This window comes from Bubalus kerabau, chromosome X (genome assembly GCF_029407905.1).
Source record: "Bubalus kerabau isolate K-KA32 ecotype Philippines breed swamp buffalo chromosome X, PCC_UOA_SB_1v2, whole genome shotgun sequence".
NCBI lineage: Eukaryota > Metazoa > Chordata > Mammalia > Artiodactyla > Bovidae > Bubalus > Bubalus kerabau.
The window spans coordinates 77419245-77563423 of NC_073647.1; the positions used below are offsets into that span (position 1 = coordinate 77419245).

General features: G+C 36.5%; 1 protein-coding gene and 1 non-coding gene across 3 annotated transcripts; both read right to left on the reverse strand.

Moving 5' to 3' along the window:
* Positions 1–4035: 4035 nt before the first annotated feature.
* LRCH2 (leucine rich repeats and calponin homology domain containing 2) lies at positions 4036–116663 on the reverse strand. Of its 2 annotated transcripts, XM_055564304.1 has the most exons (21): positions 116306–116663; positions 73328–73472; positions 69532–69658; positions 65142–65247; positions 64923–65059; positions 54489–54622; positions 47999–48086; positions 47559–47670; positions 47017–47114; positions 46862–46920; positions 44835–44942; positions 39071–39136; positions 26311–26359; positions 26117–26233; positions 16538–16582; positions 14469–14519; positions 12151–12208; positions 11294–11406; positions 10984–11121; positions 10754–10831; positions 4036–4155 (listed from the first exon to the last, which is right to left on the reverse strand). In XM_055564304.1, exons 1-21 carry the CDS (start codon positions 116661–116663, stop codon positions 4036–4038), a joined length of 2307 nt encoding a protein of 768 aa, XP_055420279.1. The 2 variants fall into 2 exon arrangements, with proteins under 2 accessions (XP_055420279.1, XP_055420280.1); XM_055564305.1 differs by lacking the exon at positions 14469–14519.
* Positions 14010–14138, reverse strand: LOC129640498 (small nucleolar RNA SNORA35). The gene has a single exon (XR_008708865.1). It is a non-coding gene; the product is annotated as a small nucleolar RNA SNORA35 (small nucleolar RNA).
* Positions 116664–144179: the final 27516 nt, after the last annotated feature.

A 144179-nucleotide genomic window follows, 5' to 3' on the forward strand; every position in this document is an offset into this window, starting at 1 on the left:
TCAAAATAAAATGGCAATCTCCTGACTGGGGAAGATATTTGTGAATCACATATCTGATAAAGGGTTAATATTTAAAATAAATAAAGAACTCATACAGCTCAACAATAACAACAAAGAAACTGATTAAAAATGTGCAGAGGATCTAAATAGACCTTTTTCCAAAGATATACAGATAACCAATAAGTACATGAAAAGATGTTCAACATCACTAATTATTAGGGAACTGCATATCAAAACCAAAATGAGATATCACCTGCCTGTAAGAATGGCTATTATTTAAAAGACAAGAAATAAGAAGTAGTGTTGGCAAGGATGTGGAGAAAAGAGAACACTTGTACACTGTCGGTGGGGTAGTAAATTGATAGAGCTGCTATGGAAAACAGCAGAAAAATTCCTCAAAAAATTAAGACTAGAACTACCATATGACCCAGCTATTCCACTTCTGGGTATTTATCTAAAGAACACAAAACACTAATTTAAAAAAATATATGCACCCCTATGTTAACTGCAGCATTATTTACAATAATCAAGATACAGAAATAAACTAAATATCCATTGATGGATGAATAAAAATATGGTTTATATACACAACAAAATCTACTCAGCCATAAAAAAGAATGAAATTCTGCCATTTACACAACAAGGATGGCCCTTGAAGGTATTAGGCCAGTGAAATCCAAAAGTAAATAAAACAAAAACAAACTGATAGATTTCAAGATCAGATTAGTGGTTTATCAGAGGGTAAGGGGGTGGGGGAAAGGCAATATAGCTGGAGTGGGTAAACTGTATAGTGATGGATGGTAACTAGCTTTGTGGTGGTGACCACTTTGTAGTATATGTATACATGTTGAATTATAATGCTGTATACCTAAAACTTATATAATGAAAAAGAATAATAGCCCTAGGGTATAATTTCAATTACTACTTTATAAATTATACAACATTACTTTGTATTTCTCTGCATTAGAAGTGACTGAGATATCTAAACAAACTTCTAGAAAATTCAACTTGCTAACTGAAAAATCTATTTTTTTCCATGTATTTACACATGTACATAATACATTTCTTATTTATTTAGGTAGCTACTTGATGCATACTAATGGAGCACAGTAAAAATAAATTTATTTCTAACTTTGAATGACAGGAAGCACAAAGAGTCCCATACAGGATTAAGATGACATCATTTTCTAAAGATATCCAAAGAAACCATTTTTTTAAAAGAAAACATTGCCTATTAAAAATATCATGATGTACAGAAAATCTAGACTAAACTTAATTTGAATATCCTCTCAAAGTCTATTTTTCCATACTAGGGAACATAGACACAAGTTATCAAATACCTACAGAAAATGGATGCGGTGATGTTAAGAGAAGAGGTAGAAATGGAAAAAAGAAATCTCAGCCTTTAATTTTTTTGTTCAACTTTATACACAGTTTGCATCGGTAATATACATTTAGTGTTCCATTTATTTTTAAATGCATCAGAAAAATCAATCATGATAGATCTGTGACCAATACAAACATTTCTGAATTCAAAAAATTCAGTTAGTAAAGTCAATAAACTAGCACTTCTGTAAAGATAATTATTAAACAAATGGTAATGTATTTTTACTCCTTATTTCAGTTCTAACATATCCAACATCACTTCTTTCTTATGCCATATAGGAATAAAATTTAGCAGGAAGAAAGCTATCTACTGTATGTTTTAGGGCCTAATAAAATATTTTAGTTTGATTACTTAACGTTCTTCAAATCACAAATCCAATTCAAATAATGATAATCATTCCTTATTCAATAACTGGTGAAGTAAATATATAATAATCATAAAAACTATTTTGAATAAATTTTATACTTACTCAAAAACTACTAAAAGAAATACATCAGAGACTTGGTATAATGTTTGCTTAGGGACTATGCTGTGAAACTGCCAGAGAAGTGTTCCTTTTTGTCACTCAGTAAATAAAACTGCCATGGTATGGACCTCAGATAGACCCATCTTAAACGGAACTTTGCAATAAAGAATGTTACAGAGGTTCTGGTCTATTTTCTCTTTAAAGTAATAATTAATTGACAAGTAAGTGAAATGCAATAAGGAAATGGCCTATAATTTCACTAATATTTCAATGATACAAAACATGAACATACTTGTAAAATAATTAACATCTAGATTAATTAACAAGAGGAATTCTACAGCATGATAACTATGAAAGCAGTATGAATGATCGCTGTAGCTTTTTAATGATCACTTCATTTGTAACACTGTCAAATTTTTACATTAAAAACTAATAACTAAGGTACATATTTGTAATTTCTTACTTTATTACCCAATTTTTCACTAGAGAGAGATTTTTGTCAATGACTTTTTTTAGATCCAACTGAAAAATAACTAATTAGCTCAAATATTTAAAGTAATAAATTATCAATAATTTAATTTTTAAAACTTTTAGTCATAAAAAGCTTTAATTATGTAAAAGCTCCGATTTGACCCTTGGGGAATGTAAAAACACATCTGTATCCTAAAGCCAAAACTTAATTATATGGCTTCATGCCAACTGATCAAAAAAAGTAGAGTTGCTCTTAAACCAATCCTTATTATATCATTTGGCACAATGGTTTTTACCTTTTATAGATATCATTGAAACACCCAGGCCAACATTTCTAATAAGTTGCATCCATATTAAGAGGTAACAAGTGCAAATAATCACAGACTTAAGATATGATACTTGCTTGACTACTACAAAAGTAATTATACTTAAGTTTTTCTATAGGAAACTGAGTTATTCATTACAGTAATGTTTTTGAAAAATTCCTGCACTACTACAAATGTCAATTTATCCATCCTTAAATTAAACAAGGACTTTATATAATAGTATGCTTATGAAAAGATTTATAGAGTGGTCTGTATTTATTTCATCATGTTAATTGAGGATAAGTTAAGATTTACGGGATCCACAAATGGACATATTTTCTAATAAAAACCTATTCCTCAGCTGCTGCTCTCTGAATCTGAATATAACCAAAGGCAGCATACTGATGTAGTAATGTTCCTGAAAGTCAAGACATAAACCCAAACTTTGGCAGTTTTATCAAAATGTTCTTGATAATTAAATACTCTGCTAGTTCTTAAAAACCTTACTGCTTTGTGTAACATTTTCAATACAGAAATAAAATACTCTTCAAATAATATATTTCAAAAGATGATTAAGTTTTGCAAAATTAAATAGTATAAATTAAGCATATTAACATCGTTTTTCTGACAACATGAAATAACCAGTTTAAGAAAACTGCAATGGACTAAATAAAAAACACAAATGTCACAATGTGAGGCACATTTATCCTCACATATTACTGAACTTACAAAATCTACTAAAATATTTTAAAATTCCATTAATACATTTTAAAAAACTGCAAAAATGTTTAAGACTATATGAGAGTCATCAATTACACAGGCACTTCACATGTAAACAATCTACAGTACAACTGAAAATATTTTGGCACCAACCTATAATACTAAAAGAATTCAATATAAAGCCAGAGTTCTGTAACTTCTACTCACTTTTTTCTATAAAACTAAGACCAAAGACTGAAGAAATTATGTATAAACTAAAATCACAAGTATATTAAATAACTCAAATATAGAATTAGTTTTAAATTGGTAAAAAAATGATTACCTTGTCCAGATGTTTACCAGTATGCTATGATAAAAAAAATTAAACCTAATGTGATTATTAAATTGAAATCACATTTTAAACTTAGTATTAATCTTGATTATTGAAAAATAATCAAGATTATTAGCTAACTTAGTAAAAAGAGAATTTGAATTTATCAAAAACTCTTATCAAATTGATCTAGTTTTCCCTCAAAAGAAGTTTGGGCAATTCAAAATTGAATTTGATGTTTTAATATGATTTTTCTTAAATCTAAGGCTTGAATAATAAAATTATTTTTAACTAGACACCCTTATTCATAAATTTGAGATATTTGAAATCACTTCAAATAAATGAAACTAGACATTTAGGATTTTTAAATGTTATGTCAAGCCGTAGAAAGCTGAGATGCCTTGGTTGTAGGTAATTCAAGAAGAGCCTGAACTGTGACACCAACTTTCACAAGACCTCTTTCTTCCAAAATATGATGAGGCAAACAGAGTCTTTCCTGAAAAAACAAAACAAATAATATCTAAACATGTGCTTGTTAATAGTACAGCAAAACCTCAGTAAGTCAGAACTGGGTTTTTAAATCATGCTTTTTTATAAAACTCCAGGTAAAAATTATACAATTCTAATGAAATAAACTTTAAGATGTCTGCTTCAATAGATTCTTATGGGCTGTATTTTTATCTGAGGTTGACCTGATCTACACAATAAGAAAATATTTTTAACTGAGACAGTGGTGCTAGATGTTCCCTAAGCCCTTGTGCTAGAGCAGAAAGAGCACTATGCTTCCAGCCAAGAGATCTAAGGGTCATATGGAGTACTAAAGGTACTAAAATTCCCTGAGATACTGTTTTTTTCATCCTGAAAATGGAACTGTGTGAGAAACAAATAGAAGAATCTATATATGGAAGCATTTTAAGCACTTTGTAACCTGCTTAGTCCTATACAAAACTAGCCACTCTCCTTCCTTCTACCAGTTCTTAGGTTCCATGGTCTGTGATGTATATAGCACTTCAGTACTTTTTTTGTCATTAAGATGACTTCCCTCCAGCTTCTAGTGATGTTGTGTTGCTTCTTAGTTAAAATAGTCTAGAATTTGGTAAATAACAACGGTCTTCTAAGTCATTATATATGTCATTTCTTCACAATTCTATGAGAAAGAGGGCTTAGAGACAACTTTGCATTAGGTTTTATTAGCCTTCAGTGATCCTCTTTTAACATTCTTAATGTTTCCAAGGGTTGTCTTCACCTTCTTCTCTTTCTGTACTGTATTCTCTCTTTGGTATTCTCAAAGCCTCATCAAAATCACAAGGATTTGAATTGAAGATTTGCATGAATGTGCACAGCATCAAATAAATTTGGTAGCATTTTTTGAAGAAATGATACAGTCTACTGCTTTAGTTGGAACACTCACTCATCTCAGGAAAATAAGCTAGTAGTGGATAGAGTAGGCGGCAAACAGACCATTTATAGGTCCCATATGGTCCATGATTTGTTTTAGTTGACTAGCATAGTGTTTTACAACATTACTTTTTTTAATCCAGTGTTTCTTGAAACACTGGAAACTTTGGCAAGATAAGGCCCCTAACCCCAATGAGTAACAACTATATCTTCCATTCTGTTAATTTTCAAATCTTTATTTCCTGCCAAGATCTCTCTACTGAGCTCCAGATACAAACGTCAACTTGATACAGCCAAATGGATGTCCAACAGACATATCAAAATCAATATGTCCACAACAGAACTACTTCCTTACTAAATTAAATTTTCTGTCTGTATTCTATACCTCAGTCAGTAATACACTATTCAGTCTCTCTCAACATAAACCTGGGAATCATAATCATCTTTCTTCCTTATTCCCCTAACTCAGTCATCAAATACTACTGATACTATCCCATTTATTAAAACAGTTTTGAAAAACGATCTTCTCACTCCATTTTCACTGCAACATTTATTGCCCTCCTAATATTTTGCTTGTTTATTCAAAAAATCACCAACATATATCAGAAACTAAAAAAGGTTTCAAATCAATGGCATCAGCTCCCACCTTAGACTAGAAAAAGAAGAGCAAATTAAACCAATGGTAAGCAGAAAGAAGTAAATAATGAAGATAAGAGAGGAAACCAGTAAAATTAAAAAACAAAATATTAGTGAAAAAAATCAATAAAACCAAACGTTAGTTCACTGAGAATTTTTTTTTTTAATTCACAAAATCCCTAGCTAGATTAATCAGGAAAAAGAGAGAAAAATACACGAATTAACAATATCAGGAATAAAAGAAGTGATGCCACAAAAGAGTCTATAAATACTAAAATGATAAAAAGGGGGACATTATAAACAACATTATAGCAACAAGTTTGACAAACTAGATGAAAAGCACAAATTCTTTGAAAGACACCATATATCAAAGCTCATACAAAAAGAAATAGAAAATTAGAATAGCCCTATATTTATTAAAGAAATTGAAACTGTAGTTAAAAATTTTCCTACAAAGAAAACCCCCTGCCTAGATGGATTCAAAGTTCAATAATGACTGTGACTAAATATTTAATGAGTAAGTAATATTAAGTCTATCCATAATATTCAATAAAAGTGAAGAGTGGGGAATACTTCCTAACATGTTCCATGAGGTCTGCATTACCTTGACACCAAAATCAGACAAAAACTTTAAAAGAAAGAAAACTAACAAACAATAACCCTATTGATATAGATGCAAAAAGGCTAAACAAAATTTTAACAAATTGAATCCAACAACATAAAAATAGCAACAACAACAAAATCCATCATGACCAAGTGGGGTTTATCCCAGGAGTCAAGGTGTGAGTTAATATCTGAAAATTGACCAACGTAATTAACAATGCTGTGAAAGAAAAAAATGTTAACTCAGTAGATGTAGAAAAAGCACTTGACAAAATTCATTCCTGGTAAGAACTCTCAGGAAACTAGAATCATGTATCTCACAAGAAACCTGTATCTGGAATATATAAAGAAATAATAAAAGGTGACTAATTCAATTAACAAATGAGCACACAATTTGAAAAGACATTTCTCCAAAGAATATATACAAATAGTTAACAGGCACACAAAAAGATGACCAACATCATTAACCATTAAGGAAAAGCTAAGCAAAATCACAATGAGACCACTTCAGACCTCCTACTAGGATGACTAGAATCAAAAAGGTAGATGATAATAATTGGTGAGGATGCAGAGAAATTAGAACCCACATACACTGCTTCTGTGAATGTAAACTGAAAAATAATTTAGCAGTTCCTCAAAAAGATAAACAGAGAGTTACCATATAACCCACCATAGAGCAACCGTTTAACCTACCATATAACCTTGTTAACTAAGAGAATTAAAACAAGCATTCACACAAAAACATGTTCATGAATGTCCACAGTAGCATTATTCATAATAAACAATGACTGGAAACAGCCCAAATATCCATCAACTGATGAATGGTGAACAAAATGTGGTACATACATACAATGGACTATTACTCAACCCCAAAAACGAAGTACAGTCATGCCTCAGAGATAGTGAGACTCCAGTTCTACACCATCCAAATACAGCAAATATTGCAATAAAGTAAGTCACATGAATTTTTGTTTCCCAATGTATATAAAAGTTATATTTACACTATACTGTAGTCTCTTAGTGGCAATAACATTACATCTTTTTAAAAACACTTAATTAAAAAATATCTTATTACTAAAAATACTATTCATCATCTGACAGTGCAGGTTGTCACAAACCTTGAATTCATAAAAAATGCTGTATTTGTGATGCACAATAAAGTGAAGTGCAATACACCTGAGTATGTCTGTACTGCTTTATGCTACAACATGGATAAACCTTGAGAGCATATAATAAATGAAAGAAGCCACACACAAAAGACCCCATATCATAAGACATTATTAATATGTAATGTCAAGAATAGGCAAATTCATACAGATAAAAAAGGGGAGGGACTGCTAACAGTTAAGAGGTTTCTTTTGGGGTGATAAAAATATTCTACCCTTATTAATAGTTTGCTGTCCAACTAGTGACTATACTAAAAACCATTGAATTGTACACTTTAAATGGGTGAATTTTATGATATATTAAATATTTTTTAAAATAAAAAACAATGTGTGTGCCCAGGGCTAAAAAAAAAGATAACTTCAATCCATACCTTTCAACATATATAAAAATTAACTAAAATTTGATTATAGACCTAAATGTAAAAATTAAGACCATAAAAATTCTAGAAATAAATATAGGAGAAAATCTTTGTGACCTTAAGTTATGCAAAGATTTCTTTGGTTTGACACCAAAAGTACAATCAATTTTTTTAAATGACAAATTACAAAAAATTTAAAATTTCCAATCTTTGAAAGATACTATAATGAGAACGAAAAGACAAGGCAAAGACTGGGATACAGTATTTGTAAATCATATATTGCATCTGATAAAGACTTGATCCACACATCCAATAAAGGACTTTGTCTACAATTAATAAAGAATCTCAAACTCAATAAGAAATAACTCAAAAGATAGACAAAAGATTGGAACAGACACTTCATAAAAGTCATACAAATGGAAAATAAGACCTTGAAAAAATGATCAACATCATTAGTCTTCAGGCAAATGGAAACTAAAACCACACTGACAAATAGTACATACCTATTAAAATGAATAAATTTAAAAAAACACTGACCATAATGAATATTACTGAGGATGTGGAGGAACTGGAACTCCCCTACGCTGCTGACGGGAATGTAAAATGATATAACCACTTTGGAAAAGTTTTATACTCAATGTTAAGCATACATCTCCTATATGTTCTAGTCATTCCACTTTCATCTGCCTACCCAAAATTAGAGAATGTATATATCCAAAGACTGGTACATAAATGTTCATAGCAGCCTTATTTATAGTAGTCCCTAAAACTGTAAACAATCCAAATGGCCATCAACAAACAGGTCAATGAACTGACAAATTGTGATATATTCATATAATAAAACACTACACAATAATAAAAAGAAATGACCTATTTATACATGCAACATTGATGAGTCTTAGAATAGCTACACTGAGCAAAAGAAGCCAGAAAAAAAATCGTACATATTTTATCATTCCAGTTATATATAACTCCAGATGGAAAATGCAAACTAAATTATAATAACAGAAAACAGCTTTTAGTGGTTGACTAGAGGATTGCAAAGGGATAAAAGGAAACTTTTGAGGGTAATGGACATGTTCATTATCCTGACTATGGTAATGATTTCATGCTATATGCATATGTCAAAATTAATCAAATTGTATACTTTACTTATATGAACTTTATTGTATGTCAATTATACTTCAATAAAACTGTTAAAAATACAAAAATATCCTAAAAAGTTAAATTTAAAAAGTGACTATATATTATCATTTTCAAGTCAGGGAAAAACAAATTGAAGCTAAAAATAAAATCTCTCTGTACCTGTGGCGGATTCATTTCGAGGTTTGGCGGAGCTAATACAATATTGTAATGTTTAAAAATAAATAAAATTTAAAAAAATAGTAAGAAAAAAAAAATAAAATCTCTCCTTTCGTTACCAATACCTAGAGAGTTTTGAAAATGAAAGCTGGTAAATCACCCTTATGGTGAGGATGGGTGAGTCACTAACTCTGTCATTAGAACAAACAAGCACGAGAAAGATGAGAGCATGCTAAGTAGAATAGTTTTCATAAGACCTTTCCTGTCATTCTCCTTGGCTACTGTATAAAGAAAGTGTCAGGAGTAAGTCAGACTATCTTTCATTTCATGTAAAAGAACAGAAATAGAGGATATCCAAGTTAGAGGGTGGGTTCTGGAATTAGATCACTGGGGTTCATAGTTTGCCTCCACTGTTTACTAAAGTTTTAGTAAAAGTAAAGTTTAGCAAACTTGGATAAGTTTTCTAAGCTCTCTGTGCCTCAGTTTCCTCATCTGTAAAATGTCATTCATTTAATAAATGTTGACTGAGAACCCCTCATCAAAAAACTCTTAAAACAAAAACTGACAAAACAGGAAAATATATACAATGCAATAACACACTTGAAAAAAACCTTCCTAATTTTTCTACTTTCTCACTAAGAGATTAAGAGTACAAAAAGAAAGAACTAACATAAAAATGCTTAGGAATTAAAATTTCTAAACATCATGTCAAGCATAGATAAGAAGTAACTAGAGGAGAACTGAATATAGCTTCCAAATTAAACAGTAATTCAACTGATTCTCTCTGTATAAATTATATTTATTCACTTGCAGGAAGCGGTTACAGTAGAATTTGTAAACCAGATTATTATGACACTATTGAAAAGAGAACTTAATAATCACAATATTTAAGTGTATCAAAACAACACATGGTACACCTTAAACTTACAAAATGTTATGTCAATGATATCTCAATAAAATACACTTTAAAAAATAACAGGAAAAAAAGTACAACTACATTGTGACCTGCTAACAATTCCAAGTCCTCTCAACAGTCCATCATGTTGTTAAGTGTATAATGTTATCAAAAAAGCAATATTTTTATTTTTCATTTTCATTATTTATAATATTGCTTTGTTAATTTAATACCATTACAATTATTACATGAAATATAAGCTAATTTCTACAAATGTCAGAAAAAGTTTATCCAGTGAGGTATTATCATAATGTTACTAAGATTTCCAAATTGACATTTTAAATAAAGTTTTAAATGTTGTTCACACTGAATGCAAATCTTCCAATCAGAGTCTATTCTTAGATTAAAGGAATCCAAATATCTTCTATCAGGAAAAATAGAGTAGCAACAGCATCATAATCAACTTGTCATATGACCAGTAAATTATGTTTATTCAATGATGTCCATGATTCGTAAATTTTTCTATATATGTAGCTATTTTATAATTATTTTAAAAGCAGCTTAAAAATCATTCAGTAGACAGCTTTTACATTTAAATATGGAATTCAGTAGAAGGTGAAAAGGAAGGTATTCATTTTCATGTTCAGAAAGCATTATTCATGCCTACTGTGAAGAAGCCAGTTTGCAAGTAATACATTCATATTTAAATGATCATTTTGTTAGAAAAATAATTACCTGTGAGACACCCAACTTTTTACAAGCATCAAGAAAATTTTCTACATTTCTTCGACATTTCGCCATGCTAAGCTTAGGCTGTAAAGTAAGAAAAATAGTATATTTTCAGGTATATTTGTACAAAACTTATAAAAACTGAAAATTATATTTATTGAAGAATATTATTTAAAGATTGCTTCAAGCATCTTTATCTTTCTTTAGAGAACTAACAAACTGTAGCCAAAACTTACCACTGCTGGTGATGGCACATGAATACTAGCTACAGAGCGTGGCCTTATATGATTGGCTAAATGGCAAAGAACAACCCCATCCATCAGTGCAGCTCCTATGTCATCAGGCAAAATTACTTTTAACCTGGATTCAAGATTCTATAAAAGAAATGGGTATAAATCACAGACATTCTATTTAAATATATGTGTATATAACTAATCATTACATAATCTAAAATTTTAAAGAGTACTGAAAATAATATATTCTTTTTGAATTTTCCAAGTTAAACCCATTTCTATAAAGCAGACCTGAAAGGTCAATGTGACTTACATTGCGAAGCTGTCGTATTTGTTCTCGCTCTTCCCGTAGATGTTCCATCTTTCTTCTCATTGTAAAACCTGGATCTGCTGCCCCATATTCCTGGCGAGATGAGCGGCTGAAAGCTATAAAAACAGAAATTTCCTAGCTTATTACAAAGCTAATCGGAAGGATCAACCATCGGCGGGGAAAAGGCATGATACAAAGAACTAGAACAAAATGACATAAAACACTTTCATTATTAATGAATTATAAATATTTTTTACAGAATATAATTGAAATTTACTTATCTGCATAATTGAAAACAATAGGGAAGACAAGTGTAACAACTGCCACCACCTATAGATGTTCTTACTTAAACATATGTTATTAGAAACATGATCCAGGTTAAGAAATCAGCCTTTATTATCTTTAAAGAAAAAGGAAATTATTCTTGACGGTCAATACAGTTATTCAGGAATAAAAACTATAATTCAATACCTTGCCAAGTAACATGGATCCATTTTCTTTTGGGCTTGCCAAATGCGAAAAGATCCCTTTTTAAAACCACAATATAATGGAGTGCTATAATTTCAAACAGTGTTTGGTCTGCTGGCAGAGTGGTCATTCTAATAGCAGTCACAGTAGAGTAGAAATAAGACTGCAGTATATCTAAGGCAAAAAGCTGAGGTTTCAGGAGCTTGAAGGTAAAGAGGAAGAAAGAAATGGGGAATGGGAATTGGAAAGACAAATAAGGTTAAGAGAAAATTACTTTTAGGAGAGGGGAAAGAATCTACGTGTACTTAAAACTAAGGAATCAATCCCATTTAAGCTGAGAAACTCTAGTTTTGTATATAACCGATAGATTGTATTTGCGAATATATATTTACCTGATCTAGGCTTCAAGCCAAAGGGACCATGTGAAAAAACATCAGTTCTATCATACTCCTAAAAACAAAAAACAAATAAAATCTTTTTTCTTTCAAAATAAAGTAGTTATATCCATTCCAATTTTGAGAAGTATTTATTTTTTTCCATAATTAGTGGAGTAGAGAAAGGTAAACTGCAGTTTAATTCAAATATATAATGTTTCATTTTTAAAAGGTCTACAAATATTTGCTAATTAACCTCTCTCTTAGCATAAGGGAAATGAAAGTTATTGAAGTGAATCAAATAAACATATACTCTTTTTTTGAATGAAGAACCATATTAAAGTCTCCTGAAAAATGGAAAAAAGTTTCAATGAAAAGATAAGTGAAATTAGTGACACTTACTCACTGTCTACTATGGACTTGACTCTTAGTGGATAATCTGAGGCAAATATACACATTCAAACTAACAGTGGCTACAGAGTGATAGATAATAAAGCATTATTTCTTCTATCTGAATTCACATTATTTCAAAGTGCTTTCAAACAGTAGTGTACTGTGAAAAGAAACATGGTGTATTTTAAAAATCTGAACTTAAGAGTCAGAAAGTTTAGACTAAGTTTTAAGCAAAACATTTAATTTTTCTGTAACTATCCTTTCACCTTTAAAATAGGCTGCTGTAAAAATTAACTGAGATAACTAAAAGAAAGCACTTTGTAAATTATAAGATGGAAATATAATGCAATTTTAATAGCATCTTATTTAATCTGTACAACAACTGTGAAGTTGTTAAGAGTTTGGGCTTCAGTCACTCCTCTACCATTTACTGACTGAAGTCTTTAGGAAAATTTATCACTCTTGAGCTGTAAAAGGATGAGGATAATACCCAGCTCATGGGACTGCTCTTAGGTTTAAATGTATAGGCAAGCACTTTGTTAATAGTAAAGCATGATACTAATTGTTTTTACCATTTTCCTTTCACTGATGAAACTGAAACAATCAGCATTCTGGTGACTCTTCTTAATTTTCTGATTAACATGGGATAAGCAATTCAACTTGAACATCAGTTGAGCTACCAAAATACATGCTCACCACCTATCCATCCACAAGCCTGTTTGTCTTGATTATTTCAGTTAAAGTATTATGAATTTCCAGACACAAATTTAGCTTATCCAAATGTAAGGAAAATGTGTTACAAAAGCAATATAGTTTAATTGGGAAAATTGGCACTGATCCTCTTCTCATTGAGCATAGATCATAAAATCATAAAAAAATCTAAGTAAATAAGTCATCACCTACATTTGTTATAACTGAATGTAAAAGAAAGGATTTACAAAAGCATGTGACAAAGACAAATTTTAGAATATCCTAATTTAAACTGTTTTGAAAAAAGAATGTAAACCAGTTTACCTGCCATATAAGTAATTTAGAAACATGTTTATAAAACTAATGTCCAAGTCCATCTTAAAGTTTTATAATGCAACTCACCCAAAACAATACACAAACAATTCTGGCTTTAAAAAAAAATAATACTACCTATATAAAATGAAATACTGTCTAATTAACCAAAATTATATTGTGATTTAATTTACACAATATAAATTTATTGTATTTAAAGTCCTGAATTCACCAAATAAATAAAAAATCATCAATTTACTAATGCCAGTATAGTTTTAGAATACTAAATAATCTGAAATAGAAGAGCTATTGTTTAGAATTTTTTAAATTTATCTCATAACATATTAAAAGCAACACGTTTAACTAAATTAGAAGAGTCAATCATTCAAACCAAAAGAATATCTGGTTGAGATCTCAAAAACTCTTAACTTTCATCTACCCCTTTTCCCCATGCCCCCTCCTTAGGTCTAAGATGCTAGGAAAAGTGTACCCTCTTGTCGATAGGAACAACCCACTACAGGGATGTTTCTCGTGGAAAAAGGAAGTTTTTCTTGCATTGCTTTCAGACCTAATTGGTTATGAGAAAAACCAAAGGTCATTGCACAATGCTGAAGTATTTTTTTCAAATTTAAAATCTGAAAACTACTCTTGTCATTTATTTCAAAATATGGATGAATTATAAAACATAAAAATTTATAAAGTGAATTATTCCATGTGATCTATAGGCATTTTTCAATAAGTAATTTAAGTGATATTCATTATGAATATTTGTACCAAAACATGGTGTTCTTAGAAGTTTTTGTAGGCTAATTTTGTACAAATTAACCTACTATGTATTTTTAAATATGGGTGAATAAACTACATTTAAAAAAGAAAGATGAGGCTAGAGAGAAGTGACAAAGAAAACCTATGTAAACACATTTAAAAAACAGAACTTGTACCTCAGATGATACTGGCGATTGTGGTGACATATTAGCATTATCACTGTCTTGCTAAAATATAAAAATAAAAACATGAAACATGAAATTAAAATATGAATGATGATTCAGACATGTAAAAAGAAAACTGAAACTACTAAAGGAAAGATCTGGAAAATACCATCCACCACCTTGCCAAAGTGTGGCCTATAGACCAGTAGCATCAGCATCCTCTGGGAGCTTGTTACAAATGCAAAATCTCAGGCCCCACCCAAGACCTACTGAATCAGAATCTGTATTTCAGTAAAATCCCCAGGTGATTCATAAGCAATTTAAAGTTTTATAAGTAGTATCTACTTACATCAAATATTTTCTTACAAGTTTATTTCCTTTAAATATCACAAATGAAAAACCTTTCTATATTTCTTAGAAAATAGCCAGATTTTAAGATTAATTCCTGATAGGAAATGGCAGCAATATGTTCTAATGTGTGACAGACACATGGACGCATGCAAAAATTCCACCACCCCAAATAATAACATTTACCTGGAAAATTACGTTTATCTAATATAAGCTTAGAAATAATGACAAAGAATTGAACTGCATAAACTACTACTAAATGGTTCATGTTTTTTCTCAATGACTACTACTAAACAAATACAAAAATCTTAACATTTAACCTTGAATATACATACAAGATAGAGTATACATTCATCATCAACAAATGATTACTGACTGTCTACTATATGTCAGATACTGGTGCTAGACCCTGGGAATATTGAAACTTAGTAAAATATCATCCACTCAAGGATCTCTCAGTCTAGGGGGAAAATAGATTCATTTACAGAAGCAATACAAACTTCTCAGAACAATAATAGAGCTATGCATAACATATTTTAGGCACAGATAAGGGACACTTGGGGAAATGGTGGGGCTGATAAGTAAAGGCAAGTTTCCTGAGAAACTAAAAACTGAGATGTTTAACAATATTCCAAGATAAGAGGACAAGGACAAAGGCACAGAAACAATAAATATAAGGATGAGTGCAGAAAATCTTGTGCTGTGCTGTGCTTAGTAGAAAACCTTGTAGTTTTGTATTTTTGAAGAGTATGGTGAAAGGAAGGTAAATCGTGAATTGAGATTGATGTGGGAAGCCGAAGCTTGATCAAGAAGAACCCTGAATTTACCATCTAAGTGATGAGGAGACAGAGAAGGTTTCTAAGCAAAGGAATGGCCTGATCATATTTGCGTTCTTTGAAACAATCATTGGCAGCAGAGAGTAAAACGGATTGGAGAAAGGGAGAAGATCAAGTATGCTATTGCAGTAGTACAGGCCAGAAATGATAAGGGCTTGTGCCAGAGCAGAAATGCAGATGGAGAATGTATTCAAAATATTTCTGTATCCAGAAAAAAAGAGAGTAGGTTTTGGTAACTGATTAGATATTGAAGCATGCAGGACCAAAGTGGATTAAACATAAAAAGGAACAAAGAAAGCATCCAAGCTGAACCTCTAACCTACAGTACAACACACACTTTTTGGGTGATTCCATATCTTAAAATTAAAAGAGCTTTCAGAAGTCCTCCCAAGTATTCAACATCAAATTAATTACCAATCTGTCCAAACAAAAGTACATAGAGTTACTTAAGTATTTATAGTGATGAGACTGTATCATTTCAAAAATGCCAGGCTGTTGTACAAGTTAAAATGATAAGGCAGAAAAATTTACAGTAATGCTCAAACTGTAGAAATCTAATTTTAAATGTTAAAATAGTACACAGAGTTGTGAAAAGAGATTAATAAGTTTCAAAGGAAAAATCTCAATTTACCACCATGCTGATTTAAGAAGATAAAATATGCAAAAATTTTAATCACAGTTTCAATATGAATGTTAATAAAATTCTAAGACCAAACTACTAAGAACATATGGAAATTATATAATCAAACTAATAAGTCTAATCATGCTAATTTTTTTATTGGATAAAACCCATGCATTAAATCAATAACACGATGGATTATATTTTACTCTGATTGAACCAATTACATATGAAAATAAATGTTTTAAATAATTACTAATATTACACTCTTTTCTCACCTCATTGTTTTCATTGCCACTTGAACTCTTCCTTGATGATTTATACTGAAAAATATTTAAAACACATACTTTATTTTTCCTTGGACATTAATTCTCTAACTAGTAAATTATATATGAGGTTTATTCACATTTTGATACTTTTAAATTATCTAAATTATATGTAAAATGTAAATTGTATGTAAATATCTTTAAACTGTTTAATTTCATAACCATTTTAAACAGTCCTACTACTTACTAATAGCAAATACAAACAGTACTTTCTACATGCAAGGCATTGTTCTAAGTACATACATCAAGTAACATTTATTTCCTAAACCAATCTATTTCCCATTCATTCAGGTTTGCTGAGTCTTGTCTTAAATCCTCCTTTTTCTTAATCCACTATATACAAAACATCAGGTCAGTTCTTTCTGAAAAGCCTCTCAGACTTCTGAATTCTCTCAACTATTAAACTATTAGTCTATTCTAGGCCTTATTACCTCATGATTAGTCTGCAATCTCACCATTCAAAAATGTCCTTCATTTTTAAGAAACCTACTGATTTTAGGTTAAGAAATACTACATGACATGTATGTATTGACTATACAATAATAGTAACAGTGATAATAGCTAACACTTATACTAGTGCTTACTATTAATATACACTTGGCACTGACTCAAGTGTCTTATATGTATGCACCCATTTAATCTTAACAACTCTGAAGTAAATACTATTATCTCCATTTTATACGAGGAAAAGAGGTAATATGCTTAATATCACAAGTGCTGGAATGTAAAAAGTGCTTTTACTAGGATCAATAATCAAGGAAATACAGTTTTGACACATGGCATCTGGTCCCATCACTTCATGGGAAATAGATGGGGAAAGAGTGGAAACAGTGTCAGACTTTATTTTTTTGGGCTCCAAAATCATTGCAGATGGTGACTGCAGCCATGAAATTAAAAGATGCTTACTCCTTGGAAGAAAAGTTATGACCCACCTAGATAGCATATTCAAAAACAGAGACATTACTTTGCCAACAAAGGTCCATCTAGTCAAGGCTATGGTTCTTCCAGTGGTCATGTACGGATGTGAGAGCTGGACTGTGAAGAAGGCTGAATGCCAAAGAATTGATGCTTTTGAACTGTGGTGTTGGAGAAGATTCTTGAGAGTCCCTTGGACTGCAAGGAGATCCAACCAGTCCATTCTAAAGGAGATCAGTCCTGGGTGTTCTTTGGAAGGAATGATGCTAAAGCTGAAACTCCAGTACTTTGGCCACCTCATGCGAAGAGTTGACTCATTGGAAAAGACTCTGATGGTGGGAGGGACTGGGGGCAGGAGAAGAAGGGGATAACAGAGGATGAGATGGCTGGATGGCATCACTGACTCGATGGACGTGAGTTTGAGTGAACTCCAGGAGTTGGTGATGGGACAGGGAGGCCTGGCGTGCTGCAGTTCATGGGGTCGCAAAGAGTCAGACACAACTGAGCAATTGAACAGAACTGAACTGAACTGAAAGTTCTTCTGATTCCTCCATCACAGAAATTTTCCTGCAAATCAGTGGTAGACTGACCTTTTTCAAAACACTAACTCTTCTATTGAAAAAAAAAACTAACTTTCCAATTACATTCAAATTTCTCTGCTGGCATTCAAGGTTCTATTTAATGCCCCCCCCCCCTTTACTTATGCAGAATTATCTTCCATAACTCTTGGAAAAACAGATAACCTACCTGGTAACTCAACCACAAACTGGAGGATGAACAGCATCAGGGATTATAAATATAAGACCTAAATTCCTCTACTGTCTCTCCTGTGGTTTACAAAAACTATCAGTAATCTACCAAGGTGTTCTTTGCAGCCAATCCCAGACAAAGCCTCAATACACTTTCAACCCAGTGTTCCAGATAGCCATTGAACAGAGCTGGCATGTGTGAATAAACCTATTTTCCACTCTTAAGCATGATGTCACTGATGGCACTTGTTCTATTTCAATAAAAGAGTGACACCTGGAGAGTGAACACCAGGACCCCAAGATAGCATCAGTCACACTATTGAAGGAGAAGAAACTCATGGACGTCAAAACAGGGGAACTGCCCAAGCTTGTTACTGCTGCAGGATTTCACCTCTAAAGGCACTGTTGAAGAGTTTCAAAAAGGTTTTCAAAAAGGTATTACAAGCATGTCACTGGAGTTTCTATGCTTACGTGCTTTTCAACTACTGCCTTTCTTAAAAGGAACTCAAACATGAGCAGTTATACAAGTACCCACTGAAGAGGACACAGTCTGCATTCCTGACCATGACTACCTTTGCCCAACAGCCCTGATCTTTACTGAATCCTTTCATAGTTTAATTGAGAATTAACACCTGATAAAAGATGACTAGTAGAAAAACAAACCAAAAACAAAAGAATGACATTTTAGTAAATAATAAGCTAATTAAGTATGGAGAAATACATACAGAAATTTGTATGCAGGTCAAGAAGCAACAGTTATAACTGGACATGGAACAACAGACTGGTTCCAAATCAGAAAAGGAGTATGTCAAGGCTGTATATTTTCACCCTGCTTATTTAACTTATATGCAGAATAGATCATGTGAAATGCCAGGCTGCATGAAGCACAAGCTAGAATCAAGATTGCCAGGAGAAATATCAATAACCTCAAATATGCAGATGACACCACCCTTATGGCAGAAAGTGAAGAAGAACTACAGAGCCTCTTGATGAAAGTGTAAGAGGAGAGTGAAAAAGTTGGCTTAAAACTCACCATTCAGAAAACTAAGATCATGGCATCTGGTGCCATCACTTCATGGCAAATAGATTGATAAACAATGGAAACAGTGACAGACTTTATTTTCTTGGGCTCCAAAATCACTGCAGATGGTGACTGCTGCCATGAAATTAAAAGATGCTTACTCCTTGGAAGAAAAGCTATGACCAACCTAGATAGCATATTAAAAAGCAGAGACATTACTTTGCCAACAAAGGTCTGTCTAGTCAAAGCTATGGTTTTTCCAGTAGTCATGTATGGATGTGAGAAATGTATCAATGAAGAAAGCTGAGCACCAAAGAATTGATGCTTTTGAACTGCGGTGTTGGAGAAGACTCTTGAGAGTCCCTTGGGCTGCAAGGAGATCCAACCAGTCAATCCTAAAGGAAATCAGTCCTGAATATTCATTGGAAGGACTTACGCTGAAGCTGAAACTCCGATACTTGGGTCACCTCATGTGAAGAAGTGACTCATTGGAAAAGACCCTGATGCTGAAAAAAATTGAAGGCAGAAGGAGAAGGGGACAACAGAGGATGAGACGGTTAGATGGCATCACTGACTTGATGGACATGAGTTTGAGTAAACTCTGGGAGTTGGTGATGGACAAGGAAACCTGGGGAGCTGTGATCCATGGGGTCGCAAAGAGTTGAACACGACTGAGTGACTGCACTGAACTGAACTGAAGTCTGGAGAAGGGTATGGCAATCCACTCTAGTTCTTGCCTGGAGAATCCCATGGACAGAGGAGTCTGGCGGGCTATAGTCCATGGGGTCGCAAAGAGTTGGACACGACTGAGTGAATAACACACACACACACATACACACACACATGCTAATTAAGTATACACTCTTTGCATTGGAGAAGGAAATGGCAATCCACTCCAGTGTTCTTGCCTGGAGAATCCCAGGGACGGGGGAGCCTGGTGGGCTGCTGTCTATGGGGTCGCACAGAGTCAGACATGACTGAAGTGACTTAGCAGCAGTAGCTGTGGCAAGTACTGTTTTAAGCACTTTACATTATTCATTAAATAATTCATTATTCATTAAATAATTCAGTAGCTACAATAATCCTGTGAAGGAAGATACCAAAAGAGTCATTTGAAGATAAAATAAAAAGAATAAGCTCAGCAAGATTAGGTAATTTACCAAATTTACCAAAGTCACTCAATTAGATATCTAAGTGAGAACTGGAACCAAAGTGGTTTGATTTCTGAGGACAAGGCTCTTAACCACTATGCTATACTCTCATCCCTAAATCCTAAATGATTAGTAGGGATTTTTCAGGAATAAAGAAATGAGCATGCTCAGAAAGACGAGAGCACAAAGGAAAAAAGTTCAGCCTAGGAAAAAGTCAAAGAGTTGCTAATGAGACTGTCAGGTAATAGAACTTAGGTAAAGATGGACATGATGCTTTTAGTCCATATTTTGTTATTGCTAATGGGGAGCCAATAAAGAATTTTAAGCCAGGGATTTCTCTACAAACTGTGAAACTAGAGAAAGCGGAATCATTAAGAAGTTATTATTAACACAACTGCCCATAAAAGAAAGAATATGTGTTCCAACACAAGCAAGGGCAGTAGATATGGAGAAGAGGTAATGAAATGGAGAAAGATGTATAGTTAGCATTCTGGTGAACAAGTAGGTGAGGAGAAAGAAAGAGAGCAACATCAAGGAAGACTGAGGTACAGAGCTTAGAAAACTGGGTGGGTAATACTGCTATTAACTAAAATAAAGAATAGAGAGGAGGAGCACGTTTCATGGTGGTGGGATGGGACAGGGAGACACGATGAAAATGAAACACATGGTATCCAGACAATTAGAAACACAGGTATAGAGACAAGTGAAAAAAAGTTACGAGATGTAAATTTAGACCCAGGAGAATATGAGACATCTGAAATCATAAAAGCTTCAGAGAGAATAAGGAAAGAGGATGAGACCCTAAGAGCAAGTAGGAGAAAAATCAGAAGAAAAGTTAGCCAGGAGTATCAAAAAGAAAAAAGAAGAATCAGGGAAGGAAAATGAGGAAGAAACCAAGCAAGGGGTTTTGAGAAGAAAGATGTCTCATCACTGTCAAACGCTGAACTGAATTTTGCCGTTAATAGGTATGTTACGCTCCAGTGAGGCTATTTCGGAGAAGGCCATGGCACCCCACTCCAGTACTCTTGCCTGGAAAATCCCATGGTCTTTCCCATTCTATTGTTTTCCTCTGTATGGATGGAGGAGCCTGGTAGGCTGCAGTCCATGGGGTCGCGAAGAGTCGGACACGACTGAGCGACTTCACTTTCACTTTTCACTTTCATGCATTGGAGAAGGAAATGGCAACCCACTCCAGTGTTCTTGCCTGGAGAATCCCAGGGATGGTGGAGCCTGGTGGGCTGCCATCTATGGGGTTGCACAGAGTCAGACACGACTGAAGTGACTTAGCAGCAGCACAGTGAGACTATTTTAATGGAGAAATGGAAGTAAAAGCTGCACTGCAGTGAGTTAAGTGAAATGAAAGTTGCTCAGTTGTGTCTGACTCTTTGAGACCCCATGGACTATAGCCTGCCAGGGTCCTCTGTCCATGGAATTTTACAGGCAAGAATACTGAAATGGGTTGCCATTCCCTTCTCTAGGGGATCTTCCCAACCTAGGGATTGAACCCAGGTCTCCTGCATTGCACACAGATTCTTTATCATCTGAGCCACCAGGGAAGTCCAAGAATAATGGAGTGGGTAGCCTATCCCTTCTCCAGGGGATCTTCCCGACCCAGAGATCAAACCGGGGTCTTCTGCATTGCAGGTGGATTCTTTACCAGCTGAGCTACCAGGAAAGCCCACAGTGAGTTAAGGAGTGATCAAAAACTGCAGATCTAGAAAAGGCAAGTTTGGTCCCAGAAGAAAGCAAAGAAACAAGGCAACAGCTGAAAAGGGAGTCAGGGATAACAGTAGAGGTCTGAGCACATTTATAAGATGGAAGGTAAAGAGACAGGACATAGAAGAGTGAGCAGATAATTGATAAAGGAAAGAAACAGAGGATGATGCAGTCAAAAACTCGATGAGACTTGTATTATTGTTACTCAAGTACTATTCTAATTTAAAATATCCATTATACACAAAAACTTAGAAAGATACTTGTTTTGCATTACTGCACATATTTAAATATCTAAAACCCAAATCTGAAAATATACATAGATTTAAAATATTCTGTAAGTCCAAATTCTTACTAATTCACCTCAGCTGTCCTCAATTAATATTAGTTTGAAAAACTGAAGTTTCATTAATTCTAAATTCAAATACTATACAATAAAGGCCTATTTAAAAAACAAAGATAAGTTTGTTCATCTCTGAAGCTCATATTAACTTCACAGGAAAGAGAGTACTTGTGCACAAACTGACTCAGAACAAATCAATTCACTTCACAAGCCCAGCTGGCTTCCCTATTCTGGTACAGTTAAACACGGTCAGAGAAAATATTTTCCTTCAGTTTAAGCCTAATTAAACTATCATACTATATTTACAAAATTAAATAAGTATTCTAAGAGTCATAATGCTTTATCACAAAAGTAACGAGATACATTTGAAGACAAATATATATGGCATTTAAATAAATCAAATAATCCTTCATGTTGATGTATGGCAAAACCAATACAATATTGTAAAGTAATTAGCCTCTAATTAAAATAAATAAATTTATATTAAAATAAATAAATAAACTATGTTAAAAAACTAATTTAGCACAGTTATCTAGTGTATTTAACTTTATTCAAAAAAGAATCATCAAATGCATTTAGAAATTTGTATTGTCATTCCTACAAGAAATGAAAGCTTCTAATTTACATTGAACATTACCAACAAAAGGTTAGATTTTCATACTTTGTTTATATACTAACACATTTCTCTAAGATTTTTTTTAAAGTAATGTATTTTCTGGAATACCTTTACTTTGAGAAATGCAGTGATTTTATTTCAGCAACAATGACATTAAATTTTATTTACTAGAATAGTAATCTAAACAAGGGTGGCCAAGAGTCTAAAAGTTAACATAACTCTCCTACAACGATCTACTTACTCATATAGTTTGACCTAAATTATCTTCTTACTCACATCATCTGGCCAATTATGTTGAAACATTTTTTAATTTCGTTTCAGGGGCTTACCTGAAAAACATACCTCCCCAAACCAGTCCCAGCAACTAAGAAACTGGAGAGCTCGAGTTTACACACACACATTTTCAATAAATCTCCTAAATAACAGCATCATGAATAATTTACCATGGGACACAAACAAAGAAATCCTGTGGTTCAGTCATTTATATGTGCTGGGGTAAAGTTGCACAAAAGCTCTATGTTTCATAACAAAGCAAAGTTAAAGGAGCCATCACTGAGTGAGTTTAGTGATAATTTGATATGTATCTCTAGAGTAGTATACATTAACTATGTATCTAAATTAAGTTCAATATTATATCTTATGAGTAAGCCTTTTGATTTCTGAGGAATAAGTGATTAAAAGAAATTTTCTTTTTGAAAGAAAGATACTTCACAGAAATCGATGATATTTTAATCATGAAAACACTGGCAAATCTGAATAACACTTTTGACTTCACTTAGTAGTATCTCAGGAGAAGGCGATGGCACCCCACTCCAGTACTCTTGCCTGGAAAATCCCATGGACGGAGGAGCCTGGTAGGCTGCAGTCCATGGAGTCGCTGAGAGTCGGACACGACTGAGCGACTTCACTTTCACTTTTCACTTTCATGCATTGGAGAAGGAAATGGGAACCCATTCCAGTGTTCTTGCCTGGAGAATCCCAGGGATGGGGGAGCCTGGTGGGCTGCCGTCCATGGGGTTGCACAGAGTCGGACAGGACTGAAGCGACTTAAGCAGTAGTATCTCAATTTTACAGTTTTTTTAACATCTTAGGAAAAAAATTGTTGACATTCAATTTTTTACAGTGTCCTAACACTGACATCTTCTGACTATTGAGGAGAACTACATATCTGCTTAAAACATTTCCCAGTACTTGAAGCTTATCTTTGCACCTACTTTATTAACTATAGTAGAAATTCACATTTGTCGAATGATGATTATGGACTCTTCAAATATTATCTTATTTGATCCCTTAGCAACTTAAAAAATGGTAATATTATGGAAGGTATAGTTAAGCCATAGAAAACAAAATATTAAACAACAAATTATTCTAATTAAATCAAACAACTATTTTTTAAGGTTCACTGAGGCTTATATTAAGATTTTTATTGAGAGTTTTACTTGAGTTACAATAAATTAAAAACACAAAAGTGTTCATTTGGTATTAGGCTATCCCAGTAGATCAACAGACAGCACAGCATAGGCTCTGGGTTCAATGAACTCAGACGTTTGTTACCCTAAGTGACCTGGAGCATATTACTTAGCCTCTCTGTGCCTTAATTTGCTGATCTATAAAGTAAACATGGTAATAAACGTACTTACTCATAGGGTTGTTATAAAGATTAAATGAGTTGATATTTGTAAAGTAAGTACTTAGAACAGTGCCTGGCACTTCCTAACTGCCATATATAAGTATTTTGACAAACAGAATCTGTATGCTTTTACTATAATAATGATCAAATAAATATCAAATCTCTTTTATTAGTTAAAATATTAAAATTTATACCACATCATCAGTTATTCATCAGGTTTTATCTGTTAACAAATTTCCTTTAGTGCCTTTGTTCAAGTTCCATAAACAAAAAAAGGGGACTTTAAATTAATAAATACCAGGATGTAAATATAACTGCAGATTTGTAAAGGGTATTGACCAGGGTTCTACCTAGAATGTCTTTCCCTTTTTCCCTTTGTCTTTTATCTCTTCATTATCTCTCATATTGACCAGGTAACATGAGGCTCATTAAAAGGACCCAGTAATTATTTGTTGACGGGGTAAACTTACACAGACTAAGACATATAACATTTTTGTTTTGGGCGTATGATACTACTTCCAAATATATGTTACACATCCATAAAAAGAAAACTGATCAATGTGCATAGAGATCCACTTTTATCAAACTGATAACAGCATGAAATAAGAACTATGTACTTATATATGTATTTATTATTAGACAAAATTAGGTTTGGGGAAACAGAAAAAGTCCACAAAGACAACAACATTTGCTGAATAGAGCAGGAACTTCTTTTCACTGTTCATTTGAATCAAAAATTCCAATAACAAATTCAAGAGTACTCCAATTCTAATGACTGGTCACTACAAATACAGCAGACCTGAATCACAAATAGACAAAAAATATTTCAATGTTTATGAAGGTGTATGCAATGAAATTTCATTAAAATTCTGCTAACTAGAAATTTGAGATAATTCAGATGGCCCGAGCCTTTAAATGAGACAAGACAAAACATCATCCTAAGAAATATAGTAAGGTAATAAGAAAATGGGGGAGAGGCTTTTTAGAATTATATAAATAGCATTTATTTACATTGAAACAGTTAAATGCTAATTGTGAAAATGTGTCAACTCTTTATTGAAACAAACTCAATGAAAGACCTTTTTTAGGCAATTCTTTTAAAACATTATTACATATAGCTACAACAATCAGTGTAGTAAACATTCATATTTCTTGTAAAGTATCTGGCAAATCACAATTCACTCTGATCTACTCTTAATTATTTTGAATGGCTGAAATTTTATGGAAATAACTGGATCATATAATTATACCACATGCATGTAGGAAATCAAGATAAAATAACACATTTACTATATTTAACTAGAGAGTTATATTCTGTCATATTAATGTAAAACAAAATGGGTAAAATCAAAACTAATAATTACAAAGTACATTTTATAATTGAATAAAGTACCTTTAAATATTCTTTTCTAATCTGTTTGCTCCGCCTCCTTTCTTCACTCTGCCAGATTATAGGGTGAGATTCTGGCCATTGCTGCTCATCTGTTTGATCCTTTTGATTTTCTAAGGGCTGTAACAAGATAATTTCTTTTAATGAAATAAATAAGAAAAAATATTAGATATAACAGCAATTTAATTTCTTCTTACCTGCCATATGAGGGGTGATAATGGTGAATTAACTTCATCTGCTGAGACACTAAAAAATTAAAAATGCCTTAATATTTAAAATATTTAGAATTACTCTTATGTATACATTTTTAACATTATAAAGTTATCAGTTTTTTCTTTTTACCAGAAATCTAAAGAATTTACCCATGCCTATGCTTTGAACTAATAACATAAAACTTTTACAAACCATATTCAATTCTGAATAACTTATGCTCGTTTAAAAAACATCAAAATGCATTTATTATTTAATAACACCCTATGCATAGAGCTACTCTAAAGACTTTTGAGCGCATGAGAAATGTAGTATCTGGAGATATATAGTCAAAAAATATTATAGGATATTTATTATATTAATTCATTACCAAAAACTAAGAAAAAAATACAATTTCTTTAGATGATCTGCATGAAACTTCAAGTGACCTAATATAATTGGAGTTCCAAAATAATATATGCTATGTGATAGGAATGATGAAGATAAATAAAGACTTCAAAATTTCAAATTTCATGAAAACAATAAACACACAAATTTGAGCACAATGAACTCCAAGCAAAAAAAAAAAAAAAAAATGAAGAATACTACAATAAGATACATCACAATTAAATTAAAAGCAAATGATAAAGATAAAATATAAAAAGCAGCCAGAGAAAAAATTACACATTAGGCTCAGTAAACTGACAAGAGAGTTCTCACAGGAAACACTGCAATCCAGAAGACAGGAGAAAAACCTCTTTAAGGTACCAAAAGAAAACAAAATTCTCAAATATATTCTCATATATATATGCTAGTATAAAATTCTCATTTGATAACTTTGTTTTGTGTACTAGCAAAGATATCTTTCAAAAATGAAAGTGAAATACTTTTTTTTGGCCACACCAATGTGGCTTATGCGATCTTAGTTCCCTGACCAGGGGTTGAACTAACCACTGGACAACCAGGAAATTGCCAAGACTTTTTAAAACATTACAGAAACTGAAGGATTCAACATCAGCAGACCAGCAGTAAAAGTAATGTGAAAATAGTTCTTTCAGATAGAAGGAAAATGATATACATGGAAATACACAACTACACAAAGGAACTAAGGCTACCGGATGGTAACTAAAGGGGTAAAGATAGAAGACATTATTCTGATTAAATCTCTTTAAAGAAACAATTGACTACAGTAAGAATAATAACCATGTAAAATACACAGAAGAACTGTACAAAAAAGATCTTCAAGACCCAGATACTCACGATGGTGTGATTACTCATCTAGAGCCAGACATCCTGGAATGTGAAGTGAAGTGGGCCTTAGAAAGCATCACTAAGAACAAAGCTAGTGGAGGTGATGGAATTCCAGTGGAGCTACTTCAAATCCTGAAAGATGATGCTGTGAAATTGCTGCACCCAATATGCCAGCAAATTGGGAAAACTCAGCAGTGACCACAGGACTGGAAAAGGTCCGTTTTAATTCCAATCCCAAAGAAAGGCAATGCCAAAGAATGCTCAAACTACCATACAATTGCACTCATCTCACATGCTAGTAAAGTAACACTCAAAATTCTCCAGCCAGGCTTCAGCAATACATGAACCATGAACTTCCTGATGTTCAAGCTGGTTTTAGAAAAGGCAGAGAAACCAGAGATCAAATTGCCAACATCTGCTGGATCATGGAAAAAGCAAGAGAGTTTCAGCAAAACATCTATTTCTGCTTTATTGACTATGCCAAAGCCTTTGACTGTGTGGATCACAATAACTGTGGAAAATTCTGAAAGAGATGGGAATACCAGACTACCTGATCTGCCTCTTGAGAAATCTGTATGCAGGTCAGGAAGCAACAGTTAGAACTGGACATGGAACAACAGACTGGTCCCAAATAGGAAATGGAGTACGTCAAGGCTGTATATTGTTACCCTGCTTATTTAACTTATATGCAGAGTACATCATGAGAAACGCTGGACTGGAAGAAACACAAGCTGGAATAAAGATTGCCAGGAGAAATATCAATAACCTCAGATATGCAGATGACACCACCCTTATGGCAGAAAGTGAAGAGGAACTAAAAAGCCTCTTGATGAAGGTGAAAGTGGAGAGTGAAAAAGTTGGCTTAAAGCTCAACATTCAGAAAACGAAGATCATGGCATCCAGTCCCATCACTTCACGGCAAACAGATGGGGAAACAGTAGAAATAGTGTCAGACTTTATTTTTTGGGGGCTCCAAAATCACTGCAGATAGTGATTGCAGCCATGAAATTAAAAGATGCTTACTCCTTGGAGGAAAGTTATGACCAACCTAGACAGCATATTGAAAAGCAGAGACATTACTTTGCCAACAAAGGTCCGTCTAGTCAAGGCTATGGTTTTTCCTGTGGTCATGTATGGATGTGAGAGTTGGACTGTGAAGAAGGCTGAGCACCGAAGAAATTGATGCTTTAGAATTGTGGTGTTGGAGAAGACTCTTGAGAGTCCCTTGAACTGCAAGGAGATCCAACCAGTCCATTCTGAAGGAGATCAGCCCTGGGATTTCTTTGGAAGGAATGATGCTAAAGCTGAAACTCCAGTACTTTGGCCACCTCATGCCTCATGCGAAGAGTTGACTCATTGGAAAAGACTCTGATGCTGGGAAGGATTGCGGGCAGGAGGAGAAGGGGATGACAGAGGATGAGATGGCTGGATGGCATCACTGACTCGATGGACGTGAGTCTGAGTGAACTCCGGGAGTTGGTGATGGACAGGGAGGCCTGGAGTGCTGCGATTTATGGGGTCACAAAGAGTTGGACACGACTGAGTGACTGAACTGAACTGAATATCCCAAGTCCGGGGTCAGGGTGGCAGCCGAGAGGAACTACCCCGGGTCTGAGGTCAGGGGCTGCATTCGTGAGTGCCAGGCTGCGATGGTGGAGGAGCAGCTGAGAGGAGGTATCCCAAGTCCAAGATCAGGGGCGTCGGCCGGGAGGAGCTACCCCACATCCAAGGAGCGGTGGCTGCGCAGGCACAGGAGGGCCCAGAGGAGCTACTCCATGTTCAAAGTCAGGAGGGGCAGCAGTGAGGAGATACCCCTCATCCAAGGTAAGGAGCAGTGGCTACGCTTTTCTGGAGCAGCCGTGAAAAGATACCCAAGTAAAATGGTAGGTGTTGCAAGAGGCCATCAGAGGGCAGACACACTGAAACCATGATCACAGAAAACTAGTCAATCTAATCACACCAGGACCACAGCCTTGTCTAACTCAATGAAACTAAGCCATGCCCAGTGGGGCCACCCAAGACGGGCATGTCATGGTGGAGAGGTCTGACAGAATGTGGTCCACTGGAGAAGGAAATGGAAAACCTCTTCAATATTCTTGCCTTGAGAACCCCATGAACAGCATGAAAAGGAAAAATGCTAGGATACTAAAAGAGGAACTCCCCAGGTCTGTAGGTGCCCAATATGCTACTGGAGATCAGTGGAGAAATAACTCCAGAAAGAATGAAGGGATGGAGCCAAAGCAAAAACAATACCCAGCTGTGGGTGTGACTGGTGAGAGGAGCAAGGTCCAATGCTGTAAAGAGCAATATTGCATAGGAACCTGGATGTTAGGTCCATGAATCAAGGCAAATTGGAAGTGGTCAAACAGGAGATGGCAAGAGTGAACGTCGACATTCTTGGAATCAGCGAACTAAAATGGACTGGAAGGAGTGAATTTAACTCAGATGACCATTATATCTACTGCTGTGGGCAGGAATCCCTTAGATGAAATGGAGTAGCCATCATGGTCAACAAAAGAGTCCAAAATGCAGTACTTGGATGCAATCTCAAAAAGACAGAATGATCTCTGTTCGTTTCAAAGGCAAACCATTCAATATCACAGTAATCCAAGTCTATGCCCCAACCAGTAATGCTGAAGAAGCTGAAGTTGAACGGTTCTATGAAGACCTACAAGACCTTTTAGAACTAACACCCAAAAAAGATGTCCTTTTCATTATAGGGGACTGGAATGCAAAAGTAGGAAGTCAAGAAACACCTGGAGTAACAGGCAAATTTGGCCTTGGAATATTGAATGAAGCAGGGCAAAGGCTAATAGAGTTTTGCCAAGAGAACACACTGGTCATAGCAAACACCCTCTTCGAACAACACAAGAGAAGACTCTATACATGGACATCACCAGATGGTCAACACCTAAATCAGATTGATTATATTCTTTGCAGCCAAAGATGGAGAAGCTCTATAAAGTCAACAAAAACAACACCGGGAGACGACTGCAGCTCGTATCATGAGCTCCTTATTGTCAACTTCAGACTTAAATTGAAGAAAGTAGGGAAAACCACTAGACCATTCAGGTATGACCTAAATCAAATCCCTTATGATTATACAGTGGAAATGAGAAATAGATTTAAGGGACTAGATCTGATAGAGAGTGCCTGATAAACTATGGATTGAGCTTCATGACACTGTACAGGAGACAGGGATCAAGACCATCCCCATGGAAAAGAAATGCAAAAAATCAAAATGGCTGTCTGGGGAGGCCTTACAAATAGCTGTGAAAAGAAGAGAAGCAAAAAGCAAAGGAGAAAAGAAAAGATTTAAGCATCTGAATGCAGAATTCCAAAGAATAGCAAGAAGAGATAAGAAAGCCTTCTTCAGAAATCAATGCAAAGAAATAGAGGAAAACAACATAATGGGAAAGACTAGAGATCTCTTCAAGAAAATCAGAAATACCAAGGGAACATTTAAGGCAAAGATGGGCTTGATAAAGGCCAGAAATGGTATGCACCTAACAGAAGCAGAAGATATTAAGAAGAAGTGGCAAGAATACACAGAAGAACTGTACAAAAAAGTTCTTCATGACCAAGATAATCACAATGGTGTGATCACTCACCTAGAGCCAGACATCCTGGAATGTGAAGTCAAGTGGGCCTTAGAAAGCATTGCTATGAACAAAGCTAGTGGAGGTGATGGAATTCCAGTTGAGCTACTTCAAATCCTGAAAGATGATGCTGTGAAATTGCTGCACTCAATATGCCAGCAAATTTGGAAAACTCAGCAGTGGCCACAGGACTGGAATTCCAATCCCAAAGAAAGGCAATGCCAAAGAATGCTCAAACTACCACACAATTGCACTCATCTCACATGCTAGTAAAGTAACACTCAAAATTCTCCAAGCCAGGCTTCAGCAACACGTGAACCATGAACTTTCAGATGTTCAAGCTGGTTTTAGAAAAGGCAGAGAAACAAGAGATCAAATTGCCAACACCCACACGATCATCGAAAAAATAAGGGAGTTCCAGAAAAACATCTACTTCGGCTTTATTCAATATGCCAAAGCCTTTGACTATGTGGATCACAATAAACTGTGGAAAATTCTGAAAGAGATGGGAAAACCAGACCACCTGACCCGCATCTTGAGAAACCTATATGCAGGTCAGGAAGCAACGGTTAGAACTGGACATGGAACAACAGACTGGTTCCAATAGGAAAAGGAGTACGTCAAGGCTGTATATTGTCACCCTGCTTATTTAACTTCTATGCAGAGTACATCATGAGAAACGCTGGGCTGGAAAAAGCACAAGCTGGAATCAAGATTGCCAGGAGAAATATCAATAACCTCAGATATGCAGATGACACCACCCTTATGGCAGAAAGTGAAGAGGAAGTAAAAAGCCTCTTGATGAAAGTGAAAGAGGAGTGTGAAAAAGTTGGCTTAAAGCTCAACATTCAGAAAACGAAGATCATGGCATCTGGTCCCATCACTTCATGGGAAATAGATGGGAAAACAGTGGAAACAGTGTCAGACTTTATTTTTTGGGGCTCCAGGGTCACTGTGGATGGTGATTGCAGCCATGAGATTAAAAGACACTTACTCCTTGGAAGGAAAGTTATGACCAACATAGATAGCATATTCAAAAGCAGAGACATTACTTTGCCAACAAAGGTCTGTCTAGTCAAGGCTGTGGTTTTTCCAGTAGTCATTTATGGATGTGAGAGTTGGAGGGTGAAGAAAGTTGAGTGCCAAAGAATTGATGCTTTTGAACTGTGGTATTGGAGAAGACTCTTGAGAGTCCCTTGGACTGCAAGGAGATCCAACCAGTCCATTCTAAAGGAGATCAGTCCTGGGTGTTTTTTGGAAGGAATGATGCTGAAGCTGAAATTCCAGTACTTTGGCCACCTCCTGTGAAGAGTTGACTCATTGGAAAAGACTCTGATGCTGGGAGGGATTGGGGACAGGAAGAGAAGGGGATGACAGAGGATGAGATGGCTGGCTGGCATCACCGACTCGATGGACATGAGTTTGAGTGAACTCCGGGAGTTAGTGATGGACAGGGAGGCCTGGCATGCTGCAGTTTATGGGGTCACAAAGAGCAGACACGACTGAGTGACTGAACTGAAATGAACTGATGTTAACACAAATGTAAAACCTATGGCAACAATACTGCAAAGGCCAGGAGGGAAGATATATAAGTATACTCTTGTTCTTATCCAATATATATATGGCATAATAACACTTAAAGATAGACTGTGATAAATTAAATATACTTTAAACCCTAAAACAATCACTAACATAACAACTAGTTATGTCTAATAAGCCCACAACAGAGATAAATAGGAATTTCAAAATGTAATTCAAAAGACAGGAGAAAAAGAAGGAAGATATCTAAAAATAATGCATAAAACAAAATTTAAACACTTAATGATAGAGTAGACTTAAATCCATTAATACCAGTAGTTTCAATTAAATATTAAAATTCCTAACATTGCAATTAATAGTTAGATTGTCAGATTTGCTAGAAAAGGAAGATGCTACCATATGCTAACAACAAGAAACTGCCTTTCTCCATAAAGACACAAATAGGTTAAATATAAAAGGAAGAAGAAAGATATATCATGTAAACGCTCAGAAAGAAACTAAACTAGAAGAAAGCTGAGGTGACTCTATAATATCAGGGAAGTATACTTCAGAGCAAAGAATATAACCAGGGGACTTCCCTGGTGGTCCAATGGTTAAGAGTCTGTGCATCCCTTGAAGGGGGCATGGGTTTGATCCCTGATTGAAGAACTAAGACCCTATACACCACACACAAAAAAGCCACCCTAACCAGGAATATTTAAAAAGTCATTTTATAATGACAAAGATGTAAATTCACCAAAAGGACATTAAAATCCTAAACATTTATGTACTTAATAACAGCTTTAGAATATATGAAGGAAAAATGAAAGAACTTTAAAGAGAAAGACAAATCCACAGTGTTGGAAATTTCAAATAGTCTCCTATCACTGCAGATGGTGACTGCAGCCATGAAATTAAAAGTCGCTTACTCCTTGGAAGGAAAGTTATGACCAACCTAGATAGCATATTCAAAAGCAGAGACATTACTTTGCCAACAAAGGTTCATCTATTCAAGGCTATGGTTTTTCCTGTGGTCATGTATGGATGTGAGAGTTGGACTGTGAAGAAAGCTGAGTGCCAAAGAATTGATGCTTTTGAACTGTGGTGTTGGGGAAGAGTCTTGAGAGTCCCTTGGACTGCAAGGAGATTCAACCAGTCCATTCTGAAGGCAATCAGCCCTGGGATTTCTTTGGAAGGAATGATGCTAAAGCTGAAACGCCAGTACTTTGGCCACCCCATGCGAAGAGTTGACTCATTGGAAAAGACTCTGATGCTTGGAGGGGTTAGGGGCAGGAGGAGAAGGGGATGACAGGGGATGAGATGGCTGGATGGCATCACTGACTCAATGGACATGAGTTTGAGTGAACTCCGGGAGTTGGTGATGGACAGGGAGGCCTGGCGTGCTGGGATTCATGGGGTCACAAAGAATCGGACACGACTGAGTGACTGATCTGATCTGACCTGATTAATTGATAAAAGAAACACTGTAATGCACCCAGGTGGTGGTAGGGTGGTGAAGACAAACAATGAACAAATAAAGAAGTCTGAGATATGAATAATAAAGTACTGAGAATGTCAGATGGTAAAAAAGTATATATTTACAATGTCAGACAGTACTAAGTTCTGTGGAGAAAAGTAAAGCAGGGTATGCGAAAAGGGAAGAAGGAATGAGGAAGAGATGCTCTTTTATCTAAGTTGTCCAAGGAATCTCGTGCTGAAGCAATGAAAGTTGAGCAGAAACGTAAAGACAAGGGAATAAGACATATGGTTTTCTGAGAGGAAATCATTTCAATAGAGGCAAAAGCTTGAGGGGGTGGGAAACTTGGGAGTATTGGGAGTCAATAAGGAGGCCAATACAACTAGAGAAGAACTAACAAGCAGGAAGAACAAGGCAAAAGGAACGCAGTAGGGAGCCAAATAATGCAGAGGTTCACAAGTCCTTAAAGGACCCTAGTTTTTATTCTGAATGAAACAAGAGATCATTAGAAAATTCTGAAGAACGACATGATGCAACTTACATTTTAAAATTACCAATCTGATTCTTCTTCTTTTTTTTAATTGAAAACAGACTAGAGAGAAGCAAGGATGGAAAGGAGACTTGGTAGAAAGCTGTTATAACTGAAGTAAGAGATTTCTAGGGCTGGGGTGATAGGTGTGAAGGTGGTAAGACATGATCAGATTCTGGGCATATTTAGAGTCAATAGAATTTGCTTAAGGATTAGTTGTGGAATGTGAAAGAAAGTGACAAGTTACAGATGACTCTGAGGTCTTTGAGCTGAGCAACTATTAATAGAAGGATGGAGCTGACATTTTCTGAAATGGGGAAAAATGCAAGAAGAGTTAAGTTTTGAGGGACAAAGAGAATGATTAAAAGTGCTATTTGGGAAGGTTAAGTCTCAAATGCATCATACATCCTAGCGGAGCTGTTGAGTAGGTAACAGGCAATACAACTCTGCTGTGTCTGTGTGTATGTATATACATACATATGTACACAGAAATACACATGCACATGCAAATGTTCATGCATATATACAGAAAACTGGTTTAAGGGGAAAATACCAAAATATTAAGACTTGTCATCTCTGGGGAGTAGGATAACAGATGATTCTTTTTTTCCTTTATGACAAAAGTTTCCTCTTTTTAAACAATAAAGCTACATTATTCTGATAAACAGGAAAAAAACTAAAATTATGTTTTGTTTTTAAAGAAGAAATTAGGTGACTGTTCTGAAAATGAGAAAAGTGAAAGTAAGAGTTCTGTAAAGAAAAGGCCAAGAATATCACCATTTTGAAGTTTGGGTAATTGGGGCTTTCTCAAGAGAATGTTAGGAACCTGGTGAGGAAGCTTAAGATAGAAATGAAAGAAACTGACAATGTATGGCAAAAACTACTACAATATTGTAAAATAATTATCCTCCAATTAAAATAAATTAAAAAAAAGAAAGAAACTGAGAAGGAAGGTAATAACAGAAACTTCAAGGACAAAAAACATGTAAGATAAAGAATCAGTATTCAAAAAGGGAGAGAGTGGGTTAAATCCAGTTTAATGCAGGAGATATAGAAGATGAGGGCTCAAACCCTGGGTCAGGAAGAGCTGCTGGAGGAGGAAATAGCAATCCACTCCAGTATTCTTGCCAGAAGAATCCCATGGTCAGAGGAGCCTGGTGGGCTACAATCCATGGGGTCACAAAGAGTTGGACATGACTGAATGACTGAGCACACAAATACACACAAGTGAAATTTGAGACAGATGAATGTTTCCAGATTTGGGTATAAAAAGTTATCTTATACCTGAACTGAATTCTAAAAGCCAAAGTGAAAAATTGTTCAAGCTGGTTTTAGAAAAGGCAGAGGAACCAGAGATCAAATTGCCAATATCCACTGGATCATGGAAAAAGCAAGAGAGTTTCAGAAAAAACATCTATTTCTGTTTTATTGACTATGCCAAAGCCTTCGACTGTGTGCATCACAATAAACTGTGGAAAATTCTGAAAGAGATGGGAATACCAGACCACCTGACCTGCCTCTTGAGAAACCTGTATGCAGGTCAGGAAGCAACAGTTAGAACTGGACATGGAACAACAGAGGGGTTCCAAATAGGAAAAGGAGTTCGTCAAGGCTGTATATTGTCACCCTGCTTATTGAACTTATATGCACAGTACATCATGAGAAACGCTGGACTGGAAGAAACACAAGCTGGAATCAAGATCGCCGGGAGAAATATCAATAACCTCAGATATGCAGATAACACCACCCTTATGGCAGAAAGTGAAGAGGAACTCAAAAGCCTCTTGATGAAAGTGAAAGAGGAGAGTGAAAAAATTGGCTTAAAGCTCAACATTCAGAAAACGAAGATCATGGCATCCGGTCCCATCACTTCATGGGAAATAGATGGGGAAAGAGTGGAAACAGTTTTTATTTTTTTAAATAAAAAAACAGACTTTTATTTTTTTAAAAAACAGACTTTATTTTTTGGGGCTCCAAAATCACTGCAGATGGTGACTGCAGCCATGAAATTAAAAGACACTTACTCCTTGGAAGGAAAGTTATGACCAACCTAGATAGTATATTCAAAAGCAGAGACATTACTTTGCCAACAAAGGTCCGTCTAGTCAAGGCTATGGTTTTTCCTGTGGTCATGTATGGATGTGAGAGTTGGACTGTGAAGAAGGCTGAGTGCCGAAAAATTGATGCTTTTGAACTGTGGTGTTGGGGAAGACTCTTGAGAGTCCCTTGGACTGCAAAGAGATCCAACCAGTCCATTCTGAAGGAGATCAGCCCTGGGATTTCTTTGGAAGGAATGATGCTAAAGCTGAAACTCCAGTACTTTGGCCACCTCATGCAAAGAGTTGACTCATTGTTAAAGACTCTGATGCTGGGAGGAATTGACCACCTCATGCGAAGAGTTGACTCATTGGAAAAGACTCTGATGCTGGGAGGGATTGGGGGCAGGAGGAGAAGGGGACGACAGAGGATGAGATGGCTGGATGGCATCACCGACTCAATGGACGTCAGTCTGAGTGAACTCAGGAGTTGTTGATGGACAGGGAGGCCTGGCGTGCTGCGATTCATGGTGTCGCAAAGAGTCGGACATGACTGAGCGACTGAACTGAACTGAACTGAACTGAAGTGAAAAATGGAAGAAGAAGGGGCAATTCCAGCAGAAACACCAGGACACAGAACACAGAGATATGAAATCATGTTGGAATAAAGGAAGGAGTACTATGGTTCCTAGCTGTAAAAGGTGCCAGTGCAAGAGTACACAGGCTGAGGCTTACAAGCTAGGCAGAAACTCACTTCAATCTTGTGGATTAAGCCAAACATTTTAAGCTTTATCCTAAAAGTTAGGAAAAGAAGATTAATAACTTGGAAACACACAGTCAGGCCTGTGCTTTAGGTCCATCACTCTAAAAAAAAAAAAAAAAAAAAAGAACCATCACTCTTACACCATTGGCACAGATAACAGATTTAAAGGTAGGCCAAACTTGAGAAATGAGGTATGGCTGCGAACTGTTGCAGTAGTCCAGGTAGAAACGTAGAAAAGACAGGGCCTGAGCCAAGATCACTGCAACAGGAATGGAGAGGTTGAGACAGATGTAAATAACGTTAAGAAGCTAAGATACAAATAATGTTAAGAAGCTAAAGTTTTCTGTGACTGACTGGATTGGGAAGAATGTGTAAGAGAAAGCAATTTCCAATGATTCCAAAGTTGACTATATAAACAGTGGCACATTTACTCAAGGTGCACTATACAGGATAAGAAATAGATTTGGGAAAAGTAAGTCCAGTTTGGATTGTAAGGTAGTTTGGAAAAGACATCAATGAAATGTATCCATCTGGAGAAAGCAAGCTGTTCTTGTTTCTATACATTAAAAGTTGGGGTTCTGAAGCCAGACTTCCTGGGTTTAAATTCTCACTATACCATTTACTAGCTGTGTGACCCTGAAAAGCTATGGCAATTTCTGAGCCTCAGTTCTTGGCAAAACTAATACAGTTATGTAAAGTCTAAAAATAAAATAAAATTAAAAAAAAAAAAGAAAAAGAAATGGGGATGACAATAGCAACAACTTCATAAGTTATTATGAGGATTAAATGAGATCATACAGCTCAAACACTAAGAATAGTATACATACAACAACCATTTAACAAATGTTAATTCTCTCTGTGTGTTATTCTGTACCCAAACCCTAGCCTTCGACTTTTATATTCCCATAGGAATAACTCAGAAGTTGAGTTTGGTGCAAATTTTCCAACCACCAAAAAGAATAAATAGAAACTTTCAGGGTCCTCTAGTTCTCTGGAATTCATATACCTGGATTTAGACTATGTATTCATATAGAAGAAGTGAATAAAACCTAATTAAAAAGAAATTAAAAAGTGAATTATAGAGAACAAATACAATCAATGATAACACATTATTCCTGACCATAATACTAACACAATAAATGTCTGCTAAATGGATAAATATTGAGAGCAAGAGAATAAGATGGTTGGATAATATCATCAACACAATGGACACAAGTTTGAGCAAACTCAGGAAGATAGTGAAGGATAGGAAAGCCTGGTGTAGTGCAGTTCATAGCATTGCAAAGAGTAGGGCATAACTTAGTGACTGAACAACAACAACAAATGGATAAACGATTCTGTCATCAAAACAAAACAGGAATGAGCACAAAAAGTTTAAGTCAGCATTCTTGCATTTGTTTACATCAAAAGTCAATTTAACTTGTATTGTATAATACATTAAAAAAACATTTAAAAAGCCATTTCTTCTTTAAATTATCTCATTATATTAAATTGATATCAATTATTCTATTAAAACCTACATATAGGAACATTACTGTCAAAGGATCAACTCTCATAATACAATATTAACCATAAGAACTAAGATATTTTTATACCTCTTTTCGCATTCCATAGTTTGTTTTGGCTTGTTTCTTATGACATAAGTTGAATGATTAAGAATCCTAGAAGTAAATCAGCACATTAATTTCAGAATATATTAAAGAGAATAGTGTATATACATGATATAAAAATGTCGATAATAAACTGCATCTGGTCCATGAAGATCTTTTCTAGAAAATAATATTTAAATATTATTTAGATCAGATGCCCATAAGTTCACTGGCTATTATGAAGGAATGAAGCTCACCAATTCTTCCATGCATTTTCTTTTATAAACCCTTTATCGAGGCTTGGATATTTTCCAGCCATGTTATTTTCCTGTGCATATTAAACTTTTAGCTGAGATAGAAGATAAAGAGATGCAGATTGTTTAAGTAACATCATAACTGACTTCATTCTTCCCAGCATAGCAAATGATAGGGCCATGTAGATGTAATAAACAATCATTTTGCCAAATAATAAACTTTAATTCCAAATGCAAAGGCAGTGCTAAGGTTCAATTCTTTAAAAAAAATCCACAAGTCTATAAAACTTTTAATAACAGAATGAAACAATATATTTGAAGAAAATCAAAAAAAGAAAGAAAAATAAAGACTGATAAACCATTACATGAGAGAACCATTTGTTCATAATTTTATAGAATTTAAGTATTGATCTCAAAGTCAAAAGCAATGAATAAAAATCTATCTTTAATATAAGTAACTAATATATTTAAATTAATATTTATCTATTTACTATGGATATAAATGTTAATTTTCCATTTTACAGTTTAGTTTTATAAGGAGTAGAATATCTGCCTTTTATTCAAAATAATATAACCAGATGTCAACTATCAAAAGAGTACACAGAAGAAGAGAATTTCAAATTAAAGATACATATTGACTATTAAAATATATAATGAAATAAATATAAGTTCATAATTCCAGAAAGATGGTTTCATAAAGAAACCAATTTCCACTACCCCGGTTTTTCTCACTAGCTAAGATCTAGTAGAGCCTCAACAGGAGGAAGCTACAGCGAGAGGCAAATGACAAGTATCACATACAAAGCAGTGTAGCTTTGCACCAAGTAATTTCTAGATTACTGACACCTTTATTCTTCTTTGTGTGGACAGGCACTAAAATTGTATTGAATCCCCAAATGCAGAGGAATTTAGATAATAAAATATCTAAGAACATCAGGAAAAAATATATCATTAAAGACTAATTTTTTTAAAAGGAAGTGAATCCTAAGAATTCTCTTCACATCGAAAAATATTTTTTCTGTTTCTTTAGTTCTGTGTATGAAATGATGGATGTTCACTAAACTGCTTATGATAATGATTTCATGATTTATGGAAGTCAAATCATTATACCAAACACCTTATACAAGGCTGTATGTTAATTATATCTCTATAAAACTGAAAGAGCAAAAAATTGATTTAAAAAGGAGATGTATCCTTTTTAGCACTGCAAAGTTCCTGGGAGAGGGGGAGGGTAAGAATTATTCCCTTGGAAGGGGGCATCAAACTACAACGCTCCCCATTGCAGTAAATTCGGAATTCTCCCCACACCACACACACTAGTGTTGTGACTACTAATGGGCATGAGTCACATTAGAGGAGAAAGAAAAATGTTGAGCTCTACTTACTGATAAAATATATTTTATATTGAAAATTCTCTGAAAAATTTTACTCTGTACATTGATATTTAATGTTTTACTGTGTGATACTCAGAGTCAAAATAAATGTCTGTTTTATCTAAATATCTATTCTAGATTATTAAAACACTTCCCTAATTCAGGTACCAGTACTGAATTTTAGGTAAAAGAGTATATATATAATTCAGTTGCATTAACCTGGCCACTTAATACTTAAGGCGTCCACAAACTCTAGATACCTTGATGCACGTCCTGCTGCTCTGGTCCTCTGGAAGAATTTTTCACTGAATGATGCTCTATAACATAAAGGCCTCCGTCTGTATTCATATTTCACGTGCATCAACCAAACCAAAAGATGGAAGAAGTAAGATGTTTTGGGAGAGGATAGGGAAGTCATTAGTAAAGCAAGCAGAAAAGAAAGAATGGATAGATTTTAAGGGTTGAGAGAACTACCTAATTAGTTATAACAAGCTAGAAGTTAACATAATGCTCCTCAAATTAAGAGTTCATATGATCAGAAAAAGAAAAAAAAATCACATGAAAAAGTAATGTACATAATTTCTATAATTCAAAACTAAAATACTAAACTGCTCAAAATCTGATTTTGCTTTACATGATCCTTAAATAATTATACTTCAATATAACTTTTCATAATTACTTTTTAAAATTTAACTGTATTACATAGTACTCAGAAGTACATCTTTCCACAGTAAGTAAAAACTCTCAGAACACATATAAAAGCAAATCAAATAATTATTAAAATAAATATGTATTAGAAAATACTACAGAATAAGCTAACAGGAATGAACATGCTATGGGAACCAATCAACAGAAGCTATTCATTGCAAAAGTCTTCATATAATCATTTCTTTAGCATGAAAATCAAATTTTAAGAAGCCAGCTAAACATTTACTTAATAAGCCACATAGTAAGAAAATCAGTATAAGAGCAGTAGCCACTTCTCTAATACTAAGATACATAAGTAGAGTTGGTGGAAATTTGAAGAATTGGTTAAATAATTTACTGAGCAATATTATTTTAAGATAATAGTTTTTTATTTAACTTCCAAAATTATAATAAAAATAAAATTATGACTTGTGGAACAGCTATTTTAATATAGACAAGGTCACTGACTCAAGGGGACTTTAATACACTCAAATACAAGTAAAAATAATCCAATCTGTTAAGAAAGAGGATAAAGATTAGCTTTTAAAAATTTAACAATAAACTGTCAATATTAAGTAGTTTAATATATGCATCTCAATTAGACAAAGAAGGGCAGTATTCTAAATAACTAGGTTTCAGACTTTGAACACTTAGGATTTATCTACTTGATGGTTTACTTGGTGATCTCTTTTCCCACCCTTTTTGATTACTAATTCTGTGCAATATTCTCTTGTTATTTTCCTAGGATAGTTTCATCTACCAAGTACTAGTATAAACCTTATTAAAGAATTACACATATCTTTTAAAAAAACAGTGTGAACTAAAGTGGCAAAGCTGCTCTAAGAAAATCATCACTGAACTCAACATAAGCTGTTTTTAAATTCCCTCTAATTTTGAAGAACGATGGCTGGCTTCTTTTAGATTTAGCTGAGAGTTAACACTGCATTTACTTTCCACTAATAGCTAGCTAAAGAACAGCTAAATAATAAGCATACAGTCAAAGTAGAAATCCTAAGTGGTACTTCTTGCTATACAAGAATAATCTTACCCCAGATAAATTATTTTAAATCAAGACTAACAATAAATAGACAAAAACATTGCAACAATTATATTAAAACTTAAAAAGAAATATCAAAACTTCTGGTTGATTTGCAATTTTAAATAGCATTTCAGATTCATTTAATAAAGCTAGAATCTAAAACAATACTTTGTGAAAGGGGAAATCTACAGCCAGAGAAGGTATAGAAACTCAAATCCTCTAAGGAATATATTCTTTTAAAAGATTACTTTTGACTTTTAGACTCACTCAAATTTATGTGTTGTAACAGTAAACAATAATTTTAATTATCTAAATCTAAGAGATATAAGCATTAGCAGGATATTTTAGAAGGAAGGATGATATGATTTAATGGAGAAAATAATAGATTCAGCATAAGAAAATTCTGAGCCCAGTTTAAGTTTAGCCATGAACAGAATTGGCTACGGATCTAAATTGTCTATAGATTACATATTTTAAAAGTAAAATGTACTCCTTACTTTATGTCCAGATATCATAAAATTTTAATGCCTTCAAAAATTAGACATAGTTATTATAATATTAATGTCACTGATTATTAATCCAAAAAGCTCTTATATTTATATGCACTAACATCTGAAAAGGAGAATGGAAACAGTTCAGAGAAAGAAATTAATTTTGCATAAATTTCAAAAATAACAAAAATTATGTAGAGAGAACATATTAACTAAATTAATGGTTCCTACTAGCTTTAAATTTGATCTCATTTTCAAGTAATTAACCAGTAACAGTACTAACAAATACCTACTATGTACAAGGCAGAGCTAGGTACTGCTTTGTATTTATTACAAACTATCAAACAGCAAGACCTATGAAACATCATTTGATGTATTTAGGTTGAAAGAGTAATTTAAGTCAGAGGGATAGATGTAAAACTAATACAACAATAGGAGAAAACTGAAAATATAGAAATGATATATATGGCTATATTAAAATATAAAATTATACACTCAAATGCAATTCTGGACATGAGGGAAATACATATTGTTGTGGGGTCTTATAAAATCAATATTCTCTGTTCATAATGATAAATCCAATTTTTTCACCTGCCAAGTAGGGGAGGTAGAAACTTAACTACTTTATAAACTACATAGAGCAGGTGGTGGCTTGCTTCATCAAACCTCTTAAACCAATGGGGCCATCAATACTTTAATTATAGTGAAGGGGGGAAAACACATACAACCTTATAAGTAGTCAGTTTTTAGAAATGAATCACAGGAAAGATTAGAAGATAAGCTTCAAAAAGGATGACAGAAAAGCATGACAGAAAGTTATGACAGAAGAAAAATGTCAATTGGGAATGAGGATACATTAGATATAGAAGGGATAAAGATATTTTCTAGTATGGTTTTTAATTCTATAAATGTAGTAGCAGTGCAAAAAGAGATACTTAGTGGGGAACACATGTATACCTGTGGCGGATTCATTTTGATATTTGGCAAAACTAATACAATTATGTAAAGTTTAAAAACAAAATAAAATTAAAATTAAAAAAAAAAAAACTATTATAGTGGCCCCTAATACCACACATCAGTCATTGAATAAATTTTAATAGTAATTATTTTTCAAAACATCTTTAAGCAAATGCCAACATACTTTTTTAAACATCCTAAAACATGGTCCTGTGATCCATAAACATTTATTGCTTTGAATATGTAAAAAACATACCAGTTATCCAAGTTAAATGCACCAAAATTATTCTTTTAATTTTCTCAAAACAAACAAAATCTCAGTTCTGCTTTGTTATTTCGAAATTATTAATATAAATGTAGCACTCTCAGTACATGAAGATGGCAATAACAGCCAACCCTCAGCAGCACGCAGAACCTTCTCTGTATAAAAAATGGACTTGCACTGATTTTATACTCATTAACACAAGGTCCTGCTCATTGCCAATAACATGCATTTGGCGAAAGCCTAGCCAGAGGGAGAAATGCTCATTGACCAAGACACAGACTAAAGTGAACCTGTGATTCTCAAACTGTCACACTGATTTAATCAGTGATTATGTAATTCAATTTTAAGGAGTTTACACATATCCCGAGTAACTCAAAATCAGATAAAAAGCACACTATATACTTGTGACATGTACTTGGAAAGAATGCTTATAACATATCATGCTATTGTGAGCTAAGATGAATATCAAATATTATTATTTAGCACAAAGGAATAAAAAAGATACTGAAGCAATAAATAGAATGACTATATGAGGATAAAGTATTCTGTTAATTATATATGTAATTTTATATTTCTTTCCTAAGTATTTCCTATTATCTTTTAGTAGATGGTCTTCTTGTTTACTGTTTATTTGACAATCTTTAAATATCAAATTTAATGGTTATAAAATTTGCCCATTTAAATCTCATTACTGAAAAAAATACCTGTTCTTCTGCTCTTGCTGCAATAACTGAACAGCTATTTTCCTCAAATCAGTTACTTTCTTCAAACCATCATCCTCTTCCTCAGCAAGGAGTTGTTCTTTCCCAAGTCTGAAAGATAACATAAACGTGATTATCCAAAAAGTAAGGCAGATGATATTTTATGCCAGCTTTCAGATGTAGAAACCATTTTTTGTTTTTAATAGCACGTGAAATGTTCTTGTATTTAAAATGTTAAAATAAGAAATAAAGAATATTGAAGGAATAGACAAACATATTAATATCTATCCTCTCTACTCAATAGGAAATGTCACATTCTGGTTATATTAATATAATTAATGGCTAACAAAGTAAACTGCATTACCATTTTGTAATTTCTGAAATGTGAAATGGCCATAGTAATTTAACAATGCATATTCTCCATCTTGAGTATAATAAGGACCACAGAGCTCTATTTGGCCTATCTTTAGAAATAAATAGAAAATGTTATTAAAATTTTTCATTTTATCAAACCACTCTGCTTTTATCAGTTCATTTATTTTGATTTTTAAAATCTCTGTGTAAAATGTTTAAGTAGTAGAAATGCAAAATAGATTCAGATAAGATTGGAAAATTTGCAAAAAAAATTCATTAAAATATATGAATCTTTTTTGTCATTTAAAAAAAACAAAGAAATTTTAAAATTTTTCTCTAAACTCTAGTAATCTTATCCCAAATACATTTCATTTAAAAAATGGTGTCAGTGACTTCCCTGGCAGTCCAGTGGTTAAAACTCTGCATTTTCACTGAAGAGGACACAGATTTAATCCTTGGTGGGGAAACTAAGATCATGCATGCTGCATGGTAAGGTAAGTAGGCAAGTAAGTAAGTAAATAAATAAACAATGGTATCAAACCTAAGACTCTGTATCTTTACCATATCTTACATGCTACTGGAGTCTCTCAAGGTAAGACAACTGTCCTCATGCAATAACATGAGAAAGTAAGAGAAAAATGAAACACAGAGAGTAAAACAAAGCACTGTATCTCCTTATGGAGCACCAGAGATGATTAATTAATGACTATTAAAAAGTAAACAATGAGGTCATTTGAGGGAAGCACAATACAGAGAAAAGAGAAAAACTTGGGGATCAGAGAGCTAGACTCAAACCCAAGGTTCTAGTGGACACTAGCTAAGTGGTTTTAGATAAGAAACTTTATAGTCTCCCAGCTTCACCTTCCTTATCTGTAAACATGTGGACAATATCCACCCTGTAGGATTTAGTGACAGAGAAGGCAATGGCAACCCACATCAGTACTCTTGCCTGGAAAATCCCATGGACGGAGGAGCCTGGTGGGCTGCCGTCTATGGGGTCACACAGAGTTGGACACGACTGACGCAACTTAGCAGCAGCAGCAGGATTTAGTGAAGATTAAGTAAGAAACATAGGAAAGCATGTAGCACAGATCCTGGTAGATGGTAGGTATTCAACAAATACTCTTTCTTTTCTGAAAAAATGTGGTAGGTCAATTTCTATCATTTCATAAGATAAAGGATACAGAGAAGATCCAAAGTAAATTATTTTAATAAAATAAAGAAGTAAATACCCTTAAAATTACCATAACCAGTCTCATGTAATGTAAAGTTTATTAAACCAAGAGTCAGAACACCTCAGTTTGAGACACTTGAAACTCCAGGTCTCAGTTTCCCAATTGGTCAAATTATACAAATACCATCTGTTTTAAAGAACAGCTAAATAGCTTAAATGAGGCAATGTATGGGAAAGTATAATTTTCTTCAATAATAGTAATAGGGGACATTATAATTACACTTATGGAGAAAAACAGTGTATATACTACATTTAACTTATATGTTTACTATAATTTTCAGCTTCATTGAGGAAAGCAGGCAGATGAAATATTCACAAATTAAATATCTGAACTTAACAGGTAAATGAACAAAGAATTTATTCATTCAAGCTTCAGAAATATCTAATGATATTTCAAGTATTAATAAGCAATACTTCAATTTGCAAATTCAGGTGTGCTTACCTTTTTGCATCTCCCAATTCTTCATTTTTCTGAGATTTTTCAGGACCTTTCTCTTTTCCCTTATATAAAAGAAAGTTATCATTTTAAATTGTATGGTTCACTTCTGTGAGATTAAGGAGAACATGTTATTGATATTTGTTCAAAGTTTTCTTTACCTTAAGGAAAGCAACAAATGATCCAATATGTGCATCTCCTTGTTCAGGAACTACTACATCATTTGTGTTGGCGTCAGTAAAATCATACACCTCCTGGTCTAAGTATAGATTAATACTTATTAGAAAACATGAATAGTAAACAGTGTGCTCTGCCACTGCAGTGCTTAGAAAAAAGTATCTTTTTCTCAATAAAAGAGTTGATCAAAGATACTATAATTTGGGGGCTTCCCAGGTGGTGCTAGTGGTAAAGAACCCACCTGCCAATGCAGGAGATGCAAGAGATGTTGGTTCAATCCCTGGGTCAGGAAGGTCCCCTGGAGGAGAGCATGGCAACCCACTCCAGTACTCTTGTTTGGAGAATCCCACAGAGAGAGGAGCTTTACAGACTATGGTCCATAGGTTGCACAGAGTCGGACATGATTGAAGCAACTTAGCAAGCATGCACACACTATTATTTTTAAAGCCCACTTTAAAAAATATATTCATTTTAAAAAAGGGATATATATACATGACATAAAAACAGCAGACACTTTATGAATTACCTTTCTGAGAATCAGGTTTACTTCCTGTTGAATGACTGTCATTTCTTGATGTCTGCTCTCTATTTGATTCTGAGACTTGAGAATGAAGGCTGATTGTGTCGTCATCTGATGGCTGAATGCAAGAAGTAAAAAGTAAAAATGAGGCATTTTAAATATATGATAAGGATTGTTTTAATTACATATATGAAGTACAGAACACCTGATTTAAATCTCCAGTTTTAAAACCAAAAATTAATATGAGGTTTACTGTTTTGCTTTTAAAACTGCACATTTTTTTTTTTAACTTGAGGTCATAAAATGCAATGCTGATCACATTTTTAAGCAAAATAAATGAAATGTGTGCAAGTGCCTATCTACTTCAAAGCTCCAGTAAATTTTTTTTTGTTTGTTTTTCTAATAAAATTTTAAAATAAAATAGTTCAGTAATAGAAAAGACTCACTTCTGTTGTAGACAATCGTTTCTCTCCATTATCACTTCCAATTCCAGAGTCAGGACCATGATTTTTATTTGGATAAAAATCTTCCATACTATGGAAATACAAATTCTAAGGGCAGTTAAGGTTTTCTTCTTAAATAGATAATACATAATTGACCTAAAATTTTGCTAGATAATATAGAATATATATTTTTGATATGTAAGATCCTTAAAAACATGAGGAGAAAAATACTGGATCATATAAAACACTTTATTAATGTCCCTCATGTAATATTTTCACGTGCTGTATTGTAAAATAGGTTACAATAGCCTTAACAATAGCCTATTATTTATTCTGAGAGATTAAGAAAAGCAGATAGTCCTGCTAGAAAATCATCTTGATAAAGACCTATTTTTCTTATGAGTTTGTCAAATTTCACCATATAATGCTGAAATTTTTTTAACCTTAATACAACCATTTCTTCTTCATTATCTCTAAAAATATATTTAGCTTCATAAATAAGGACCATTAAGTAATTAAGAGAAAAAAGGCCAAAAAATGCCTGTAAAGCATTGAATAAGCAATTGTTTTGGTGTGAGGAAAGAGCTGTCCTTGTAAATTTCTGAATTACAGTATACCACCCAAGTTGCAAAATAGTTTTCACTTTAATTTGCAAATTTACCATATACTGTACATTGACCACTGGTTATATGCCAAGAACTGGGCTAAGTTTTTTTTTAAGTATTTTAAAGATAATACTTCACATTCCTTGTGAAAATTCTAGCAGGTTATTGGTGCTTTCTCATTTTACAGAAAAGGAAACTGAGGCCAGAAAGGGTTGAAAAAATGACTCAATGACATACAACTTGCAAATGGCAGTCTAAGTTTTATCCCAAGATTATCTAACACTGAAGTCCCTGATCTGCTATATTTCTTCCCCAAATACTGATTTTATACTTTTCAGGAGTATATCAACAAACTTAGGGAAGCAATTACCAAGGGTTAAGGCACTATGCTGAACACCTGAGATGAGATGAATTTTAATATGTTTGCTTTCAATGCATTCTCAGCCCAGCGGGGGAGTATGCTTATCTGTTCTGAAGGATATGACAAAGGTAAACGGGGCTTCCCAGATGGTTCAGGGGTAAAGAATCCACCTGCCAAGCAGGAGACGAGGGTTTGATCCCTGGGTTGGGAAGATCCCCAGAGAAGGAAATGGTAACCCACTCCAGTATTCTTGCCTGAGAAATCACAGTCAGAGGAGCCTGGCAGGCTATAGTCCATGGGGTCACAAAAGAGTCAGACACAACTTACCAAATAAACAACAAGAACAAAGGTAAATATAAATTTCTCCTTGGGAAGGTGAGGAAAGGCTTCACCCAAGAAAGAAGCATTTGAGATTAATCTCGAAGGATGAAAGACAACAATTGCTAGCATTTGCTGAGTGTCTACATTGTGTTAGATACTATGCCAGGTGCACCTCATATTTTATTTATAATGAAATTGTACGATTTATGCATTATTATTTCTTCTTACAAATGAAGAAATAAAGCTAATAAAAGTTAACTTTCCAAGGGGAAATATTATGACATTTACTGAGTATCATTTACTGAACTAGTTGCTAGGCACACATTTAATTCTCACAACAAGCTTTTGAAATATGTATTGTTAACATTTTAAATAAAGAAACAGGCTCAGAGAGATTAAATAACTTACATAGGCCAAGGAGGAATTAAGAGGTTTAATGAATTAATCATTAAACCATGATTAGAACTGAAATCCATCTGACTCCACCACCCAATAATACATCCATATACTATACTAACATACATTGGTGTGTTTGAAACAGATGACAATGATAATAATAAGCTATCTGTTGAGGAATTAATAAGACACCATGATAAATACTCTATATGCATTATTTCATTCAATCCTGACAAAATCTGTATGATTATTTTCCTTTTCACATATAAGAAAGCTAAAAACCAGAGATGATATGATACAAGGACATACAGTTATTAAGAGGTGAAGAAGAGCTTCACGAGGATATTATGTCTGACTGCAAAAGCTGAAGATAAGTATAACTACTGCAATGGCTATATAGAATAAAGAGTTTACAAAATATCAAGGAAAGGTATTCTAAGTAGTAAGAACCATATAGCCAAGAACATGAGAGAGAAACTAGAAAGTACATACAAGAACTAAGTAATTCAATACCAGCTCTGTGTGAGAGATAAGTACACCCAAGAGCCACAAATAAACTCTATTGGTCTGTCCTGTCCAATACAGTAGCCACTAGTCATGCTTGGCAACAGAGCATTTGAATGTAACTAGTCCAAATTGAGACATGCTACAAATGTAAAATACATGCTAGATTTCAAAGATTTAAAAGAAAGTGAAATAACTCACTAGTGTTTTATATGTAATTATAAATATAATTTTATATGTAATTATAAATATAAATTTATATGTAATTATAAATATAAATATATATGTAATTGAAATTTCAATTATGTAGAAGCTTTATACAGTCAGCAAAAACAAGACCGGGAGCTGACTGTGGCTCAGATCATGAACTGCTTATTGCCAAATTCAGATTTAAATTGAAGAAAGTAAGGAAAACCACTAGACCATCAGGTATGACCTAAATCAAATCCCTTACAATTATACAGTGGAAGTGACAAATAGATCCAAGGGATTAGATCTGATAGAGTGCCAGAAGAACTATGGATGGAGGTTCAAGACACTGTACAGGAGGCAGTATTCAAGGCCATCCCCAAGGAAAAGAAATGCAAAAAGGCAAAATGGTTGGGTGAGGAAGCTTACAAATAGCCGAGAAAAGAAAAAAAGCTAAAGGCAAAGGAGAAAAGGAAAGATATATACATCTGAATGCAAAGTTCCAAGGAATAGCAAGGAGAGGTAAGAAAGCTTTCCTCAGTGATTGATGCAAAGAAATAGAGGAAAACAACAGAATGGGAAACTAGAGATCTCTTCAAGAAAATGAGAGATACCAAGAGAATATTTCATGCAAAGATGGGCACAATAAAGGACAGAAATGTTAAGGACCTAACAGAAGCAGAAGATACTAAGAAAAGGTGGCAAGAATGCATAAAAGAACTATACAAAAAAGATGTTAGTGACCCAGATAACCACGATGGTGTGATCACTCACCTACAGCCAGACATCCTGCAGGTGCAAAGTCAAGTGGGCCTTAGGAAGCATCACTACAAACAAAGCTAGTGAAGGTGATGGGATTCCAGCTAAGCCATTTCAAATCCTAAAAGATGATGCTGTGAAAGTGCTGCACTCAATATGCCAGCAAATTTGGAAAACTCAGCAGTGGCCACAGGACCGTAAAAGGTCAGTTTTCATTTCAATCCCAAAGAAAGGCAACGACAAAGAATGTTCAAACTATGGCACAACTGCAAGCATCTCACATGCTAGCAAAGTAATGCTCAAAACTCTCCAAGCCAGGCTTCAACAGTACATGAACCAAGAACTTCCAGATGTTCAGAGCTGGATTTAGAAAAGGCGGAGGAACCAAAGATCAAATTGCCAATATCCATTGTATAATAGAAAAAGCAAGAGAGTTCCATAAAAACATCTACTTCTGTTTTACTGACTATGCCAAAGCCTTTAACTATGTAGATCACAACAAACTGTAGAGAATTCTGAAAGAAATGGGAATACCAGACCACCTGACATGCCTCCTGACAAACTTCTATGCAGGTCAAGAAGCAACATTTAGAACTGGACATGGAACAACGGACTGGTTCCAAATCAAGAAAGGAGTACATCAAGGCTGTATATTGTCACCCAGCATATTTCACTTATATATAGAGTACATCATGCAAAATGCCAGGCTGGATGAAGCACAAGCTGGAATCAAGATTGCCAGGAGAAATATCAATAGCCTCAGATATGCAGATGACACCATCGTTATGGAAGAAAGCAAAAAGAAACTGAAGAGCCTCTTAATGAAAGAGGAGAGTGAAAAAGTTGGCTTAAAACTTAACATTCAAAAAACTAAAATCATGACATCCAGTCCCATCACTTCATGGCAAATAGATGGGGAAACAATGGAAACAGTGTCAGACTTTATTTTCTCGGGCTCCAAAATCCTTGCAGATGGTGACTGCAGCCATGAAATTAAAAGACGCTTGCTCCTTGGAAGAAAAGCTATGAGAAACCTAGACAGCATATTGAAAAGACATATAAAAAATAGACATTACTTTGCTGACAAAGGTCCATCTAGTCAAAGCTATGGTTTTTCCAGTAGTCATGTATGGATGTGAGTTAGACCATAAAGAAAGCTGAGTGCCGAAAAATTGATGCTTCTGCAACTGTGGTGTTGAAGACTCTTGGAGTCCCTTGGACTGCAAGGAGATCAAACCAGTCAATCCTAAAGAAAATCAGTTCTGAATATTCATTGGAAGGACTGATGCTGAAGCTCCAATACTTTGGCCACCTGATGAGAAGAAGTGACTCATTTGATAAGACCCTGATGCTGGGAAAGATTGAAGGCAGGAGGAGAAGGGGACGACAGAGGATGAGATGGTTGGATGGCATCACCAACTCAAAGATGATGAGTTTGAGCAAGCTCCATGTGTTGGTGATGGACAGGGAAACCTGGCATGCTGCAGGCCATGGGGTCACAAAAAGTTGGACACAACTGAACAACTGAACTGAACTGACATACTGAAATGACATTTTTAATATATTGGGTAATGTAACATGCATTATTAAAATTAATTTATTATTTTTTAAATGGGTTACAAGAAAATTTAAAAATTACCAATGTGGCTCATATTGCCTTTCTATTGGATGGCACTGCTAGACACCATCTTCAAAATCTATCTCAATTCTGTCCACTCCTTTTCATCTCTACTGCAATAACCCTATTCTAGACCCCTTGATCTTTTGGTAGTACCACAACACCCTAACTAGTCCCTGTGTTTTCACTTGTTTGCTTCCAATGTATTCTCTCTATAAGAGCCAAAATAGTTTCTTTAAAAATAATTTAATCATGTTATCCTCCTGTTTATAATTGTCCAATGACTACCCACTGTACTTTAAATAAAATTCAAACTTCTTACCACAACCTCCAAAGCCCCCGTATAACTTCAGCCCTGACTAACTTTCCAAAGTCAACTTGTACCACAATGCTGGCCTCCTCTCAGGTTTTTTTCTTAACATACCAAGTTTCTTTCTAACTTAAGACCTTTGCACATGCCATTATTTCTGCCTGAAATGCTCTTTCCCTCACTCTTTCCACAGCTAACTTTTCTCCTTTCAGGTCTTGACTTAAAACCTCACCTTCCCAAAGAGACACTCCTCAACCACACTCCTGAAACATGTTCCTTCCTTTCAAAGCACTCACCAAAATTTGAAATTATGTGTGTGTGTCTGTGTTCTTGTTTTATTTAACAACCAACTCCTCCACTAGAATGTGAGCTCCATGAGGGCCGAGGCCAATATGTAATTCAACAAACCCTGAATCTACTTGTAGGCACTCAACTTAAATACATAAATGACTAATATAATGTATGTCATTACTAAAGTAATTTTGAAATAAATATAAAAGCATACTAATAGAGATTAGTATATGAATTAATTCTAATTTTTGTAGAATTTTTTGGTCTACTATCATTTATAATATTAAGCAAACTAATCTTTGGCAACTAAATTTAATGCTCAGATTCTTAATCATTCTAAGGCAACAAAAATATTTGAGAAAAATCCTATTTCGGATTAAAAAACCTGCACTGTTAACAATAATACTATGTTGGCATTCCATGTAGTCTAAACTATGCCATAAATACAATAACAAATCTTTAAATATTTAAGTCAGGGATAGTCTCCCTTTGTATAGTCTCATCCCACTCCAAATTATTTTCCATAGTATTGGATGGAATTATGTTTTCATAAAATCTTTCAGTCTAATCTATGTCTCAAAAGGATGAATTAAAAACAAAATATCAAATCTAACATTTCAAAATCTTTTGAGGAAAAAATACCAATATCAAACAGAATATCAATGATAAATCATCCCTTATCCATATAGAATTGAATAAAAAAAATCCATATAGAAATGCGTCAAGAAAATGGAGGTGAAACGTAACCAACCACAAATGTCTTACTCTTCCACTAACCTCAGTTCAAAGTCAAATTCTACTTATTCCAAATTTACAGCATAGTGATTACAGTAGACCATTAACAGTTGTTAAGCGCTGAGAAATTAGTGCTTCTGTACTAGAATGTCAGAAGTACATTTTACTTTACATTTTACTACTAAAAGCTTTAATAATAAATTTTTTGAGAAAACTCCAAATTTATTCTACTATCAGAAGTTCACTCTATGATGGTGATATTTCACTTCAGCTAATTACTGATTTTAACACTGGACCAATCATCCTAACTATATTCAGTTCACTCAAAATAAACAAATATCATCTATATATAGAGAGAAGACACCATCATCATGAAATTAGAATCTTACAGAATATTACATTACCTGTCTGTGAGAGGTTGGGAGGGCATTCTTTTACTCAATGATGGAAGATCCAGAGAATCTGGTTTCTTATCCATTCTGCAACACGCTTGGATATTTAAGTATTTAAATATGTGTACTTTACCTTTTAAACATATCTGTCAATAAATAATAGAGTAAGATTATAGTTCCAAATATATAAAGTCATTTACTAATTTATTAATAAATTTTAATAACTTCAAATTACTCTGAGATATAACAATCATGATACTTTACATATTTAAATACTTTGTACTTCTGACACTAGGTGAAAAAAATCTGACAGAACTGACAATAACTAAAACTAATGTGGTCTCTGTTCTTATTAGAAAAAACTAAGTTAATTTTTCTGTATTTCCCTGAACTATTTTGTTAAAAGCACAATGTACAAACCACTAAGCAATATAAAATGTATAATTCATAAAAGTTGCCTTCACTAGAAAAAATCTGCTGCTGCTAAGTCACGTCAGTCGTGTCCGACTCTGTGCAACCCCATAGACAGCAACCCACCAGGCTCTTCCATCCCTGGGATTCTCCAGGCAAGAATACTGGAGTAGGTTGCCATTTCCTTCTCCAATACATGGAAGTGACAAGTGAAAATGAAATCACTCAGTCATGTCCGACTCCTCCCAACCCCATGGACTGTAGCCCACCAGGCTCCTCCGTCCATGGAATTTCCCAGGCAAGAGTACTGGAGTGGGTTGCCACTGCCTTCTCCAGAAAAAATGAAAAGAAATATATTCTTTATAGTGGTAAGAACAGAAAGAAAAAAAATAACCCATGTAATTCTTTAAAGTAACCTCATCAGAACCACTAAGTCTAAAGACTGGAAGAAAGTTAATCAAAAGAATGCAAATACAGGATAAATTTGTTGAAAGGTGTGATGGTAAGCCACTTAAAATAAAACAAAACAAATTTTTAAATGGTCAATTCAACTAATATAATATCCAGGAAAATTATTTTCATTGCCAATAAATAAAAAAATAATAATAAGGGGGAAAATACTGTGTGAAAGAAAGTACTTTATATAAAAAAGATAGACAATGAGCTGTAGGGAAACAATAAGTTGGCTTTACAAAGGATAACTGCAATCACCGTAAATGTTATCAAATAAGTATTTCTCAAAATTTAGAATAGAAAATGTTGTTTTATGGATGCACATAACCTAGCAACACACAAAAACAATCAATAAAGAAAACAATAGAGATAGCACATTAAAACGTAATTATCATTCCAGGTAGAAAGAAAAAATGGTTCTTAGGTAAATCTAATAGATACCAGATCTGACCTGACCACTGAAAAATTTCATTTAAAAGGAAAATGTAAACCATTTGTGCTTTAGAACATAAATATATTACCGATTAAAATGTATCCTATTATCTATCCAAATTTATAAAAATTATCTATTTCCAAATTAAATGCTGAAAAATTACTTTTGTAAATTTAATTTATATCATAATTCACATACAGTTTTAAAATCAAAGAGAATTATAAAACAGTTAACAAAAAATTAATCCCCTGTTCCACCCCTTTGGGCTTCCCTGTGCTGTGTCTCTAATAATAAACTATGCACCTGTTTTTCAGAGGTTAAAGCATCTGCCTGGAATGCAGGAGACCCGGATTTGATCCCTGGGTCGGAAAGATCCCCTGGAGAAGGAAATGGCAACCCACTTCAGTACTCTTGCCTGGAGAATCCCATGGAGAGAGGAGCCTGGTAGGCTACAGTCCATGGGGTCGCAAAGAGTCGTACATGACTGAGACCCAGTCCCCACATTTAACTCTTTCAGTTGGTTTCTGCTTTCTACCTTCAAATTTATAAATAACATGGTTCTAGTGGTATTTTTTATTTTTCAATTATAGATTTTATTTATCAAGATCTTACTAAGGAGGATGAGGACTTAGATTTCTTGTGTTATCAACACCACTGACGTACCAGATAGATGGGCCCCAGGCTGAGCAGATGAAATCCTCTGTGGACAGATACTTCAAGATAAAGATAATGGCAGGAACAAGGAAGAACTGAGTCCTGCTTGAACTTGGATAGAAGATAAAGAGACCACATATTTCTCATTCTTAAGGTCAAAGAGGCCTCTCTGACTACACATGTGCAGAAAGGTTCCTCAGTAGGTCAGAGAAGGGAGGGAGCACCAGACCATAATATGCTCTTCTTCCCAGAAGCCCTTGCCTTGGAATCCATCTTGGCTAAGAGACGCACACACACACAGGGGAAGACCCCGAGTTAAACCAAATAGGGATTCAGAGCCAGGCAAAAGCCAGATGATTGGCCAAAGGAGACTTGGAAAAAGTGCCCTATATGAGTGATTTAGGAATGGTGTGCTCCACCTCACTGGCTGGGGAGGGGGAGCAGGGGGGTGGTACTCAGGGTCGACCACACACACTTTCTCTCCAGGTATGTATCTCTGCCTTGCTTCTCTCTTAAACAAACTGTTTCTCTGTGTGCTCTCCGACTTGTGTGTGTTAGTCGCTGAGTTGTGTCCAACTCTGCGACCCCATGGACTGTACCCTACTAGGGTCATCTGTCCATGGACTTGTCCAGGCAAGAATACTGGAGTGGGTTGCCATACCCTTCTCCAGGGGATCTTCCCGACCCAGGAATCGATCCTGAGTCTCCTGCATTTTAGGCAGATTGTTTATCCTTTGAGCCACCAGGGAAGTGCTGTGTCTCTAATAACAAACTATGTACCTGTTTTTCCAGTTTTTGCCTCCTTGAAACATTCTTACTTTCAAACAGGGGCAAGAGCCAGCTAAATTTTGCTTCTAGCCTCTAGGCAGAGGTTCAATTCCTAGACAGGGAACTAAGATCTTGCTGCAAGCCACTGCTCACTGCCATCTGCATGAGATCACCACCACTATCACATATCATCAAACCACCATTCTCCCATCACCAACACCTATCAACTCATATAAACATACTTCCTCTCTCTTCAGAAGCATAACATAGTGGTTGGAACATGAACTCTGGAGTTAAGATTGCCTTGGTTTGAAACCAGGCTCCACTACATGCTAGTCATGTGACCTTGGAAAAGACAGGAAACAGCTACAGCTCTGTTTTCTCTTTTATAAAATGAAGTATAATGACAGTACCTATTTTATAGGGTTGCTATAAGAAATGAGTGAATGCATGTAAAGCATGTTCAATACAGTGCTTGGAGCATGGTAAGTGCCATATAAATCCTTGCTATCATTACATCTATGTCACAATTTTTCATTAAATCAAAATCTAGTATTTACAACAATATGACCAAGAAAGTAGTCACAGATGAACCACAGAGGTTAGTTAGACTCATTTCCTTTCTCTTGTAAGTTTTTGTTTTTCCTAAAGTGACTACTTGCCCCATTTTTCTACTTTGTTTAATTTTCTGATGCAAAGAACTGACCCATTGGAAAAGACCTTGATGCTGGGAAAGATTGAAGGCAGGAGGAGAAGGGGACGACAAAGGATGAAATGATTGAATGGCATCCCCGACTCAATGGACATGACTTTGAGTAAGCTCTGGGAGTTGGTGATGGACAGGGAAGCCTGGTGTGCTGCAGCCCATGGGGTCACAAATAGTCGGACATGATTGAGCAACTGAACTGAACTGATAATTTTCTGTGTGCCTACTACTAATTCATTCCTGACTCTGACAGAACTGTAAAACGTCTCTCCATACTGACATGTACATCAACTCAACTATTAACTTCTTTATTCTTTTTCTATTTTCTTCTGGGAGACAACCCTCCCCCGACCAAACTGATTGGTTGCTAGACTCTAGGTCCATGCATACCAGTCTATCTTAGACATGAAGAATTCTTCTTAATTTGTTCCTTCATTTTGATATAGTACACCCTCTACTGGCTTTCTAGTAAAGTGTTCAGTTCAGTTCAGTTCAGTTCAGTCACTCAGTTGTGTCAAATTTCTGAGATCTTGCATGTTTGAAACTGTCTTTTTTTTCTATCTTAAAATTGACTGACAGTTTGAGATTACAAATTTGGGAATATTCCTTCAGTCACTGAAAGCATCATTCCAACATCTTTTAGTTCCTCATGCTGCTGCTGAGAAGTCATTCTGATTACCACCACTATGAATGTGACCCATTTTGTCTTCATGGAAGCCTTTCAGTCTCTGTCTTTCATGTTAGAAATTATTTCTACAATGTCTAGTGATCCATGGCTGCCTGTTCATTTTCAAAAGAAAAATGATAAGAAGTCAAATGGAAGCTCTTTGTAAGAGGGAGAAGTTTATCAATGGTCAGCCCATGTCTAGAGAACAGATTGTGACTTGTGCTTCAGGGACTGTCAATGATCAGTATAACTATAGGTCTTTTCTCCTAGTTCAATCAGTCTACCAAGAGAGAAATCACCATCCTAAGCCACATAAGAGAGGCTGCCAGCATTCTGGGAGCCAAGCAAGAGAAGTCTACTGACACTCCCAATATTCAGTATGTATGCATTCACTGTTGTCAGTATGGGATCTCATTCGTGTCCATAGCTGTACCTGCAGCCCCTAACTCTGGTTGAGTCTCTCTACAGCTGTGCTATCCAATACAGCAGTCACTAGCCACATGTGGCTATTTAATCTAAATAAAACTAAAAATGCAATTCTTCAATCACACTATATACTTTCAAGTGCTCAATAGCCACTTGTGGCTACCATATGCTATGCTATGCTATGCTATGCTAAGTCGCTTCAGTCGTGTCCGACTCTGTGCAACCCCATAGACAGCAGCCCACCAGGCTCCACTGTCCCTGGGATTCTCCAGGCAAGAACACTGGAGTGGGTTGTCATTTCCTTCTCCAATGCATGAAAGTGAAAAGTGAAAGTGAACTCGCTCAGTCATGTTCGACTCTTCACGACCCCATGGACTGCAGCCTACCAGGCTCCTCCATCCATGGGATTTTCCAGGCAAGAATACTGGAGTGGGGTGCCATTGCCTTCTCCGGTGGCTACCATATAGGACACTACAAATATAGAACATTTCCATCATTACAGAAAGTTCTAATAGACAGTGCTGCTCTAAAGAGTAAATTCCAGGCTTATGCTGAGGGAAGGAATGATACTCATTTCACTGATGAGCTGAGGAAGAGAATCTGAGAGAATCCACCTACTCTTCAGAGAAAACCCTAGGTTTCTGCTAAGGCAAGGGGCAAAATCAGTACAAATTTAGATCTGTATCGTTGAATATATTAACAACTAGTCATGTAAAACTATTGAAATTTCAATTAATCAAAATGAAATTAAATGGAAAATGTTGTTCCTTAGTCACACTAGTCATATATCAAGTGCTCCATAGCAATGCTACTGCTGCTGCTAAGTCACTTCAGTCGTGTCCGACTGTGTGTGACCCCATAGACGGCAGCCACCAGGCTCCCCCATCCTTGGGATTCTCCAGGCAAGAACACTGGAGTGGGTTACCATTTCCTTCTCCAATGCAGGAAAGTGAAAAGTGAAAGTGAAGTCGCTCAGTCGTGTCCGACTCTTCACGACCCCATGGACTGCAGCCTACCAGGCTCCTCCATCCATACAGAGGAAAACAATAGAATGGGAAAGACCAGAGAGCTCTTTACGAAAATGAGAGACACCAAGGGAACATCTCATGCAATGATGGGCACAAAAAGGACAGAAATGTTAAGGCCCTAACAGAAGCAGAAGATATTAAGAAAAGATGGCAAGAATACACAAAAGAACTATACAAAAAAGATGTTAGTGACCCAGATAACCACGATGGTGTGATCACTCACCTACAGCCAGACATCCTGCAGGTGCAAAGTCAAGTGGGCCTTAGGAAGCATCACTACAAACAAAGCTAGTGAAGGTGATGGGATTCCAGCTAAGCCATTTCAAATCCTAATAGATGACACTGTGAAAGTGCTGCACTCATTATGCCAGCAAATTTGGAAAACTCAGCAGTGGCCACAGGACTGGAAAAGGTTGGTTTTCATTCCAATCCCAAAGAAAGGCAATGCCAAAGAATGTTCAAACTATGGCACAACTGCAAGCATCTCACACGCTAGCAAAGTAATTCTCAAAACTCTCCAAGCCAGGCTGCAACAGTACATGAACTGTGAACTTCCAGATGTTCAAAGCTGGATTTAGAAAAGGCAGAGGAACCAGAGATCAAATTGCCAACATCCGCTGGATCATAGAAAAAGCAAGAGAATTCCAGAAAAACATCTACTTCTGCTTCATTGACTATGCTAAAGCCTTTGACTGTGTGCATCACAACAAACTGTGGAACATTAAAGAGATGGGAATACCAGACCACCTGACCTGCCTCCTGACAAACTTCTATGCAGGTCAAGAAGCAACAGTTAGAAACAGAAATGAAACAGTGAACTGGATCCAAATCGAGAAAGGAATACATAAAGGCTGTATATTGTCACCCTCCATATTTCACTTATATATAGAGTACATCACACAAAATACTGGGCTGGATGAAGCACAGGCTGAAATCAAGATTGCCAGAAGAAATATTAATAGCCTCAGACATGCAGAAGACACCACCATTATGGCAGAAAGTGAAAAGGAACTGAAGAGCCTCTTGATGAAAGTGAAAGAGGAGAGTGAAATAGCTGGCTTCAAACTCAACATTCAAAAAACTAAAATCATGGCATCCAGTCCCATCACTTCATGGCAAATAGATGGGGAAACAATGGAAACAGTGTCAGACTTTATTTTCTTGGGCTCCAAAATCCCTGCAAATGGTGACTGCAGCCATGAAATTAAGACACTTGCTCCTTGGAAGAAAAGCTATGACAAACCTAGACATATTGTGGAGAAGGCAATGGCACCCCACTCTAGTAGTCTTGCCTGGAAAATCCCATGGATGGAGGAGCCTGGTGAGCTGCAGTCCATGGGGTCGCTATGAGTCAGACACGACTGAGTGACTTCACTTTCATTTTCACTTTCATGCATTGGAGAAGGACATGGCAACCTACTCCAGTGTCCTTGCCTGGAGAATCCCAGGGATGAGGGAGCCTGGTGGGCTGCCGTCTATGGGGTTGCACAGAGTCGAACACGACTGAAGCAACTTAGCAGCAGCAGCACCAGACAGCATATTGAAAAGGAGAGACGTTACTTTTGTGACAAAGGTTCATCTACTCAAAGCTATGGTTTTTCCAGTAATCATGTGTAAATGTGAGAACTGGACCATAAAGAAGTTCAGTTCTGTTCAGTTTAGTCAGTCGTGTCCAACTCTTTGCCACCCCATGGACTGCAGCATGCCAGGCTTCCCTGTCCATCACCGACTCCCAGAGCTTGCTCAAACTCATGTCCATTGAGTTAGAGATGCCATCCAACCATCTCATCCTCTGTCATCCCTTTCTCCTTCTGCCTTCCATCTTCCCCAGCATCACTGTCTTTTCAAATGAGTCAGCTCTTCGCATCAGGTGGATAAAGTATTGGAGTTTCAGCTTCAATATCAGTCCTTCCAATGTATATTCAGCAATGACTTCCTTTAGGATTGACTGGTTGGATCTCCTTGCAGGGACTCTCAATAGTCTTCTCCAACACCACAGTGCAAAAGCATCAATTCTTCAGCACTCACCTTTCTTTACAGTCCAACTCTCACATTCATACATGACTACTGGAAAAACCATAGCCTTGACTAGACAGACCTTTGTGGACAAAGTAATGTCTCTGCTTTTTATTATGCTGTCTAGGTTGGTCATAACTTTACTTCCAAAGAGCAAGCATCTTTTAATTTCATGGCTGCAATCACCAACTGCAGGGATTTTAGAGCCCCCCAAAATAAAGTCAGCCACTCTTTCCACTCTTTCCCCATCTATTTGCCATGAAGTGATGGGACCAAATGCCATGATCTTTGTTATCTGAATGTTGAGCTTTATGCCAACTTTTTCACTCTCCTCTTTCATCAAGAGGCTCTTTAGTTCTTCTTCACTTTCTGCCATAAGGGTGGTATCATCTGCATATCTGAGGTTATTGATATTTCTCCCAGAAATCTTGATTCTAGCTTGTGCTTCCCAGCCCAGCGTTTCTCATTATGTACTCTGCATATAAGTTAAATAAACAGAGTCACAATATATAGCCTTGATGTACTCCTTTCCCGATTTGGAACCAGTCTGTTATTCCATGTCCAGTTCTAACTGTTGCTTCCTGACCTGCATACAGATTTCTCAAGAGACAGGTCAGGTGGTCTGGTAGTCCCATCTCTTTCAGAATTTTCCACAATTTGTTGTGATCCACACAGTCAAAGGCTTTGGCATAGTCAATAAAGCAGAAGTAGATGTTTTTCTGGAACTCTGTTGCTTGTTCGATGATCCAACAGATGCTGGCAATTTGATCTCCGGTTTCTCTACCTTTTCTAAATCCAGCTTGAACATCTGGAAGTTCATGGCATAAAGAAGGCTGAGCATCAAAGAATTGATGCTTTTGAACTGTGGTGTTGGAGAAGACTCTTGAGAGTCCCTTGGACAGCAAGAAGATCAAACCAGTCAATCCTAAATTAAGTCAATCCTGAATATTCATTGGAAGGACTAATGCTGAAGCTGAAGCTCCTATACATGGCTACCTGATATGAAGAGTGAACTCACTGGAAAAGACCCTGATGTTTAGAAAGACTAAAGGCAAGAGGAGAAGTGGACAACAGAGGATGAGATGTTTGGATGGCATCACCAACTCAATGGACATGAGTTTGAGCAAGCTCTGGGAGATGGTGAAAGACAGTGAAGTCTGGCATGCTGCAGTCCATGGGGTCACAAAAAGTCTGACATGACTGAGCGAATGAACAATAGTATTAGACATCACAGATTATACAACATTTCCATTATTTAGAAAGTCCTATTAAATAGCAGAGCCTTAGATATTCTATAGACCTTCATGTTTTAAGTCTTTCATCCCTCTATTTAGTTACATGTTTCATTCAATAATCACCAAAGAAACACCCAAGCCATTCCCAAATTTAACACAGTAAAATCACCTCACTTCTTGTTGCCTTCTCCCATAGCAGACACAGGTTTTGGGTTTCCCCATCCTGCTATGGCAGCTACTACCAAGACTCCAGCCAGCTTTTAGTATTTGAATTTAGAAAAAAGGCACTCGTTTGCAATGAATAGAATGCACCTTAGTAGGAAAAGAGGAAAAAAAGGCAACTCTTCTGGATGTATACAAACCCAGTGCCAGGGCACATAGCTTGGAAATAGAGTACAGGCTGGCATTTCACTACCATGTGCCTCCTCAATCAGATACTCTTGTGCAGTGTAAGTGGAGATCCTAGTTACCACTATTTCACCTATTTTCCATTTTCCAAAATTCTGTTGCCATCTCTCCCCTGCTGTCCTCTTCTCTCTCAATCTTTGTCTTCATGGGTTTAGAGTTTAGTGTACTCCTTTACTATCATTTTAGTGGATTCCACATGAATTTAATTCTCAAACTTAAAGTCAAACCAGTCAGTCTCAAAGGAAATCAACCCTGAATATTCACTGGAAGAACTGATACTGAAGCTGAAGCTCCAAAACTCTGGTAACCTGATGTGAAGAGCCAACTCATTGGAAAAGACCCTGATGCTGGGAAAGATTGAAGGCAGGAGGAGAAGGGGGCAACAGAGGATGAGATGCTTGGATAGCATCATGATTCAACGGACATGAGTGAGCAAACTCTGGGAGACAATAAGGGACAGGGAAGCCTGGCATGCTTCAGACCATGGGGTTGCAAGAGACAGACATGACTGAGTGACTGAACAAAAAAGTAGGAATTAATACTTTTCAACTTGAATCTTTCTTTCTGTTATGATTCCACCTATTGGTGCTAAAAATGTATTCCAATCAATCACACAACAAATCTCAAGTAAATATATACCTGAGTAGGACAGAGGTAGACAGAATCCTTAGTCAATCTTTTTTTTTTTTTTTTATCGGCTGTTTTTTTTTTTTTTAATTTTATTTTTATACTTTACAAAATTGTATTAGTTTTGCCAAATATCAAAATGAATCTGCCACAGGTATACATGTGTTCCCCATCCTGAACCCTCCTCCCTCCTCCCTCCCCATACCATCCCTCTGGGTCGTCCCAGTGCACTAGCCCCAAGCATCCAGTATCGTGCATCGAACCTGGACTAGCAACTCGTTTCATACATGATATTTTACATGTTTCAATGCCATTCTCCCAAATCTTCCCACCCTCTCCCTCTCCCACAGAGTCCATAAGACTAAACAACACAAACAACCAGAATTATCAGTTCACAGCAGAAAGTTGGTATCTGGGTTATCCAAATCCTATTCTCTAGAAACAAAGCTAAACCTCCTACACAAGTGAAAAAGCCACTTCCCATAAAAAACACTTTTGAGAGTAATACCTCAAAAACAAACTGACTCCTAATTCTGATGCTTTTGTATTTACCAGAAACATATAATTCTGAATAAAAATAAAAGAAGCAAGTATCATTGTTTTAAATTACAAACCTGTGCTGGTGGTACTTGCAAAGGATTGTTATCCAAAATTATTACTTGTAAATGATGCAGCTTCCTGTAACAAACTGGAATTTCGGTCACTTTATTACAAGAGAAATCCAGCTTGACTAAGGGAAGATCTCCTAATTCTGTTCAGAAACAAGAATAATTTAATTAAATTCTATATAGTTATTATCTTATTCATGTGAGTAAGAACAGTGAGCATCTTACCATCTGGTAATGCCTGAAGATTATTTCTTCTTATGTTTAGCTCTCTAAGTGATTGTAATTTTCCCATTTGTTGGGGAAGAACCTGAATCTCATTGCAGCTAATATCCTAAGGAAAAAAGAAAATAAAATTATAACAAACTAATGGAGAAAGAGAGATATATTTCTACTTTTTAATTAGAGCACATGGCTAATAGCTAGCAAGTCACCTCCAATGTCATTCCTCTAAATATGGATTATCAGGCAGATTTATATTTATATTACATCATGAAATCAATCCAGCACAATTAACGTAAATTTTTTTATGTAAAAGTGTGAGATTATAACTTAGTAATACACAAGTCAGCATTTTGAAAATCTCAACTAAAGACCACTCTTATCAACTAAAACCAGAAGGTGCTCTTCATTCATAGGTAAAATGAAAGAGAACTATCAATCACTGGGATAATTTGTCAATTATAGTAGTTGTTTGGACTTCCCTGGTGACTCAGACGATAAAGAATCTGCCTGCAATGCGGGAGATTTGGGTTTGATCCCTGGGTTGGGAAGACACCCTGGAGGAGCACATGGCAACCCACTCCAGTATTCTTGCCTAGAAAATCCCCATGGACAGAGGAGCCTGGTGGGCTACAGTCCATGAGGTCTCAAAGAGTCAGACATGACTGAGTGACTAAGTACAAAAAGTAGTTGTTTTGAGATACCTGGTTGGGCAGGAGGTAAGTCAAGGATTTACAGATGTGAGCTGGAGAATCAAAGCCCATGGTCAGAATTGATTTAACAAAACCTGTTTCTATGAGGGATTACAGGCTCAAAATTTGGTGGCTCACATCATAACCCAAAGACATTCTAAGAGATCTGGTCAGAACTGCCTCATGGTTATGTTAAAATGCAAACCTCAATTTAAAGGTAAACAATACCACATTTCCACAATAATAGAAGAAAGGAACAGCTTAAGTTATTAAACTGTGCAGTCCTCTCCCCCTTTCATATCACATCAACAGAAAGGGAAGAAGAATCTGCAAGATCTCAGGCAGAAGTCATTCTAGACACACTGCAAATGTAATTCATATTCTACTGCAACTGCCCCCAATTTCCAACTTTGACTGGAAATGACATTTAGCTTGGAAGGAAAGGTGTGGCACATACATGTACTGTTTTATCAAAAGTAAAAAAGGCAGGAGGGTAAATTCAAAAGAATATTGTTGTTGTTTAGTCACTGAGTGGTGTCCAACTTTTTTGCGACCCCATGGACTGTAGCCTGCCAGGTTCTCCTGTCCATGGGATTTCCTAGGCAAGAATACTGGAATGGGTAGCCATCCCCTTCTTCAGGGGATCTTTCCAACCCAGAGATCAAACCCTCATCTCCTGCATTGGCAAGTGGATTTACCACTGAGTCATCAGGGAAGCCCCTAAAGAATATTAAATAATATCTAATCATCTATAGATTTTAAAATATATCTACATGCTATCTTCATTCAACAACTATTTATCAAATACAAACTATTTGCTGGGCACTGTTCTAGGTGCTAGGGACGTATCAATGAATAAAACAAACAAAAAGTCCTGCCCTCATAGCTCCTTATGGTACTGCGTAATAGCAAAAGGAGTAGATTACACAATATGCTAGAAGTGCTATGGAGGCAAAAAACAGAGCAGGGTAAAGGAAAATTAGTGTTAGTAATATTGGAGAAGAATAGGAATTTAGATTTTTTCATAAAGTAGTTAATATTTGAGCATTATTATCAGAATTGAGAGTATGAGCCATGCCAATACATAAGAAAGGAATATTCCAGACAGAAGGAACAATAAATGTAAAGGCTCTTAAGCAAAGCATATGTAACATGTACTAAGAACAGCAATGAATCCAGTGTAGCTACAGAAAAGTGGGCAAGGGGAAGACTTTGATGGAGGGAAAAGTTTTGGCTTTTACTCAGAAATGTGGCCAGGTACCAGAAACTTTTAAACAGAGGTATGACACAATCTAACTTATGTTTTGACAAACATCATCTTAGCTATTGTGTTGAGGATAGTCCAAATGATGGATAAGAAAACTTCGGAAAAACATCCATTAAAGTAGATACTATGGCTCCCTCCCAAAGGAGCCTAATACTGAAGATGTCCCTACAAAAAAAATAATAAAAATTTGAAAGGCAGCTGCCACTTCATAGAAGAAACAAACCCGGCACAGGATACTGAACTACTCACCAATGGGTACTCTACAAAATACTCAGCTGGGATTTGAAGGCCTGAGAGTATTTCCTAGATCTAATGACAGACTTCACTATAGCTGGCTATGACATCCCTAGGATATACTGTCCTGGGAAAACATTCCAATGACAGGTAATATCCACAAATTAATTCTGTGATGTAAATTGTCAATTCAAAAAATAAAATTATCAATTAGCCACCCTAATGCAATCTATCCACTGTTACTGATTTTGAAAGTTGAAAGTGCAATAAATTTACAGTGCTAGTAAAACAATGGTTAATGTTTTAATATTCTGTTTAAATAAAAATACTACACTAAATCTCAAAATCCTAAATATTTTTGAAATTTCACTTATCCAAAAACTATCTCATGTAATATAATTTAAAACATAGGGTTAAAAACTGAATGAAAAAGAAAGAAAAAAGAAATTACAGAGACATAGAAACTTTTTTTAAAAAATATTTATTTGGCTGCTTCCAGTATTATTTGCAGACACAAGATCTTTGTTGCATCATGCAGGATCTTCCCTTGCAGCACTCTGGCTCTCTAGTGGCAAGTGGGCTTAGTTGCTTGATGGCATGTGGGATCTTAGTTCCCTGATCAAGGATGGAACCTGCATCCCTTGCATTGCAAGGTGAATTCTTAACCACTGGACCATCAGGGAAGTCCCAGAATCATAGAATCTTAAAGGAGAATGTACATAAAATCTTTAAAAACATTAACAGTGTGCATGTCAAAGACAGTAATGAACCCCTTATATTATGAATTTGTTAGATCACATCTGGCATCTTCTGTTCATTTCTGAGTGTTACATTAAAAGAGACTAGAATAAAAGGGAGCATTTTAAGGATAGAAATAGCTAAAAATAAAAGGCAATAAAGAATAGAAATATAGAAACTAAAAAAAGGAATAAAGGTAATAAAAATATTTAAGCCAAGAAAAACAGGTCTTAAGAGTTTGGTAAAATGGCGAGTACACACACAATAAATTATAAATACCTGAAGGGAAGAAAAGTTATCATTATCTATACTTCTTCACATGATAGTCTCAAGACCAATGGATAAAAGTGATGGGGCATGTATCTTAGTTCAAAATAAGAAAGTTAACAAAATTTTGCAAAAGAGAATTAGGGCTGCCTCAGATACACAAACACAAAGATTTGTCCACCACTGAAAATATACAACTAGATGTGTCAGGGATTCCTGCATTAGGAAGTGGTTTTATCTGATTACTTACAAGATTTCTTACAATATTAAAATTCTGTGGTTCTACAACATAATAAGACTAAACTCAAGGAAGTTTCCTTGCATTACAACTGCATATGCTTATGAATTTTAAAAAAGGCATTCCTGAAATTTCTGTTCATTACATTCTATTTGTACATTAATTTCCCACTATAAACTAGTACATAAGTTCCTCAAGAAAACTTTTCTCCCTGCACACAAAAAAAATCATATTTATGAACACTTGAAAAAATCTATGTATTGGAAAAGCATTACTCAAGATAAAATAGAAAATAAAAAATAAACAGCATGGTATATTGTGTAAGGTAGAAGTAACAGAAAGATATGAAAATAGCTCACTGTTTTGAAGATTTGATTATGTTTCTCTGAGTTCATTGTCCTATAATACCTAAAATGATATGTTCAAAGTAATTACTTTAAATTATTCCTATATTTCTACAATCAATTATATATAAAAGCCTCTTTCCATTTATCTTCATTTCAAAAGTGTTATAAAATTACATGGGGATATAGACAAAGGTCATTTTATTAATTCTACTGCATGTAGGCATTGTACTCTCTTTCTTATCTCCTCTCTCTGAAGCCTTCATTGAAGTCCTGTAAAACCTTAAAAAAAATAACCTTACCTTTTTCTGATCTAAGAACTTTACTGTCTACAAAAAGGATAGACAATTGCTTATTTGTCTGAAAGTATTTTTTAAGATTTGTAAGCAAGTCTTCTGATCTCACTAGGACTAAAGAACAACCAAGGTTTTTATTGTAGTTGTGAGCTAAAATCAGACATAAGCAAGGGTATCTCGAAATATCATTAAACAGAACTTAGGCATATACCAAGATTTTTTTTTAATTAGAGTGAAATTACATAAAGGAATTAATCTCTTGAAATATAAAGATATGTGTTATGCACATTACATACAATTGATACAACTATTTTACTCACCAATTCCATTAAATCTTTTAATTTTCCGATTTCTTCTGGAATGGATACCAGTTTATTATTACTGAGGACCAAAACTTTAAGGGGAAGATCGAATAGGTATTTTGGCAATGTTGATAAAAGATTTCGACTGAAAAGAATAAGAAAGTCTCATTATGAGAAATAAGTCTGAAATGAAGTATGTTGAAAAAGAACAAATCACTTCAAAATTAAGAATTTTTCACTAAATAACAACTATTATTTAATTAATGCTTACTTTGTAACAGGCTAATATCTTTACATGCACTGTCTCATTAAATCCTCATATTAACCTAACAAGACAGGTGGTATTACCTGCATTATACAAATAAAATTAAAGGTTAAATTTGGTTAAGTCACTTGCCCAGGCACAAGCCTGAAATGTGATCTGTAATATTGTCCTACACATCACCAGCTCTCAAAACTCAGAATTTTTCTGAGCTAGAGAAAATTCTAACAGAATTCCCAAAATTCTTGCGAGCTAAAGAATTGCCAGAACCTTGCTCTCTGGTATAATTTCACTATATTCAATACCTCTACACCTCTCACTGGGGGAAGGCTCCAAGGATAAATTTGCATGCCCTGTGTTCAAATTTATGAAAGAATGAATAGAAGTATACCTTTAAAAATATGTAGTAACCTTAACCCATTCTCTTTTGTTGCAGGTTTATGGTAGAACAGTCTACTAGCACCTTCATTTCAGCTCATAGTTGATACAACATTCCAGTCTCTGCAGATATATTTAAATATAAGGACAACTAACATTTGTTACTATGTAGCAGGCCATGTTCCGGAGAAGGCAATGGCACCCCACTCCAGCACTGCTGTCTGGAAAATTCCATGGACGGAGGAGCCTGGTGGGCCACAGTCCATGGGGTCACTAAAAGTCAGACACGACTGAGCGACTTCACTTTCACTTTTCACTTTCATGCATTGGAGAAGGAAATGGCAACCCACTCCAGTGTTCTTGCCTGGAGAATCCCAGGGACGGGGGAGCCTGGTGGGCTGCACAGAGTGGGACTGCACCTCTATGGGATTGCACAGAGTCAGGCACGACTGAAGTGACTTAGCAGCAGCAGCAGCAGCAACAGGCCACGTTCACAGCACCTCGCATGAATTAACTTGACTAATCCTCACAACAACCTACTTTAGGAAGATAGATACTATCATAATGCCCATTTTACAGATGAAGAAAAAGTCTAAAAGAGATTAAGTAAACTGCTCAAAGTCACAGAGCTGGTAAGTGAGAGAACCAGGATTCAAATCCAGGCGATTTGGCTTTGGGTCCCTTACCCTCAAACTAATTTTGGCCAAATTTGCATGCCAATGTAGATTGACCTGAACTATCCCTGCTATAGACTAAATGTTTGTGTTCTCTCCACTCAAAACTATAATATTGAAGCCTAATCCCCAATGTGATGGTACATGGAGGTGGGGCTTTTGGGAGGTGATTAGTGGCCTTAAAAAGAGAGACCCCAGAGAGCTCCCTTGCTCTTTACTCCATGTAAGGACTCAGCTAGAAGAGAGTCATCTATCTATATAAATCAGGAAACTGGTCTTCACCAGACACTGAATCAGCTGGCACTTTGATCTTGAAATTTCCAGCCCTCAAAACTATGAAAAATAAATTCTGTTGTTTATAACCACCCAGTCTATGGTATTCTGTTATAGTGCCATGAATGGACTAAGACAACTCTACTACCAAAATATATATAAAGTGTACCACTACATTTACATACTATCAAGCATTCATTAGCAATTTGCTATTATTTTCCCTGCTTTTCAAAGTGATATTTATAGGCTTGTACATAGCATTTTATATAACATACACAGCAATAAAACGCCAGTGTTACCCCAAGAGAGGGACTTCAAGCCCTTTTGCCCCATTTTATGCCTGCAAAGGATGTCTAGAAACACTAGACTGGTTTAATCACATGGCACAGACTTCAATAAAAAAGGCTAATGCCCCAAGACCAGAAATCCTAGCCAGACTGTTGGAATGTCAAATATGCTAGGTGTTTGTCACAACTCTTGCACTTTAAGGATCAAGTACAATCCTTGGGAAAGTGGTCTGTCTGGAGCACAAAGGGTCTTCCTGAGGATTCTACTGAAAAGAAGCATAGTATACAGGAAGAAAGAATAAGCTAAAAATTATCTTACAAGTTTCTTAAAATCTTTTCACCAAAATAAAAAATAAATAAATAGGAAAAAGAATGGCACATACAAACTCAATCTAATCTCCCTCATACCAGGAAAGTTTAAAAATTGGTTTCTTTTCTTCCCTTAAGAAGCAGGTTTATTGAATTAGAAGTCAGCTCTCTATTTCTTTATACATAGATAATAATCATAAATCTTCACTTTTTCCACATGCTTTAGAGATAGCCAGAGGAAGCCAGTCATTAGAACAAGTGTTATGTTAATATTGTGTCTGTAAATAAAAATTACAAGTCAACTTTTAGAGATCAAAATGGGAAAGAATCACAAAAAGTTTTAGTAAAACTATTCTAAGATGTACCATAAATGTTAATATACAAATGCAATTCAATTTTTGACAAACTGTTTTTTCCATAAAAGAACATAATAAAATGATAATAAAGACAAAAAACTTAAAAATACCTCACTTTCCTCAAACCTTTCCCAAGCCAGGCCAAGGAGATTATGTACCCAGTTAGAGAAAGGAGCAACCCCAATGACCAATATCTATGGAAGGAAATTACTCTCACACATTTTAAGGTTAAAATTGTTTCGGTTAAAGTAATATGTACTGCCAGGTGACCCCACTGAGGGAGATATACATGATCAATATCACAGAGAAAGGAACATTATCATTTACGTATATTATTTATATTTACTACTTCCCTATTTGAGAATTTAGACAAGTAACTTCATTAAGGAAGAAGTTTTCCCTTATAATTCAAAACATAAAACAAAAATAAGATTCTAAAATTAAGTCACAATATACCACTTCCCATTTACTGTCACTCATTTGGTAGGGCATTTTTTTTCTTATACTTATTCAATGTTCAGTCTATTATAAAAACAGCATAAAGCTAAGAATGAGAGTTCTACAGCCATACTGCTGCTTTGATTAGAATCTTGGCTCTACCAGTTGCAGTATGTGTAATTTTGAGCAAATAGTTAACCTCTGTGCTTCAGTTTCCTCATCTGAAGTGCAGGGATAATAACCACATATCTGAAAATGTTGTGAAGATGAAATGAGGTAATATGGGTAAAGTATTTTTAACACTGCTTGGCACACAGTAAGAAATTATTATTAACATCAACTATTATCCACTTCCTAACCTTCCAATAATCCCATCCCAATCTATCCATCCTTGAGGTAGCAACAAGAAGTCACAAGAGTGAAAAACATAACTCAAGGACTGTTTCTTTATAATGTTCCACTTTAATTGGGGGTGCTAATAAATAAACCTGTGTTGTAGTACTATGATTTCAGCAAAATATTTCTGCTCTAAAGCCTTGGTACTCAAAGTGACCTAAGGACCAGCAGGCATGGGCATTACCAGAGAGTTGTTAGAAATGCTGGCCTATGAAATCAGAATCTGCATCTGGTTCCTTTGGGCATTGAAGTTTGAGAAGCACTGCTCTCAAGAACAAGACCAAAAACCTATAAAGTAATATGGACATATAGAAAATACAAATAAGATGCTGTTGAGACATAGGTTACATAGCCAAACCAATTACATTCCTTTGCAACTAAAAATCATTAGAACTGTATTAAAAAAAACAAAATTTATTCCCCCCAAAATTGCTTCCTTACCTAATGTTAAGGTATGTTAACATCTGCAGGTTTTTAATGGCTTCAGGAATGATTTTGATGCAATTATGATATAAATTTAATGTTTCAAGAGGTGCAAATAACCAGACCTCAGAAGGAATTTCTGTAAAACGATTTCTTGAAAGATCTGAAAAATAAAAGCAATGTCTGCATGTCAAACATACACCTACATTTGTGGTAATTAACAGAACTATTTACATACTTGCTGAATCACTGAGAATCCAACCAACTATTCAAAATACTGACCTTGACCTTTTGCCTTCACCTTGAAGGCAAAAAATATATAGAAATATACTCAATGGAAAGTCTGTTCATTAACAAACTGCACTTGATATACTTCAATATCTTTAAATATTGTTTTTTTTTAAATACCAATGAAGAATTCTCTCTGATATTTAAAATTATGAATAAAACCTTCCCTGATCCCACATCCCCCTCCATCCACCTCTTCCTCCTTTACAACAACTTAAATAAATCTACAACATAACTATATTTCATACTTACCATGGACTTTTCAACCCATTATAATTTGCTTTCTATTCATTTTTTATGTCCACCAAGGTCACTAAGCCTCCATATCAACCACCACTCATCCATTTGGAAACGTTTCTCTCCCCTTGGCCTGGAAAACTACACTTCTGGATCATTTCCTATTATCTCCCTGGCTTCTACTAAGTCTCTTGCTAGATTCTCCTCTACCCATACTGTGAATGTTTTTGTTCCTAAGGACTCTAATATAAGGTACTCTTTCCTTAAAGTGAAGTGAAGTCACTCAGTCATGTCCAACTCTTAGAGACCCCATGGACTGCAGCCTACCAAGCTCCTCCATCCATGGGATTTTCCAGGCAAGAGTACTGGAGTGGGGTGCCATTGCCTTCTCCGCTTTTAAAGGCCTAGAAGCTGTAATTTCCTACACCCAAAAAGCTAGATCACTAGATCCAAATCCTCTGGGGCCCATAGCTTGAGAAGTCAAGGTTTTTCCTTAAGACATACTCTATTAGATGATTTAATCCAAAACTAGGGTTACTATTCATATGCTGACAATTTCAAATTAAATATATGTTTGAACACTTATGTGCTAATCTTTAGGACTTCCTCTTTGTATCTCTCAGGTACCTCAAATTCTGCAAGTGCAAAATCTTAATTGAAGATCTTCTTCCACATATCTGTTTCTTTCACTTTATATAATGTCATAATCATCAGCATTCTCCTCATGAGCTGCTCAAGCTAGAAACTTGGCATTTACACTTGATTCCTTCCTCTCCTAAACTATTCCAAGTACAAACAAATAATTCTATTCACTTAAGTTTTCACACATACACGCACATACACACACAAATAGAATTATTATAACTATTATACATCTATTGATACTTTGTTAAATGAAATTTTGAAAAATACTTATGATGTGGCAGGAAAAAAATACCCTAAAAGAGTTTCTCAACCAAAGTATTATTGACTTTTTGCATTGTATAGCTATTTGTTGTATGGGGCTATCATGGGCACTATAGGATATTTAGCAGCATCCCTAACATCTACTAGATGCCAGTTAACACCCTCTGGTCATGGTAGTCAAAAAACATCCCATGGACTATAAGCCCTCCTACCCCTGAGAACTTCTGCCTGAACAATTATCAAATTAGCTATCTTACCATAGGAATATACTTTGCTAAGGGCTTCCCAGGTGGTACTAGTGGTAAAGAACCCACCTGGCAATGCAGGAGACTTAAGAGATGCAAGTTTGATCCCCGGGTGGGAATGATTCCCCGGAGAAGGAAATGGCAACCCACTGCAGTGCTCTTGCCTGGAGAATCCCATGGACAGAGGAGCCTGGAGGGCTACATTCCACAGGGTCACAAAGAGTCAGACCTGACTGAAGCAACTCAGCACGCACGCACACACACACATACTTTGCTAACACTACTTCATTATACTTATTCGGTTAAAAACATAAGACTATTGCCGGGAGCCGGCGAGAGACATTCCACTCGTGACAAAGGTCATGAGGAAGGGGGCTCGGCATACGCAAAGGCGGGATCGAGCCTCGGGAGTGCCCCCAGATATTCTCGAGCATCTACCCCCCAAAACCAGAGTCTGCCTACTTTATTGCTTTGTGCTCTCACCTCTGACTTTACTGGGGGCTGTCCCCCACCACCATCTCACTCTCTGTCAAAGAGTTAACTTACAGCTCCAATTAATAAAGTTCCTGGGCAATTAGGAGTGTTTAAATCCAAACCCCTCAGATGGCTCTCTAACTCGCCTGACAAGTTTACCCGGACACCTACAGCTATGCATACGATTGTTTACAGTCTCCCAGCCTTGAGAGGCACGGGAAGCTTAAGATATTCAAATAGCTTAGAGCCTCTCAGAGAGTTAGAAACTGTCAGAATAAAACTAGTAAAAGATTTCATTGATGAGCCAATGTTTGTTGCCCAGTTTTCACATCCCCTGAATTGTATCCTTGAATGTGTATTAATTAATATAGTTGGTATGTAGAAAAAATAAGTAGTGGCCTTGGTGTTAGTAACTTTAGACCCTTAAGGTAATAAATTCTTTCCTTTGTAAACCCATTACACATCCGCCCTATAGGAATGTAATTTTATCTTCGAAAGATGGCGCCAAACCTTAAAATAATTACTCTTAGAGAAAATAAGTCTTTGTTGATAAGTCCTTGTCAAGAGTCATAAAATGTTAATAGGCCTTCTGGCCAGAAGATGATGTAAATCACCTAAACCATTTGTATACGATAAATTTGCAGGAAAGAAACCCTGGTTTTTGATAAGCATCAAAGACTGCTGACTTTGCATCTCCTATTATCCTCTATGTGTAACTTAGGGTATAAAAGCCCCTGTTGAAAATAAAGCTATGGGCCTTGCTCACCAACGCTTGGTCTCCCCATGTCATTCTTCCCTTTAACTTCCAGCTGAGTGTCCATCTGGAGCGCGGATATCCTCTGCGACCATTTATTTGCCTGGGCTTCTAAGACCCACTCGAGAAGGTGTCTAAGGTGGGGCACCTTCCACTATTCGAGAGGGCGCCTGTGGCCTCCGTGGTCAGAGCTAACCTGGTGTCACGGGTTATATTGATTTTCCGCGTAAACCAAGCCACTCAGCTTCTTTTCTCCACTGAATTTTCCTACTGAGCTATCCTCATTCTATTACTCTTTATTATCTCTAATTAACATATAAATAGTTGCCTAGGCCGTCTCTCCTTCGAATACCCTGGATCAGCCAGGGCTGGACCTCGGCAGACTATCATTTACCTTTATCAAGAAAAACATCTATGCAGTTAGGGAGTTTGGAACCAACATGTACACACTGATGCTGCTGCTGCTAAGTCGCTTCAGTTGTGTCTGACCCTGTGAGACCCCACAGACAGCAGCCCACCAGGCTCCTCTGTCCCTGGAATTCTCCAGGCAAGAATACTGGAGTGGGTTGCCATTTCCTTCTCCACTGCTATATTTAAAATGGTTAACCAACAAGAATCTACTGTATAGCACAGAGAACTTTGCTCAATGTTATGTAGCAGCCTGGATAGGAGGGGAGTTTGGGGAAGAATGGATACATGTATATGTACAGCTGAGTCCCTTTACTGTCCACCTGAAACTATCATAACTTTGTTAACTGGCTATACTCCAATATAACATAAAAAGTTAAAAGAAAAACATCTATGGTGTATCTTAGGCCGCTGTACCTCATCTGGTCTGCCCACATAAGAACAGCTTCCTACCAACATTAAAATTTCTCACTTTGAAGGATGACACCTATTTATTTAGCAGCATAATAATTTGCTATTCAGAATATTAATATCTATGTATGTTTTTACATATGTGTGTATACATGCACACATTCATTCACCTAATGCAAAATTTTGTAACTGGCTAAAGAAAATATTAGTTATGATTATATAATATAAAAGTTAATTTGGATTCTTTTTCTTCTTACCAAAAGACTCTGAATAACTAAATAAAAGGATAGATGGGATTATTAGAAATCAAAATCTGAACCTGAAATAGAAGTTTTCAATTTACTGGCTCACCTCCTCTAGATACCCAGGCATCATGCAGTTCTATTGAGGGGGAAAAATTAAGACTTCTTTTTTTTAGTTTAGAATATTTCTTTTACATTTGACTTTTACCTCTTATCCTTATAACTTCAGAACTCTAGGGGTTGAAAATTACTGTTTACAGTTAATTTGAAATCCTAAAAACAAATTCTGCCCAGTTTGTTATTCTGTATAATATTTAGTAAGTACTCATAAATAATACATAAATTTTAGTGGCCCTAGAATTAGATGATGGTAGCTTGCATGGAGATGGCAAGAATAAAGATAAAAAATAGAATTTGAAATATATTTTGATATTAGTACTTACAGGAATTGGGCAAGTAATTGTCTATGTGGGATAAATAAGAGACAGTAATCAAGAATGGAATCCAGAGAAGACTGGAAGGAGAACAAGATGGCAGAGAAGTAGGATAGAAGTGCTTGCAGAACACCAGCTGAGAGCTGACAGGAGTACCTGACCACCAGAAAAGAATATATAGAACCAAGCAAAACTCAGTAGGATGAAGGAACTAGGAGGGAAAACAGGAGTGTTAGTAGGACTGGACCTGCCCTCGGTGGGTGGGGGAACTGAAACAGGGGTCCAATTCCCACATCAAGGTAATTACCTGGGTCACAAGAGAAACATTTAAGGCTGAGAGTGAAGCAGCTGATCTGTGGTAGCCTAAATGGAATGAGAATCAGACAGTCCTTGCCGCAGCCATATGTACCCCAGAAAGGGAGACAGGTCCCCTAGAAGGCGCAGCAGCTGGGAGCTGGAGCATAGGGATTGTAGAGCAATCCCAGGGTGAGAGCTGCTGTTGACTGCAGAGAGATGGACCAAGGGGACCTGAAGGAGGAGACTGTGGTGGGAAATGCCTGTGGAGGAAAGCCATGGAAGCAAGGCGATACTGCTGAGTCATGCATAGTGGGGTGGAGCCATCACCACAGTCTCTCTCTCCCCACAGGCCATCCGCCGGCAACTGAATAATAGAGAGGCTGGCCCATCAAGCACCTGATGCACCCAACAACAGAGAAGGACCCCAGACTATGGAGCCTTTTAAGTGCCTGAACAGGTGGAGCTATGGAGAAACACTAGCCAAAGAGGCCTTCTGATCACCAGGGGCTAGAAAAAAAGACTGATAGGGCCATAAATCCTGTGGCTGAGGCAGTCTGTGTCCCTGCACACTTGGCACAGCCAGGGTCCCTGCAACCCAAGCAGCTGTGCCACCTTCATGCTTAACCCTCACTGGGGCAAACAAAAGTCTTCCAGGGCAAGCTCAGGAGCAAACCCCAGTAGACGACCCACATACACAGGTAGAAATAAAACCACAATTGAAACCTAAAGGCAGTGTGGCTAAGGAAGAAGACCCAAAACCTTCCCACCAGCTGTACAAGCTGCAGATTAAATCCACATGATCAACTAGGCAGCCTATGTCTATGGAATATATAAAAGGACATTGAGAGTTCCCACAAGAGAAAATGCACTAGTTCTGAGAGCTGTGGACATTGGAGGCAAGAACACAAAGGAGCAGGACCAGATTAGAGTCTGAGCTGCCCTCGCTGCAGATCTGGAGACCAGAACAGTGCTGGAGGGCATCCTAGGTAGGCGAGGTGGACTGTGACTCTCAGCAAGAGAAAGAACCCTGACAGCAGTGACTCAAGAAAAACATTTATTCTTCTTATATTTTGACTTGTTCTGTAGTTTCTTTGGGTTTTTTTTTTTTCTTTCCTTTTTTTTTCCTCTGTTGTAGTTGTTGATTTTATTAGCACTATGAAATATAATTAAGCTTTTGAGGTTTTTTTTCAATCACACTTTTTATTCCTGTTATAAACCTCTACCTCTACATTGGCCTTTTGCAGTTCTGTGGAGTTTTCTCTTTTTTCCCCTTTTTTTAATTTTAATTTTTAAATTTCTTAAACCTATTATTTTTTCTACATTTATTCCTTTGTTTGCTTTTTCTACTGTTCCTTTCCCCTTGCAGTTAATTTTTAATATATATAAATGTTCTTTATCTACCTCTATTTAACTTTGCATATCTACTCTTTCTTTCTTTTCTTTCTTTTTTCTCATATTTGTTAGTTTTGTTTTCATTGCTTTATTCCCCAGTTGGCACCTTGCTTTAGTTTTGTTTTTTAGTTTGTGTTTCAGTTAGTTTTGTTCTTAACTGGTGGATATCATTTTTGGTTTCCAGTGTTTGCAGGGTCAATCTATTGTACTTTATTTTTGTTGGACTATCTTGATTTTGCTTATGTGTGTATGTGTATATGTGCATATTCCACTATTTTAATTATTATTTGCATGATTTTGTAACTGCCATTTGTCTGGGGATCATCTTGGGTTTCTCATTTTTGGGTATCTGTTTTAATCTCACTTAATGCCATAACAAACTACCTGTGGAATCTCTGTTCCTGGCCAGAGATCAAGCCCTGAGCCTTCAGAGTGGAAGAACTGATTCCAAGACCCTAGACTACCAGAGAACTCCTAACCCAAGGGAATATCAAATGGTGAGAACTCCCACAAAGGAAACCACTTGAATACAAGACCCAATATCACCCAACTACCAGTAGCACCCTGTGCTACTACTAATCCAAATAACAAGACAAAAATACAAACCCAATCATCAGCATACAGGATTATCACCTCACTCAGCCCTGCCCATCAAAAAAAATAATAAACTCAGCACAAATCTCAGGCTACACAAAGCTTACACAAACCACTGGACAAACCTTAGACAGGCAGAAACAAAAAAGAAGAAAGAATTCAACCTTGAAGGCTGGGAAAAGGAGACCTCAAACACAGTAAGTTTTTAAAATAATGAAAAGGCAGAGAAATAATGCACAAATGAAGGAACAAACTAGAAACACAGAAATCCAAATAAATGAAGAGGAAATAGGCAAACTATCTGAAAAAGAATTCAGAATAATGATAGTAAAGATGATCAAAAACCTAGAAAATAGAATGAAGAAAATGCAAGAATCAATTAACAAAGACCTAGAAGAATTAAAGAGTAAATGTACTGAAACAAAGAACACAATAATTGAAATTAAAAATACTCTAGCAGGAATCAATAGCAGAATATCTGAAGCAGAAGAAAAGATCAGTGAGCTGGAAGATAAAATGGTGGAAATAACTGCTAAAGAGCAGAATAAAGTAAAAAGAAAGAAAAGAACTAAAGATAGACTCAGAGACCGCTGGGACAATATTAAACACATCAACATTTGAATTACAGGGGTCCCATTAAAAAAAAGAGAAAAAGAAAGGGTATGACAAAATTTTTGAACAGGTTATACTGATCTTTCTACAGAAACTCTGCAGCCCAAAAGAGAATGGCAGGATATAGTTAAAGTACTGAAAGGGAAAAATCTAGAACCAAGATTACTCTACCCAGCAAGGATCTCATGCAAAATTGATGGAGAAATTAAAAGCTTTTCAGATAAGCAAAAGTTAAGAGAATTCAGTACCACCAAATCAACTTTACAAAAAATGATAAAGGGACTTATATAGTCAGGAAATACAAGATAAGATCTACAAAAACAAACCCCAATTAAAAAGAATACATTTGAATCAGTTCTAATGAGGTGGATGAAACTGGAGCCTATTATACAGAGTGAAGTAAGCCAGAAAGAAAAACACCAATACAGTATACTAATGCATATATATGGAATTTAGAAAGATGGTAACAATAACCCTGTGTACGAGACAGCAAAAGAGACACTGATGTATAGAACAGTCTTATGGACTCTGTGAGAGAGGGAGAGGGTGGGAAGATTTGGGAGAATGGCATTGAAACATGTAAAATATCATGTATGGAACGAGTCGCCAGTCCAGGTTCGATGCACGATACTGGATGCTTGGGGCTGGTGCACTGGGACGACCCAGAGGGATGGAATGGGGAAGGAGGAGGGAGGAGGGTTCAGGATGGGGAACACATGTATACCTGTGGCGGATTCATTTTGATATTTGGCAAAACTAATACAGTTATGTAAAGTTTAAAAATAAAATAAAATTTAAAATTAAAAAAAAAAAGAAAGAAACCGGAAATAGGAACAAATATATCAATAATTAAAAGTAAATGGATTAAATGCTCCAACCAAAAGGCACAGATTGGTTGAATGGATACAAAAACAAGACTCCTATACATGCTGTCTACAAGAAACCCACTTCAGACCTAAAGACACATATAGACTGAAAGTGAGAGGATGGAAAAATAGATTCCATGCAAATGGAAAGCAAATGAAAGCGGGAGTAGTAAGCCTCATATCAGAAAAAGTAGACCTCAAAATAAAGAATACTACAAGAGATAAGGAAGGACGCTACATAATGATCAAGGGATCAATCCAAGAGGAAGACATAACAATTGTGAATATCTATGCACCCAACACAGGAGGACCTCAATATACGAGACAAACACCAACAGACATAAAAGGAGAAATGGACAGTAACACAGTAATAGTAGGAGACTTTAACACCCCACTTAACAATGGACAGTTCACCAAAACAGAAAATTAATAGGGAAATATGTCTTAAATGATACATTAGATGAGACAGATTTCACTGATATCTTCAGGACATTCCATCCAAATGCAGAAGAATACACCTTCTCAAGTGCACATGGAACATTCTCCAAAATAGACTACATCTTGGGTCACAAATCAAACCTCAGTAAATTTAAGAAAACTGAAATCGTATCAAGCATCTTTTCCAACCACAATGCTATGAGACTAGATATCAATTACAAGAAAAAAAAAAAACTGTAAAACACAAATGCATGGAGATTAAATAATACATTTCTAAATAACAGGTTACTGAGGAAATAAAAAAGGGAAATCAAAACTATCCTGGAAACAAATGACAATGAAAACATGACAGTTCAAAATCTATGGTATACAGCAAAAGCAGTTCTAAGAGGGGAGTTTGTAGACATACAACCCTACCTCAAGAAACAAGAAAAGCATCGAATAGACAACCTAACTTTATACCTAAAACAAATGGAAAAAGAAAAAAAAAACCCAAGATTAGCAGAAGAAAAGATATCATAAATATCTGAGCAGAAATAAATGAAAAAGAAATAAAGGAAAAATAAATAAAGATTATTAATTAGTAAAGGTTTACTAATTATTAATTAGTGAAGATTAATAAAACTAAAAGATGGTTCTTCAAGAAGATAAACAAAATTGACAAACCTTTAGCCAGACTCATCAAGAAAAAAAAGAGAGAAGAATCAAATCAGCAAAATTAGAAATGAAAAAGGAAAGGTTACAACAGACAATGCAGAAATACAAAGGATTATAAGAGACTATCATGAACAACTATATGGCAACAAAATGGATAACCTGGAAGAAACAGATTCTTCAGTTCAGTTCAGTCACTCAGTGGTCTCCGACTGTTTGCGACCCCATGAAACACAGCACACCAGGCCTCCCTGTCCATCACCAACTCCCGGATCCATCCAAACCCATGTCCCTCGAGTTGGTGATGCCATCCAACCATCTCATCCTCTGTCATCCCCTCCTCCTCCCGCCCTCAATCTTTCCCAGCATCAGGGTCTTTTCAAATGAGTCAGCTCTTCACATCAGGTGGCCAAAGTATTGGAGTTTCAGCTTCAACATCAGTCCTTCCAATGAACACCCAGGACTGATCTCCTTTAGGATGGACCGGCTGGATCTCCTTGCAGTCCATGGGACTCGCAAGAGTCTTTTCCAACACCACAGTTCAAAAGCATCAATTCTTCGGTGCTCAGCTTTGTTTTTAGTCCAACTCTCACATCCATACATGACCTCTTCCTAGACTGAACCAGCAAGAAATAGAAATTATGAACAACCCAATTACAAGCAATGAAATAAAAACTATGATCAAAAATCTCCCAAAAGAACAAAAGCCCAGGACCAAATGGCTTCAAAGGTGAATTCTATCAACATTTAGAGAAGAGCTAATGCCTATCCTTCTAAAATTCTTTCAAAAAATTGCAGAGGAAGGAACACTTCTAAATTGATTCAACAAAGCCACCATCACCCTGATTCCAAAACCAGACAAAAACAACACAAAAAAAGAAATCTATAGGCCAATATCACTGATGAACATAGATGCAAAAATCCTAAACAAAATTCTAGCAAACAGAATTCAACAACACATTAAAAAGCTCACCATTAAAAAGCTACATCATGATCAAGTTGGGTTTATCCCAGGGTTGCAAGGATTCTTCAATATATGCAAATCAATCAATGTGATACACCAAATTAACAAACTGAAAGATAAAAACCATATGATAATCTCAATAGATGCAGAAAAAGCTTTTGACAAAATTCAGCACCCACTTATGATTAAACCTCTTAAAAAAATGGGCACAGAAGGAACCTACCTCAACATAGTAAAGGCCATATATGATAAGCCGAAAGCAAACATTATTCTCAATGGTGCAAAACAGAAAGCATTCCCCTTAAGATCAGGAAGAAGACAAGGGTGTCCACTCTCACCACTATCATTCAACATAATTTTGGATGTCCTAGCTACAGCAATCAGAGAAGAAAAAGAAATAAAAGGAATCCAGATTAGAAAAGAAGAAGTAAAGTTCTCACTGTTCGCAGATGACATGATACTACACACAGAAAACCCTAAAGAAACTATCAGAAAATTCCTAGAGCTAATCGGTGAATTTAGCGAAGGCACAGGATACAAAATCAATACACAGAAATGACTTGCATTTCTATATACTAACAATGAAAAAATCAGAAAGAGAAATTAAGGAATCAATCCCATTCACCACTGCAACAAAACTAATAAAATATCTAGCAATAAACCTACCTAAGGAGACAAAAGAACTGCATACAAAAGATTATAAAACATTAATGAAAGAAATCAAAGATGACATAAACAGATGGAGAGCTATTCCAAGTTCCTGGGTAGGAAGAATTAACCTTCTGAAAATGACTATAACTACCAAATGCAATCTACAGATTCAATGTGATCCCTATCAAATTACCAAGAACTAGAACAAAAAATTTCACAATTCATATGGAAATACAAAAGACCTTAAATAGCCAAAGCAGTTTTGAAAAAGAAGAATGGAGTTGGAGGTATCAACCTTCTTGACTTCAGACTATACTACAAAGCTACAGTCATCAAGACAATACGGTACTAGCACAAAAACAGAAATATAGACCAATGGAATAAGATAGAAAGCCCAGAAATAAGCCCATATACCTATGGGTACCTTATTTTTGACAGAGGAGGCAAGAATACACAATGGGGCAAAGATAGCCTCTTCATTAAGTGGTTCTGGGAAACCTGGACAGCTACATGCAAAAGAAAGAAATTAGAACAGTAACTAACATCATACACAAAGATAAACTCAAAATGGATTAAAGACCTAAATGTAAGATCAGAAACTGAAAAATTCTTAGAGGAAAACATAGGCAGAACACTTGATGACATAAATCAAAGCAAGACCCTCTATGACCCACCTCCTAAAGAATGTAAATAAAAACAAAAGTCAACAAGTAGGATACGATTAAACTTAAAAGCTTTTGCACAGCAAAGGAAACTATAAGCCAGATGAAAAGACAACCCTCAGAATGGGAGAAAATAACAGCAAATGAAACAACTGACAAAGAATTAATTTCCAAAATATACAAGCAGCTCATACAACTCAATGCCAGAAAAACAAACAACCCAGTCAAAAAGTGGAAAAAAGACTGAAACAGACATTTCTCCAAAGAAGACATACAGATGGCTAACAAACACATGAAAAGATGCTCAATATCACTCATCATTAGAGAAATGCAAATCAAAACTACAATGAAGTATCACCTCACACCAGTCACAATGCCCATCATCAAAAAGTTTACAAACAATAAATGCTGGAGAGGGTGTGGAGAAAAGGAAACCCTCTTGCACTGTTGGTGGGAATGCAAATTGATAGAGCCACTGTGGAAGATGGTATGGAAATTCCTTAAAAAACTAAGTATAAAGCCACCATACGACCTAGCAATCTCACTCCTAGGCATATACCCTGAGGAAATCAAAATTGAAAAAGACACATGTACCCCAATGTTCACTGCAGCACTATTTACAATAGCTAGAACATGGAAGCAACCTAAATGTCCATCAACAGATGAATGGATAAAGAAGTTGTGGTACATATACACAATGGAATATTACTCAGCCATAAAAAGGAACACATTTGAGTCAGTTCTAATGAGGTACATGAACCTATCTATCTTAAAAGGATAGATCTTATGATATGCATTCACCACAATATAAAGGAGTATTTTTCACAATAGGTAGATCTGTTATACAGAGTGAAGTAAGTCAGAAAGAGAAAGATAAATATCCTATACTAATGCATATATACGGAATCTAGAAAGATGGTACTGAAGAATTTATTCGCAGGGCAGCAATAGAGAAACAGACATAGAGAAAGGACTTATGGACACGGGGAGAGGGGAGGAGAGGATGAGATGTATGGAGAGAGTACTTACATTACCATATGTAAAATAGATAGCCAACGGGAATTTGCTGTATGTCTCAGGAAACTCAAACAGGGGCTCTGTATTAACCTAGAGGGGTGGGAAAGGGAAGGAGATGGGAGGGAGGTTCAAGAGGGAGGGGACATATGTTTACCTATGGCTGACTCATGTTGAGGTTTGACAGAAAACAACAAAATTCTGTAAAGCAATTATTCTTCAATTAAAAAATAAGTAAATTTTTTTAAAAAAAGAATGGAATCCAGAATTCTGGCTTAGGCAACTAAATGATGCTACTTAACAGAAAAGTGAGAGGTGGAACAGGATTTTTATTCTTATTTTTGCTATACAGCTTTGTTTTGCTTTTTGAAGAAGAGGATAGAATCAAGGGTTCAATTTTACATTTGTACAAACTGAGATATCTGAAAGATAAGGGATTGTGAAATGGCCAGCTAATCAGATCATTCTGGATCTCATACGTGAGGTCTGGGATGGACACATAAAATTGAAAGTTGTGGGAATATGGTTAGTACTATAAAATTATAGAAATGGAAGACATCACCTAAAATCAGAGTACTAAGTCAAAAAGAAATTCAAGACTGGGCCATCCAGAAGACCAATGTTTATAAGTTAAGCAGAGAAAAAAAAAAAAAAAAAAGAGCAAGCAGAGGAGACTAAAAATAATAATCAAGAGAAAATACAAGAACCATAAAAAAGAGAACATTCAAAGAAGCAACTGGAGAAAAAGCAAAAGTATCAGTATTAATAACCAATGGTTTTAATAATTTAAATAAAATCAAAGTATTATTTTAATAATTTGCATATTTATTATTGTGTGATGCTTTACCTTCCTTCCCCTCCAAAAACAAGACTCAGTTAAATTACAAAGTAATATTATGAGCTCCCTTAGGGAATTTAAATGAATTTTCATTCATAAACTATTTTCTGAATGAGCTAATACATTTATTTAGTAAACACCACTTAAAATTACAATTATTTTTCAGGTATAATTGAGTAAAGCAAATAAAGTATAATAAAGTCAAAATTAAAACTCAAGCCATTATAAAGCCTCTAAGAAAATCTTGTTCTAGGCTTTTTCAGATATTTTTTTTCTTTTTCGTTTTGTTTTATTTTAGGGGGCCCAGTGCATTATTTGTTTACTTGTTAATTGGAGTATAGTTGATTTAGGCTTTTCCAATATTTTAAATCTGTATAAACATCTTTTGTAAGAATGGGGTAAACAGAATAACAGTGCCAAAAGAAAAATACAACCATAGAGACAAAGGTGGCCAATAACACAAAACAATCTGTATTTTAATTTCTTAATCTATCTCACACTAACAGCATCTCGTATTTTCCTTCAAAAAAGTAAAAATTAACTTTTATGTAGATATAATGGATAAATTTAACCTCTGATTTAATTTTTTTATCTTGTGATATACAATTAAATAAGATTTTATAACATTAAAAATCATTTAATGAACACATGCACTAAGGCAACTAGAATAATATTAAGAAAGAACATATTATACTCAAGAAATACATGCAAAATTGGTATTTTATTTAATATGGTTCCATCTAAAGATGGAAAACAAACTTTTAATTTCTTCCTGATGGTGACATTCATTTCACAACAGCTTTAAAGTCTACCTTCTCAGGGGACAAGTAAGACTTGGGAAAAGACAATTGTAAAAATGTTTCACCTTTCCCACACACACAGAAGAAAAGAAATTAAATTCTGCTCTTTATCTTCCTGTAGCGAGCTGAATGGTGCCCCTCAAAGATATCAGGTCCTAATAATTCCTGGAACCTGTCAATGTTAGCTTATATGGTAAAAATTTTTGGCAGATATAATTAAGTGTCTTGCAGTGGAGATTATCCTGCATCATCCAGGTGGGTACTAAGTGCCATCACACATATCTTTACAGGAAGACAACAGAGGGAAACAAGAGACACATTGAGGAAAAGGCCATGTGAAAGATGGAGGCAGACACTGGAGTGATGAGGTCACAGAATGCCAGCAGTTACCAGATGCTGGAAGAGGTGAGGAGTGGATTCTTTCAAGTCTCCAGAGGGTTTATAGCCCTGCTGAAACCTTGATTTTAGCTTCAAAAGACTTATTTTAGACTTCTGGTCTCAAGAACTATAAGAGAGTAAATTTCTGTTGTTTCAAACCACCAAGTTTATGGGTCATTTGTTACAGCAGCCACAGGAAACAAACACATTTCTCAAAAATAGTTTATCAGAATTAATGAGAAAATGCCTGCAAAAATATTTTAATAGTTGTACATTTTTTTTCTTAAGTAATAAGGTGATAACTCAATTAATTAGTATCCTTGAGGATAACCTGTATCACCAGTGAACTAGGTTTCATCTTAGTTTTTATTATAAATCATATCAAGCAGTATTGGCAATAACTCAACAGTAGACAGACTGTGTACTGTTTCTTGCCTTCCTTCAAACTGCTCCTTGTAAAACTGCTGGGAGCCTGTTAGAGATGTTAATAGATCATTTTAAATAATCTGATCTAAATTATGTTCTGTATCACTCAAGTTTCAGAGGTCAGAAAAGCTAGAGAAGGGAGAAAAGGAGTCAGATGGAATGGAAATCTGTTTGCTGCCTCCCAAGCTGCAGCCACAAGAGCCACAGATGGGTCCATCTGTCACCAAGTACAATTCTTGGCCCATTGGCTATCATTTCTGCCAAGGTACAGCAAATTATTTTCAGAAAGTATACTATTATACTATACTAATTTCAGTTTTGTCTTATTCACTGTACAAAAGGCTGTATGACTTTTGTCACAAATTGTTAAAATGAACTAAGATACATGAGTCTTCTCTGGGTGATATTTAATAGTACACACTGCTATAGTTGCTCTTATTTAAAAAAGTCCTAGATCATCTTTGAAAAACTGTCACATTTTCACCTATGGAAAAATGTCTAACAAATAATGGGTGTTGTTAGAACAAAGGCTCATCATTAACAGAGATAGAGAATTTTCTGCTTAAAGAAATGTGACAGTTAAGTAGAGAAATAATTTGAAATCAGTATTGTAAATTCACATCAACAATAACCTAAGTGGAACTAAAGCAAATACCTCATACACACACTTGTGTGCATGAACATAAACACACACCTTCCATATATGCTAGATCTGAAGGCTATAGGCTTTGCACAATTTCTAATCTTCAAAACAACCTTATGAGGTAGCCACTACTCCTCATTATACACATGAATCAAAGACATATTGAATGGCATGTCTAATGTTAAAAAACAACTAATAATAATTGACAGCACAGAGGTTCCCAACTCAGATATGACTTCAAAGTCCATGTTTTATGTGTGCTCGTCCATTCCTCCAACACATTATGCATTGTGACTTCCTGTCTCAGACGTCAAATATTCTGTTCCACTGGAACCCCAAAGTAGAGTCAAAGAAATTCTAAATCTCCTAACTACATTCATATCCTAGGTTTTTTCTTGCAATAGGAAGCAGAACAAAAATCTTACTTCAAGCACCAATTTTTAGTTACGAAAATAATGAACATTATAAAACTTTCAGCTGTTCCCAATTTAGCATTTCAGAACTGCTTAGTCTGAGCCAACACACAGCTTCCTTGGCTCCTTAAAAGAGAGGACCCTTTTTAATTTTTCAATATTTTAATCAACTCAATTAACAAGGATTAAAGAAAATTAAACAAGTTTCTTTAAAAGGTTTGTAACATCTTACAGGCAAAACCATTCTATTGAGTACTTGTCAAGAACTCTAAAGGATCTGAGACTTCAACGTACTTGTCAGCCAACAAGCTAGCCTAACAGTTTAACGGGTGCTGGCAGAAGGCATGAAACCCCTGTGTGAGTCAAAGGACTCATTTACTCACAGCACAGCAAGTGGCATGACCAGCATATCTGTAGCAGTTCCTCTTTCTCCCCAAATCTCACAGGGGCAACATATATGGGTATAGATGGATACCTGCACCTAAAATACACCACATTACAGAAGAGGAGCTCCGAATTAAGGGAACTCAAATTTTTTATAATAGTACATATGCCTGCACTGTGTTCAAAAGGAAACATTATTTTTCTTGATAATAAGCATAATTGTCCTTTGCTCTCGAGACAGAAATTATCTCATTCTTCCAAAAGATGGTCCTGAACAAAAGGGCTGTTAGTGCTTCATTGTCAAGATGTGTAAAAACATGAGACCCATGGAAAATTATCTCCCAACTCTACCATGTACATTCCTTATTGACCAGAGATTAGAAGTTGCAGCCTCACCACAGAAAATATACAAGGTAAAATAAATATCATAAGCACCAAATTCTCTGTAGTTCTGCACTCAGAGTCTGAGACAGAGGCAGGCAAATCCTCATTCTCACCTTCCAAGTCTCATTCTTATTTCCCAGGCAGCATCCTAAACTGAATCATAACCTGTGTCATTCATTCAAAATTCCTTAAGGACCAAATCAGGTACTACATGTTAGTGTAGGTTAAAAGCCAATCAGATATCACCTCTAAGAAATTCTAATTATGGTTCCCTCCTGGCACCAAATATTATCAGCTCAGATTATAACACGTCGGTAAAAGGAACTATGCAAAACAAAACAAAACAAAAAAAAATACCCCCACTTAGTTTGACTAAAATTGTGATTTGTACAAACATGTTGTGATGGGACCAATACTTCATCATCCTTGGGGTTTATCTCACAGTTTACAGAAGTCCTGTAGACTGAAAAATGAGGTATAACTGTTATTTAGTAGATGAGCACTAGACTGTATCTGAACTATATTCTAATTCTACTCATGATTACCTATAAAAGATTGTCCAAATCACTTAATTACTGCTCCTTACTACCTCAGAGCTACTGGAAATGAGTAAACATTCTTAAATCCCTGGAGGAAATAAGCAAAAGAAATGAAAGGAAAATTATCAATTTGCAGCCATTGATGTATAATGTTCATAAAGGTACAAAATAAAATGCTGAAAACTGACTATTATATTCAGTTCTTATTTACCTGAAAAAATATATGCTAGAATTATATGTCTTTAGGAAAGTGCATAAAATCAACTAACTTAAATACTTATTTCCCAACATGAAAATGAAAAAAATAAATTTTCTGTGCTTTTCAGTAATTGGTGTACATAATATCTGATTAATATGCTCTAAAATACTAATGCTTCCTTATCTATTTTCTCATCTAAAAGAAATGTTAGGAGTAGAAACAAAAGCAACAAGAAAACACGAGGCACCACAGCTGTCTGTCGATAAAAGAATGGAGAATATCTTTGAAGTATTAGACTCTGATGTTGGAACTTGATGGGAAATGACAACCCCATGGCTCTGGCATCTGCTTTCAACAGATGCCCTCAGCAAAGACAGGTGATTTCTTGATTCAGTATTCCCTAAAAGGGTATTGTGCTGTCATTCTGAACAAGATAATGAAAAATCAGTCTATAGCTGCTGCTGCTGCTAAATCACTTCAGTTGTGTCCGACTCTGTGTGACCCCATAGACGGCAGCCCACCAGGCTCCCTAGTCCCTGGGATTCTCCAGGCAAGAACACTGGAGTGGGTTGCCATTTCCTTCTCCAGTGCATGAAAGTGAAAAGTAAAGTGAAGTAGCTCAGTCATCTCCGACTCTTAGCAGCCCCATGGACTGCAGCCTACCAGCTCCTCCATCCATGGGATTTTCCAGGCAAGAGTACTGGAGTGGGATGCCATTGCCTTCTCCGCTATAGCACTGAAGCCTTATTGAATAAGATGCACAGCTCAAGAATTTCTAAGCTACTTCATGATGAGTTAAAGTATTAACCATAAGTACAGTGGAGAGAAAAAAAGTGATGTAGATATTCAAAAAAGTGAATAAAAATGCTTTAAAGCCAACAGTTATGAGAAACAATAACAAGCAGACCTCAGTGACCTGCAGCAACCAATAATGGAAGACTTCTTTTTGAGCACAGGCACTTTGAGAAACAAGGGTGCAAATAAAAACAGATGCTGCAAGGAGAAACCACAGCTGCTAACCAGAGGACAGATTACATGCATGCTCAATGAGAAAAGGACTTTGAGTCATACAATTACTAAGCCACGTGGAAAGACAAGACTTTATTTTTTAAGGGGGGAAGGGCAAGCTCTATGCACAGCTGTAGAAAATTCTACATATTGTTTCAATTTCACAAAAAAATAATGCAGTATAATGACATTCAAACATCAAAGTGATGTTTGAGAATGGCACTCTACTTCAGCCCCTATAAAATTGATTATACTATAAATTTAGCATTTTGAACTCATGTTGTATTATTTATTAAATGGTTCTCAAAAACTTTTTATTTTCAAAAGACAAATGTTATGGACTCATCACATAACTTTTATTAAAATAAGTTTCAGATGGAAGAAAAAGATAAACATAAAGATGAATCATAGAAAACTAGAGAAACATTTTAGTGAACAGTCACTGAATTCTAGAATTGGGGATGGACTTTCAAAGCATCAGGTGAAGAAATAATTCACAAATGAAAAGATTTCTAAATTTAGCTACATAAGTTTTACATAAAGAAAACTACAGTCTGTCAAAGAGCAAAATGAGGGACTTCTCTGGTGGTCCAGTGGCTAAGACTCTGTGCTCCCAATGCAGGGGCCTGTGTTCAATACCTGGTCAAGGAACTAGATCCCACATGCACCAACTGGGAGTTCACAAGCCACAACAAAAATCTCACATGCTGAAACTAACAGTTCACATGCTGCAATTAAAGATCCCCATGCCACCAACGAAAATCGAAGATTCAGAGTGCTGCAAGTAAGACCCAGTGGAGCAAAATAAATTTAAAAAAAATTTTTTAAGCAAAATGATACTAACAGTTCATATATAAAGCCTGGGCCAAGGACATAAATAGATTCAAAAATAAAAATTATCAATGACCAAGATGTATGTGAAAATACATTCAACCTCACTGTTAATCAAAAGAAGAGTAAAGAATAAGACACTATAATTTGCCCATCATTTTAAAGGTTCTCAAAGATATTACAGGGGCTTCCCTAGTAGCTCAGCTGCTAAAGAATCTGCCTGAAATGCAGGAGACCCCAGTTCGATTCCTGGGTCGGGAAGATCCCCTGGAGAAAGGATAGGCTACCCACTCTAAACCCCAGCTGGGTTGGTAGAGCTGTCACAGCCAGAATCCCGAGTGGCGGCCACCAAGATTTGCAGGGTGAGGAGGAACCAGTCTGGCTTAAGTAACTGATGACAAGTGTGTGACCCGTGCTTAGGGAATGTGTCTAAAAGCTGCTGGTCCCCCTAGTGTCTAGAATCTGCTGCCCCCCTGACAACCTTCAGATGTATAAATGAGCACAGGAATCAATCAAAGAGTAGAAGGATGTGCACTCATCTTCTCCTGTGAGAACTCCAAAACTACAACTTGATGCTAAACAACCATTGACAGAAGAATGTTGGATCCCACCAAAAAGATACCTCATGTCCAAAGGCAAAGGGGAAGCCCCAAAAAGACGGTAGGAGGGGCAAAATCGCGTTTAGAATCAAACCCCATACCCGCCAGAGATGCTTGGAGGGCTCAAACAAAACCTTATGCACACCAGGACCACAGAGACTGAGGCAGACCTGCCTTTGAGTGTTTAAGTGTCTCCTGCAGAGGCACCGGTCAGCAGTGGCCTGCCGTGGGGACAGGGGCTCTGACTGCAGCAGACCTGGGTCACGCAGCATGTGGCATAAGCCCTCTTAGAGGAGGTCACCATTAGCTGCACCATAAAGCCACCAGGCAGATGACCCACAAACTGCAGAAAAATTACATCAAAGAAATTCTTGCACTGTTAAGAAAGTTCTAGGACTGACAACAGATTTACCAACTTGGGGATCCGGCAAAGAGACTGAGAACCCTCAGGGAATTTGACTTTGGAGGCCAGTAGGATTTGATCACAGAGCTTCCACAGGACTAGGGAAACAGATTCTTGGAGGACACAAACCAAACCTGTGTGCATTAGGAGCCAGGAGAATGGAGCAGTGTCCCCACAAGAGACTGAGTCAGACTTGCCTGTGAGTGTCCAGGAGTGCAGGCATGGGTCAACAGTTTGGCCTCAGGCCAACAAACAGGGAGGGAACACAGCCCCATCCATCAACAGAAAATTAGATTAAAGATTTACTGAGCATGGCTCTGCCCATCAGAACAAGATTCAGTTTCTCCCCCAGTCAGTCTCTCCCATCAGGAAGCTCCTCTGATCCTTATTCATCAGAGGGCTGACAGAATGAAAACCACAATCACAGAAACTAACCAAACTGATCACATGGACCACAGCCTTGTCTAACTCAATGAAACTATGAGCCATGCCATGTAGGGCCACCCAAAACAAACAGGTCATGGTGGAGAGTTCTGACAAAACATGGGATGCTGGAGAAGGGAATGGCAAATCACTTCAGTATTCTTGCCATGAACAGTATGAAAAGGCAAAAAGACATGACACTGAATGATGAACTCCCCAGGTCAGTAGGTGCCCAATATGTCACTGGAGAAGAGTGGAGAAATAATTCCAGAAAGAATGAAGAGATGGAGTCAAAGCAAAAACAACACCCACCCAGTTGTGGATGTGATTAGTGATGGAAGTAAAATCCAATGTTTTACTTCCAGAACAATACTGGAAAAAACAATACTGCATAGGAACCTAAAATGTTAGGTCCATGAATCAAGGTAAACTGGAAGTGGTCAAACAGGAGGTGGCAAGGGTGAACATCAACATTTTAGCCATCAGTGAACTAAAATGCACTGGAATGGGCGAATTTAACTCAGATGACCATTATATCTACTATTGTGTGAAAGAATACCTCAGAAGAAATGGTATAGCTCTCATAGTCAACAAAAGAGTCCGAAATGCAGTACTTGGGTGCAGTCTCAAAAACGACAGAATGATCTCTGTTCGTTTCCAAGACTAACCATTCAATATCACAGTAATCCAAGTCTATGCCCCGACCACTAATGCCAAAGAAGCTGAAGTTGAATGGTTCTATGAAGACCTACAAACCTTCTCGAACTAACACCAAAAAAAAAGATGTCTTTTCATCATAGGGGACTGGAATGCAAAAGCAGGAAGTCAAGAGATACCTGGAATAACAGGCAAGTTTGGCCTTGGAGTACCAAATGAAACAGGGCAAAGGCTAACAGAGTTTTGCCAAGAGAATACACTGGTCATAGCAAACACCCTCTTCCAACAATACAAGACCCAACTCTACACAGGGAGTAGATGTGTACATCTACTGTGTAGTGATGTAGTAGATATGTACATCCCTATGTAGTGATATCTACACAGGGACATCACCAGATGGTCAGTACCAAAGTCAACCAATTATATTCTTTGCAGCAAAGATGGAGAAGACATATACAGTGAGCCAAAACAAGACTTGGAGCTGACTGTTGCTCAGATCATCAGCTCCTTATTGTAAAATTCAGGCTCAGATTGAAGAATATAGGGAAAACCATTAAGCAATTCATTATGACCTAAATCAAATCCCTTATGATTCTAAAGTGGAGGTGACAAATAGATTCAAGGGACTAGATCTAGTACACAGAGTGCCTGAAGGACCATGGATGGAGGTTCATAACATTTCACAGGAGGTGGTGACCAAAACCATCCCCAAGAAAAAGAAATGCAAGAAGGCAAAGTGGTTGTCTGAGGAGGCATTACAAATAGCTGAGAAAAGAAGAAAAATGAAAGGCAAAGGAGAAAGGGAAAGATATTCAACTAAATGCAGAGTTCCAGAGAATGGGAAAAACTAGAGATCTCTTTAAGAAAACTGGAGTTACCAAGGGAACATTTCATACAAAGATAGGCACAATAAAGGAATAAAACAGCAATGATGGAACAGAAGCAGAAGAAATTAAGAAAAGGTGGAAAGAATACACAGAACTGTACAAAAAAGCTCTTAATGACCCAGTTAACCACGATGATGTGGTGAATCACCTACAGCCAGATATCCTGGAATGTAAAGTCAAGTAGGTCTTGAGAAGCATTACAACAAAAGTGATGTAATTCAATTCATTACAAAGGACTAATGCTGAAGCTGAAGTTTCAATACTTTGGCTACCTGATGTGAAGAAATGATTCATTGGAAAAGACCCTAATGCTGAGAAAGACTGAAGGTAGGAGGAGAAGGGGACAACAGAGGATGAGATGGTCAGATGGCATCACCGACTCAATGGACATGAGTTTGAGAAAACTCGTGGAGTTGGTGATGGACAGGGAGGCCTGGCATGCTGCAGTCCATGGGGTCCCAAAGAGTCGGACACGACTGAGCAACTGAACTTAACTGAACAACAAACAAAGCTAGTGAAGGTGATGGAATTCCAGCTGAGCTATTTCAAATCTTAAAAGATGATGCTGTTAGACTGCTGCATTCATTATGCCAGCAAATTTGGAAAACTCAGCAGTGGCCACAGGAATGGAAAAAATCAGTTTTCATTCCAATCCCAAAGAAGGGCAATGCCAAAGAATGTACAAATTACTGTACAATTGCACTCATTTCACATGCCAGCAAGATTATGCTCAAAACCCTTCAAGCTAGGCTTCAGCAGTACATGAACAGAGAATGTACCAGCTGGACTTAGAAAAGGCAGAGAAACCAGAGGTCAAATTGCCAACATACGCTGATCATAGAAAAAGTAAGCGAATTCCTTAAAAACAAATGGGGCCTAATTAAACATAAAAGATTTTGCACAATGAAGGAAACCATAAGCCAGGTGAAAAGACAGCCTTCAGAATGGGAGAAAATAATAGCAAATGAAGCAACTGACAAAGAATTAATCTCAAAAATATACAAGCAACTCCTGCAGCTCAATTTCAGAAAAATAAACAACCCAATCAAAAAAATGGGCCAAAGAACTAAACAGGCATTTCTCCAAAGAAGACATACAAATGCCTAACAAACACATGAAAAAATGCTCAACATCACTCATTATCAGAGAAATGCAAATCAAAACCACACTGAGGTACCATCTCATGCCGGTCAGAACGGCTGCTATCAAAAAGTCTACAAACAATAAATGCTGGAGAGGGTGCAGAGAAAAAGGAACCCTCTTATACCGTTGGTGGGAATGCAAACTAGTACAGCCACTATGGAGAACAGTGTGGAGATTTCTTAAAAAACTGGAAATAGAACTGCCATACAACCCAGCAATCCCACTGCTGGGCATACACACTGAGGAAACCAGAATGGAAAGAGACACGAATACCCCAATGTTCATCACAGCACTGTTTATAATAGCCAGGACATGGAAGCAACCTAGATGTCCATCAGCAGACGAATGGATAAGAAAGCTTTGGTACATACACACAATGGAATATTACTCAGCCATTAAAAAGAATACATTTGAACCAGTTCTAATGAGGTGGATGAAACTGGAGCCTATTATACAGAACAACGTAAGTCAGAAAGAAAAACACCAATACAGTATATTAGCAAATATATATGGAATTTAGAAAGATGGTAATGACGACCCCATATGCAAGATAGCAAAAGAGACACAGATGTAAAGAACAGACTGTTGGACTCTGTGGGAGAAGGTGAGGGTGGGATGATTTGAGAGAATAACATTGAAACATGTATATTATCATATGTGAAACAGATCACCAGTCCAGGTTTGATGCATGAGGCAGGGTTCTCAGGGCTGGTGAACTGGGATGACCCTGAAGGATGGGATGGGGAGGGAGGTGGGGGGGAGGGTCAGGATGGGGAACACATGTATACCCATGGCTGATTCATGTGAATGTTTGGCAAAACCCACAATATTGTAAAGTAATTAGGCTCCAATTAAAATTAAAAAAAAAAAAACACATTTATTTCTGCTTCATTCACTATGCTAAAGCCCTCAACTGTGTGGATCACAACAAATTGCAGAATATTCTTAAAGAAATGGAAATACCATCATTCACTATGCTAAAGCCCTCAACTGTGTGGATCACAACAAATTGCAGAATATTCTTAAAGAAATGGAAATACCAAAGCACCTTACCTGCCTTCTGAGGTAGGTATGCATGTCAAGAAGCAACAGTTAGAACTGGACATGCAACAAAATTGGGAAAAGAGTATGTCAAGGCTATATATTGTCACCCTGCTTATATAACTTATATGCAGAGTATATCATGCAAAATGCTGGACTGGATGAAGCACAAGCTGGTATCAAGATTGGTGGGAGAAATATCAATAACCTTAGATATGCAGATGACACCACTTTAATGGCAGAAAGTGAAGAGGAACTTAAGAGCTTTTTGATGATGGTGAAAGAGGAGAGGAAAAAATCTGGATTAAAATTCAACATTAAAAAAACTAAGGGGGAGGAGCCAAGATGGCGGAGGAGTAGGACAGGGAGAACACTTTCTCCCCCAAAAATTCATCAAAAAAGCATTTAAACGTCGAGTAAATTCCACAAAACAACTTCTGAATGCCGGCAGAGGACATCAGGCACCCAGAAAAGCAACCCAACTCTTCGAAAGGAGGTAGGAAAAAATATAAAAGACAAAAAAAGAGACAAAAGAGGGAGGGATGGAGTTCCGTCCCGGGAAGGGAGTCTTAAAAAGAGAGAAGTTTCCAAACACCAGGAAACCTTCTCACTGCCGAATCTGTGCCGAGCTTTGGAAGCACAGAGGGCAACATGAAAGGGAGAAAAAAAAAATAAGCAATTAAAAATCGCAGATTGTGAGCCCTACGGTAACTCCCCCAGCAGAGAAGCAGCGCAGACGCCTGCACACGGCATTAGCAAGCGGGGGCTGGGCAGGGAAGCGCAGCGCGGGCTGTGTCCCTTAGAGTAAGAATCGGGCCGAATGTCCTGAGCGCTATCTGAGCGAAATAATTTGGGCTAGCAAACCAGACTGTGGGATATCTACCACACGAAAAGCCAGCCCTAACCTAAGACACCGCCAGGCCCGCGCACGGAACAAAGGACTGAACAGAGATAGCCGGCTGCAGACCTTCCCCCTCCGGTGACAGGCAGCCAGAGCCGGAAGGGGGCAATCGCAGCCCAAGAGAGACACTATCTATAAAACTGTAAGCAGGCTTCTTTGCTAACTAAAACTTCTTGGGGGTCTGGACGGTCAACATCTGCCTGAGAAGGTGCGCCGGTTTTACACCCAGATAACCGAGTGGCGGGGAGGCGATAGGTCGCAGCATTGGCGCCCGCCAAACACATCACCTGAGCTGCTCGGATCTGGGAAGAGCACAAAACGCAGGCCCAACCGAGTCTGCGCCTCTGAGGACTACCCGAGTGCCTGAACCTGAGCGGCTTGGACCTGGGAGCTCAGCCCAGGGCCGGCCTCTGATTGTTCCAGTGTGGGCAGGGAGGCTACACACGCCATGAGTGGGGGCAGACCCAGTGTGGCTGAGGCACTGCGAGCGCACGCCAATGTTATCTGTTTGCAGCATCCCTCCCTCCCTCCCCACAGCGCAGCTGAACAAGTGAGCCTAAATAAAATAAAAAAAATAGTGTCCTCCACCGTCCGTTTTGTGTCAGGGCGGGAACCAGACACTGAAGAGACCAGCAAACAGAAGAAGCTATAACAGAGGGAAACGCCTTGGAAGCTACAGGCCATAGCCCTGTGGTTACTACGGACTACATAGGAAGGGGCCTATAGATCTAGAGAAATATAAGTCAGACCAAGGAACTAGCCAAAAATGAACTGAACCCACAATACTCACAACAAAACCAGAGAAAGACCTAGATATATTTTTACTATTTTTACGATCAATCTTTCTATCTTTTTTCTTTTTTAAAAAAAAAATTTTAAGTCCTCTATTGTCCTTTAATTTTCACTTTTATAACTATTACTTTGCAAAAAAAAAAAAAAAAAACCCTATTTTTTTTCCTTCTTCAGCAAACTTCATATATATATTTTATAATTTTTTGACCGTGTTTTGTTTGGTTTTTTTTCTTTTTCTTCTTTTCATTAACATCGTATTTTTGAAATTCCAAACTCTACTCTAGATTTTTAATTTTAGCCTTTTGGTATATGTTATCTATTTTGTACCTATGTTTTTTTCATAATTTCTGTGACTTTTTTTTTTCCTCTGTTTCTTTCTCTTCTTCTTTTGTATAACATCATATATCTTCAATTCCAAACTCTACTCAAGATTTTTAATATATGCTTTTTGGTATTTGATATCAATTTTGTACCTGTATTTTCTTTATAATTTTTGCAACATTGTTTTTGTTGGTTTGTTTTCTCTCTTTATTTTTCTTCTTTTTTTAAACATTGTATTTTTGAAATTCCAAACTCTACTCTAGATTTTTAACTTTTGCTTTTTGGTATTAGTTATCAATTTTGTACCTGTAGTTTCTTTATAATTTTCGCGACCTTGTTTCTTTTTCTTTGTTCATTTTTTCTCTCTTTCTTTTCTTTCTTCTTTTCTTTAACATCATATTTTTGAAGTTCCAAACTCTACTCTAGATTTTTAATTTTAGCCTTTTGGTATATGTTATCAATTTTGTACATATAGTTTTTTTTTTATAATTTCTGTGACTTTTTTTTTTCCTTTTTTTTCCCTCTGTTTCTTTCTCTTCTTCTTTTGTATAACATCATATATCTGCAATTCCAAACTCTACTCAAGATTTTTAATTTATGCTTTTTGGTATTTGATATCAATTTTGTACCTGTATTTTCTTTATAATTTTTGCTACATTGTTTTTGTTGGTTTGTTTGTTTTCTCTCTTTATTTTTCTTCTTCTTCTTCTTTTTTTTTTTTAACATTGTATTTTTGAAATTCCAAACTCTACTCTAGATTTTTAATTTTTGCTTTTTGGTATTAGTTATCAATTTTGTACCTGTAGTTTCTTTATAATTTTTGCGACCTTGTTTGTTTTTGTTTGTTTGTTTTTTCTCTCTTTCTTTTCCTTCTTCTTTTCATTAACATCGCATTTTTGAAATTCCAAACTCTACTCTAGATATTTAATTTTTGCTTTTATGTATTTGTTACCAATTTTGTACCTTTAAGAACCCAATCCTCAGGACCCATTTTTCACTAGGGAACGAGATTACTGGATGACTGCTCTCTCTCCCTTTGGACTCTCCATTTTCTCCACCAGGTCACCTGTATCTCCTCCCTAACCCCTCTCTACTCTACCCAACTCTGTGAATTTCTGTGTGTTCCAGACGGTGGAGAACACTTAGGGAACTGATTACTGGCTGGATCTGTCTCCCTCCTTTTCATTTCCCCCTTTTATCCTTCTGGTCACCTCTGTCTCCTGCCTCCTTCTTCTCTTCTCTGTATAACTCCGTGAACATCTCTGAGCGGTCCAGTTGTGGAGTGCACATAAGGAAGTGACTACTGGCTAGCCCACTCTCTCCACTACTGATTCCACCTCATCTCATTTGGGTCACCTCTAACTCCCTCCTCCCTCTTCTCTTCTCCATGTAACGCTGGGAACCTCTCTGAGTGACCCTCACAGTAGAGAAACTATTCATCTTTAACGTAGATGTTTTATCAATGGTGCTGTATAGAAGGAGAAGTTTTGAAACTACTGTAAAAATAAGACCGATAACTGGAAGTAGGAGGCTTAAGTCCAAACCCTGACTCCAGGGAACTCCTGACTCCAAGGAACATTAATTGACAGGAGATCATCAAACGCCTCCATACCGACACTGAAACCAAGCACCACACAAGGGCCAACAAGTTCCAGGGAAAGACATACCAAGCAAATTCTCCAGCAACAAAGGAACACAGCCCTGAGCTTCAAGATACAGGCTGCCCAAAGTCACCCCAAAACCATAGACATCTCATAACTCATTTCTGGACATTTCATTACACTCCAGAGAGAAGAAATACAGCTCCATCCACCACAACATCGACACAAGCTTTCCTAACCAGGAAACCGTGACAAGGCACCTGTACAAACCCACACACAGCGAGGAAACGCCACAATAAAGAGAACTCCACAAACTACCAGAATATAGGAAGGACACCCCAAACTCAGCAATTTAAACAAGATGAAGAGACAGAAGAATAGCCAGCAGATAAAAGAACAGGATAAATGCCCACCAAACCAAACAAAAGAGGAAGAGATAGGGAATCCACCTGATAAAGAATTCCGAATAATGATAGTGAAATTGATCCAAAATCTTGAAATTAAAATGGAATCACAGATAAATAGCCTGGAGGCAAGGATTGAGAAGATGCAAGAAAGGTTTAACAAGGACTTAGAAGAAATAAAAAAGAGTCAATATATAATGAATAATGCAATAAGTGAAATTAAAAACACTCTGGAGGCAACAAATAGTAGAATAACAGAGGCAGAAGATAGGATTAGTGAATTAGAAGATAGAATGGTAGAAATAAATGAATTAGAGAGGATAAAGGAAAAACGAATTAGAAGAAATGAGGACAATCTCAGAGACCTCCAGGACAATATTAAACGCTACAACATTCGAATCATAGGGGTCCCAGAAGAAGAAGACAAAAAGAAAGACCATGAGAAAATACTTGAGGAGATAATAGTTGAAAACTTCCCTAAAATGGGGAAGGAAATAATCCCCCAAGTCCAAGAAACCCAGAGAGTCCCAAACAGGATAAACCCAAGGTGAAACACCCCAAGACACATATTAATCAAATTAACAAAGATCAAACACAAAGAACAAATATTAAAAGCAGCAAGGGAAAAACAACAAATAACACACAAGGGAATACCCATAAGGATAACAGCTGATCTTTCAATAGAAACTCTTCAAGCCAGGAGGGAATGGCAAGACATACTTAAAATGATGAAAGAAAATAACCTACAGCCCAGATTATTGTACCTAGCAAGGATCTCATTCAAGTATGAAGGAGAAATCAAAAGCTTTTCAGACAAGCAAAAGCTGAGAGAATTCTGCACCACCAAACCAGCTCTCCAACAAATACTAAAGGATATTCTCTAGACAGGAAACACAAAAACGGTGTATAAATTCGAAACCAAAACAATAAAGTAAATGGCAACGGGGTCATACTTATCAGTAATTACCTTAAACGTAAATGGGTTGAATGCCCCAACCAAAAGACAAAGACTGGCTGAATGGATACAAAAACAAGACCCCTACATATGCTGTCTACAAGAGACCCACCTCAAAACAGGGGACACATACAGACTGAAAGTGAAGGGCTGGAAAAAGATTTTCCATGCAAATAGGGACCAAAAGAAAGCAGGAGTAGCAATACTCATATCAGATAAAATAGACTTTAAAACAAAGACTGTGAAAAGAGACAAAGATGGTCACTACATAATGATCAAAGGATCAATCCAAGAAGAAGATATAACAATTATAAATATATATGCACCCAACACGGGAGCACCGCAGTATGTAAGACAAATGCTAACAAGTATGAAAGGAGAAATTAACAATAACACAATAATAGTGGGAGAATTTAATACCCCACTCTTACCTATGGATAGATCAACTGAACAGAAAATTAACAAGGAAACACAAACTTTAAACAATACAATAGACCAGTTAGACCTAATTGATATCTATAGGACATTTCATCCCAAAACAATGAATTTCACCTTTTTCTCAAGCGCACATGGAACCTTCTGCAGGATAGATCACATCCTGGGCCATAAAGCTAGTCTTGGAAAATTCAAAAAAATTGAAATGATTCCAAGCATCTTTTCTGACCACAATGAAGTAAGATTAGATCTCAATTACAGGAGAAAAACTATTAAAAATTCCAACATATGGAGGCTGAACAACACGCTGCTGAATAACCAACAAATCACAGAAGAAATCAAAAAAGAAATCAAAATTTGCATAGAAAAGAATGAAAATGAAAACACAACAACCCAAAACCTGTGGGACACGGTAAAAGCAGTCCTAAGGGGAAAGTTCACAACAATACAGGCACACCTCAAGAAACAAGAAAAAAGTCAAATAAATAACCTAACTTGACACCTAAAGCAACTAGAAAAGGAAGAAATGAAGAACCCCAGGGTTAGTAGAAGGAAAGAAATCTTAAAACTTACAGCAGAAATAAATGCAAAAGAAACAAAAGAGATCATAGCAAAAATCAACAAAACCAAAAGCTGGATTTTTGAAAGGATAAATAAAATTGACAAACCATTAGCCAGACTCATCAAGAAACAAAGGGAGAAAAATCAAATCAATAAAATTCGAAATGAAAATGGAGAGATCACAACAGACAACACAGAAATACAAAGGATCATAAGAGACTACTATCAACAATTATATGCCAATAAAATGGACAACGTGGAAGAAATGGACAAATTCCCAGAAAAGTACAACTTTCCAAAACTCGATCAGGAAGAAATAGAAAATCTTAACAGACCCATCACAAGCACGGAAATTGAAATTGTAATCAAAAATCTTCCAGCAAACAAAAGCCCAGGTCCAGACGGCTTCACAGCTGAATTCTACCAAAAATTTAGAGAAGAGCTAACACCTATCCTGCTCAAACTCTTCCAGAAAATTGCAGAGGATGGTAAACTTCCAAACTCATTCTATGAGGCCACCATCACCCTAATACCAAAACCTGACAAAGATCCCACAAAAAAAGAAAACTACAGGCCAATATCACTGATGAACATAGATGCAAAAATCCTTAACAACATTCTAGCAATCAGAATCCAACAACACATTAAAAAGATCATACACCATGACCAAGTGGGCTTTACCCCAGGGATGCAAGGATTCTTCAATATCCGCAAATCAATCAATGTAATACACCACATTAACAAATTGAAAAATAAAAACCATATGATTATCTCAATAGATGCAGAGAAAGCCTTTGACAAAATTCAACATCCATTTATGATAAAAACTCTCCAGAAAGCAGGAATAGAAGGAACACACCTCAACATAATAAAAGCTATATATGACAAACCCACAGCAAACATTATCCTCAATGGTGAAAAATTGAAAGCATTTCCTCTAAAGTCAGGAACAAGACAAGGGTGCCCACTTTCACCATTACTATTCAACATAGTTTTGGAAGTTTTGGCCACAGCAATCAGAGCAGAAAAAGAAATAAAAGGAATCCAAATTGGAAAAGAAGAAGCAAAACTCTCACTATTTGCAGATGATATGATCCTCTACATAGAAAACCCTAAAGACTCCACCAGAAAATTACTAGAACTAATCAATGACTATAGTAAAGTTGCAGGATATAAAATCAACACACAGAAATCACTTGCATTCCTATACACCAATAATGAGAAAACAGAAAGAGAAATTAAGGAAACAATTCCATTCACCATTGCAACGGAAAGAATAAAATACTTAGGAATATATCTACCTAAAGAAACTAAAGACCTATATATAGAAAACTATAAAACACTGGTGAAAGAAATCAAATAGGACACTAACAGATGGAGAAATATACCATGTTCATGGATTGGAAGAATCAATATAGTGAAAATGAGTATACTACCCTAAGCAATCTATAGATTCAATGCAATCCCTATCAAGCATTCTTCACAGAGCTAGAACAAATAATTTCACAATTTGTATGGAAATACAAAAAACCTCGAATAGCCAAAGCGATCTTGAGAAAGAAGAATGGAACTGGAGGAGTCAACCTACCTGACTTCAGGCTCTACTACAAAGCCACAGTTATCAAGACAGTATGGTACTGGCACAAAGACAGAAATATAGATCAATGGAACAAAATAGAAAGCCCAGAGATAAATCCACACACGTATGGACACCTTATCTTTGACAAAGGAGGCAAGAATATACAATGGATTAAAGACAATCTCTTTAACAAGTGGTGCTGGGAAATCTGGTCAACCACTTGTAAAAGAATGAAACTAGAACACTTTCTAACACCATACACAAAAATAAACTCAAAATGGATTAAAGATCTAAACGTAAGACCAGAAACTATAAAACTCCTAGAGGAGAACATAGGCAAAACACTCTCTGACATACATCACAGCAGGATCCTCTATGACCCACCTCCCAGAATATTGGAAATAAAAGCAAAAATAAACAAATGGGACCTAATTAACCTTAAAAGCTTCTGCACATCAAAGGAAACTATTAGCAAGGTGAAAAGACAGCCTTCAGAATGGGAGAAGATAATAGCAAATGAAGCAACTGACAAACAACTAATCTCGAGAATATACAAGCAATTCCTAAAGTTCAACTCCAGAAAAATAAATGACCCAATCAAAAAATGGGCCAAAGAACTAAATAGACATTTCTCCAAAGAAGACATACAGATGGCTAACAAACACATGAAAAGATGCTCAACATCACTCATTATCAGAGAAATGCAAATCAAAACCACTATGAGGTACCATTTCACACCAGTCAGAATGGCTGTGATCCAAAAGTCTACAAGTAATAAATGCTGGAGAGGGTGTGGAGAAAAGGGAACCCTCTTACACTGTTGGTGGGAATGCAAACTAGTACAGCCACTATGGAGAACAGTGTGGAGATTCCTTAAAAAACTGGAAATAGAACTGCCTTATGATCCAGCAATCCCACTGCTGGGCATACACACTGAGGAAACCAGAAGGGAAAGAGACACGTGTACCCCAATGTTCATCGCAGCACTGTTTATAATAGCCAGGACATGGAAGCAACCTAGATGTCCATCAGCAGATGAATGGATAAGAAAGCTGTGGTACATATACACAATGGAGTATTACTCAGCCATTAAAAAGAATACATTTCAATCAGTTCTAATGAGGTGGATGAAACTGGAGCCTATTATACAGAGTGAAGTAAGCCAGAAAGAAAAACACCAATACAGTATACTAACGCATATATATGGAATTTAGAAAGATGGTAACAATAACCCTGTGTACAAGACAGCAAAAGAGACACTGATGTATAGAACAGTCTTATGGACTCTGTGAGAGAGGGAGAGGGTGGGAAGATTTGGGAGAATGGCATTGAAACATGTAAAATATCATGTATGAAACGAGTTGCCAGTCTAGGTTCGATGCACGATACTGGATGCTTGGGGCTGGTGCACTGGGATGACCCAGAGGGACGGAATGGGGAGGGAGGAGGGAGGAGGGTTCAGGATGGGGAACACATGTATACCTGTGGCGGATACATTTTGATATTTGGCAAAACTAATACAATTATGTAAAGTCTAAAAATAAAATAAAATTTAAAAAAAATAATAAAAAATATAAAAAAATAAAAAAACTAAGATCATGGCATCCAGTCCCATCACTTCATGGCAAATAGATGGGGAAAATGTGGAAACAGTGTCAGATTTCATTTTCTTGGGCTACAAAATCAATGCAGAAGTTGACTGCAAAATTAAAAGATTCTTGCTCCTTGGAAGTATAGCTATGTCAAACCTAGCCAGTGCTTTTAAGCAGTAGAGATATCACTTTGCCAACAAAGGTCTGTATAGTCATAGCTATGGTTTTTCCAGTAGTCATGTATGGATGTGAGAGTTGGACCATAAAGAAGGCTGAGCGGTAAAGAATTGATGCTTTCTAACTGCTGTGCTGGGGAAGACTCTTGAGAGTTCCTTCAACTGCAAGAAGATTAAACCAGTCAATTCTAAAGGAAATCAACCCTGAATATTCATTGGAAGGACTGATGCTGAAGCTGAAGCTCCAATACTTTGGCCACCTGATGCGATAGGCTGACTCAGTGGAAAAGACTCTGATGCTGGGCAAGATTGAAGCCAGGAGGAGAAGGGGACAACAGAGGATGAGATGGTTGGATGACATCAACAACTCAATGGACATGAGTTTGAGCAAACTCCAGGAAATGGTGAAGGATAGGGAGCCTGGCATGCTGCAGTCCATGGGGTCAAAAAGAGTCAGACACAACTTGGCAAATGAACAACAACAAATATTATTATATAACCCAGCTATTTCATTCACAAGTATACACACAAGAAATTCTTGTATATGTACAACAGGACACATGAATAATAAGACTTATAGTAGTACTGTTCACAAGAGTAAAAATATGTTAACAATATTATGGCTACCAGTGAGAAAGTAGATAAAGTATGCTATAGTTGCACAATGAAAGACAATTCAGCCATCAAAAAGAATGAACTACAGTTTCATACAACAATTTATATCTTTGCAACTTAGTAGTAAGTAATATAATATTAAAATTACCAGTTATATAAAGCAGAGTTATGAATTACATTTTTTAAAAGTTCAAAACAAGAACTAAGCAGTGTATTATTAAGGAGCTAGCTTACTGGCTCGAAGCTGTCTTAGTAGCAACAAGTGTCAACCAGATTTGCATATGAGAAAGAGTCCTCAGACTACAGTATGAAGAACAAATTGGACTTGAAGCAAACCGAACATGAAGCAGAGAAATCATTTGGGAAAAACTGCTGATAGGGTCAGTTAAAGGTGAGGAGAGAAGGACATAAACAACAACAACTGACACTGAGATTAGACAGGAATGGAACAGAATTGAAAGCTATTCAAAGAGTTATGATCAAGAGCCCTTAAGTTCCAACCATATATAGAGGGTGAGGGAAGGTGAAGAGTCAAGAACAATTCCCAAGTTTCTGGTCTGCAAGACCAGAGGTCCTAGGGTCAATACAAAAGTTGATTTTTTTTTTTTTTGACATTTTGAGTTTCAAGATACTCTGGGATTTCAATATTCATGTAGTATCCTCTTTTTTTTTTTTTTTAATGGGCTTCCCAGGTGGTGCAGTGATAAAGAACCTGCCTGCCACTGCAGGAGATGCTGGAGACATGGGTTCGATCCCTGGGTTGGGAAGATCCCCTGGAGGAGGAAATGGCAACCCACCCCAGTATTCTTGCCTGGAAAACTCCATGGACTGAGGAGACAGGTAAGCTATAGTCCATGGGGTCGCAGAGAATTGGATCCTCTTTTCATGATTAAGTATAAAATCTGATCCTCTCCCCTTCAAAGCCTATCCTATAATCGATGTCACCATTCCCTCTTCAAATTTGCACACTGCTTTGTTTTCGCTTATGACATTCATCTTACTTTAGCCAAGCAGTGCTCAGTCTTGGCACCATTGACATTTTGGACCTGGAAAGTCTTTCTTGTGTGTGCAGTCCTGTTCATTTTAGGATGCTTAGCAGCATCCTTGGCTTCTACCCACTAAATGTCAGTAGCATCCCCAAGTTATGAGAATCAAAACTGTTTCCAAAAACCAATGAAGTTGCTCAGTCGTGTCCAACTCTTTGCGATCCCATGGACTGTAGCCTACCAGGCTCCTCTATCCATGGAATTTTCCAGGCAAGAGTACTGGAGTGGGCTGCCATTTCCTTCTCCAGGAGATCGTCCCAACCCAGGGATCAAACCCAGATCTCCTGCATTGCAGGCAGACGCTTTACCATCTGAGCTACCAGGGAAGCCCCAACATTACCAAATATCTCTTGGGGGCAAGTTCCCCATTCCTTAAAAGCATGATCTAGCCTATATAATAGATACATGAATACTTAATTTATACCACCCCTTTAAATCATAAATTCCCTAAAGGCAGCAACTTTACCATCTTGTCCATTTATATAAAATAGATATGACAAATGTATTCTTACATACTCATCAAGGTAGATTAAGGAGATAGTTATCTATGTTTGATTTACTACTTTTAAATTTATAAATAACTTTAAAAGTAATTGATTTCCCATTGACACAGGCATCTCTAACCAATTAGCTAAAGTACTAAGGATTTATATATTGAAATTGTTTTTTTAAGAGGGGAAAATTTCTATGCTGCACATTCTGGAGTCTCTTAGGGACATAATCATTTAACGAAGTCATTTTTGAATCAAATCCAAATTCACAAATGTTCTAGAATTGGTTAGTCTCTATACAGTTCAAATAAAAGTGTATACACAGTCATTTTATTTCTGTCTTTTGTCCCCTTACATCCCTAATATTATGCATAAAATTTCACTGAAAGAAGCATAATTAATTTAAACACCAATCTATGCCTCAAATTATAAGAGTATACAGATAAACAATGTCCACAAATAGGTAAGACTTTACTTTCCTATTTGGAAAAAAAAAACTTAAAAAAAGTTTTTTATCAAAATATGTATTAGACAATATCTATTGTTTAACTATCCATTACAGTCTACTGACTGGTAGTCTATAAGTGGAATGCTATCAATTTGTAATTTATTTGAAACAGTAGAAATGTAAAGACTAAAAGACCTTTAGCAGACTGAATACACTAGTTTAAAATGAAACTAAACACAAACTTAAATTATTGTTATAAAACTCACTTCTACAGTTTTCTTTTATTACATTAAATGGTTCCCTGGAGTATAAGGTATTTTTTTTTTCTATAAAAGGGTAATGGGGGGAAAAAAGGGAAGCAGAGAAAACTTTCTGAAACTTTTCAGAGAACTGATTGTATTACAATGCTTCAAGAACTACCTAAATATACACAAAGTATAGAGAAATGTAAAAGGTTTCCCGGTCTAAATTGTTCATGATGATGAACAGTCTCTGTACAATGGGGGTGGGCATCACACAGTTTAAGTATCCCTTAGAGTGTACTGTTGGGATGGGCTAGAAGAATGATATACCCTTTTGCAAAGTGTGACTGTATGCCTTGGAACTTAAATACCACCTCCCAGGAAATCAATATGCTCTAAGTCTGCAATTACTTTTATTTGTGAAAAGTGTCCTGAACATCACTTCTCATGCTGTCAATGAGGTTCTGGATCTTGTATATCTTTATGCTTTTGATGATAAATAAATACTTCAGAGTTTATGTTACAAACAATCTAAATCAAAATATTAAATTTTAAACTTTAAGCCAGTGTCTCTATAATCCCAATTCTAAAATATTCCAATCAACCACTTCTGTTCTTCTACCTGTCATGCAGTATATATGGTAATTTTTTTCAGAAAACATGGTAAGCTCATATTTTTCAAATGCAACTAATCTAGCTGCTTATCACACACTCCTAATTCTAAACTGTGGCTTATTCTCCATAATGACTCCTTAAAGCATTTTGCTCTATTGAGTACCTATTCCTATGCTTGTAAACTTGTTTTCCCAGATGACACTGCATCGATTAACATTAAAATTTAAGACATTATTGTCCCCAGGGATCTACATTCCCATCCACCTTAGTAAAAGTCAGGGAACTAGGTAACCCCTCCCTTCCATTGCTAACGACTCTCCACCCAGTCCATGAAGATCCTCCCTCCCCATCTTGTATTTTAACACTGAACTCTCCACCAATTCCCTCCTCTCAGCCTCCAGGTATGTTTGAGAAAATACAGAGTGAACGTTCAGTTAACATCTGCCCTTAATATGCAATGCCATTCTCAACTCCATATGGGTGTAATTTCTCCCCTGAAAGCCTGCAATTGTCCCTTTCTGCTTAATCCTAACCAACCCGGCATGCATGGGGTCGCAAACAGTCGGACACAACTTAGCAACTGAACTGAACTGAAGCTGATCCCATAGTAATCATTTAACTCAAGATTCAGCAAGTTAACTTTATAGGAAATTTTCTCAAACTAACTTAACTCCCAATAAAATTAAGCTGTATGCCACAGTTCCATATAACTTATTTGTATAGTTTATTAAAATATATATTTTTAATATTGCTACATCTCTTTTCTAATAATTACATATATTACTGTTCACATGCACCTATTTTATAAACCTTTAGAGGATCATGTTTCCAGAGTTAGAGTTTAATAAAAGCTTGCTTAATGTACCTATTGTAAAACCAATACCATGAAGACAAGCTATGCAAATATCATGTGCAAAACAAAACACACTGGACCATAAACAGAAACTATATAATCTATGAAGCTAAGTAAGCATTCATCTTTCAGATTAAATCACCTATTTATTAGCACAGTGTTTATTAATAGCTTTGTTATAAGAAGAGAAAGTGTTGCAACAGAAATAACACTGGAATAGTGTTAAATTTAGAAAATCTAGCCTCTGACCCACACTTTGACATATACTAGCCATTTAACTTCTGGCAAATCACTTAATCTCTCTCAACAACAAAGGGTAATTACTATGCACTCTACAAAGCTCACAGGGTTATTATTAGGGTACAAAAGGGTAATATATATGAAAGTGCTTAGAATTTACAAGGAGCCGTATAAATGGTATGAGTTTAATGACAAACATACACTCTGATTTAAGATAACTTTTTTTTTTATTTTGTGTTTCTTATTTACCATGGGTTTTGGGTTTTTTTTTTTTTTTTAAACACTTTAAAATGTGAACTTGCAAAACAAAGAAAGGGCAACTATTTATGCTCTAGGAGAATTCATCACTGAATAAAAACACTGCAAGGTTTAGCAACTCAAATTCAATCTGAACCAATTAAAATATGAGTCAACCAACAAAAATGTCCTTCATATTAATTTTTCAGCAAGACATTTATTACATAAAGCAAGACAGATATTTGACTCTGGCAACAAAATCACAAGCTTATTCCACTGAATGCACTAAGATGGCCTTCACCTATGTAACAAAATCAGAGGCTGCAAAGTTTAACTGGCTCCATTTTACAAGCAGATACAATGCATCATGCTCCACAGTTGAAGAGGTGAACCAGCACATGTAGGAAATACTAGAGTTGACTCCAGGTTTACAGGAAAACATGTGATTCATCAGGACACAGCATAATCTGATGTATGTAAAGAATTCCTAAATCTGTTTCACAGACCTATTGTTTATGGGCATAAAGAAGTATGAATAAGCAGAGAGGGCAGCTGCAAATAGACTGAGACTTACTTGTAGTACTGGTGACAGTCAAATATGAAAAGTTTCCAAATTTGTTTGCATAGCCATTTACCCATTATCATTTTTAAGCTCTCTTAAAGTCAACAAGTATCACAGTATCCAGATAGACTAAAACTTTCTAGGCAATTTCCCTTTGTCTTGCCAAGTCTACCCACAGACCAGCAAAGATAAGACATTACAACCAGAGTTAGCTACTTTCCTGAAACTTTCTGATCCCTGATTTCATGTTTTTATATGCATGAGGATTTTAATTAAGAAGTATCTGGAAGGCTTATCAATTCAAAAAAGGTCGTGAGCACAACCAAATGGAGAATCAAGTAAATTGGCAAACTCTCTCTTTTAAATGTTAATCGCCTAGAAAGGCTGCCATAATTAGTTATTAGCAGTTGAGCTCCATCCCAGCAAAGAAAGGGGAGTGAGGCTGAAGAGGGGAAAAGAAATAAGGAGGGCAGCAGGAGGAAGGGGACAAGTGAAGAAGAACAGACAACAGAAATGCAAAGAGAAATAAAAAAATACCAAAGATAAACTTTGCTATCAGCTATATATAATCCACATTCCCTCACAGGAAGACTATTAATAGAGAAAATAAGACTTTGCTGCTACATATTTTACAGTCAGTATTTTAACACAAATTTATCCAACAATGTTAAATGTAAAACAGTTATTCAAGGGAACTGGAGAAACTATAGTTTCCTGTAAGTTCCTAGTCACTACAGACATAATATGATGAAAAAAAAATGAGTCTGCTTCACACAAGTCTATCAGAAAGAGTACTGAACTAGAATGTGAATATTTGGTTCTGATCTCTGTACTAGAACTTGAACATTTAGTTCCTTCCTAGCTTTGGTTTTCACCTTCTTGACAATTAGCTTTAGGTTAGTCACCAAACTTTTATCAATGTTCTCATTCACTCAAACAATAAATATTTCTTAAATGCCTAAAAAATTCTAGAGTTTCCCAACCCTGACTGCACAGAAGAATCACCTGGGAATATTTACACACACACACACACACACCCCTCTCTTTGCCCCTGAGACTCTGATTTAACTGGTCTGGGGTGGAGCCCGGGGAATAGATTAAAAAAAAACTCCCTTGCTATCTTAAAATGCAGGCAAGGTGGAAAGCCACAGGTCTATTTCATCTTTTATGTACCTGGTAAGGAACAGCAAACAATGTGAAGAGCCATCTCCCTTCCTTTAAATGTATCAATTTCCCCTTCTAATCCAATTTTGTTTTAACCTAGATTTTCACCACCTCACACCTAGATTAACAAATAGCTTCCTACCTATTTTCCCTTCTTCCAGTCTCTTCGCAACTCAATAAACCATTGCTGTCTAACTAATCAATTTGGTACTGAAACATTATTCCACTGAGAGTCATTTTAAATATAACAATAACAACAAACAGAACTGTTTTCATTGAGCAGAGACTATATTGCATATACATATTTATATGTTTGTATATATACAGGTATGTATGTATAATCTCAAACATGCTCTATTTTTCTTCAATTCCATTTATATACAATGGATACTAGTCTCTTGTGGTTGAATTTGGTCAAAAATGAATGGCAAATGAATCACCCACAGATTTCTCATTTAAATTCTCATGTGTTCCCACAAGGAACACCAATTCAATTTTTTTAAAAAAGTAAAATGAGGTGGAATTATTTCAAAAAGTTCTCTGTTACTGTAGACACTGATAAAGTTTATGATGAATGAATTTTACCAAGAATAAATATGGTTCTGATTTGTGTTAAAACTTGCCTCTGAAAACAAACTGAAGCCTTAAAAGCCAATGGTTATAATCACATAAGATGATATTCATATTTATGAAAAATATTAAGTACAATATAAGCAGTATATAATGAGAAAACTAAGGAACTGTATTACTTATTCCCTGCCCTTAAGCAGCTTTCCATCTTCCCAGGGAAAGGAAAACGTAAAAAAGAAAATAAAGCCAGCACTAGCACGTAAGTGGTAAAGACATTAAGTACCATGGGAATTCAAAGAAACAGAAGACTGCCCTGGACTAAGGGAGGTGGAGACAGCATCTTGGAAAAGCTGGGGCTTGAACAAAATTAAATAGGTGGAGAAAAGGAAATCTCATGAATATGGATCTTCTACAAAGATGAGGCAGAAATTCATAAACCGTGTTTAAGGAACTGGGAGCTGACCTAGTTGGAACAGAGGGTTCTATGTAGGAGCATTTGAGGACTTAAGGCTGCAACAATAAACAGAAGCCAGACAGTGAAAGGCCAGAATGCCAACCTAGGATGCTTCAACTTTGCACTATAAATAGATAAATCTTTTATAGCTAACCAACAAGCAAAACAACAAATCCCTATAATGATGCAGTCTGAAATCATTTTTCTTGAAGCCTTTGAAGAACATACCTAGTAGTATAATGTCTTGCCAATATATCTTGAATATGTGAACATCTTGTTTAGGAAATCTGTTCAGAGTGAAAGAGTAAATACTCAAATATGCTTTCCAACACACAAAATCATTGATGGTTCTTAGGATAACTCCTAAGAGAATAACTGGATAGGAGGCGTCAATTTTAGGTTCTCTTCCTCCCGCCACCCTCATCCAAACACACATCTTGATTTAATATCTAGAAACACAATACAATGAAATAGTGTTATTCTGAAAATAAGAGGTCTTTTATTACCTCCCATTATGAGTGAATTTACTTACTACATTGCCTCAAAATCACTAAATTTATTAAGATCATTTTGTCCATGATTTCTTTCAGCAAAGCAGATGAAAACAGATACATAAATAACATATTTGAAGATTATGAAAAGTGAAAAGTCTTTCATCAAATCAAAACACACCTAAAATAATCCGCATTGGCTTATAAGGCAGAGGGGTGACTGTTCATAACAAAAAATGCCATCCACAACAAAGAGTACCAGCGAGTATATGAAGAACATTACAATAGCCTATTTCTCATCCAAAATGATAAGCCATTAACCCACAACTCCAAAAAGAATGGAGTTAATTTTGATTCTCAAAAATGCCCTTACAATTTTTGGTTACATCTGTAATGAAAATTAAGACTCCAACACAACTCAAAACAAGGATTCTTTCCCTTAGTAAAGCAGACACATAAGTGATTGATGATTTAATTTGCCGTTGCAGCAAATACTAATTTAAGCACCACTACCTCAACACCAGGAAAATGACAAATCTCAGTATTTAACGGCATACGTGACAAGAAGGCAAGACTATTCTAGGATGATTAAAACACACACAAAATAAGAACACAGAAAAAAACCGTGGCAATACTGCTGCTGCACTAGGAAAAGGGACATACCATTTCTACAGGCACGCATGGCTTTAAAGAATATGTATAGATTATGGTCTTATGTATTGTCTTTTTTTCCTCCAGGAAAGACCAGAACATTCACGAGAGTTGGAAGAAGTGCATTCAGGAAGGTGTCAATACCTCCCTCCCCACCCCTTTAGTGGGGAAACTCGCTTTAACAATAATGCTCTTTCACTCCTCACATCCCACCAGGTTTCCACAGACCCTTCAGTCAGCATTCCTGCCCACCCCCCACTAACCCCCCACTCCCCCCCCACCCCCGCCGCCACTTCCCTGCTCTGCCCCTCACATTCAGAACTGGCTGCTCCGACTCAGTCTCGCCGCCCCCGCGCACCCGCCCAGATCGGCAGAGTCTAACAACGCAGCCACGCAGCCACCCAGAAACCCACTGCCCCCACCTCCTCGCCCAGTTCCCCTCCCCCTCCCCGCCCTGTCACCTGCTTGGGTGGTGTCCGTCAGGTCGTAGCCGCTGCCCGGGAAGTCTCGGAGCTTCCTACCGCTGAGGCTTAGGATGCCGGAGTTGCCCGCCTCCTCCAGGGCCCGGTCCAGGCTCCTCACGGTGTGTTGAGGCTGCAGGCTCCCCTGGTTCCACTGCGGCCCGTTGGGGAACGGCTGACCGAAAAGAGTCGGTACCGGGATGGGCACCACCATGGTCCCGCCGCCGCCGCCGCCGCCGCCGCCTCCCACTCCGGCTCCGCCACCTCCCCCGCCGGCCCCACCACCGCCACCGCTACTTCCACCTCCACCACAACCGCCGCCCCCACTGTTACCACCACCTCCCTGACTCGCCGCCATGTTCCTGGGATAGAGAATAGCCCCCGACAATACTCTGAGTCTGTGCCGCGAGTGTAGGGGGTTCTTAGGACGCATGCGCAGGCTGGGGGCGGGAGGTGGGGGGTGCGAGGTAGAGGGTGGGAAGGAACCAGGGGGCGGGGTGGGAGGAGGTGTTGGGTATGGAAGAGACGCTGTTCAAACGTGCAGAATGCTTGCTTTAAGAAATGTGCTATCAGAGGAAGGATGCTAAATCCCGGTTCCGCTGCTTCGGGTACCAAAATCTTGCGAAGCGACACCAGCTTAACTCTAGGTCGTCAGGGATGTGACCCCAGATCTCTAAGTTGCTTCACCTTTTGAGATCTGCAAAACAAAAGTAAATATATTAGAGATGAAAGAGATTCGTTTTAGAATATTTTGAAGCGGCATTTAGAAGGACTATCAGCTACCTGATTGAAACGCTTACTGCAAATGCCTCAGGAATCCTTTAGCAGTGTTAACACGGAGAGAAACTTTGGGGAGGAATATGGGTGCAGAATTGTGTTTTAAGCCTGCATGAATTTTGCCATAATTTAGAATCCCAAAATAAGAAAAGCCTTTTAAAATGTTTTCAAGGGAGCTTCTCGTTGCAGTGTGTGTATGTCTCAGCCAAACTGCTGCCTTCCAAAACTTGGAAAAGTTCTCTACATTCTTTTCTATAACTCTTTGAAGTGCTGCCAAGGTCTCCAAAATATCTCGAGTTTCTTCTCATCATGTTAGTATGGCTGATGGAAAACTCTCATCATCAAACAACCTTAAAGTTTATTTTTGATATACAGGCTTTCTGAAGATTTAATGCTGTGGATAGGAAGCTAATCAATCTTGGATGTTCCGAGTTCATTCTTGGAACCTGAAGCCAACCATTTAGATAGGTCACTGCCATCCCTCCACTCGCACTCAAGAGTTATTCAAATCTTTTTCACTCGTAGAAAAGTTACACAAGAAAACTATCAGAATACTTGATCATATTCAGTTATCATTAACTAGAATATCTTCTGCATCTCTTTTACACCCACTTCAGTTTAAACAATGTATCAACAGTCTCATTTTCTTGGAGAAAGCTCCACAAAAATCACTACTTTGGGGAAAAATACAGGAAAGAATTACAACTTGTCTAAATTGCTTTGTGGCCATATAGGTAAACTAAGATAACTATGGTGCAAGAAATCACATTTGCCACATGCATGACCCACAGAAGGACCAGTACTGAAAATTAGACCTCCACAACATATTAGGAAGCGAAATCAAATTATTTAAACTCACTGGTGTCAAAAAAGAACATTCTACCTTATATCTCATCTTTCTTACATCACAAATCAAATTAGGTATTAATTGAGAATTCCCAGAATCAAAAAGGGTGGAAAGGGAAACTAAATGCATTAGATAGAGATAAGATTAGGAAAGGAACATTTAATAACTAGGCAATAAAAAAATTAGTGATTATTTAAAACAATGTATTAGACTCCAGGAAAAGTATGTCCTCAGAATACCTGTCGAGAGAAGGCCTTATACAACCAATTTAAGAAGAAAAGTAATCTTTCAAAGAATGTAAAAGATAGTGTAAGTAGAAAAAACAGAAAGCCTACAAGGTAGGCTAGATATACATGAAAATCAGGCAAAATAACACATTCTGAAGCTCTTTGACAGAGTTTTGAACAAAATATGCAGTCTTTATTGAATAAAGCACTGGCCAACTACAAATGTGATTTGTATTCAAGAGAACCAAGCAAATTGGTAGTTACCCAACATTTATAAATAATATAGAGAAGAAGACGCCGAGTCCAAAGCTCCAAATTCTTCTATTAGAGATCAAGATTATTGGGATAGACTACAGGATGTTTTTATCAGCCTACAAATAAATTAAAAGTGAGATGTTTTATTTCGGGATCTAGAATAAGGCAATGAACTTGGGGATGAACTAGACGGAATTATAATATTAATTTTTGTTAAAATTCTGATCATGATGCAGGAAAAAGCCAAGGGAGTCTCTGCAGTTTGTTTCCTGAAAACTTTAGTATTTAACATCAGCTAAATACTAAACTCAGGGGAGAAGAAACAGTGAAATGTTGAGTATCATGAAGACATATCAGGGGGGCTTCCCTGGTGTCTCAGCAGTAAAGAATCTGCCTGCAATGCAGGAAACTTGGGTTCTATCCCTGGGTCAGGAAGATCGCCTGGAGGAGGGCATGACAACCTACTCCACTTAAGATTTTAAAACACATATATATTAGAAACCCTGAAAATATTAATTACATCATACTGAACTATTCCAAGGTGAGTTTTCATTCCAATCCCAAAGAAAGGCAATGCCAAAGAATGCTCAAACTGCAGCACAATTGCACTCATCTCACATGCTAGTAAAGTAATGCTCAAAATTCTCCAAGCCAGGCTTCAGTAATATGTGAACTTACTGATGTTCAAGCTGGTTTTAGAAAAGGCAGAGGAACCAGAGATCAAATTGCCAACATCTGCTGGATCATGGAAAAAGCAAGAGAGTTCCAGAAAAACATCTCTTTCTGCTTTATTGACTATGCCAAAGCCTTTGACTGTGTGGATCACAATAAACTGTGGAAAATTCTGAAAGAGATGGGAATACCAGACCACCTGACCTGCCTCTTGAGAAATCTGTATGCAGGTCAGGAAGTAAAAGTTACAAGTGGACATGGAACAACAGACTGGTTCCAAATAGGAAAAGGAGTATGTCAAGGCTGTATATTGTCACCCTGCTTATTTAACTTCTATGCAGAGTACATCATGAGAAATGCTGGACTGGAAGAAACACAAGCTGGAATCAAGATGGCTGGGAGAAATATCAATAACCTCAGATATGCAGATGACACCACCCTTATGGCAGAAAGTGAAGAGGAACTAAAAAGCCTCTTGATGAAGGTGAAAGAGGAGAGTGAAAAAGTTGGCTTAAAGCTCAACATTCAGAAAACGAAGATGATGGCATCTGGTCCCCTCACTTCATGGGAAATAGATGGGGAAACAGTGGAAACAGTGTCAGACTTTATTTTGGGGGCTCCAAAATCACTGCAGATGGTGACTGCAGCCATGAAATTAAAAGATGCTTACTCCTTGGAAGGAAAGTTATGGCCAACCTAGATAGCATATTGAAAAGCAGAGACACTACTTTGCCAACAAAGGTCCGTCTAGTCAAGGCTATGGTTTTTCCAGTGGTCACGTATGGATGTGAAATTTGGACTGTGAAGAAGGCTGAGTGCTGAAGAATTGATGCTTTTGAACTCTGGTGTTGGAGAAGACTCTTGAGAGTCCCTTGGACTGCAAGGAGATCCAACCAGTCCATTTTGAAGGAGATCAGCCCTGGGATTTCTTTGGAAGGAATGATGCTAAAGTTGAAACTCCAGTACTTTGGCCACCTCATGCGAAGAGTTGACTCATTGGAAAAGACTCTGATGCTGGGAGAGTTTGGGGGCAGGAGGAGAAGGGAACGACAGAGGATGAGATGGCTGGATGGCATCACTGACTCGATGGATGTGAGTCTGAGTGAACTCCGGGAGTTGGTGATGGACAGGGAGGCCTGGAGTGCTGCGATTCATGAGGTCGCAAAGAGTCAGACACGACTCAGTGACTGAACTGAACTGAACTGATCTGAACTATTCCACAGCTGCTGCTGGAATGTGATATGAAGTTCTGTTCACTCCTCTCTCAGCGTAAGTCCTGAATTAGAGAAAGCACTAAGAAGTACACCTAAAATAATCAGAGAAATGAGAGAAGGAGAAATTTACCTGGCCTTCATCTCTGTGGTAACCTGATCTTCAGTCCCTTCCAAAATCCCTGTTCTAGCATGGAACCTTCAGAGGAGTGAGTATACATTAACTTGCTGCTAAGTCACTTCAGTCGTGTCTGACTCTGTGGACCCCATAGATGGCAGCCCACCAGGCTCCCCCATTCCTGGGATTCTCCAGGCAAGAACACTGGAGTGGGTTGCCATTTCCTTCTCCAATGCATGAAAGTGAAAAGTGAAGTCGTTCAGTCGTGTCTGACCCTCAGCGACCCCATGGACTGCAGCCTTCCAGGCTCCTCCGTCCATGGGATTTTCCAGGCAAGAGTACTGGAGTGGGATGCTATTGCCTTCTCCGATACATTAACTTATTTTAGCATAATCTATAAAACGCTTCCCGTGTGGCTCAGCTGCTATAGAATCTGTCTGCAATGCGGGAGACCTGGGTTTGATCCCTGGGTTGGGAAGATCCCCTGGAGAAGGGAAAGGCTACCCACTCCAGTATTCTGGCCTGGAGAATTCCTAGATAGCATATTGAAAAGCAGAGACATTACTTTGCCAACAAAGGTCCATCTAGTCAAGGCTATGGTTTTTCCAGTGGTCACGTATGGATGTGAGAGTTGGACTGTGAAGAAGGCTGAGCGCCAAAGAATTGATGCTTTTGAACTGTGGTGTTGGAGAAGACTCTTGAGAGTCCCTTGGACTGCAAGGAGATCCAACCAGTCCATTCTAAAGGAGATCAGCCCTGGGTGTTCTTTGGAAGGAATGATGCTAAGCTGAAACTCCAGTACTTTGGCCACCTCATGCGAAGAGTTGACTCATTGGAAAAGACTCTGATGCTGGGAGGGATTGGGGGCAGGAGGAAAAGAGGAGGACAGAGGATGAGATGGCTGGATGTCATCACCGACTCAATGGACGTGAGTTTGAGTGAACTCCGGGAGTTGGTGATGGACAGGGAGGCCTGGAGTGCTGCAATTCATGGAGTCACAAAGAGTTGGACATGACTGAGTGACTGAACTGAACTGAACTAAACTGAACACAGCTTTCTGCATGGGATCTTATTTCCCCCATCAGGGATCAAACCCAGGTTCCCTGGCAGTGAAAGCACTGAGTCCAAACTACTGGACCACCAGGTAATTCCCCCTTTGCACTGCTTTAACCAATCCTAACACATTCATTAATCCAAAAGTTAATAATTCTTAACTCAAAAGGGATTTGGAGAAATATAGAATGATTACTATTACTTAAAAGAGACTATTATATAACAAATCTTTAATTGTGATGTCAGTAAGCACTATTATGTTCTGTCTTGGTTAGAATCCCTGCTATGATGCTTAAAAGATGCAAGATAGACAAGTCATTTAAGCTCTCAAAGTCTCAGATTTCTTGTCTATAAAACAAAGATCATAACATTATTAGATATCTCAGAAGACTGTAGTAAGGATTACATGAGATATTTACACAAAGCACATATAACAGTTGTTACCTTTTTTTATGTTTACTTTGCCTGTAGAACACTGAGCAAAGTGAATGATGAATTATCAGCACAGCAGTTCTTAAATTCCTCTGTACTACTGTGCTACCAGTATTAATAGACCTTTTCTTCTGTGTTGCTCTTGAAGTTACATCCTTACTGATTCACCCTAGGTTTCTGCCTCTCCTAACTTTTGTGTTTTCACTATATGATCCAGTAACTTGATTCCAATTCTTGCTTACTGTCTCTAATGCAACCCCAGGTTTTTGACCTCTGTGTTCCTAGTATAAGACCCAAGTTCAATCCCTGGCTCGGGAAGATCTCCTGGAGAAGGAAATGGCAACCCACTCCAGTATTCTTGCCCCCCCCCACCAAAAAGGGGCTCCTGATATCATGAAATCCATTTAAGTATCTGTTCCAAATCCTCCTTTAAAATATATCTTAAATGTTTTTGCTTTATGTAAACAACACAGAGGTTCTCAAGGCAAGAACACTGAAGTGGTTTGCCATTGCCTTCTCCAGTGGACCACGTTTTCTCAGAACTCTCCACCATGACCTGTCTTGGGTGGCCATACACGGCATGGCTCATAGTTTCATTGAGTTAGACAAGGCTGTGGTCCAAGTAATCAATTTGGTTAGTTTTCTGATATTGTGGGTTTTCATTCTGTCTGCCCTCTGATGAATAAGGATAAGAGGCTTATGGAAGCTTCCTGATTGGAGAGACTGACTGTGGGGGAAACTGGGTCTTATTTTGATGGGCGGGTCCATGCTCCATAAATCTTTAATCTAATTTTCTGTTGATGGGTGGGGCTGTGTTCCCTCCCTGTTATTTGACCTGAGGCCAAACTATGGTGGAGGTAATGAAGAACTGACTCATTGGAAAAGACCCTGATGATGGGAAAGATTGAAGGCAGGAGGAGAAGGGGACAACAGAGGATTAGATGGTTGGACAGCATCACCGACTTGAGGGACATGATTTTGAGTAAGCTCTAGGAGTTGATGATGGACAGGGAAGCCTGGAGTGCCACAGTCCATGGGGTCACAGAGTCAGACATGAAAAAATCCTGAAGAGTTTCTTATTAGTGTATTAAATACAGATTGCTGAATTTTTGCTTAGTTTAGCTTGGCCAAAAGAAAGTAAATAAAATATCACATTAAATTATTCAGACTCTTATGTCCAATTAGAAAATATAAGGTTGAGAAAGATTTTTTAGTTTTCTTTGGTATTACATTGGAAATTCTCCTCTTTATAGGTAAACATGGAAACAAGCCATATGCCTTTTGGGCAATCTTGTATAATTATCTTCCTCTGCCGGCAATATGTGAGAGAAAATGATGAAATAGGGCGTTTTCAAGCAAAATCTAAATTCCTAAAAGGAAGACCTAGGCAACTGTCATGTTACCTCTAAGCAGGCTATACATGTGTAAGGGAAAAAATAAAAGATGTTAATGACATTTCAGTAAAGCCTGTTAAAGGAATTGGGCTTTCCAGGTGGCTCAAATGGTAAAGAATCCACCTGCCAATGCAGAAGACTTGGGTTTGACCCCTAGTTCGCGAAGATACCCTAGAGAAGGAAATGGCAACTCATTCCAATATTCTTGCCTGGAGAACTCCAGAAACAGAGGAGGCTACAGTCCAAGGGGTTGCAAAGAGTTGGACACAACTTAGCAACTGAACAACAACATTAAAAGAATTACAATATCAAGATAGATTAAAACCCCAGGAGAAAAGATAAATCCCAAAAAGGTTTAGATTCTGTATTTCCTTAAACAGAATGAAATAGAAATACTGGACCAAAATCTGTGTATAAAATGAAAGTTTGAATGAAATGATGAAGAATCAAGTTGGGCATCTACCAAAGTCTAATTATATTTGTTTACCTTAAATTTTGCTTCAAATCTTTATCACTATATATGGGAAAGTGTGTCTGTTAGAGGTTTATGGGGTTTTGTTTCTTTCTCTAAATCAAATAAACATATGAAATAAATCTCTGTGGGAGTGTGACTGAAGTGACTTCAGGCATGGTGGCAGTGTGCCTAAATTATAAGTTGTTTTTTTTTTTTTTTAATTTATGATGCAACTTCCTTAAAAGGCTGAATCTGTTAACCTGAAGCTCTCAAGTGATAACTGGGTCACACATGACCTTAAAATCCAGTGCTTCTCTCTATGTGGCAACAAGACTATTTCTTCTGAACCATGGTCATGATCGTGACCCCAGTTAGCCTATTGGTGGGTTGTCAGAAAGAAGGGTCAAAGCTCTGTTCCAATAAGAGAGTGTATTATGAAATATTGCAGGATATTTTAGATGTGTTTTGTTTTGGTGTGGCAGTCAGAAATTTTTTCAGCCTTCACTTATAAGTCTAGGTTGGCAATGCTGACCCTTAAGAAGAAACTTACTTCTGCTTAAGTACTTTGTCTGCAATTATGGTATGATTCTACAAAGTAGGAGAAAATATATTGGTTCTGATGACCTCATGTTTCACACTTCCAGGCTTTAATAGGTGTATTGATGTAGGAAACTAACATACTTTGCCACTCTTTTGTGGTTTTAAAAATCTCTTTCTTAAAACAGCTAGCCATAGGCCTTAAATAATGGAGTAGATAATTCTAAGGTACTAATTAGTGAAGTGTTAGGTTATCCTTGATGACTTCATCCCCTTCTTCCATTTTGTATTTCTTAAACTCTCCTTAATAAAATCTTCATCTTAAATACCTCTACTTAGAATAAATTCTTTTTTTTCCAGGACACATACTTAAAGTTTCAGAGGACTTTAAAATTTCCTGAGCTGGTTCTGATTTCTCCCACTGGTCATAGACAATAGACTTTTGATAAGCTGACAAAACCAAAGATATAAATGTACCGTACTGTTTGACTACTAGCATTATTTCCACTGCCACAACCTTAACTCAAGTCACTGTTTTCTCTGGACTACTACAGTTGTCTCCTAATTGACTTTTCTACTCCTACCCTTCTACCACTTAATAATTATGTGGCCTTGGGCAAGAACCTTAGTTTCTTCATGCCTTCATTTTCATCTGAAAAATAGGAACGATAATACTACCTACCTTATAGGGATATTATGAGGATTAGAATTAATACATGTCTAGCATATGGTAAGAACTTTAGCTAGTATCATTGTCATTATTGTTATCATTAAAATTTTCCACTGGCTAATAATATCTAGCAGTGAAAGGTAAATTATCTCTCTGAATTGCACAAGAGTCTTGTGCAGTGGACATTATTATCCCCATTTTACATGTGAGGATACTACACTCCAGAGAAATTAAGTAACTAGTTCAAGGTCTCAGTTGAGAAGTGGCACAGCAAAACTTTGAATAGAAACATACCTGACTGCTAAATTGAGGCTTTTAACCACTGTAACTTCTGGCAGTAATCTATTGATATTTGCCTTGTATCTTTTCTCAGTCCAAAAATTCTTAGCTGTTTAATTCCTTCCAAACTATCTCCATAAAACAGTTGCTAAGTGCTGCCTGGTTAACTTATATAAAATCATTAAGTTTATTCATTAACAACTTTCATCGTTTCAAATCAACCTTTTTTTAATTGAAATATAATTTATGTTTCAAGTGTACAACAAAGTGACTGAGTTATATATATACACACACATATATATATATACACTATATATATATATATATATATATATATATATACACACACATGCTAAGTCTCTTCAGTCGTGTCCAATTTTTGCAACCATATGGACTATAGCCCATTAGGCTCCTCTGTCAGATTCTTTTCCACTATGGGTTATTACAAGATACTGAATATAGTTCCTTGTGCTATACAGTAGGTCCATGTTGTTTAACTATTTTATATATATATATTAGTGTGTATATGTTAATTCCAAACTCCTAATTTATCCCTCCCCCCACTTCTCCCCTTTGGTAACCATAAAGTGTTTTTTCTGTGAGTCTATTTCTGTTTTTAAAATAAGTTTGCTTGCATCATTTTTTTAGCTTCCACATACAAGTGATATCATATGGTATTTGTCTTTATCTGACTTACTTCACTTAGTATGATAATCTCTAGGTCCATCCATGTTGCTGCACATGGCATTATTTCATACTTTTAAAAGACCAAGATTCCATTATATACACACACATGCATATACACACACACACACACACACACACACACACATACACACACACACCCCACATCTTCTTTACTCATTCATCTGTCAATGGATATTTACATTGCTTCCATGTCTTGGCTATAGTAAATAGTGCTGCTCTGAACATTGAGGTACATGTATCTTTTTGAATTATAGTTTTGCCCAGGAGTGGGATTACTAGATCATATGGTAACTAATTCTATTTTAGTTTTTTAGGGAACCTCCATACTGTTTTCTATAGTGGCTATACCAATTTACATTCCCACCAAACAGTGTAGAAAGTTTCCCTTTTCTCGACACCCTCTCCAGCATTTACTATTTGTAGACTCTTTGATGATGACCAATTTACTTTTCTATATGGGCTTCTATTGACTGGCTTCTTTTTCAAAATGCCATAAACCAAATTATTATAACAGCCTTTTTAAAGGTTTTTCTCTCATTATGAAAATTTTCTCATAATCCTAATTCATAAAGACAGCCAAAGGGATATATTTAGTGATAAGTTTTTTATGTATTTGATTCCAGGCTTTCCTATTAACACAAACCTTTATTTTATTTATAAATATTTGCAAAACTTATTTATTTTATGAAATTATTTAAGTGCTTTTATTATTGTACATTCTTTACAGATATTGTAGCTAGATACTATATATTGTATAACACTCTATATTATATTACCACATACCACTTGATATGTACACCTGCTATGGGATAGCTAGGTTCTTACCAATATTCCTTTATTATATATAAGCTTTCTATTAATATTATTATTAATAAAGAATTTTTCTTATTATTCCTTTATGTTAGAGTCAAAAAAATTCAGTTATTCAATCATAGAGTAGAAGTACTTTAATCCTCTTAATAAACATTGTCAAGTTATTTCCAAAATGCTTGTACCAATTTACATTGTCAATAAAAATATAAGCAAGAAAAAATTTTTTTTGGCTGCACCACATGGCTTGTGGGATCTTAGTTCTCAGACTGAGGACTGAACTCATGCCCTCATCTTTGCCAGTATTGGGAATGTTCAGTTTTTAAATATCTTTACTATATTATATATGACACAGAAAAAAAATATGTTAGTTCTTCTGCTGTAAAGACAAAACTTAGCCTCTCACCTGAAACCATCAAAAATTTGGACAATGTATATAGAACGATGACTTTCAAAATACTGAGTATCACTAAACAAAAACAGTAATACTGGTATGAGACACAAAAGAAGTAAGGCCTGCAAATGCGCAATCTTATTGTTTTGAGTGAGTTTCCAGAAACTTCTTCAGCTGGAAAAAAGGGGATCTATGAAAAACCTACAGCTAACAATAAACCTAATGGTGGAAACGTGCATGAGTGTGTGCTCAGTCGTGTGAGACTCTTTGCAACCCCCGGACTGTAGCCCACCGTGCTTTGCAGTCCAGGAGATTCTCCAGGCAAGAATACTGGAGTGGGTTGCCATTCCCTTCTCTGAGGGTTCTTCCCAACCCAGGGACTGACCTGCCTCTCTTATGTCTCCAGCATTGGCAGGCAGATTCTTGACCACTGAGCTGTGATTGCAAAAGACTGAATGCTTTCTCTCTAAGATCAGGAACAAAATAAGGGTGTTCAAGGGTGTCCAATTCATGAATAATGTACTAAAGTTTCCAGATGGAGTAAGAAAGCAAGAGAGAAAGAAGGGAATAAGGTAGAGAAAAGAGAGAAGGGAGGGTAAGAGGATGGAAGGGAAGTGGGAAAGGAAAGAAGGAAGGGAAGGAGGCAGGCATCCAGATTGGAAAGGAGTCTTTATTCACAGATAATATGATCATCTATTTAGAAAATAAATGGAATCTATAATAAGGCTACTAGAACAAATAAGTGAGTTTGGCAAAGATAAAGGATAGAAACTCTGACAAAGATGTGAAAGACCTGCACACTGAATACTACAGACCATGGCTAAAGGAAATTAAATAAGACATAAATAAATAAATAGAGAGATATATCATCTTCATGGATTAGAAGACAATATTGCTATGATGCCATTTCTCTCCAAAGTCTCAGCAGGCCTTTTTTAGGAGAAGCTGATAAGCTAATTTTAAAATTCATATGAAAATGCAAAAAATCTAGAATAGTGGAAATAATTTGGAAAAAGAAAACAAAGTTGGAAGACTAAGACTATGAAAATGCAAGACTTACTACAAAGCTACACTAAGATAGTATTGTACTGGTATAAATATAGATACATAAATCAATTGCACAGAATAGAAAGCCCAAAAATAATGTCTTGTTTATGGGCAAATGACTTTTGACAAAGGTGTAAAGACAAGTCAGTAGGAAAAAGACAGTTTTAGCAAATACTGCTAGCACAATTGAATACCCATATGCAAAAGAAGACAAAGTTGGATCCATACTTCACATTACATCTAAAAATTTACCGGTAATCCATCATAGACTTATGTAAAATCGAAAAGTTAAAACAAAGGAGAAAATATTTCTGGCTTTGATTTAGACAAAGACTTCTCAAATATAACACAAATAGCACAATCCATAAAAGAAATGATTGATAAATTGGACTTCATCAACATTATAAACCTCTGCTCTTTGAAAGACATTGTTCAAAGAATTAAAAAAAAACACACAGAATGAGAGAAAATATTTTCAAACCATATATAAAATAAAGACTCATGATTACACTATGTACATAACTCTCCAGAGTGATGAGAATCATAAGTAATATTAAGAAAACAAACAACCCAATAAAAAATGAGCCAAAGATTTGAACACTTCACCAAAGAAAATATCTGGATGGCAAACAAGCATATGAAAATGTGTTCAACATCATTACTCATTACTGAATGAAAAATAAAACTATGAGATACTACTATACCTCTATTAGAATTACTAATATTAAAAACATTGACCATACCAAATGTTAACAAGGAGGTGGAGGAATTGGAACCCTCATACTCTGCTGTTAGAAATGTAGAAGGGTAAAACCACTTTGGAAACAGTATGGCAATTTCTTAAAATGTTTAACAAACATCCACCCTGTGGTTCAGTTGGTCCACTTCTAGATATTTACTCAAGAGAAATGAAAGCTCACATACGTACAAAGATTTACATATGAATGTTAACAGAGTATTTGTCTGGAATAGTAAAAACTGTTAGTCAAATAGTCAAAAACTGAAGACAGCTTAAATGTATATCAATAGAAGAATGGACAAACAAATTGGATTATTTCCATACAGTGGAATACCTTTCAGTAATAGACAGGAATGAACTATTGATACACCATAACAATGTGAATGAATTTCAAAATAAATATGCTGAATGAAAAAAGCCAGGAAAAAAAGAGTACATAATGTATGATTCCCTTTACATAAAACTCAAAAAATGCTAACTAATCTCTATGGAGAGAAAGCAGACTAGTGGTTTTCTGGAGGCATGTAGAAGTTGGGAGTATGGGAAGAGAAATCACAAAGGAGCATTAGAAAATTCTTGGGGGTAATAGGAATATTCACATTTTAATCATGATAATAGTTTTATGGGTATGTATATATGCCAAAAATTATCAAATTTACACATTCCATATGTGCAATTTATTTGATGTCAATTATACCTCTAGAAAAATGTTAAAATTGACAAATTATTTATTGCAAAATGAACATGGAAAAGATTTTTTTAAGATTAAAATTTCAATAAAATTAAAGTTAATACAGGCTGTATATTGTCACCCTGCTTATTTAACCTCTATGCAGAGTACATCATGAGAAACGCTGGACTGGAAGAAGCACAAGCTGGAATCAAGATTGCCGGGAGAAATATCAATAACCTCAGATATGCAGATGACACCACCCTTATGGCAGAAAATGAAGAACTAAAAAGCCTCTTGATGAAGCTGAAAGAGGAGAGTGAAAAAGTTGGCTTAAAGCTCAACATTCAGGAAACGAAGACCATGGCATCTGGTCCCATCACTTCATGAGAAATAGATGGGGAAACAGTGGAAACAGTGTCAGACTTTTTTTTATGGGGCTCCAAAATCACTGCAGATGGTGACTGCAGCCATGAAATTAAAAGACGCTTACTCCTTGGAAGGAAAGTTATGACCAACCTAGATAGCATATTGAAAAGCAGAGACATTACTTTGCCAACAAAGGTCCATTTAGTCAAGGCTATGGTTTTTCTTGTGGTCATGTATGGATGTGAGACTTGGACTGTGAAGAAGGCTGAGCCGAAGAATTGATGCTTTTGAACTGTGGTGTTGGAGAAGACTCTTGAGAGTCCCTTGGACTGCGAGCAGATCCAACCAGTCCATTCTGAAGGAGATCAGCCCTGGGATTTCTTTGGAAGGAATGATGCTAAGCTGAAACTCCAGTACTTTGGCCACCTCATGCAAAGAGTTGACTCATTGGAAAAGACTCTGATGCTGGGAGTGATTGGGGGCAGGAGGAGAAGGGGACGACGGAGGATGAGATGGCTGGATGGCATCACCGACTTGATGGACGTGAGTCTGAGTGAACTCCGGGAGTTTGTGATGGACAGGGAGGCCTGGCATGCTACGATTCATGGGGTCGCAAAGAGTCGGACACGACTGAGCAACTGAACTGAACTGAACTGAAAGTTAATACAAAAATATTTAAATGTTTTAATAGCATTTAATATAAATTGACCAAAGAATTAAATTTAGTGAGTTGAGTTTATTCTTTTTTAATTTTTATTTTTAATTGGAAGATAATTGCTTTACAGTGCTGTGTTGGTTTATGCCATACAACAACGTGAGTTTACTCTCAATATGCTTTCTTGACAAAAATCATGAAATGTAATTCTGAATTAAATGTTTGTATATAATTAGGAAATGAATATGTCCTTAGAGTCCAAATATGTACTGTATCAATATAGCCCAAAATATTTGAATAAAAATGGTTTAGCTCCAATTGAGATTATTGAGGCAATTGTCAATTATATCCCTTTGATGAGTTTGCAATGTAGTTGTAGAAGCAAAACTTGCATGTAATAATTGAATCCATTTATAATGGTACTGGGAAATCAGAGAATATAGTTAAGGAAATATTTATGGAGGAACTTGATCTGAATCTTAAAGAGTGATGGCCTAGACAGAGTAGAAGGGATATGACATCTCAGGAAAGGGCAAACACAGAAATAAACATGTGGTGTTTTAGGAACAGTATTCAACATGGCCTGACCAGAGCAAAGGGGACATACTGGGGAGAATGGAAAATAAGCTTACTTAAGTAAGATGGAACTGGATTATGGTTGGTCTTAAAGTCAGAAAGAGGTGATTAGGTTGGATTCGTTAGATAAATTTCTCAGAGGATCAGGCATCATTATGCTCCATGATTTTAGGCAGAAGGAAACTGGAGTGGGGGAAATTAATTGTGATGTTAGACTAAGGTAGTGGTGTTAGAGAAATGTTTAGGAGACAAATTTAAAAGAGGTTTTACAGGAAGACTTAACAGGATTTGGAGGTGAATTAGACATTTACTCCCTAGTTCTATTCCTTGTTTCCTTGACATTAATAGATATTTAGTGATAATTTAACATTTACATCTCCTTTCACATCTATATTCAAGAATAATTGCATAGTCACATTTATGTAATCTAAGCCTGGGATCTTTTCTCTTCTTATCCAAGCATAATATATCATCTAATTCTTCCTGATTAATTTATTCAGTATTAAGAATTCTGAGTTCAGTTTCATTGATGTGCTTTGTATAATTATGTTCTATTGTAACCTTATTTCACAATCTGATACACTGTTTATTCTGATTTTTTTCTTACACAAGATTCATTTTCCAATGTATATATCAACCTTTATCTTAAAAAAGTTAATATTTTAAAGTTTATTCTCTGTGATTCAGTGGAAATCACTAACAATTTACCTTTTATTCTAGTTACTTCTTACTGTTCTTGTACATTCTGAACTGATATCATTATCTATGGCATTCCATATGGTCTTCTGGACTCTTCCTTTGCAAAATAAACATTTCTGGCACAGAAAGCTCCTTTTTGTGTGTGTGTGAGATTGCTTACAGGATATTTGTGCCTTGTGAGAGAGGGAAAAGAGACAGCTGGCAGAGCCTGTCTCCCTCATACTAACCCTAACTTTCTTTATTCCCACTGTACAATTTAGCCTAGAGCATGCTAAAACATGTGAGTTATTAACCCTCAACAGATTAAGCAACAATCTCCAGTAAATGGTTACCTCGAAAGCTGAGAAGGATATTTTTTGAAAATAACACTTTCAGAAGAAATTTTCAACAAATATCTTCTCTGAAATAATCTTTTTTGATGCTGCATCACACCACCCCATTACTCTTTTTCTGTTGCCACCACATTAACCCTTTTGACCTCAAGGTCACACTCAGTCTTGGATCAAAACAAAAGAGCAACAACAACAAAACTCTTACTAAATAGTCTCAAACTCAAATCCATCCCCTTTCTGCCATCCTCAATAGACCCTAGTCATCTCTCTCTTGGATTATTACACCAGCTTCCTAACTAGTGTCCCTGCTTCTGGTCTTGCCTCTCAGTTAAGTTCAGTTGCTCAGTCATGTCCGACTCCTTGCAACCCAATGGACTGCAGCACGACAGGCCTCCCTGTCCATCACCAAATCCAGAGTTCACCCAAACTCATCTCCATTGAGTTGGTGATGTCATCCAACCACCTCATCCTCTGTTGTCCCCTTCTCCTTCTGCCTTCAAGCTTTCCCAGTATCAGGGTCTTTTCAAATGAGTCAGCTCTTCGCATGAGGTGGCCAAAGTATGGGAGTTTCAGCTTCAACATCAGTCCTTCCAATGAACACGCAGAACTGATCTCCTTTAGGATGGACTGGTTGGATCTTCTTGCAGTCCAAGGGACTCTCAAGAATCTTCTCCAACACCACAATTCAAAAGCATCAATTCTTCGGCACTCAGCTTTCTTCATAGTCCACTCTCACATCAATACATGACTGCTGGAAAAACCATAGCTTTAACTAGACGAACCTTTGTTGACAAAGTAATGTCTCTGCTTTTTAATATACTGTCTAGGTCGGTCATAACTTTCTTTCCAAGGAGCAAGTGTCTTTTAATTTCATGGCTGCAGTCACCATCTGCAGTGATTTTGGAGCCCAAAAAAATAAAGTCTGTCACTGTTTCCACTGTTTCCCCATATATTTGCCATGAAGTGATGGGACCAGATGCCAAGATCTTCATTTTCTGAATGTTGAGCTTTAAGCCAACTTTTTCACTCTCTTCTTTCACTTTCATCAAGAGGCTCTTTAGTTCTTCTTCACTTTCTGCCATAAAGGTGGTGTCATCTGCATATTTGAGGATATTGATATTTCTCCTGGCAATCTTGATTCCAGCATGTGCTTCATCCAGCCCAGCATTTCTCATGATGTACTCTGCATAGAAGTTAAATAAGCAGGGTGACAATATACAGCCTTGACGTACTCCTTTTCCTGTTTGGAACCAGTCTGTTGTTCCATGTCCAGTTCTAACTGTTGCTTCCTGACCTGCATACAGATTTCTCAAGAGGCAGGTCAGGTGGTCTGGTATTCCCATCTCTTTCAGAGTTTTCCAGTTTGTCATGATCCACACAGTCAAAGTCTTTGGCATAGTCAATAAAGCAGAAATAGATGTTTTTTCTCTGGTCCTACCTATTTCCACATTGCTGTCAGAGTAACTTATCAAAAATGGTCATTTGCCACATTTCTTATTTCCTACAAAAGAAGGTCCAGTTCCTTTAGTATGGCATATAGGGCCTTTCATGATTGGTTCCCGCCTATTTCTCCAGTCTCACCTCACCATTCAGATGCTTTTTACTTTATGCTCTAGTCTAGCTATACTAAATCACTTATATTTCTTGCACACACCATGCTGTTTCTCTTGACATAAATGACCTCCCCAAACTATTTCCTCTGAGTAACTCCAACTCATCCTTCAAGATTCAGTTTAGACATCACTTTTCCAGAAAGCCTTTCTTCAACTTCTCATCAGTTGACTTCTCTCCAGTTCACTGCATTCTCGAAACACTCTGTGTATATTTGTATCACATTAGTTATTACACATTATCACTTTTGGTCTTGTTTCCTTTCTCTCAGATGTGAACTCTTAAAAGGCAGGGACTGTGTCAAATTCGTATTTGTGTTCTGGAACATAGTATAACTCAAAAATATTTGTTCCAGAATAGAAAAATGTAAAATAAGTCTTAGGATAAACACCTTATATTTTGCTCCCAACCCCGTTTGAGGCACACATATATTTGTATGAGAATCAAAGTCATTTAATCCTAACATCCACAATAGAATGATTTTTTTTTCTCAGACTCATGTTCAAAGCTTGCCTCTCTCCACATCATAGTTGGAATCCACTCTCTATTCTTGTATTTAGCACAAAGTTGCCATTTTCCAAAGCTTTGTTATTTGCAAGCCTGGAATTTTCCTCAATGTGACTGCCCCCTGTCCCTGGCAATTTCTGGGAGCCTCAGACTCCAGCCTTGTGAGCAACTAAATTCCACTGCTTACTGCCTTAACTTCAAATCTAAGAAAGGTTTTCTGGCTCATAAATTTTTCCTGCTGTTTGGAGTAGAGGGCACAGAGCCTGGGTATCATAACAAAAAGTGCTAATCTGTACGTGGGGTGTATTGAAGCATGTAAAGCCAATTTGCAAAAGTCTATGACATTTTTATCAGGTTAAAAGAATCTTGCCAGACCTATTCAAATTGTATACATGTGGGAGAATTGTGCTCATAGCTATTTTTAGAGTTTTAGATCATCTTCAACAAATATGCCAAGGTATCCTCAGTAGTCTATTAGAGATCAAAAATATTTCCAAAGATGTGTGCCAAGGTCCAACTTCTTCTGATGTCGCAGGACTGTTTACAGGATGCTGATTCTTACTGTAGGTTAAGTAGGTCTACTAGCTTTCTAATAAGGAGCTAAACAGATTGCTTATCTGCTGACTTCAGAGAGAATCAGTAGGTAATAGTGAGCACCAGCTCTTATACATGGCTGGCAGTAGGAAATCTAATGGGCAGTGGGAGAAGGAAACTTCAGTCTTTGAGGAGTCTATGTGCCCCCTTTGGCGGAAATACTATATACATTGCTACCCCTCTTCAGGATATACTTCCGTCTACTGTCATCTCATCCCATTCCCTCTTTCCTCTTTTATGTGACTTTGGGTAACCCATTCCCTGTAATTCATTCCAGCTTTTTCAGGTTTTAGTTAATAACAGAATCACAGTCAATAATGTAACACCTCTACTGAAAATTGGTGACACAGTTGTGTACAATTTCAATAGAAGTACATGAATCAGGTTAAAGGAGATACTATCTTCACTTTACTTTTTGATCATCAAAATACAACTGGATATTTGGTTCCAGCATGAGAGCTACACTTAAAGAGAATGAACAAAAATATCCAGGGAGTTTGAAGATCAAGTGTTACAAATATCATTCATTGTGAAAAGTTTTAAATTTATTTTCCTGGGCAGTGTTTCTTGATGAGTAGTTTATCTGCATCAAAATTATCTGGGATGCTTGTTAAATTTTCAGATTCCTAAGATCCATCCCAGACCTGCCCAATCGGTATCTCTGGGAAATGGACTAGGTGATCTAGATTTCTTAACATGCCCTCTAGACAATTATTTTGCATATTAAAGCTTGACAACTAATGATTTACAAAGTACATCATAATGGCTTTCAACTGTTTGTAAGGGTTCTTATATGGAAAAAGTAAAAGATTGAATCTGAATTGCTCAAGAAAGGAAAAGCATAGTTTTGTGTAGTTTAAGAAGGTAGAACTTAAACTATGGTGAAGGCTATAGCAGTAAAGTTCAAATATGAGGAAGATATTTTTAAAGCAATTAGGCATAGCCATCAATAGAAGTAGCAACTGTCTTGCAAAATACTGAACTTTTACCCCTGAAAGTGTTCATATATAGAGGACAGAGAGTTCTCTTTAAGGTACAATGTAGTAGAAATTCTTACATTGAGTAGGGAGTTCAGTAAACTGACTTCTTGCATCTCTTCTAGCTTATACGTTTGATAAATTTATATAAAATGCTTTGAATCATTAAAATTATGTCAGGGCCTCCAAAGCTGATATCCCTGGTCTCTCTGATCTTTCCTTCATTTAGCATTCATTTATAAGCAACTACTATGTGCCAAACATTGTGCTACATTGTAGAGATACAATGATCAATAAGCAGCAGCATTCCTATCTTGGTGGAATTTATAGTGTCCTGAGTAAAGGGTAAAAGTACAGTTATAGAGTGACTAGGTGGTAAAGAACCTACCTGCCAATGCCAGAGATGCAGGAGACATGGGTTTGATCCCTGGGTAGGGAAGATCCCCTGGAGGAGAAAATGGCAAAATGTTCCAGTATTCTTGCCTGGAAAATTCCATGGACAGAGAAACCTGGTGGGCTACAGTCCATGGGTTCACAAAGAGTCAGATACGACTGAAGCAACTGAGCACACACTCACAGTTATAGAATAATAAGTGGTGTGGTGGAGGAAGTGTAAGGTACTAAGGGGACATAGAGAAAGGGCACCTAACTGAACTTGGGAGTCAGGGAAAACTTTCTGGAGGAAATACTATCTAAGCTGAGAATTCAGCCATTAGCAGTAGTTAGCAAGGCAAGGGAGGGAAGAGCTTGTGCAAAGGGCAGGAGGTAAGAGACAGCATGCTCAATCAAGAAAATGAAGGTAATTCAGAATGGCTAGAGCATGGCTTCTCTTGTGGCTCAGTTGGTAAAGAATTTGCCTGCCATGCAAGTGACCTGGGTTCGATCCCTGGGTTGGGAAGATCCCCTGGAGAAGGGAAAGGCCACTCACTCCAGTATTCTGGCCTAGAGAATTCCATGGACTGTATAGTCCATAGGATCACAAAGAGTCAGACACGACTGAGTGACTTGCACTTCAGAGCAGAAGTGCCACAAGATACAAAATGACTGAAATGGTACATACAGTGTTCACACTCTTTGGCCCACATGCTGCTGCTGCTGCTGCTGCTAAGTCGCTTCAGTCGTGTCTGACTCTGTGCGACCCCGTACAGGGCAGCCCACAAGGCTCCTCCATCCATGGGATTCTCCAGGCAAGAACACTGGAGTGGGTTGTCATTTCCTTCTCCAATGCATGAAAGTGAAAAATGAAAGTGAAGTCGCTCAGTCGTGTCTGACTCTTAGCGACCCCATGGACTGCAGCCTACCAGGCTCCTCCATCCATGGGATTTTCCAGGCAAGAGTACTGGAGTGGGGTGCCATTGCCTTCTCCCTCTGGGCCACATAGATTATCATAAAAGTTTGGCTTTTACCCCAAAGGCAATGTGGAGCCATTGAAGCGTTCTAATACAAGAAATAATATGAACAAATATTCAGTATACAAAAAAAAAAAAACCCCATTCTTTAGTACACAGAATGCCTCTTGCTCTTTCAGTACCAGTATTCTGGAAACTTACCCACTTATCTAGAGTCTAACTAGCTTTGATCTCTTGCACACAGTTTCCTGTGACTACTGCCTGCTTTCTGAGTGCTACTTCACAGCCATCATAATATAAAGTAGAAAGTAAATATGTGGTTGTGGATCCACACTAACTGATCTTAAGCTAGGTATACAACCTTTCTAAGACTCGGTAAGTGGTTCATCACCACAAGATCATAAGCTCCATGAAGACAAAAATCTGGTTCACTGTGCTATCCCTAGAACCTGGGACATCTTTATTACTTAGTATTTGTTGACTGAACAGTGAATTCACAAAATGGGGACTCTGGCACATACTTACCCACTGCTGTGGTTAGTATTAAAAGTGATAGCTACATAATGAGTATAATGCCTAGAACATAGTGACAGTCCACAAATAGGTCTGTCATTATTATGATGATGCCTTGTTGCTCTTGGCTCTGCTGCTGCTGCTAAGTAGCTTCAGTCGTGTGCGACTCTGTGCGACCCCATGGACGGCAGCCCACCAGGCTCTGCTGTCCCTGGGATTCTCCAGGCAAGAACACTGGAGTGGGTTGCCATTTCCTTCTCCAATGCATGAAGGTGAAAAGTGAAAGTGAAGTCGCTCAGTCCTGTCCGACTCTTCACGACCCCATGGACTGCAGCCTACCAGGCTCCTCCATCCATGGGATTTTCCAGGCAAGAGTACTGGAGTGGGGTGCCATTGTCTTCTCTGGCTCTTGGCTCTAGAGCACCACTTTATCTCCCTATTCTATTATAATTTACAGCTGTGGCTGAATTTCAGTGACCCTGACTTTTCACCTCCTTTACATGAGATTGCCAGTTGCCTCAATACTTGGTAATAATTTCTACATCCTCTCTATTTCTGTAATTGTGATTCTGATTTCACCCAAAGCAGAAAGATTAATAAAAGTGTCATTTAATGTATGAGTCCCTTCAGTGTTCACCTGAAACTATTACAGCATTGTTTGTTAATCAGCTATGCCCCAATACAAAATAAAAAGTTTAAATAAAGAAGAAAAGATACCTGCACTCATTAGTAGTCACTCCCTTTTCTCCCCAATCTCTAATCTACTTTCTATTGCTATGGGTTTGTCTAGTCTAGACATTTTATGTAAAGGGAACCATAAAAAAATGTCATTTAAAAATTCTAATGTATTGAAATTAATGCTGAAAATGTATAATTCATAATATTAAAAATATATTATTTACAACCTTCATAATAATAATCTCTGAAATTAGAGTTGTACGATATAATTAAAAATAAAAGGAAAATGAGTCAATCAAAAAAAAGGGAGCATAGTACAGAATTTCATAAAAGAAAACCCTATCAACTAATATAAAAACTGATGCAGTACAACTTTGTTTTCAGCTGATTTTATATATTAGACACTCTCAAATTCTTAGAGGGCAAAAGCAGGTGATTTGGAAATAGTGATGATGTGAAATGAACTAGGAAAAGATAAATTTGGTGAATTGTTCTGTCAGCCCTGAGGCAGGGAATGAGTCTGTTTACCAGCTGTCTGCCTGTCTTCCTAATGTATCTGCTGGTACATTAATGCCATAGAAATGAAAACAAACAGTAGTCTTGCCAATATAGGTAAAATTCTGAACAAGTGACTTAAATAAAGGTAACTGATATGGTAAAAGAAAGAATAATGCTACATAACACTATGCTGATTTTTATATTTTAAAGGCCTTAATCTCTAAAACTAGAGTGATTCATAGAGATTGGATTTAAATTTTTGTAGGTCTAATAATCGGGCTTCCCAGGTTGCTCAGTGGGTAAAAAATCTGCCTACAATACAGAAGATGCAGGAAATGTGAATTGGATCCCAGGGTTGGGAAGATCCCCTGGAGGAGGGCATGGCAACCCACTTCAGTATTCTTGCATGGAGAATCCCATGGACAAAGGAGCCTGGCGGGCTACAGTCCATGGGATCACAAAGAGTCACGACTGAGCAACTAACACTCAGTCACAGAGTGTCACAGGGTCACAGAGTCCAAAAGGATTGAAGCAACTGAGCACACACGCACTCAGGTCTGATAGTAATAAAATTTTTAGTTCATCCAAAGATAAAAATAATTAAATGACTAGAATGAGGAAAAGACATAAATTTGTGTTAGTACCTTGGTTAGCTCAACATCACTGATCAGCTTTAGAACACTATTATAGAAGCAAAACTGTAATACATAATATAAATTTACTTAAATGCTTGAAAAATAGTTGATAATATATGAAAATGTTTAGTTATTGTATAGTAAGTAAAGAGCCAATCCTAATATGTCCTAACTTATTCCATTACATTTAAAGAAATTTTTAGAAAGCAAAATACTTGTTATACTAAAAATAATAGCATAAAGATATTCTATCCTCGATATGTCAAACCTCTTCAGAGATTAGGCTTCATAAATCTATCTAGTGGATTATATTATGAATCCCTATCAAAGAAGATCCTGTGAAGAACATGAATAGATTTTATATTCATGATTTTAGAGTATACATAGCAACAGTCAAAAATTACAACAAGCAGAATGCATGCAGGTTTACACTTACCAAATGAAAGGGTATAGGCATAAATAAGTCTTTCTCCTCCAAGATTTAATAGGTCTCCCTGTGGAGGAGCAAATCTCTCCTTTCTTTATCTGCCAGTCCAATGTTGAATATAGGCCTTATTGTCTCAGCTAACTAACATTTAGGAAATCATCATGTGTCTTCACTGTAAGGCCTTTCACAAAGTTAACATATGAACTGAGACAGAATGCAGAGGAGAATGAAACAAAAATGTGTAGCTGAAATGCTGTCAGAAAATTCCTGAAAAATTAAGGCTAAGTCCCATTTATTAGTAACAGAACCAGTTCTGGAAGGCTGAAGATACCTGAAATATATTAAAAGAGCCGTTTTTCTATCCATCTGATTTGGCAGTGGAGTGCCTCTTAGTGTCCATGGTAACTCCCACAGAGTGGTTTTGAAATTCATCATTAAAAAGCTTGCACATTAAAATATAAAGGATCAGCCATAGTACTTACGTAATGCTCGGTTTCTGAACTTCAAAACAAGTTTAAACCATTCTATACCTTTAGGAACATATTATCAAAGCAATTGATATATTAAAAATTACCCAATTTTTAAAATCCACATCAATATAATTTTTCAAGTACTACAAAGTATAGCTAGTGATTATAGTACGGAAAAGATAAAATATGACAGGCTTTGGAAATCTAAAATAGTCTCACAAAATATAAATAGCATATATAAATTATAATCATAGAAATATTAATAAAGGAATATTGGAAAGTACTTCTATTGATGTCCTCAAATGGCCATTTTGCTTTGCATTCTTTGTTTTAGAGGAATATAAAATGGTTGCATTTTTAACTTGGAAACTTCTAACATTTTTTTGGTTATCCTTTCAGCATTAAAAAGCTAACTAAATTGAGGCAAGACAGGATTTAATATAGTGAATTGAAACTAAAGAAATCTGTCTTGGTTCCTACTTAAAGTCCTTCCTTGGCAGGTTTCATGGTATGAATTGAGAAATTGGTTAAATGCATGGAAATACTTCATTGGCCTGCTTGAAAGCAACTGACCTTTACTCAGACTGTTAATCAGTAAGTGAAGTCAGTGAGACATGACTAATCCCAGAGGAAGAGCTTTTGAATATACTTTAGTATGGGTAAGACCTGGCGGAAACTCAGGGTGTATTTAGCTAAAATTAAGAATTTGAAAGTCTTAACCCTTCAATGGTTTTAAATGCATTATATACATTAAAAAAGTCTCCAAGTGAACTGTATTCAATTAAAAGAACTATAGGCTCCAAATACAATGTACCCCCAATATTTTTGGATAAGGTCAGGAATGTTGTGGCCTGATGGGAAAATTAAAATAAAACTAAATGGATAAGATTAATCACACATGTATACCTGTGGCGGATTCATTTTGATATTTGGCAAATCTAATACAGTTATGTTAAGTTTAAAAATAAAATAAAATTTAAAAAAAAAAAAAAAAGATTAATCACCTGGGAAAATAGTCTCAGGAAAATAGCCCACATATGAAATGACTTATGAGCATTTTGACATTGGACTAGAAGTTTCCTAAGTCAGAAGCACCCCCTTTAAAAGAAAGTGTCAACTTTAAATATAACAATCAACTATTATTAAGGCTTTTTAAACATTTCTTTCATGAGGAAATTTGAATGGAAGAGAAATCTTGATGATTGATAAAGAGATATATTAAAGTGGGCTTCCCAGGAGGCTCAGTGGAAAGAATCTGCCTGCCAATGCAGGAGCTGCAGGAGACATGGTCTCCTGTCAGGAAGATCCCCTGGAGTAGGGCATGGCAACACACCCCAATATTCTTCCCTGAAGAATCCCATGGACAGAGGAGCCTGGTTGGTTACAGTCCATGGGGTCTCGAAAAGTCTGACGTGACAGCACGCACGCCCTTCAAAGTAAGGTATGCGAAGTATAACAATTTGTCCATTTCCTCAGTGCCATGCAATTGAGAGATCTAAAGAAAGATTCTGTTCTTTTTGACAGCTTCATCCCTACAGAAAAAGTGGATATATCTAATTATCATAATTGGATTACAGTAACCTATTAAGATAATTTGGTCCCTCATACTTCTTTTATACCAAAGGAGACTTTTATCTACCATGTTTTTCATTGTGAACATTGCCCCTCAATTCCCTGATAAGTAGACTCTGTGTGCACTATGACTCTCCACCCTGCTGCCATGTATAGAATCCTGTAAGATACAGCCTTAGCAGCCAGCTAGACTCTTTTTATGCCATCTTATGTAGAACATGGGCTTCCCCGATGGCTCAGATGATAAAGAATTTGCCTGCCCAATGCAGGAGAGCCGGGTTAGACCCCTGGGTGGGGAAGGTGCCCTGGAGGAGGGAAAGGCTACTCACTCTAGTATTCTTGCCTGGAGAGTTCCATGGACAGAGACTACAGTCCATGAGGCTGCAAAGAGTTGGACATGACTGAGCAACTCACACACACACACACACACACATATATATATATAAACATATATGTTATACAAACCCAATGGAATATTATTCAGCCATAAAAATGAAAGAAATTCTAACACAACAACATGGATGGGCCTGGAGGACATTATGCTAAGTGAATAAGCCAGACACAGAAAGACAAATACTGTATGATGTCCCTTATATGTGGAATGTGAAAAAGTTGAACTCAGAGAATCAGAGAGTAGAACCGTGGTTACCAGTGGCTAGAGTGTGGGAGTTATGAGTAGATGTTAGTCAAAGAGTACAAACTTCCCATTATAAGATGAATAATTTCTGGAGATTAATGCACAGTATGGTGATTATAGTTAATAATACTCTGCTGCTGCTGCTGCTGCTAAGTTGCTTCAGTCGTGTCTGACTCTGTGCGACCCCATAGATGGCAGCCCATCAGGCTCCCCGTTCCCTGGGATTCTCCAGGCAAGAACACTGGAGTGGGTTGCCATTTCCTGCTCCAATGCATGAAAGTGAAAAGTGACTGCATATCAAAAATTTGCTAAGACAGTAGATCTTAAGTGAAGTGATGGATATGTTAATTAATGTCATTTTAGTAATCATTTCATGATGTATATGTATATTAAATCATCATGTTGCACATATTTAAAAAAATCACATGTATAACCTAAATATATACCATTTTTATTTGTCAATCATACTTTAATAAGGTTATAAAAATTAAATAAGTGGATCTTACATTTTGCTTACATTTTACATTTACTTACATTTTATATACTGCTTTTAGAAAAATCAATAATATATATAAACAATGACACAAAATCAGAAATTAAGGAATCAATAAATTATTTTTAAAATATTTTTCTTATAAATTCATAGTTTATTTATTGTTGATAATAAATTACTCTGATAACTTGCAAATGTGAATCAGTTATAGACACAACTTTTTAGAAATATTTCTAATATTTAAAATGAGGGATAACTTAAAAATATGTAGAACATTTGACAATCTTGTTATCTTCATTTCTCTCACACTCCACATGCAATTTTGCTCCTTCAAAATATACTCCAAATCCAACCACTTTACACTGTAATGTTCCAAATGACCATCATCTATCACCTGCATAATGGGTCTCCTTATTTACCGCTTCCACTCTTGCCCTCTAGAGTCTTTTCTCAAAACAGAAACCAGAATGATTCATGTTTAAAACATAAGTCAAATCACCACTTCACTCCTCTGTTCAAAACTCTGCAAACGGCTTCCCACCTTAGTCACACAAAGAGCCAAAAATGTTATGATAGCTCCATCCTAGTCATGCACAACTTTCCCTCCTTCCCTTCCCCAACATTTAATACTCTGACCTCCTGTTCAAGAATGAGGAAGAAGATGGTCTTTTCTCCCTCCACATTTTCCTTTGATTATAAAACTGTAGTCCACTAAGTTATCAGCATGGCACCCTCTCCTCTGCCTGCTTGTAAGCCTCACAGGCTTCCTATTCTAATAAATCACTTCTTGTCTATTACTTTGTCTCTCACTGAATTTTTCCTGTGCGGAGACATAAAGGACTGGAGCTTTTTGGAGTCCCCCAAAATGCTATCTAAAGGTTTCAAAATGTCTTCTCATCAAGGAATTTCCTGACCATTCTACTTAACATTACAACTTCCCACAACACACAACTTCTTATCTCCCTTCATATTTTTTTCTCTTACTTAC

Bases quoted from the DNA above. Each gene is read 5' to 3' on its own strand.
- LRCH2 (XM_055564304.1), bottom strand. From the start codon at position 116,663: ATGGCGGCGAGTCAGGGAGGTGGTGGTAACAGTGGGGGCGGCGGTTGT. The intron at 48,087-54,488 runs GTAATGTAATAT...GTATTTCCATAG, and splicing joins TCCCAACCTCTCACAGACAG to TATGGAAGATTTTTATCCAA. The intron at 11,122-11,293 runs GTAAGTCACATT...TTTCTTTTATAG, and splicing joins AAATACGACAGCTTCGCAAT to AATCTTGAATCCAGGTTAAA.